Raw genomic sequence first — 144,179 nt, forward strand, 5'->3', positions numbered from 1 at the left:
TTTTTCTGAGCTTCTCTGTGAGCGAACTTGTAAAATGCTTCCCTTATGACTCTTACTACTCTTAGCTCCAGCTGGGCTTTGGCCTTCCCAATTTCATACCTACATGTCCAAGCAATGCTTTTATACCACACCTCTGCAGCCTATCATCATTTCCCCTTTATACATGTTCCCCTTTTGCATTTTAGTTCATCAAAAAGCTCATTGCTTGGCCAAGTAGGCCTTTTACCAGAATTATCTGTCTTCCTGTAAAATGGGATGATTTAATCCTGAGCTTTCAAGGCATTTTCTTTGAAAATCAGCTGCTTTCCTAGGCACCATGGCAGCTCATTTTTGCCTGGCCAACCCCTAAACAAGCCAAAGTTTGCTCTCTTTTAAGGGGCATTGGAAGGACTGACAGATTGCCCCTGCTTTTGTGGTATCTTTCTGTAACATTAAATTTTCTGAGTTCTATGTTGACAGAGAAATTCCTAGCATATCACTCCACTCCATTTGCTGCTTTATGTGTGCATCTTCCCTTTACATACCTTCCTTCTACAACAAAAACATTATTACACTTTCCCACTTCCTTCTTGGTTTTCCCCCCCAAAATGGAGCCCTTTTTTTCTTCCTGTTGCCTTGACTGTTCTCATAATATCATGTAGAACTGCCCTCAAGTTCTACAGAAAAGTAGAATAAACTGTTCTTAATGCAAACATTCCCTCACTGGTACTTTATAAAAGTTATTGAGGGTAAAATATTGAGAAATTTATTATTTTGAAAGATATGGTATTTCTTGTAGTGACCACCAGCTAGCATTTCCTGATATTCAGTAGTGTAGGACACTGGATGTCTGGGAATCCTGGACAAATAGGCAGAATGTGGAGCCAGTGCCACAACAGACTGCACAGCATATACATACCTGGTACCATGGATTCAGTCTGTAATGCAGCGGAGGGTCTGCCCCCCTGCACGTACCCTCAGCCCAGAGCGTCAGGAAGGCACAGAACCCAGACACTCCTTGCTTTCCTCAGTATGCTTTCAGGCATTGACAGACATTGCTCACTATCTCACTCCAGATACGTCCTGGCTGCTTCTTGGACCACAATGCACGTTAAACAGAAGATTATATGGTCTACAGACGTAGGCCAGCTGTCTCTTAAGTAGAGACGTTAAAATAATATAAACAATATAAATGTAGTAAAATGCTTTTTAAGGCTTCCTTAGAAGTAAATGTCTGTGATCCCGTAACTTAATTATCTTATTTGCTTACAACTTTGCTGTTTGCCATTAGAACTTGCATGCGTTTGTAAAAAAAAAACAACCTGTTTGCCCATTTGGGTTTGTTCAACAGCTATAATAAGAACTTCCTGAATTTCTGTACTCCTTCTGTGGAAAAGGTGTCACAGCACTCAACTGAAAATAAAAATATTTCTAGATGGTTGTGGATTTTTTTCCCTTTATAGAAACTTGCTGATTTCCTAATTATCACGTTTTGAAGGCTGCAAGCCTTTTCCCATAATACATTTTGGAAAATATTGCTCCCACCTATGTCATTCTGCTAACTATCCACTTTTAAGAACATTGTTCCAACTTTAGCCTCACCACTCTCATGCATTTACTATTAGGTCTACTTTCTCCTCTGTGTTAGTTTCTGCAGATCTGCTGCAGCACTGGTTTTTTTATTACCCATATTTGGGTGATATGCCTTTCAATTTCATTTGCCTATCCCTCCCAGTTTCAAGAAGAAGGGATAAAAAGGCTGAGAAAGGTACACAACAATGACCAAAATGATTCACAGCTTTCATTCTGGTAGAAGGCAATATAGCTCCAAATACTTGATATTGCTATTTCAAATCAGCTCAGCATATAACTGTTTACACAAGAGCTCAAAATCAGATTGTATTTAACTAATTCACATTCACTTATGAGGACTATCATTATTCTAGGAGAGAATTGTTTTTAAGCTATTCAACAAGGCCAATAATTTCTATGACATAGCTGAATTCAAAATGTATATACACTACTTCCTAATCTGTAATTTAATCTATTACATTTATGAACAAACTTAAAAGTCAGATAGTGACTTGATATAAATTCATTATGCCATCCTCTGAAAATAATGTCCTCACACCTGAAGCAGTGTAAAAGCAGCACCCTTCACCTAAAAAAACCCAACAAAATGGAAACACAATACTGCCCTCCACTTACAAACTCCCATTGCTCTCAGTGGACCCCAGACCTGCACTGTTACAGCACATATTTCTAATATAACAAAATGCTATATTAGTCAAAGATTTTTATAAAAATAGGTCATGTCTGTGCTATGATGCACTTCACAGCTGTGATGCACTTGTGTCTAATGCAATAAAACTATCAAAGCTGAAAGTTTCTTGCAGACAGTTTACATTTTGTGATGACATTCCCTTGAATCTTAAATGTAGCAGCCTTTCTTGTTTGTGGGTTTAGAGCTCTCCTCTGGGAATGGAAACATTAGCAACTGATGAAAATATTCATGAACTCTTTGTCATGCTGTTTTTATGGAAGGAAATTCCATCTATATCATGATCATGAACTGACAAGTAAACTAATCTTTGCTCTTATGTATTAGTCATATTTTCCCTTATGTTCTTTGTAGAGCAAGTGGCACATGCGTATTTAATTTAATTCTGTATAAATATTCAACAGGGCCTTTATCATATCACCTTGATAGCTCATTTGGGCTAATAGCATTTAGCCTTAGAGCCAGAAAAACAATGAATTTTTTACACTTAATACAACAGCATGTGACATTTATCAGCGCTCAGCATTGCAGAAATGGATGTTGATTTAAGAACAACTATATCCTAAATCTGCACATCTTAAGAAACTAGCCAATGACAACTAGGATATCGACTTTATTGTTCACTTTCAGTTACAGTATTCATCGATTTATCTGCAGATTTTACTCATTATTGTGTGCAATCATTATTGAAAGACGCATTCAAGCGATGATGCACTTGAATTCTCCAGTTAGCATGTCAGGTGGTTTTCTGTACATTGTTAAATAGTTAATAATGGAGAGTGTAGAATACAGATACATCCTGCATATTACAGTGATTATTGTTTAATATTCAGAACAGCTTTCTGACACAAGAGAAATAAAAATACCCAAACTTCTCTAACATGTTTATTGCCCTCAGAACAGTGCCTGCAGCTTTTTGAAGGGATTTGTAGTTCCAGCTCACCGAAGACCTCCAGGAAAGTTTCCTATCTGTTCTGCCTTTTATACATTGCAGGGAGAACTTCTCATTTTCATCTTCATCAGTGGGACACATTTCTGCATTGCTCTTAACATTACATTTGCCATTAAAGGTGCAGGGCAAGCATCTTCACTGCATGTAGCTGCACAGTTTTCCTAGGAAGTGATGGGAGGGGAAGCTTCCCACCTAGTTTACCTCTTCTTTAGAGGATGTACCATCCAGTGCTCTGACCCCTTAAAATGCAATAGCTAACATGGGTGAGAGGGGAGGGAGTCACAACCATGCAGCTGCACTAATCGCATGTTAGATGGGGCACAGACAAGCAGCCTAGGAGCTCTGTGCATGAACTTGAAATCCCTGGCTCTACTCCTGCTTACTATTGCCAATATTACATCATTCCACTAGGACAGCCAGACCAGTTTTCAAACTGCCATTGAACTGGAGGACAACTAAGTTCATCTTTCCCACCTGTCCTATTTATACGCAAGATTTTCTGGAAAAGTATATTGCACACTGCTCTATTTCTGACCCAAACATATGCTTGCAAGACAGCCTACGATCATGTACAGCTTTGAAATACAGTGGGACGTAGGAAGGAAAAAATTCCTACGTAATCTCCAGCATCATTTACACTGTAATACACATAAAATTTGCCCTACCAGCCAATGATAGGGAGTTCAGAGTTATCAAAAGTGAGTTCAGCCATCTGAGGAATGCGCCTGGGCAGCCGATTTCCATGATTGCCCATTCTGCTCCCCGATGCCTTTCTTACGTCGGAAGACATTCTAGCTGTTTGTCTCCCTGGAATGTGTTTTGCAAATGTTTTAATAAGTTATGACCCTACTTGTCCATGCAATGCAGTTCCTCAAATACTTCAGCTGTGCTCCTCTCCTCTCAGCTATTTAAGCTGCAAATTCCATAACGCCTGCGATGTTTAGGAAAAAGGGAAGTTTATACCTTGCTAAACAGGGCTGTTGCTATCCCAGTGACAAATCCTCTGACTGGATTAATATCAGATGACTTTTTTTTTTTTTTAAAGCATGTTTATTATCTTTCATGACTCCTGGAAAGCCTTCAGGCTGCCCTGGATGTTTTCCACCTCCCACAGCGCAAGTGTGGCAGGAGACATAACCTGCTTGCAAACCTCTCCACATCTGGCAGCAGCAGCAGCTGAAGAGATGCTCACAGAGAAAGAGCACACTACCTCCCACTTAACTGCTCGTTCCCAGCATTGGCATCGTGTCCTGCTTAGGCACAAATCCTAAGGTGTGGGAAGCCTTGCTGTTCACTGGCTATCAAGGGGCCTCTGCCTCCAGGAGCAGCTGTCAGAGGGACATCATCTGTGTTTGAATGAATCCTGATATTACCTATAGCATCAAAATTCTTTGGTAATCATTTTCCTTAACAAAACCAGATCAGAGAAAGATCAAAAGGCTAAAGTGTCTTAAAACCAAGGGGTGGACACACACCAAAAAACCAACAACAAACCCAACATATCATGCCCATCACATTTCAAGGCGGCCAACCTGAAGACACTGTTAAATACTGTTTTGAAGGAGTCTGTAAAGTGGAAATCAAATCAGTTTTTGGTTTACTGAGCCAACAGAAACAAAAGCCTTTGAAGATGTATTAAAACCATTACATCTACATGAATGCTAAAAGTGTAAGTTAAGTAGTAATACTTTTCATTAACTGTTACTGCCTTGACTGCTTTGATCCCTCTTATGTTTCCCCCCTTGTTAAGGCCTTGAGAGACTGCATGAATTGCTTTTTATATGATTTTAAACATTATATTGTTCTGTCTTCTGAGCAACCTAGAGTCGTGTTCTCCAACAACCAGCCTGACCTTCGGTCTCTGCAGCTTTCAGGCAGTAGCAGCCAGTTAGCAGAGACATACTCCTCACAGGACTTCACTACAAAAGAGATGCCACTGTGGGGTGTGGAAGAAAGATTTGTCAGTAGGACCTAGGTTCTCAAAAGGACTTTGTTGCAAGCTAGCACCTGGCAACCTAAATAAGGCTAAGGATAGCCAGCAACATAGCTGTAAGATAAAATACACTCACAGAAGCCAACTCGCATAGTGGATGTCCACAGGCATTCAGAAGAAAAAGCAGAGGAAAAGCATGAGGAGTCTCAGGGAACTGGGTTTTCTTTAGGCAACACCCCAGCCACCCTGCTAGGCAAACCTGGGACCATTCCCAATGACTCGCATCCACCAGCTATTTCCATTTCTGTGGAAGTTAGGAGAACTAAAAACCAACTGTTCACAGAACAACTGTGAAAGTGCTACCCTCCTCCTGTATAGAGGTTTAAATCCCAGGCCTGGCCAACAGGAGACCTGAAGTTGGCTCTTTCTGGTGCCTAAGGAGACCTGAACAATATTTTTTATAAACTACTAATTTACTGAAAATAACCTAGCATTCCTTTGAGAAGAAAGGCCATCACAGACCAGCAGCTGACAGCACATCAAATACCTCGAGGAAACCTTGGCCATGAAGAAGCCTGGAGATAAATCAAATGGTTGACCAATTTTGGCTGGAGGGAGAAGGGCACACAAAAAATGCATAAATTAATATAAAAATGCAGCCCCAAAGTCCTGTTTGTAACAGTTAAGTCATTAAACTCCAAAACAAAGGGGAAAAGCAAAATTCCTGCCCCTGCTTGAGGAGTTCTGACTCCACCTCTTCCACCTTCTAACTGTTTTGCCATCACATCTAACAGGATGGACATGGAGGGAATTGTCTCCTGGGAGGTTTGTCAATCACCTTTGTGTCTCTCAGTGCGCTGACACCCATAGTCACTTTTTATTGATATTTAAGTTGCTCAACACACTGGTTTTGGTTACTGTTTTTCAATGTAATAGGGACTGATTTTAAAAGCATTTGTAATATTTCTAAAAAATTACTTCAGTATGATGTCCACATATCCAACACAATGAGTCCCTTCATCCATTTTCTCCCCTGGTAACAGAGCACTCAGCCAATGCAAATCTGCCCTAGAGATAATTTTATATCCACCCCCAGGATGATAGTCTGCTTTGGGATTTCTAGTCACAGAGCTGATGACTGGACAAACACCAAGTAGCATGTGCACAGATATACACAATGGACACAGGAACTAGACCACATGTTCCCTCCTGAGATATGTGGAGTCTCTGCCCTTGGAGGCGTATCTGGTTAGAGTGGTCAGTCTGGTTGGTAGATTTTTGTGAAGGTACCTTAGACCCCCCTCCCCACCAGAGGCAGAAAAAAAACCTCCAAACCAAACCAAAATCAAACCTCTTACAGACTTCTAGAGATCAATCTATGCAAGTCAAAAAGAAGAATAAGACACAAGTATCTTCAGGAGGGGAAGATGCTTCCCATAGCCCAGTAGACACAGGGTGACTCAAGAATTTTTGCGTGCAACACACCCTCTGGGCCCTGTCTCACATGCCCTGGGCCAGAGACCAGCAAAACAAGAACACGGGCTGGAAACTAAGCCACATGCATTAGATTTAGAAGTCAGGCACATTTTTTTGTTCTTATTTTTAGAAGGTTAGATTAATCACTGGAACAAATAGCTAGGAAGTAGTGGGAGTCTTGACACCAAGACCAAGCGTCCTTGTGAAAGACAGGCTCATGTCTAAGTTACTTTTATTTAGGGAGGTTATGTTCAATTCAGTCTTAATGAAGAAAAAATATAATGGCCTATAGCACGCCAAAATAAGGTCAAATTAAATGATCTAACCAGCTTACTTGAACACTATAAAATTAAAAAAAAAACCAAAAAACAGAAAACAAACAGATGAAAACACTCAGTAGAACAGCAGCAAGAGAAGTTATCCCCAGCTTTTCTGTCAGATGGAAAAATTGCTTATGCTGGCTGAATATGCAGTTATTCTAAAGCCTTTCCTCAGCACTGTAGAAATAGATGAGTCTAAAGAAAAGCTCATTATTTACTTTTTAATATAAGGACCTCTGTTGAATTACTTAAAAGAAATTCATATTTATCCATAATTGAGACACTTTCTCACCATGAAAATTACTCTAAGAACATATATGCTAGCTAAAGTTCACAGCTAAATGAAGTTTTTTTTTTTAAGGCATTTAATTCATTTAATTAGCTCGTAGTGGAAGACCACTCTAAAGAGCCAACTCCAAAAATAGTTATGTAGATGTTTAAGCTCATTATAATGAATGTACATTTGCTTAGTGTCATAGCACAATGCCAAGAGATTTTTAACATTACTATTTTAGTTTTCCCAAGATAAATTAGCATCAACTTTTTTACACCCCCACCCCCTCCTTCCTCTTTTTAATACCTGTACCTTCCTCAAGTATCAGAGGTGCAGAATGATTTTTAAGGACACATTTGGCATAAACCTGTGAAAAAGTATTTTAAGTGAGATTAGATTTTTTTTTTAAATTGTTGAAAACCCAAACATTAAATTAGATAGAACAGATATTGAGAGCTTTAGCTTACACAGGATTGAAAAAAAATACCTTTAAATTGATATACCTTTAATAAAATCCCAGAAGGCAGCCTTTCTCATGAAGTGTATTTTTATTTTGGCACACGTATTTCTTTGTAGATTGTTGTTGGTTCCTTTTATTATTTTAAAGGCGTTGGAGAAAGGCTCCAACAACATTTTTCTGACAAAGCTGGCCACTGCATGATCCTGCAACATCTCCCATGGTGTGTTTAATATCTAGGACTGCTTGAATTCTTGCAGAACACTCTGTATCAGTTAATAGACTACCTTGTCCATGGCATTGCAGATGTTAGAAGAGTCAAAGGTTCATCTCAGCAAGACACTAATGGAAACCATTCTTATTAAAGATAAGGCTTCTCATGAATAATGAAAAATATCAAAGGCAATTTCATCAGCTGTCTTTTGGCTCGTATTTCCTGTCACAGATGATTTTTTCCTAATTTGGAAAAAAATAATATTGCAAAGCAACAGCAGGTTTTTTATTAGTTTCATAACTTCATGGGAATTTCCCACTATTGTGGCTGTGATATTCAGAGATTTAAAGTACCAAAAAAAAAAAAACCAAAACCCTCTGCTTTCCTCATAGATATCCATCCAGTTGCCACTGCTTTCCCTAGCAGAAAAATCTCTACCCCTTTCTCCTGCTAGTCAAGAAGTAGTTGTGTAAAGTTACAAATTCCTACTACAGGGCAGAAAAAAAAAGGAAAAGAAAAAAAAAAGATAAATCTATGCCTCCTAAAAATTGTCAAAAACCATTCCAAACTCTGCATGGTTAGGACCGGTCCACTAAATTCAGTTTATAGGTGATGTTTTGCTGTTGCCTGCACTTGCAGGTCTTCCTTTAAATAGCACTGCTCTGCCATCAGGAGGCATTTACGTTCATTTCATTTGGCATCACTGGGCCTCAAAGCAAGAGACATGCTTTCCTCCAGCAAGATGGAAGATCTGGCATTTTTAATTCACTTTCCCATGTGTCTTGAAGTCACTTAATCCTCTATTTGCCTGTCTCTGAAGATACCTTCATTTTCTTACAAGATTATCTTATTTGTAAACACTGTTATCAGAAAGCACCACCTTTCTCCCTGCACACATCATGCTACTGCTGCAGTGTCAGCTGCTGGCATCCTAAATAGCCACAGATTTTATTTTTTTTTTATTTTTAACCATTGTCTGTTTTGATACTTCAGTGTTAAAGGAACAGCAGATAGGTAGGTTTCTAACATACTTATTCTGGGTTTTCTGTTAAATCAGAAAATGGCAACATAACTTGACAGTACAGATCCTAGATCTTTGACGGCTTTGGGCATCATCTTCCCCCCAGTGCCTTGGGATGAGGAAAACGAGCACCTGGAATCGCGTATCTAAGCCTGAACTTCTCTGCAAAGCCCTGCATTTCATGCTCAAACTGTGGCTCATTACATTAGACTACCAGATATCCTTCATCTGAAGCCACCGAGATGTTTCTCTGTAGTAGGTGTCTGTACTAGGTAACATTACAGTAAAGCCTAAACAGGGATAATGGTACAAGAAATTAAGGGTAAAAGCATAAGGCAAGTGCCTATTTCCCCGCCCCGCCATGTAACACAAACCAGTCAGGATAACTTTGATCTTCTCTAAGCCACCAGCTTGGGCTCTCCTGCTTGTCTTGGCCTTTATTTTTCGCATGTACAGCAGAGCCTTGAGCATTTCTTATCTCTAGTCAAAGCAGTATGAAAAGGCCTTCTCAAACCTCTGAACTAGTCAGAGGCTTTCAAGTATTCTTTTAATACATCTTTATGTAAGACATGAGGGATTGTCATTCTGCTCCGGAAATACAGCCCCATGCAGGATCAGATGTCTTTCATTAACTACTACATGTATTTGCATCTTACAAATAGTGAAGATTATTGGAACTTTTCTCCATGCTAGAAAACCAGAGATACCAGGGAAACCAGAGATCCATCAGAATATTTGGAGAAGCACATGGGAGCCTTCAGAAAACACCCATAATCTTCAGCACAAAACCAAAGCAGCACAGCTCGCGTGAGCCACGCTATGGCTGTGGTCATGGCTGACACTACCAGAACGTAATCTTTTTGTTGGTGTGGAAACACACGTCAGCAGGCATCGCTCTGCAGAGGTCACTGGGCCCCTGGTGCCCTGCTGACTTTCCTCGGGGTCACAGCCACCGCTGGCCTCGCTCCTCTACACCCAGCAATCTTCCCTCGATTGTCCTTTTAGCTGTGGCAAAATATATCAAAATTTCCTTCCCCCTTCAAAGTTGATGGCTATTTCTGTCACGAGAATATCTAATCTGTGAACTTTCAGGATTATTCTAGAATCTGTATCGCATTGCTAATTTCCACCTCAAACCTGAATAACATCAATTCCACTCTGGTATTTCTTAGAAGTATTGAAGCTTTTTCAAGCAGCTAATACCATGAATTATCAATTTTCACTTTTACCCTGAAGACAGTAAAATTTTTCTTGCCTCTTCATAGTTTTAATATCTTCCTGAAATGGAAGCAGCCATTTCCTCCTTAAAATTGCCCTCAAAGAGGCACTTAAAGTGTGAAGTCTTCAGGTCAGAAGCAAACTATCAGCAGATGAGCTTTAGCTGCCTGGCATGGCACTGCTCCTTCTCTTCTTTCACAGTTCAGGACTTTGGGGTAGCAGAAGATGCAATCTCCTCAAGGCAAACAAATCTATATATTCTTTCACAGTATCAAACAACAGAAATGAGAAATCAGGAGACAAAGAAAAGAACAGAGGCTAAACATACAGTGTAGAAAGTGGGGAAAAAAAAATCACAAATGGGAGAAAGAAAAAAGATGCAGAGCAGCTGCACATTGTGAGGCTTAGTCTATGTGAAACATGGACCTGGAGAAGCAACTCAACTGAGACCCTTTTTTGCATCTATCAAAACGTTATAGAGAGAAGTGAGTGGAATTAGGAGTAAGAGCTATTACTACCTGGAACTAAAGTATAGTGAAATATTGTTACTTATCCTTAAGAAAGTATCCTCTAGTCCAATAGCCTGTGAGTTACTTTATCCATTAGCTGTAGCTCTCCCTGCATGATTTCTTCTAAAGCTCTGTTATTTCTCAAAAGTTTGTGGGGTTTGCTTCTTCCAAAGCAGAATTGTAGCCTGTGTAGTCCCATGCTTCCCATATAATTTTTTTTTCTTTTTTTTTTTTTTTAAACAGAAGATATGTTCACTCACAAATCAAAATTAGAACTTAGTGGAAAGAGGGGGAACACAGGCTACTTAAACTAATGCCTTGCAGGAAATTACTCTTTTTTTGATGTCTGTCTTCAACACATGCAACTTTTAAAAGCAGGTCTAGAGGAAGTTAGTCTAATGAAAAGACTGATCTCAAGTCAGACAGAAACAGGCAGCAGGAATTACCAGCTTTACATGAAGCACATTCAAAACATCACACAGCCATATAGCTATCCACACAGCAAGACTGTATTGCTGTTTTCGTGCTACGTAACCTATACAGAAACATGCCTTAGAGAAAGAGCACGAAACAGCTCAGGCATACTGCCTTAGAGTCACAATCATTTTCTGAAGGATGAAACACAGAAGGAAGAAAGCAAGTAATTCCATTGTACCTGTTACCACATTTATTGTCTACTTTTATTGTTCATCAAATAAACACACACAAAAAGTGTCTTAAAACCACAAAGTAACTGTTTAACTACCCTGCATACATAATTGGATGCAGTTCAATAAAAGAGAACCTTGATTTTTTAACTCTGGTTTTAAAATAAGAAAGCATCTAATTCTGTATCTTTAAAAATAGATTTAAACATTACTTATGTCAAAAAAAATTTATGAGAATAATAGTTTGCTTTTTTCCTTTTCATTGAAGTAACCCACAGATTTTGTGTTATAAAAAGACTCCTGGATTCCTGGGACACACTTGAAATAGTAACTTATCAAGATCCATTTTATGTCTTCAAAAATTTAATAATAGACCTCCCCTGCATTGGAATTTCATCACATTTTTTTCACATCTAGAATGGATTTTAAGTGAAAATAACTACTAAATCAACTACTTCAACTTTCCTGTTATAATCACATGCTTGTTTGAAAAGGAATAACTAAACATGCAGAAATGGAAGTGCTACTATTGCTCTGTCATTTATCTAATAACTGTGTTCATAGACTTAACAAAAATATTCTCTCGGAAAGAACCCAAAGAAGGTTACAAAACAGCGACAGACATCATCCTGTAGAAACTATTCATTTATTTTACGGAGCTAAAAATATGGAGATTGTACTTTCTGGAGGTGTACTAAAAATACAGAAATGCCACAACTGCAAGTGGTTGGAACTCTGAATATTTGTGATTGGGAAGAGTTGGAGCTGGCAGAGCAATAGTCTGAATTTTTGAGGGGGCTTGTGAATCACTACCTCTTGCAGCATCACACTTTGTATAAAAGGGGGTAAGCTTCAAACAGTGTCCTGGGTTTAGTTTCTTTGAGAACATGTGCAGAACTGCTTCACCACTGATCTGGCAGAAACACCCTTAGCACTCAGCTGAAGGGTTAAACTCAAGAACAGTTTCAGAAATTACTTTTTCTTCTGCTGGCCAAATAGGTAAAACCTGTGCTAAAATGGTTTGGACTGCCTGGGTACCAATTCCTAGGATTTATGTTAAGAGGAATCACAGGAAGCTTCTGGCAGAGCTTCTTCAACCCCCCACTGTCCTCCTCTTCCTCATACCCACATCCAGGGGTCAACACAGCCACAGCAGCCTGGCTCGACGCAAGGAAAGGCACAAAGCAAACCAACATCCTAAAGAACGTGCCTGTTGATCCTGCGCCACGAGTACAGTCACAGGCCAACGTCGGAGTCAGAGCTCTGGTCCCAGTGTGGTCTACTGCTCCTCAGCACATACTCAGACATCCACTCCCTCCCTCGATCCTTTAAACTGCCTCCATCACCTTCACTGAGAGCTCACAGCAACAGGGGTAGGGCTTGTGATATGGAAACAAACGAACTCCAGAACCCACAAAGCAGGATTTTGCAAGCAGGTCAGAGCATTAAAGCATCATGTGGGAAAGAACATTTTCTAGAAACAAATATTTAATTCATCACAATGCTACTGCGAGCGATGGGATAATAATTACAGTATGAAGCAGGCAACCTCAACATCCGCCTGATAACCAGCTGTGAAAACACATCAAAAGTCACCCAGGCAGCAGAACTGGCCATAAATGGCAGCTGCGTCGCTCCCCTGGAATGTGCACAAGGTGCCATTGACAAAGAAAGCTAAAACACTATAAAACCAGCACAGAACAGCTGGAGAGCCGAGACACCATTATGCTCGGGCTTTCCATTACAACTGTTACAACCCAGCCTGAACCCAATGCACTTGGGTCTACAGCAAAGCAGTGCTGCCACTAATTTCCAACCTGTAAATTCAGCAAGAGGATCACAAGTATAAACAGCGCATGCAGGGAGGCCGACACCACGTTTACTGAAGGCGAGAAGGTATGGGCATGAAGGAAAATAGCATCCAGCCAGTGGCAAAGTGATTCAGCTTCTGCAGAAATCCCCCATGGAAAAAATAAAAATCCCACCAACCCAGGGAAATAATTAAACAAGTTAAACATAATGAATACGGAGCAACTGAAAACACGAAGAGCAGGTGAAGAGTATTTATGGAAGATGGTGTAAATACTATGACAAGTAGAAAGCAAAAGGATTGCCATTTCTTCCCTACTTTTCCTTTTTTGTACTGGCATAAGTTTCTCCCCACTGGTCATAAAGCAGCGTTCTTGTACTCAGCACACGTAGGTACAAGCCTTCAGCCAAGTTCTTTAGGCTATGAAAATTCCATTTTATTTTTAAAGGTTTCCAATTAATTTGTCAGTACCGGTGAAGATGGTGACCATAAACTCCTAAGAATACTCTTGTCACACTCGTCAACATGTGAAGTTCAGCAGAAGAGGAATGTAGCCATTAGTACAATATAGCAGGCTTGCCATTTTTCTCTTCTCATCTTTTAAATCTGGTTTCCAAGAACATAAACTGGGCAATGACTGAACAGCCTCATCATGAGATTTATTTATTTAGATTATGCTTAAAAGTACAAGACGTATTTTACAGATTTCTTTCCTTAATAAAATACTAATAATACTTATAACTTTGGTTCTCTTTATCTATATTTAAGATGCTTGAACAAAAACTTCTATGAAGTTGGGAAAAAAATCAAATTATCCACTGAACACTTGAATAGGTTTACAATTTCATCTTCTATATGTTATAGAAGCAAGGAGATGCACTCATTTGAAGAATTACCAAATAGACAATACTATCTTTAAGATGGATTTTTGCCTCAAAATTTGATTGCCAGTGAAATTACAACAAAATCACCTAAGCTAGGCTGAGATTCAGTGACACCTGAAGATGTTTCTGCAGAATAAACTGCTATGTAGCCTCTTGTTTAAAAAAAAAAAAAAAAGGTGCAAAACAGATGCATTGATTTCAGTTGTCTGAGAAACACAAAAATAAGTCATTGCCTGACAGGTAAAGGAGCACATTACAAAAATAAGGTGATAGAAAAGTTTAAAAAACAAACACTTTGTCTAATGGATACAGGAAACAAAAGTATTTTAACCTCTTTTCCTTCTCACAGTTTCTTAATGTATCTATTTTAATAGTTGGTTACAAGAATGCTTTGTAGGTAGGAAAGAGACTGGTGCCACCGATGGCTACTAAACAGCTGTTCCATTGCATAGAAAGTGTTGCAGTTTTGATATCTATTTCTTGTAATTAAGGAAAAAAAAACTAACTATGGGAGAAAGCTATTTCATCAGTGGCCTAGTAGTTAGACAGCAAGATGTCTTCTCTTAACAGCAGATGACTCCCTTCATGCCAGACTACACTGTCGCATGTCTGCTCATGAGAAGTTTCCTAAATGTTAGATGTCCTTCTATGGGACATTTCAAGTTCGTAAGAGCAAGACCAAAGTGAGACAAAAAGACAGAAAGATTATCATGACAGTCAAAAGGCACCATATACAAATCATAGCTCATCCTAAATTTCCTACGCAGTGTTAGGTCATAAGTTTAACAAAACTTCTCAAGATGATTCCTAAGGAACTATACCCACAGAAAGACTGAAAGTTCAAAATTACACTTGTAGATTAGGGAAGAAGTAAATTGGCTGATGGAGAAACACTAAGATTGATTTTTCCTTCCTTTTTCCAAATATGCACGTTATGGAAGCCTAATATAAAGCTGAAAAATGCACAAGATCTCTACAGATAGAAATCAAAACCTACAAAACTCAGCTGAAAATAAAAACCAGCTTTTTGAATCAACCACTGTAAAAATTTTTGTTTATTATTGTATTAGGTCTTACTCAAAGATAAATTCTAAAAAGGGGTACGTGATTTGATACACAGCACAGTACAACTGCATGCCTTGTATTAATACAGGAAACTGGCTTAAAGAGTAAGAACTGACCCGTGCAGACTACCAACATACAGTTTCCAGAAGTACCTGAGAGGAGACTCAAAAGTGTCAAATGGAGCGTAGATGCAAGGCTGTAATTTTTCCTTCTGGCACCATGTGCCTTTGCACGCACTGTTTTACTTTGTAATAGCAGTTTCTTGCTTGCCTAATGCAGAGAGCACAAACTGTGAGAGCACAGTATTTGTAGACACAAACTGCTGCTCTCTGAAACAGCAGTCCAAGTATCTCAAAAGTTGGTCACCCTGGTTTTCAGGTACAAAAAATAAGTGGATAGTCTGGAGACTCCCATCTCTTACCTAAGAGGCACATAGCAAGCATTCTGCTTGGAAATTATCATCACAAGAAGGACAAGAATGTAATCATATGTTCAAGGCAAGGTTTTAATGTGTAACTGTGAGAACAGATGTGCAAGAGACAAGAGCAGGAAAAGAACACCTGATTAGCGAAAAGTGCACCCTCATGCACATGAAAGCAAAGTTTGACAAGCAGTCATAAGTGGACATTTCCTAATTTTTCAGTGCTTAAAAACTTGATAACTGCAAAAATTGAGGCATATGCCATGACAGTGTATACACATAACACAATCATACAAAATCACAGAATACTTTGGGTTGGAAGGGACCTTTCAAGGTCATCTAGTCCAACTCCCCTGCAATAAGCAGGGACATCTTCAACTAGATCAGGTTGCTCTGAGCCCTATCTAACCTAACTTTGAATGTTCCCTGGGATGGGGCATCTACCACCTCTCTGGCCAACCTGTTCCAGTGTTTCACCACCCTCATTGTAAAAAAATTCTTCCTTATATCTAGTCTGAATTTACCCTCTTTTAGTTTCAAGCATTACCCCTTGTCATATCCCATACATAGGTTCAAAAGTTCTGGTATTCTGGACTAGCCACAAATCAAGCATAACACTATATATGTACTTACACTTTACTGTTAATTTGGAAATTTTTTGCAAACTCTACAGTGTATTGTTAGAAGGTCAACAGAAGCATATTTAAACTGCACACATCATATCTGTGGCAAATTATTTGTGCTTAGAAAAGTTCACTTACACATAAGAGCTACAAACATAAGGATTATAAATGAGTATTACAAGGTCTAAAATTAAAAGAGGGTATTTTACTGCTTAGCTGTTTTGTTGATTAAATACTTTTAAAGGTACAGTCTCTGAAAAATTATTTTGGTCCAATTCAAGAAAGCTTAGTATATAACCAGGAAAAGGTTATTTCCAACTTACAGCCTTTTTAAAAGCAGACAGTTGATATTAGTCAGTTGGTTTCAACTGAAACTAAGTACCTTTTTTCTGTGTATAGAGTAGTTACACAAAATGAAGCTCCTTCTGAAGTTTAAAAAATTATCTGGTTTCTGTATTATCAGGAACTTCTTTGCTGAGTTCAGTATTCATCATAAACTTTTTCTATTTCAACCACTGTGCTAAAAATACACCCCACCATTCACAAGAAGCATGGTAGTCAATTAATGCTGACTAGCACCCTGGGAGAGGCATAGCTCAGCAGTCTCCCGATTACCAGTGCAATTACATTAGAATTTAAGTGCTAACATTTCAACTGCTTAAATTAATAGAGGCTCAGAGATGCATTGGTACTTAAAACTGCCTCTTCCTTTAGTACCCAGGATCTTTAGGCTACTTTATTTGTTCTTTCTTGGTATTTTTCCTACAATGACTATAGAATGGGTAAGCTTATAAACGTTAAACTCTAACAAAACAGAAATGCTTTGGTTGTACAAATACACAGGTACTAGTCTTATAGCTAATCCTCGCGCACACACACACACAAAAAAATTACTGAGGTATTACTTACTTTGGACCTCTAATACTCCCAGCACAGGTAAACAGGACAAAAACATAGCAGCTTTGGCTGCAAATATCAGTCTTTGTTAAAGGTGTGTATACAAGCATACATCCATGTGTTTAGAATAGGTAGATCACATGTAGAGATCTGGGGCAGAAACAGGATTTATTAATCTATGTGAGTGTGATGACAAAGGTTCTCTATTAACAACCTTCGGCGAATGATACAAATTCTTGATTAGCAGGTAAGATACTAGCAACGCTCCTCCCACCTCAGGAAAATCTGCTCCTTACTCAGTAATTTTGCCTAAAAGTAAAATACACAGTGAAAACTAGCTGTTAAGAAAGTCCCAAGACAAATACATGAAAGGCAAATTTCAGTCCAACAAGCAAAAGTTAGGGAAAGTAAGGCTGCTACCCACCATCAATTTCAAAGAAGTGAGACAAAAATATGGAGTAACTATTCAGCAGTGCAGTAATACACCATAAATTCATGGTACATGAAACATTCTATTACAAGTATGAAATGGAATTAATATACAGAACAAAAATTTGGTGTGTTTGCTGGGAGTAGCCATAGAAATAATTTGGCAGCTGTCATGTTTCTTGCATTTAAAATTAAAAAACCATTTTATAGTGAAAGCATGTTAGAAGCTAGCATCTACCCAAAAGAATGCATTTTCTGAGGGAAAAATATTGAACTTACTCAAATTATACCATCAGTTTCAACCCAGGCTTCAAAACAAAGGACTAAATTGAACATTTGCCAAATAGTTGTAAACTCAAGACCTTTAGTGAAAAAGTCACAACAATTCAGCTTGAGCAGGGGGTTGGACAAGACAACCATGGGAGGTCCCTTCCAACCTCAACCGTTCTGTGAATCCGAGACTGCGTGAGTGCATCAACACTGAACTCAATTCTCAGCCAGTATTTGGAGTCTGGGGACGAGACTTTCCTGTGTTCCTCAGCATTATATGTGGATGTTGTTAATACAAGTGAGCATTAATACAGTGAGTGCTAAAGGAAGTAACTGTTTACCCTTTATCATTTATCATCACCGATCTAGGACTGCAGAATGGTTTGTAAAGTGATCTAAAACCATCGGTGACCTTAAAATGCAGCACTAAGATAGCTCATTGAAGTTTAACAGGCAAATGTAGCTTGAAAAGGCAATAGAGTTCTCGTATGGTGAATGCTCCATTTCTAGAATTATCAGTTTGGCACTAAGTAATTCCCTGCATTACAACTTATTAATGAGAAATTTATAGGAATAAGCACTACAAAGTACTATTCAATTTTTGCTATAAGTGTTTACAGACAATCTGGCTTCTAGATGAAACCCCACAAAACAAGAAAGGATGCAATATTAGGTCGTGGAGAAAACTTGCACTGCAAAAAGGTACAGAATAATTTGCAGAGCAGAGGACAGACTTTCCAGTCCTGCTATGCACCATATGTAATGACAACTGTATTTACAGAAAAGTGTATACTTAAGTGTAAACTGGTCCTACTCATAGACCCACTTAAGATTCAAATGAACCACAGCTGAATTCTAAACAGCACAAGCTCCTAACTTGAGACCTACTGCAGAGCAGTGCAAAATACCATGTGCTTCTCAGAGTATTCACATGGATATAGCCTTCCAAGAACACTGGAAAAAAAAAAATCCCTTTTAAATTATCACATCCTTTTTGTGTTAAGTCTGCAGGATAACATTTGCTTTCAATCAGCTTTCTCTACCATTCATGTTCCTTTTTGCACTTCAAAAATATAGCTGCATTTGTCTAAAGTCAGACTTACAGAATAAACAGATATTAGCAGTAGCCCAAGAGGCTTTCCTAGCAATCAGTAAGTTTCCAACATGCAGCTGCACAAAAGAATTAGAGAAATCTCAGATCATCAAATTTATCCTCCAACTTCCCCCCATCCTCTCTGAATATACTCCTCATCCAAACTATATAGCTATATATAAAGTTTTATTATGGAGCAAGATGAAACACATAGGTGGTACATAACAAGCATAGTTTCAAGAACTAGTAAAGCTGTGACATACAAAAAGTATGTAAACTACATTTTTTTCAATGACTGTTCAGAATCATCACTGAGTATGTTAGGAGTTTGTTTGACATAATTTCCATTTTGAATATACATACAGATTATAAAATGAAACACATGACAAATATTCCTAAAAACCAAAGTCATTGCTGGTTATTTATATTTAAAAAATATGAAGTCATGTAACAATAACAGATACATCCTGGTATTCTTTTAAGTGGCAGATATCAGCAGGGAAGGACTTTTTCTTCCCTCAGTTTGCATTACAGTACTTTATTTTAATCAATTTATTTAGGTGCTTCACAAGTTCACTTTCATATATTGCTCATGTGTTTCTAAGTTATATAAACGTCAGTCACGCCTTTGTTCTATCTTAAGCTAGAAATCAAGCCAGCTTTCATAGCATTATAAATCATCACTGCTACCGTCCACATATAAGCTTAAATATATATATTTTTTAATCTGGGCAACAATAAACTGAGACTAGAAAGATCAGTTTTTTTAAAAAGATGAAAGAATTTCTGACTCTTTTTTTCCTCAGCACTGAGTTCTGTACTCACCTCACTTCTGCGCTTGCGACACCATTCCTGAGCTTGCAACGAACTTCATGGCATGTCATCCACACAGAGGAGCAAGACACACAGGTCTCAGTGCTTAATGAGATTAGAGTATCAGAAAAAAAAAAAAAGCAGCGCTGCTGGTAGGTACGCAGTCCTGTAGGGCCATCATCAAATCTGCAGTTTTATCCACCCTGGAAGAACTTGACACACACATCCTTTCCTCCATGGAGAAAATTCTGGGGGACCTTTCACTTATCTTTGAAGTAGACTATCCAATAACAGAAGAGGGGGGGGTCTTGCGTTGTAGTGCTGGATTGCACATTGCTACACAGATCCATTGCTGCTACTCAAGGAGTAACTGTCCTCCCAGAAATGGAAAGACTCTGTGCCTCTTAGCAAAGCCTGGTGGCTTCTGGGAGACAATTAGTCCCTAAAGGACAAAAAATATTCACAGCAGCAGGAAGATTACCTGAGGCTGGGAAAGTTTTGTCAGCATGGTATAAGATATCAAGGCTTCTAAACACTCGGCATATTAGAAAGAATGAATCATGCTACATGTGCACCTTCTTAAACCACTGACTCAGCTGACTAAAGGAACAAGACTGCACCAAATTGCAGACAGAACTGAATTCCCATTTAGTTGAAGGTCAAAAATTCAGTGATAAAAAAATACTGCATCGTGATTTTTTTTGCTTCAAACCTGTTGTATAGATCTATACGTTATGTACATATTTAATACTGGGCAGTACTCAACTTTGGTAATATTGTTCTTGAAGAACAAGGCACATTTTTTGATAAGTAATTTTAAAAAGTCAGTACATCAACTAGCAAATTTAACCATCAGGTAAGAATGCAACTTGACAAAATGACATTCTGTTTTCCAGAGATCAGCTGTCTTAGATTTATTTCATCAAAGGTGTGATACAATTACAAGCCCATGCATTTCATAAAAATATGAACTTAGAATTGTCATGGAACAAAATTTTAAATAACACATATACAGTAGTTTCTGGGTATTCAAGTGGACTGGTTAGTCTGAAGGAATATTATTTGCAACATATGGGCAGAAGCACTGACACTTCCATGGGATCATTTCTTTATCTCTTCTCCTCCTCCACTCCACACCTTCTGAAGATAGATCACAGTTGAGTAACTCCATGGATTAAATCCTAGACATAAGCTCATAGTTGAATCCAGAATTTCACTTCCTATTGGCTACACATTTATATTACATCTTTTTATACCATTATTAAAAAAATAAATCAGACTACATTTTTAAAATGTAGCCAGTATAACTATTTTGAAAAATGTAATTTATCCATTTAAGATGCTGACAAAATTAATTTCTGTCTACTTAAATTCTTTATCATTACAAGGTAATTTTTGTAATTCCTGAACGTTGTTGAATATTAATGCCACTTGTAGAAAATTTAGGTATTTCTATGTAATGAAACTGCTGGAGGAATCGGAGACAAGCTGCAACAGATTAACATGAAATAAATATTATAGATAGTATTTAAAAGGCACACAAATACTTCAAACACATACAGTTTCAAATCTTTATTGTTTTAAAATTCTACATGTCTTTTACAATTACAATAATTTGTTACTTAAATGACTCTTGTATGGTTAATGTACAATGAGTTTTTTCCTGAAACTCAACCATGAAATACAATTTCATCAATATGATTTTTCTAAATAGATTAATACAAGATTTCTGTTTTGTTGGGAAGAACAAGTGCTTCACTTTGAACAAACGGCACAGGTGACTTCCCTTCAGAATCTGTGATCAATCCATCGAAAGTGCTTTTGAAGATTGCAGATCTAACTGTGGCTGATTTTGAAAATCAGCCTATCAAATTACAAGTGGTTTTTTTTTTTTAACATTAAAGAGCATTTTCATGTAATGAAACAAGTTGCAGTAGTTATTTTTATTCATCTACTGAGGCAAACTCATGTTGAAGAAAAATTATATGATTATCTGCATGCAATGAACACTCCTCTTTAAATAGCTGATGAATTTTACACATATAAAGAACCTGTTAAAGAGTGCAAGTACTTTGATAATGATTTCACAAAAGGACGTATGCTGGTAATAATGGTAACTAACATTTAACATCTAAATACAAGCTAATGTATATTTAACAGGCAATTAACATGGCTTACAAGCCATGTTTCATGTGGTTGCCCTTTGAGAAAATGAACTCATTTGGTCCACACTCCTAAAGTTATCTGGGTAAAAAAATTGGAACAGTTAGGGCCAGAGTTTTTGATGAAATTCTTGTTTCTAAAATGTGACCTGTTAAAAAGTAAAAGCAGTACATCAATGACATATCTTGTCACATGACCTCAGTATAAAAAGATGGCCTGGTATTTGGAGCGATGAACGAGCACTGAAGGACAAGTCAAAAAAGAATGGAGACAGAACGAACTAAAATTTTGTTGTGTTATACTTTCTTGTTCCATGGTACTGCTTTCACTCTGTAGAATTTTGTACCCAAAGGAACTTTAAATCTGTTTTGTGCCTACAAAATAAAAAAATAATCAGATTATATTAGAAATGTGGGATTATTCCTCTGATTTTTATATTTTTAAGCAGAAACTGATTCCCACCCCTCAGCATTTATGAGACCCTTTGGAATCTGCCCAGAACCGTGCCAATATGGACACATCTACCCATGCCACTGCTCACTTACTCTTTTTTCTAGTTCCCCTTCTCTTGTTATTCACTGACTGAAAAACAGAGCAGGAATGGCAGAACCTAGGGCAATTTTCATCTCACTTATTATGCAAAGATAACTCTTCACAATCATTACAAACATTAAAACTGACTTTCTTGTCTGTTAATTTTATCAGATGATTTTCCATTACTATTCCCTTACCTTTTTTGCCTGGCAATATTCCTTTTCCATCACTTTTCCCAGCACCCAAGGTCTCCTAGATGCACCTGAAGCTAAAGAGACAGTATATTTAATAGTTTAGATAATCAGCTACAGGGTATTACATTCAATATGGTTAAAGATTATTTGCTAAAATGATTTCATTGAAAGCAAAAAGTCTTCAAAAAACCCCTTTTTTAATAAATTAACAAAAATTAAATAACTTCAGACATCGAGACAGGTCACTGGCATTTTCAAACAAAAAATTTTATTTTTTAGTTTAAATTTTGTTTTAAAAGTTAACATTAGAGGAGACAAAAGCAAATCAAAACTGAAATTCATTTAATGATTCAAAATTTTTCTCATTAACCAAGCTTGACCTTTTTGGTCTGATTTAAGGTGAGAATTTCTTGAAGTATTTCAAAGGATAGAAACTCTTCTGTAGTCAGCTATTATTATTGCCCTTACTGAAACATTTGATTATTTTTCTGTATTAGTGATGGAAATTAATTCCTCACAAATAATCATTTTAAAGCCCTACAAGTCTGCTAGTTTTGGTTGCAGTCTTCTGAGTACCCAATACTGTTCAGAAAGGAGAAAAATGAAAGACCTTAATAATAAACTGACAGGTCAAGAAAGCAACAGTGGACATAAACAAACTTTCAGCTTCTATCCATTTCTGTAACAGTAAGGAAATGCATATTTGTCTTGAATTCCAAGAAATTCTATCCATTTTACTTGCTTTGCTCTTTTCTATCACTAATCACGGCATGAAGAAAACATCAAAACAGACAGAAGGAACAGCTCACATATGCTCTGCATAATACTAAAATCAATGCTTTTCTAAGCATGACTATTTATGAGATACTGTATCTAGTGACTAGAACATGAGTCACACAAGAGCCAGAGTTTGAAATTTTAATCTTACCCTTCAAGATTAATCTGGCTATTGATAATGGAGCAGATTCCGTTCTACTCCACACTCGTACAAATCAGTACAAAGTATTCATGTCTGGCCTGAATGCTCTACAACTAATATTTATATTACAAAAAAACTTAAGTTTTTTTTTCCTTAGATTTGCAGATGAAAACTTCCATATCCCGAAGATAAGGGACAACACAGAAACCATGCAGTCCTCAACCAATTTCAGTGTTGTCATAGCATTCTAAGCGCTCTTAATGTAGACAGAGACAACCTACAATAGCCTAGATCTCTGACACTTAATACTGTAGGTAGATCTATACGGAATTATTAACTTGATATGTACATGTTGGTACAAAAGGACAGGTTTAGATGCAACATTTTGGCAGCCCTTAAAACAATAATTTGCAGTACCTAGCTCCATGCCAATTTTAATCTATACAAATAATACTAGTGTTCTGGGTTTTATTCTCCCCACTTCCCCGATGCAGAAATAGAATCAAGACATGGTTTCCTGAAGTACTAAGCTAGGAACAAATGTGTTCCTAAAGCAAATGGTAAGTCTTCATGTTAGTTTTATGTGCAGTTTTCTCAAATTTGAGACTAACTCTGGTTAGCAAGTGGTAAGGAATGGAGCAAGCTAAGTCCATTTGAAAACAGACAGGTCAGTGAACTGTGTACTCAGCAATGTACAAACTAACATGGCTTTTACCTTATATATGTAAACCAACAGTAAGAAAATCAATCACATTTCACATATTTATGTATGCACTAGTAATGCCATAGTTCAGAATATATTACATCTGTAAGAAACATAGGAGTTCTTCCCACATGTTTTGCAGAACACACATGGCACAGATCCTTCAGCAGTCTCAGAATTCAGGTAGAGCTTGGTGGTCTTCTGGAGACTACACGATTTTTTTTAAGAGCTATCATCTTTCATCATAACTGAAATCTACAATGAGTCTGCTCATTGAAAGTAAGTTGACAGCTTCTGACATGCAATAACATATAGGAACTCTTTCTGATAAATTAGAATTAATGCAAAATTTTCTTTTAAAGCATGTTCTTAGACATTTCAGCAAAGTTGGGAGTGTGGCTGGGTTTGCAGAACATACTACATGTGATAGTCTAAAGACGTATACGTGATTCTATTTCATGTAGCACACAGTTTAGTGCAAAGCATTGTTATTTTTCCTCATTTAAAAAAAGAGGACTTCAATTTAACTAAGTTTACATAGCTGCCAAAAAACAGCCAACAAATAACCTGATGATTAAGGGAGGAAAAAAGCAAATGTGCCATCAACCTGAACATAAGCAAAACGTACAGAAACTGTTCTCTGAAAACTTATGAGCCCTGCTAAACACCGTTTAAATTTGGTGGAAAAACTTTGCCAGAAAAAAACATTGCTTGCAAATCCCCATATACTGTGGTCTACATTCTGTTATTTCAGACATATATTTGGGTTCATAAATTTCAGTCACTTTGCAGAAGATGAGCTACAGAGAACAAATTTTATCCAAAGATAATCTTCAAAAACATCATAGAATCAGTTATGAAAAAATAAGAACAGAGCATGCAGTTTTGACAGAAATGTTACCTTGAGTTTTGTATTTACTTTCCTTGCCAAAGACATTGAAAACATAAATCCACATACAAAATAGGCCTGAGACCTACACGATTATGCATTATTATTCATGCTACTGAATAGCTAAGCAGCCTGATGGGAATGGTTTCCCCATAGACATGTTAATCTACTCTGTGTGTGTACAAAATTGGCATTTTCTCTCCCCCCCCCCTTTTTTTTTTACAGCTTACTTTGAAGATGCACATATTTTCCCTATTTTTCCAAGATATTAACATCTATATCAATTTTTTATTTAAAATGTTCTGCCTTGAAAGATGTTTAGCATCAAAACAAATAGCAAAATCTACAAAAATAGCTGACAGCTATCTGTATCGCATTCTTCTCATATTTATCACATATATTTATAAAATCACTTACTAAGGAGTGTTATTTGTAAGAGGAGATAATAATTGAAAGTAATCTGACACTTACCACACTCACCTGGTTTGAGATCCAGGGCAGCAAGAGATTCTGAGTGCAAGAAATACAAGGTTGGACTAACAGTAAATAATACATAGTTGTCATGCCTTTCATCCAAGATAATGAGAACCAAATCGCCAACCTGAAAACTGGAAAAAAAAAAAAATGACGGAACTTAACTAAAAAAAGCATAGAAGCTTAAAACTACATTAATTACAGTACAATTTTTTCCCAAGTATTGCACAGACTGAGACTTAGTTGAACAGCAGCATAGATATTTCTACTTGTTATGCCAACTCATATACATTTTATATTTTCTGAAGTCAACAAAACACTCTACCTTTCAAAGAGTGTTTTTGCAATGTTCTTCTACATTGATCAGCTCAAATTATTATTTAAAGCAAAACTGTCCTTTTGAAAAAAATAAACAGAAGTATCTAACAAAATACTAATGTTTCAATTCTGTATTATTTTTATTCACCAATACTTATGGTAACGATCACTGTACCAATGTTAACAAACACTCTTTTGATGTTTTAAACTGAAGTCAATTAGAACACAGAAAAATACAGCAAAACATTTATGTAGCTATTCAATCTTAAAATTTTAAGCACACAGGATGAAGAAGGGATGAAGTGTTCATCTTTGATCAAAGGGTTAAAAACAAAAGAAACACCATGGTGACTTTACATAAGAAGTTTCAAAAATCTGTTTCTTCCTGACACCAGGATAAAACACAAGAAGCCACCAAGTTCTCATGCCAAGTTTCAGTAACAGAATTCGGAGACCTTTTTCTGTCTCCAATTTCTGTTTCGCAGTGCAAATGTGTTGAAAGTAAATTATTTACCCATTAATGAAATGAAGTCTAAAATAGCTACAAATTAAGCATTAGACCATGAGAGGGCTGTAAGAATGAATATTACCACTACTCTGGGTATGGGGGAGCAAGTGGCAAAGAAAGGGGAAAACTCTTCCATAAAAGGAGACTGCAGATACATAGTCATAGATAAATAGGTAAATCTAGAGAGAAATTTAGCTTATCTTCTTTAAAGTTCACTTTCAGATTAAACAAACAATACTCCAAGCTTTTCTGCCTGGATTTATTATAATGACAGACTATGCTGACTTAAATAAAGACATATCTGTTGGACAGATGAATTCTTCTTTCATGACGTTTTCCTCACCAAAGACTACCAAGAGAATTGCCAGAATATTCAGGTGCTCACAGGAAAACCTGATTCTGCACATACTGACCTTGTTACAATAAAAATGCAATTTGGTGTAATTCAGAAAACATTAAAGGAATAATCTGTGTTGGATTTCTTTCCAAAAACATTTTTTTATATTACTCAATTATCAGACTGATAAATTACTGAAGAACAGTTGTCTATAGCTTTCATGTTTTGCAAGAATTACTATTTCTTTTTCCAGCAACAATTCTACATGCAGCTGCTAACAGATTGATAATATCTAACAAAATATTTGAGTTAATTTCATTTCAGTCTGTCAAGGTAAGCCAAAAATTTTGAAGGCTTCAGGAAGGTAAAACTTCTCTTCAAATATAATGGAGCACTACGCATATTCAGGATAAACAAGATTCCTTCTGATTTTTCTCAGCATGATTTCAAGAAGGTCACAGATAAACAAAAAGTAATCTAAAAGAAAGGAAGGATTCTAGAAGTCCCATGAGGTATTATCCTTATGAACCATGTAAGAAAGGTAGAGAATTCAAGAAAGCCACCACTACGCAGAATTCATAAAGGCCTTTTTTTTGTTTAAAATAAAGGGTTTATAAAATTTGATTTATGCCCAACCAACGGTTCAATAACTGACAGCTAAATGTATAGAGTTGACCTACATATCTTTTCACCACAGATCAAGAACAGAAGAATTGTGACATTCTTTAACTACATACTTATTATTGAAGGCATATCCATCTGTTTATATAAAAATTAACATGTACTTACTCTCTAATTGCTATTTTTTCAGAATGTCTTGAGGATACTGATGACATGCTCTGGGACATCTATTAAAAAAAGAGAAAAGCTATAAAGTATTGGCAAGCTATGATGACATTTACATTGCAGGTAACAATATGGTTAAGATAAATCATTTATTATTGATTTCAAACAGTGTCTATTTTGGCAGATCTTATATTCACTCAAGAAAATACACAAGTCTGTCATCCTGTTCTGTAGCAGGTTTGGTTGGTTGGTTGTAGTTTTGGTGGTTTGCGTTTTTTTGTTTGTTTGTTTGTCTGTTTTATAAATAGCTACCTTTGAGTATTAAATTTCTTGCATAACTGACTTCTCCCTCATTATTTAAAACTGAGAAGTGCTTTCCAGATCAGTGCCACTGAAGATTTGTTCCGAACATACACAAGACCTATAATATAGCTGTGCACTCTAACTCAGAAGCCACTGGCATTCTACAAAAGGCTGATGGTAAAATATTGGAGGGCAAACATGTTTATTGTAGTTAAACTCTGGATGTTGAACTCGATATAGTCTCTCAGTTTTACTAAGGACTGTCACTCAATCTAAAGTTTACTGTAATTGATAGAGCAGCACTCCCTGGCATAAAACTGCAAATTTACTAAGACCAAACAAAGTCTCTATTATGTAAGGCTTTGGACATAATTTAAATCTGTTTAATTAATACTAGCACATGAACCAACTTCAAGAGAATAAACTAGATGTAAAAATAAATATAAGTGTACATACACTTTCTACAGTAACTGTGATAAGAAATGAAAATGGTCAACGCTACTTTGTATCTACAAAGGGATTATATAGCCTACATAAATGCAAGTAGACAGAGGAGCTGATCTGATGTCAATGTATCCACTTCATCACCCTTTGGTGACTTTCTTAAAGAAGAGACAATTTGTAATTGCCCTGTAGAAACTCTGACTAGAGGTCCTGCAGTTTTTCTATAGGTTCCTACTTCCTGCACCGTTTATACATGCTATTCAAACCTAGATTACTCATACTTGAAGTTTAGCACATGATTTTTCATCTGTAACTCAAACATTGTTACCTACAGCATATTTCCTATTGTCAGTCTTCCTCCCCACTTCCCCGGAAACAGTATCAGCCTGTCTTAATATGAGCTTGAAGTCTATTCCCAGCTTGTTTTCTTAATTTCTTCAAAGAATGAGCCCAAACTGAATGCAGTACAACACAAAAAGCTCTCAACTTCTGATGACATTTTCAGCAGTTTTCTTTATGGGGCCCAACTTCATATCAATTTTTGTTGTTGTTGTTGGAGACTACATTTCTTTGACTTATTCACATTGTACTTCTCTTTCTTGAAAAAGTTGCAGCTAACATGAAAGTTGTCAAATGTGTATAATTTGCTTAGATTGTTCCCAAAAGTGTTTGAGAGTTCTCTTCACATGTTAGAACCAAAAATTTTCTGTTTTTTAAAAGTGGAATGTTAAATTAAAATGCAAACTAGCTTGATTTCTGTATTTTTCATTAATTTCTAAGTTTTAAGAAAAACACAACAAATTAGAATGTTAAAAATATTTCCATTAAAACTCAGTAAAGAAATTTTTATGAGGAGAGTTCTATTAGCCTTTACACAGAAAAAAGGTTCCCTTTGTCAATAATTCATATAAAGTAACAAAAATCCTGCAATAACACTCCCGGTATTAAAACGAGCTCCTTTTATTTTTTTTATTGCTTGCAGAGGTAACCCACAAGTTTTGCTGCAAAGGCCAGGGATCTGAAAAGATTTTCTTTTATTGTGCAGCACCCCTTCTGGGTTGCTTATCTGAAGTAGCTCTATAGAAATAAATATTGGTATGTAAGTGCTGATGTGTATTTCAGCTTTAGAAGAGTATTGGGAAGGAGGGGGAAAAGAAAGAAGGATGAAGAGAAAAAATAAAAATAATTTATTTCATCTATGATATAACTAATTTATAAGTAAGGAATTGAAAAGATATTATGTTCTTATGCCCATTTAGAAACCAATTTTCAATTGCTTTAAACACCAATGAGCTGCCAATTTCTCCTACATGGCTTGGTATTAATCATAGCAACAAAAATAATTTTGTATTTGTCTTGTATAACACCATGTTTTCTTCAATTTCGTTTTACTCTGAGATGGCAAGAGATCAAGAGTTTAATTCAGGAAATCTACAGAGAGGTTTAGGAGACTGTCCCGTATGGTTTGAGTTGTATTGTAAAAACTACACTGAAATAACTTTTGTGCACTTCATTGACATTCTAAATAAAAAATTCCTTTTCTAAAATATGCTTTTAGGTGTCTTGCAGTCCTTTCTTATGCCCTGCTCTAGCAGGGTTATTATGTACAGGTTTTAATATGGAATGGAAAGTGTTTGGAAAAAAATTGCAATTTCACACCTGAACATGTAGCAGGAATAAATTATATAGTAAATTTCAATCTTATACCAGACAGAAAAATGGCAGGTCCTACTGGAGAAACTTATCAAACACTTTTGCTCTGAAATGTAACTTGCAACTACACAGATATCAGTTCCTACCAAACTCCTGGATATCACCTGTCACTTAAAGTGAGATCTCCATGGCTGGTCCAACGAATAAACTACCAAAGGATTTGTCTGTTTCCCATACACACAGTAATTTTTTTAAGACTTAAGGTTGAGACCTGGCAGCAAGGATAAACTGTGGATAAATAAGAGGAGAAGGATTCACAGCACAGGAATCAAGGGAACTCTGTCACTATATTCTTTTTCCTTTCATAGGCATTGACTATTATTTGAGTGTTTCAGTTTAAGATGATGACTGTTTGTATTTCCAGTTGCTAGGCAGAATTAAAAAGTTTGACGCCTTACAAAAATGACAGGTGCAGTTTCTAATCTCCAAGTTATTGTTAACACTCCTAATTATGCTTATTGTACATGCATATTTACATTCTTGTAAACTGGCCTTCAATATACTGTTGATGAAAAACTGAGCCATGGCATCACTGAAATTAACTCCCCGTACCCCAAGCCTGGATGGTCTGTGTTCTTCGGGAGTATGTCTCTTTCTCTCCACTCCTGTGAATCTTTTCCATGAGAACACTGCTAAGTTGAGATACCCCTGAAAGGTTATCAGGTTACCTATTTGCCACTTGCCTTAATGCTTAAAACTTTTGAATTTAATAAAAACACATTTTTAGATTTTAACAAACTTAATATTTGTAAGCTTTTCTTATTTTTTCATGAGACTTAAAACATGCATTGCACAAATACTTACCAATCTTTGATTTAATCTCTTATTTTCCTCTTCTTTCAACTGCAAAGTCTGAAAGAAAATCTTATCTGATTATACATTTTTTAAAAGTTTTGATATGACCAGATCAGACTACTTATACAATATACATATTTACTACAGCTTTCATTTTAAAACAATATCAAAACACCTTTTGAACAGACATGTAAAAAAATTTGAAGTCTAGCAATTAACACAGTGCTACAAAACCCACTGCTATGCTATGCTTATCTTAATACTCATCCTTCTCAAGTTAGTGTCATGGTTTAGAAAAACATTTCACTGATAGAACAGCAAAAGAAATGTAATATATCACTATTTTATATAGCTTCTACCCGTGACAAATCCTTTGTAAGCAGACGACAGAATAAAGCATGTAAGTGCTCCTAGTCAGAAACATCCAGCCACTTGCATCATACAGTGCCACAATTCATTAACGGAAAACATTTATGTTCTCTAGCTGATCACAGATTTTAGTCTAACTGATTATAGAAAGCTGAAAGCTAAAGACACTTTTTTTTTTTTTAAAGTCAACTTTTCAAGGTAAGAAAAAGGCAACTGGAATGAAGTTAGATATAACTAGATAGTTAAAAATTACTAGAATCTGAAAGATTCCAGTATACTAAGGGTTAATCTAGCCTTTTAGCAAAAATAACTTCTATTTCATCAAAAATGTTCAATTATTCAGTGTACATTGAAAGCTATGCTCAAAATAAAAGTTGTAACGGAAGTGAAAATTTAAGGTATGTATTTGGAAGAAGCAGCGGTGGCGAGGTAGAAACTTACAATTCTAGCCTGTAGGACCATGACAATTGCTTCAGAAAACTGTTAACTTTAAGCACATTCATAACAAGTGTTATTTCACTTTTTACAGAAGCAATACTGTCAAGATTATAATGCACCCCAGGTAGAATGAAATGGATTTAAGTAATAGCAGCCTATGAGGAGAAATGATCCATTTCCAAGAGAAACAGGTAAATCAGTCTTAATTCCTGTCCAGCTGCTTTGGATGCCTTAATTTGAAAAAGTAATCAAAACTTTTTTTTGCTACTGAAATTCCCTAGATCAATGACGTCTCACTCCTAAGAAGAAATATTACACCTGACTCATTCATACTACAGCCTACATAAACAGAATAAACAAACTTTAAGCTAAGCCAAATATAATGTATTAATACTTACTTTGAATTACTTCAACAAGTTATACTGATCTGAAACAAGTACAATGAAAAACCATTCCCTGGAATAGTATTTATAAGCCTTGCAGATACTATATTGCATCAGAGTATATAATTGACCACAGCACAACTGCACACATACATATTTATAAGTACTTAATTGTAATGCTTAACCGCACAAACAATCTACTCACTCTTTCTAACAACATTATCCTCTGTTTTTCTTCAGACATATGGACATTTTCACTAAAAGAGCAAGAAGAAAATGGACAGGTTAAAAATGAAATTTCTTTCCAACAAAAATTATTTTTCCCACCCCTCCATTGTCACTCAGTGAAGAGTGCCATATATTTGCTAGCACAGAGGGAACAGCACAGAAAGATACCTTAAGAATCAGCATTGACATTTCTGGCAGGTTTGGGGGGATTTTTTTCTTTTCTTTTCTTTTTTTTCTTTAAACCCAAGCAGCTGCTTTGTTGCAACAAGCTAGTGAATTTTCAGTCACCAATTAGTTTATAGTTACATGGGGCCATTTCTGCATATTTTGCATTATTTTAAAAACCTCAGGATGAAAGATACAGCTCCAAATGCTTTGGCAGTTAACCCTCGATATTGCAGTTCAGCTCTACAATGTTGTATTTTCCTAATCTTTGTAGTTTAAAGGCTCTGTGCCCTGGGACTCTCTGGTAGAACATGAACTTGCTAACCGTCTCTGTTCATCTGAGAGATAAACTGAGCACTGGGGCATGATAAAATAATGCTAACACCCTAATAAGGAATTTCCTAAGGACACAGAGAGTAATACCTGATACAATTAAAATACAGTTTTGAAGACAGGTTAATAGGGAAGAAACAATGTATTTTGTAGTCCAAACTGATTTGGTTGGAGAAAGAAAACAGACAAGTTTTTGGACATATAGTCCATTCATCCAGTCTGACAAAACACGCTATAAATCCAAGGAAAATGCCAAGTAGAACTAATAGATTATAACTGAGCCATGCTACTCATTCCTTCATTTCAGTTAAAAGGATGCTTAGCCTTCATGTAACAGGAAGAAGTCAACAGAAACCTGTAATAATTTCTGCCTACTTATTACCTGACTTTTAGTACATTGAGCCAAAATTTTTTGTTCCCACACGTATCTTCAAGGTTTTTTTTTGTAAACCTGCCTTGAGAGTTCAGAACTAGAATGATTACTGTAAGAAATAGTTCTCCTTCTAAAGACAGAGTATTTAACTGTTTTATTGATTATCAGTGCAAGTTTAGTTTGGTAAGCAACAACTGTTTTCATCCTTGCTTCCACAAAGTTTAGTGCACTGGGCATATTATTCTCGGTTAGGCAGCATACATTGTGATAGGCACTGATTAAAGTGAATGCAAATATATCTAACAACTCTGCTTTTGCTTCTCTGGCAAAACCTCGTTCCACTTGTGTGTTTCCCACTCAGGTTCATCACTTCTGTGAGAGGTAAGCAGAAGTCTGGGATTGTTCAAAAAGCTAGTGGCACAAAAGTGAGAAAATGCATAGGTTGCAATTGCTTAATAATCTTCCACAAAGATTCTAGGTGAAGGGGTAGCAACCAGGAGCTTACAGTCAGTTATTCTGCTTTCCTTTCAACAACAGTAAAAATCTGCAAGCTGTATCAAGTGGGTGATTCAAAGATGCATCCAATTTGTTCAGGTAAGTGTTCTTAATGAGCAAAAAGAAACCTTTAATCATATTAGGGGTATAATGAAATTCATGTGGGATTCTAAGCTTTTTCCCATGCAAATGAATACAACATTATACTGTACAGTTCTGAAACAAAATCAGACAGATATTTCAAGAAGCCTCAGAAATAAGAGAGAAATAAGAGCATAAGAACTTTTGTTTTATTTTAAATAAGATGACGAGATCCATCTTCCCAAAACATCTCATTGCACTGAGGTAACTAGAAATAAGCACGTTTGCTGTTTATTGAGGGTAACATGACACAGCCTGTGATGTTTATCAACTTCACAAATGAGAAAGTCTACGGGAGGATCAGGAGAAGAGAGGAAATCTGACAATGCAGTCATAATTGAGGTATTAAAAGTCTATTAAAAAACTACTGCAGCTGTAAAAGCATAACAGAAAAAATTCCATGTGACTGCTAATATTTAGAAGTGCCTTCCAGTTCAAATCCAAATTTCCTTAGACATTGTAGGAAAGGATCTTAAAATGAGTATTCCTAGTATAAGAGAACTAAAGAAATGCAATCTTCTACCACAAGGAGGTAGAAAGTGTTATAGCATGAAGAACAGTTCTCATGAATTAGTAAAAAGTACTAAATGTTGACTATTTCAGTTTTCTTAGGCTGCTATAGCAGAAATATACTGTAGATATTTTTTCCAGTTTTCCCCAGTTTCTATATGGAGTTAAAACCACAATTGGAATGCCTTGGACAAAACTTCTTCACCCTTTTTTCTTGAGTTCTCTTTCAGTAATCTATTCCGAATGGATTCTCATGCTGGACTAAGTACAATAACAGCTGAGTATCTTCTAGAAATGAGTCCTATTTTAATGCACATACATCATGTGCTATTCGTTTTGCCTTACTCTAGTCCGAAAGTACATATAATAGAACATGCTCATTTTAGTACAGAATTTTTAAGCCTAAAATTCTACATTTGTCAAGAGAAATTTAAGAAAATTAAGATAATTGAAAAAAATTAGGTTTTTTGCATGCATCATCATAACCCCTTCTCTTGGAGCATGAGACAGTCTTTACTATTCAAAAACCTTTATAAAATTACTTTAGGTACATTTAAATTAAGAATCAAGGCTCTGAACTTGATGCTTATTTTCATGGAAGTCAGTATTGAAAAAACACAAAATACACCTGCATTAGGCTCGATTTTTGACAACAACCAACAAGATAACTTTGTACCAGTCAGAATTATTTAAATTCTGAAGACTTTATAGTCATGCACTAGGACCAGATCACAAGTCTACTAGATTTACATGTAGGCTCTTAATTTACTAGGCAAGGCATTATAAGCCAGTAACAAAGTGCACTGCTATTGTAGGGCACCCAAAATAAGAGAATATAGTGAAATCGATGACTGCAAAAAACCTCCATAAATTCCCTCTGATCTCTATAATCACCTCAGTATTTCAAGCACAGCTTCAGACACCTACCTGCAAACTAACCGCTGCGTAATTATACCTCCATACAAGAAGGGTGATAAGCAGTTAAATATATGCATCAACATAATGTTATTTGAATCTGTTGTAAATCCAGATAATCAACCAGATCCAAACAAAATTGAACCAATCTTAAGTGAAAAGTTTAGTTTGAAGTACATAAGTTGCTTGCCCTAGCTGTTTTCCTCAAGTAAGGGTTTAAATAATTGCAAAGTTTTTTCCCAGTCTCATCACTGCCTTCTAGTAAGTCAGCAGTACCACCACAGCTGACGTTACTGATGATTCAGAAGTTATGCAAACAAAGAGATGCTGAATACCTGTCCTTCTCTCCAATAGTACAAAACATCAATCCATCAAGGCCACTTAATCAGCCTGAGTCTTATTACTTGTTTGGAATCCTGAGGATTCAGCCTCATTTCTACCAAGCATACCTATCACCGCTTCCTCTTTATCAAGGAATATCATTATGCTGTCTTACAGCAGACACGTACGTGAACAATCAAAATTTTTTTTTTGTTTTTTTTTTTTTTTTTAAATGAGAGCCAGCCACTGTTCAAAAGATATGCCAATAACATGCAGCCACCCAGCTCATTCACCATTACAGTTGTTCTCCTGTTTGACTTACACTTCATATACTTAGGTCTATTTTTTCACCTCGTAATTGTGGGGGCAAGTTTCACCTTTAAGATACTTCTAAGTGATCAAAACCACACAATTCTGATGATTGTGACACCACAACTGTATGTATACATTTAAAAGAACTTTTTTAGCAAGAACAAAGGCAGGAGGAGCATGAAGTGGAAATGAGCATGTTTAACAACATCCCACAGCACACATTTAAAGAACAAAAGCATGCTTTGCATATTTCTACTACAAAGCCCCATACTTACTGCACAGCCATCATACTGGTTTCCATTGTGGAGTCCATTCTTCCTTCAGCTGCAATGTCAGAAACCAATCTGTCTGTGTCAGTGGGAATATCAGCTGCGCAGGCTCCACAAGCTTCTGAAGCTGCTGCTGAGTAGGTAGGTGGAGAAAAATTACTACTTCTCAGTTTATTAACTTCTTCTTCAAGCTTTTTCTTCTCTTCAAGTAAGCGAGCTCGATCTTCAGAAAGCGTTTCAATCAAATCTATGACACAAGTGAATAAAAATTCTTTTAATAACAGCAGCACTAAGGATCAAAACCAATCTGTAGTGAGTGGATTTATCCTATTAGAAAAGATGAATTCTTCTTCAGAACTTTGCTTACCCTTATCTTTTTCTTGCTGTTGTGTAAGCATTTTTAATTTGTCACTAAGATCATTAATTATGTTTTCTTTTTTCATTTTCTCTCTTGCCAGAACAGTGTTAAAGGTGGTCTGAAAACAGAAAGAAGTACTGAAATAAGAAATGTACTGTATAAACGTAATGCAAACTACATCACTAGAACAAAAAAGTACAAAAGATATCCCGCTTTTCAGTTTCCTACATTATAGTTAAACAAGGAATTAAACTTGTTTACATATTACTTTGGTGAAGAGATAACACGTTTATACATTTTGTTTTGAGGTTTCTCTGTAACAATTTTTTTTTATCCCTCTGGTTCCCCCAAGCCCAATACACACATGTAGTATAAAGAAATCATCATTAAAAAATAGTAATTTGTAAGTTGCTGGGTTTTTTAAACATAATGCTTTATATTCCAGTTTATATATGACAGTTGCACGTTTTATATTAAAAACAGTTACTTTAAGGATTAAAATGGTTATTAAGACAAAGATGCACTGCTGTTCTGGTTTCAGGTGGAATAAAGTTAATTTTCTTCTTAGTAGCTGGTATAGTGTTGTGTTTTGGATTTAGGATGAGAATAATGGTGGTAACACACCGATATTTTAGTTGTTGCTAAGCAGTGTTTAAAATAAGTCAAGGACTTTTCAGCTTTTCATATTGGGAAGGGACACAGGAAGGACAGCTGACCCAAACCAGCCAAATGGGTATTCCATACCATATTACGTCATGCCCAGTATGTGATATGGGGGGAGCTGGCCTGGAGGCACTGTGGCTCAGGGATTGCCTAGGTATTGGCCAGTGGGTGGTGAGCAATTGTACTGTGCATCACTTGTTTTGTGTATTCTATTATTACTATTATTTTCCCTTCCTTTTCTATCCTATTAAACTGCCTTTATCTCAATCCACAACTTTTACTCCCCCCCCGCAATTCTCTCCCCCATCCCAGTGGGGTGGGGGGGAAGTGAGCAAGCAGCTGCGTGGTGCTTAGTTGGTGGCTGGGGTTAAACCATGACAACTACATCAAGAAATCCTTTCTTACTGTTTAAATGCAACAAAGCTGTAGATAATAGCTGTTACTAACAGAGATTTAATTTAAGAACTGAAGACTCATCTACAAAATCTGAGAGATTCAAGATGTTTTGAAAGGAAAAAAATGTGTGGATACAGATATAATTATTAATCCAGTGCAATATGATTTTGTATCGAGGTGTGCAGTACACAGTGTTTCTAAGTTTATTAAGTAAAATGCAACATTTGCTTTGAACCACCAAAAAATATAACATTTGCTTTTCAAATGGTACCTGCCCAGGCTAATAAAGTTTAAAAGCCATTAAGTAGCATTCCAAGTTAAGTAGTATTTCAAATAATTAATTTTGTGTTGTCCACAAATTTTGTGTTGTTAACTTAAACTCTACTTAACCAGTATCTTTCTGGAGTTCAAGAGATTAATGGATAAAAATTTACAGCACTAGCTTAACTTAAGCAAAACAAGTCACAAAATTACAAAAATTGAAACTGGATTGCCCAGTTCACAGATATTTAAGGAGGCATTTTTTTGATTGGTTGGGGTTTTTTTTCTTTTTTTTTTTTTGGTTGGTTTTTGTTTTGGTTTTTTTTTAATGCTTAACTGTTGGAGTCCATTAACACATCATATGCTGGCTCCAGAAAACAGCGCAAATTTAGAATGTGCATGTGTTACACAGCAAAAAAAAACCCAACTCCATAACTTTGAAACAGCAAAAGAACACATAATTTTCATGGGAGCAAAAGTAATAAAAGAGAATCAGCTTTACCTGCTGTTCTGCAGTGAGCGATGTTCTGATGTTCTGCATTTCTTCATTCTTTCTTTTCTCTTGTTCTTCAAGTTGCTCTAAGAACTTCATTTTTTCTTCATGAAGCTTCTCTTGAAGTTCAGCAACCAAGCTTGACTCAGCAGATGATTCAGTGGGAGGACTTAAAAGAAAATGTTTAGGCTTTAAACTTGCAGCATATAGAGTCCCAGAATACATGAAATAAGCAAACACACAAGAAGTCAGAACTTTTTTGAAACATTTTTTCTGAAATATGAAATAAATACTGTATTCTAATTAAGTTATTACTAATCTTCAATTCTACTTTTTAATCCTGAGCTCTTATCAAATTCTTACTCCTGGGCATTCTGTTTTTTAGTGTACTACACTGGCTTTAATTTTGAAGTTTTTTTGAGGAGGGAAGTTTTTGTTTTCACTTTTCTAACAAAACAGAAGTTGTGGAAAGCAGTAAAAAAAGAGGAACAATGACAGTCAACTCCCTGAACATTCTTAGTATGTCAAAATGCAAAGCCTCCAGAGCTGTCAAGTAATTAAAGCAATTCAGCAATAAATCTGATGCTAAGGAATTCAGATGTGAAACTTAAAACTCTGGGTTGCAGAATCTGGGGGATAGCAGTCGAGATCATAAAGAAAGGAAAGCATCAACAGTCATTGAGGCAGGAAGGATAACAACCTTAAACAGCTCTTGAAACAGGCAATGTTACACAGGCCAAATATTCTCCATCACTGAACCAAAAGCATTAACTACGCTCTTCTGTGTTTTGGCTTGAATTATCAAGAACCACCACTGAAAAACATCGGGATAGAGAAATCCCTTTGTTGGGCAACATTTGTGAAAAACTGTATTATTTTAAATTTCTATTATTTATCTATACCAGAACAATCTTTAATATAAAGAAAATCCCCCCAGACCTAACTCTCCATCTACGTACATATGTCAGTGGTTTTCTCTGGTCAGAGCAGCCTGGAGGTATGGTCTCCTGATGTTAGGTAGGCTGTGCTGAAAGCAAAACATCATGTGCTAATATACTAACATTCACAAGCGCAACTCTTAACACTAAAAATGCTCCAAAAATTCTTCTTGCTTCACAATGCAAAGCTGCTCTGTTAAGACTAGGGACTACAGAACCTCAGAGACACCAGAAAGATTCAGCACGGAGAATATGAAAGAAAACTGAATTGCAGAGGAGGCAGGGAACCTAAATACCGATTGCTGCATACTAGATGCGTGTTTGGGCACCCATGAAGCGACCAGTTCCAGCCATTTCTAGAGTCTTTGCTTAACCACACGATCCAGCACATACTCACCTACCTCTGTTTCTGCCATCAATTCTCCCTATCAAGCTAAGAAACCACAGTATAAGTTTGTCTGAGAAGTGTAAAGAAGAGGTAGGCCTGCACCTTACTTCAACAAGCAAAAAAAATCACTCATATTATTCCAGTTTATCTAAATGCCAACTTAATAGATCAGCCGAAACCCAAAGCTCTTAGCCGCACTAAACCAAAGCAGATATCATCTGCCTCTCAGATAGGCTGCCTGGACTACTGACTGCAAATGACAGCTGAATGAAGGATATTGTTATTCTGCAAAGGATGCTAGCACATTAACAGTTTTTAAACCTCATCACTGCATCAGGTATTGGGTTTACACATTTAATCTACAAAGGTCTCGACAACTATGGCAATAGTGACAATGCCTAACTTTTTTTAGTGTTTTCAAGACACCAAATACACATTTCTTCAGAGATTGGGATTCCTTTGCAAGTAAACACTGTACTACTCTGCTCTAAGATGACAAATGATGCATTTAGCAACACTATCACTGTTCTATCACATGGGCATATACTGAAGATACAAACTGTTGTACAGTAGCTAAGCACTCAAAAAGCCTGTAAGAAGTGGTAAATAAAGCTCTGAAAGCCTACTGAAGTTCTCAGAGTGGCAAAACAACCTTTGAATTTCCAGAAATCAGAAGTAAAATAAGCAGAGAACAAAGCAAGTCATGAGACACTCAGGTAAATCTTTTTTGTGTCACTGAGAAAGCATTTTCCTGATGGATTTAATTTCAATTTATTTCTAAATTAAGCCTAGCTATGAGAGAGAGCACGTGCTCTACAGAGAAGCTTCACTACTGCTGGTAGTCTGATAGAAGTGGCTGGACAATACCACGGCTGGAAGACATCAAAGCTGTAATTCAGTTTTCAAAGCAGTGAGGATTCCTATTCTATTTTTAATATTCTTTAAAACGTTATCAATCTTTTTACTAACCAGCAAACTGCTTAACAACGGAAGTCATTACAGAAATTGCATTTTTCAGTTAATCTTGGCTAGTAAACGCTACATACACAGAAATATTAAATAGGAGAGTTACAACTGCCTTGCAGTTTTATTATCTTTCCAAATCATGACGACTTTAATTTCAGGCACATTATAACCAAAACACATTCATTTTCATATGTTGGTAATGCACGGGTCACAAACATTTCTTTGTCACTTCTAAATTTTTTTTTTTTTTTTAGTTTTCATGTAAGTTCAAAAACTAAACTCCTGATACCAGTGCAACACTTGGGTCAAATTTAACAACTCATCTCCCTGTCCATGCCTTCTGGATGGCTAATGTAACATTGTTCTTGCAGAAAAGGACATTTATCTGACAAGCATATAGGCACATGCCAAATAAAGTTGGTTTCTCCCATTACAAGTTAACTGCTAAACAATGACTGAGTGAGGATAACAAGTCGACTCAAATTATTGACATAGCTTGGGGTTTTAGGAACTCAAAAACCAAACAGCTAGACAGTGACTTTGAAATATTAAGACAGATTCACTTAACATATGCGCCCTCTGGAGTCAAAACACATCATGTCTTTATTCCTAGAGAAAAAAAACTAACAGCAGATTGAAGGCATAAAGAGGACCCTTAGGAAGCAATATATATTTTCATGTCACATTGAAAATTAAATTACTTGACAGAACTCATAACAAACTACTAATACTTCTTTAGACTGAAACAGATAATATTTCTTTGAAATACATTACTATATCCATTTTATCCAGTTTGTATAAGAATCTGTGCTCAAAAGTTGTTCAAATGTAAGTGTAGATGGTGGATTTTTTAAAGTCTAATGACACAGCTACATCGTCTTCCTGTTGAGTCAAGTTTTTAAAACTTCTACAGTGCATTAATACATATAAAAGGAAAAGAACATAAGAATTTATCTTTTTTCCTCCTCATTTCACCATATTTCATTAAAAGAATATTTTGTTCAATTAAGGGCAGTTCTTAATTTCATTATAACCCAATCTTAACTCAAAAAACGTATTATTCTCTTGATGTATTTTTTCGTACACTGACATACAAAACACAGACACTGATACAATATCATTTAATGATGGATATGTTCGTATCAAAATCCTGAGGTAATGGGACCGAAGTGGGTAATTCAAGTGAAGCAGGTATTCAGATTTCCCTTGCACTATGTAAGTGAATTGTGCACACGTGTTGGACACTCTGGATAACTTCCCCTCTCCTTCATTTTTTTTTTTTTAGAATTTTTTTTTTTTAACATTACATTGATATTGAAAGTTGAATACAGATTTAAGTTAGCATTTATGTTCTGCAGTACTCGTCTGGCTTTTATGCCCATTCTGTCCATTTTATTGTTCTTTTCCCATTTCACATACTTGGTATATCATAATACTTCGAAAAAAGCTCCATTTAGGTATTGTACAAGCAAGATCTAGCTACTGCGTTCCTTCACACTACAAGAACATAAATGACAAATTCAGCATTTCAAAATAGAATATTGTTTCTAAGCAGTAGTCACATAGAAAAATTCTACTATTTCTGTTCCATAACACCATCATCTACTCTGTTGACAGGCATACTCCTTGAGAAGCTAGCGGCTCATGGCTTGGACAAGTGCACTCTTCACTGGGTAAAAAACTGGCTGGATGGACGAGCCCAGAGAGTTGTGGTGAATGGAGTTAAATCCAGTTGGCAGCCAGTCACAAGTGATGTTCCCCAGGGCTCAGTATTGGGGCCAGTTCTGTTTAATATCTTTATCAATGATCTGCACGAGGGGATCGAGTGCACCCTCAGTAAGTTTGCGGATGACACCAAGTTGGGAGGGAGGGTTGATCTGCCTGAGGGACAGAAAGCTCCACAGAGGGATCTGGACAGGCTGGATCGATGGGCTGAGGCCAATCATATGAAGTTCAACAAGGCCAAGTGCCGGGTCCTGCACTTGGGTCACAGCAACCCCATGCAGCGCTACAGGCTTGGGGAAGAGTGACTGGAAAGCTGCCCGGCAGAGAAAGACCTGGGGGTGCTGGTCAATAGCTGGCTGAATATGAGCCAGCAGTGTGCCCAGGTGGCCAAGAAGGCCAACAGCATCCTGGCCTGTATCAGAAAGAGTGTGGCCAGCAGGAGCAGGGAGGTGATCGTCCCCCTGTACTGGGCACTGGTGAGGCCGCACCTCGAGTCCTGTGTTTGGTTTTGGGCCCCTCGCTACAGGAAAGACATTGAGGTGCTGGAGCGTGTCCAGAGAAGGGCAACCAAGCTGGTGAGGGGCCTGGAGCACAAGTCTTATGAGGAGCAGCTGAGGGAGCTGGGGCTGTTTAGTCTGGAGAAAAGGAGGCTGAGGGGAGACCTTATCGCTCTCTACAACTACCTGAAAGGAGGTTGTAGTGAGGTGGGTGTCAGTCTCTTCTGCCAAGTAACAAGTGACAGGACAAGAGGAAATGTCCTCAAGTTGTGCCAGCAGAGGCTTAGATTGGATATCAGGAAAAGTTTCTTTACTGAGAGGGTTGTCAGATATTGGAACAGGCTGCCCAGGGAAGTGGTGGAGTCACCATCCCTGTAGGTATTAAAAAAGCACGTAGACAAGGTACTCCAGAACATGGTTTAGTGGGCATGGTTGATGGTTGGACTCAATGATCTTAAAGGTCTTTACCAACCTAAACGATTCTAAAATTCTAAGATATGAGAAATCAGAAAGAGTAATTCTAGGCATTTCTGGCAAGGGAAAATATATTTTTCTTTTTAAAATGCAAAAACACTGCAGAAATTAATAATGAAAAACAATGATGTTAGGATGTTCTTTAAAATAATGTTGCCCATGTGTGTTTCATTATAAAGCTTAAACTGAAGACCCTGAAACACATAACCATGGCAGCTAAAGTCAATGCAAGTCCAGGTAGGCATGGGACAGTTCTCAGTCGGTCATATATATATTTCCACACACCTTCATGCCACCATTAGCACCAACAAGCATGTATAGTTGCCAATAAAAGAAAGTTATCACGCTAAAAGCTAGCCACTGCATGCTCACACAGCGCTAATACCAGACTAAAGGATGGGAAAGGAGAGAGAGGCTGAGATGGTCAAAATTGGATTTTCAAGCAACATGCTATTGTGTAAACACTTCTGCAACGTAACATTACAAGAATGAAATATAAAACCTTCATTGCTGTCTGGAAATAATATCGTGTCAGATCTTTTACAATCTCTGAGATTAACTACAGATACAGGAATATCACTACCTATAAAATGGAAGTAACTTGAAACTTGAATATAGAAACCAACTCAGATAAACACTATTATAAATATACAGAAATTTTACTTAATGCATAGTGCATCATGAATAAATATACCATAGTAATTACTTTAAAATACTTGGAAAACACAGTAACTTAAGTCTTACAGTACCTCCGATTTACTTGCATCTCAAGTTGTTGTATTTTTTCCAAAAGCCCTTTTTCAGCAGCTTCCCTCTGTAATTCAAAATCTTTACAAGCAGTTTGTACTGCATCCTCTTTTTCACAATTGAGCTTCTGAATGAGCAACTGCCTGTCTTGTTCTTGGTTAGATACTAACAGTTCTTTCTCTTCTTTAAGCTTATGGATAATAGCTTCATATTTTTCCTGCTGCTCAAAGAGAGACAGTTTTTCTGTTTTTTCCTTTTCTAGGGCATTCACTTCCAACTCTAACTTACTTTGTAGTTCCGTTATTTGCTCTGAAAGTCTTTTTTCTGCCTCAGAAGTTTTTTGATGAAGAAGTGTTACTTTATTTAGTTCAGTTCTAAGCAAATTTGATTCTTCTTCATATCTGTCTATTAGCTCAGAAATGCACTGATCTTTCTCAATTGTCATCAGAGTCCTTAGTTCTGATAAGCCCACTTGATATTCATCACTGTTAATTTGTATTTTACTGTTTAATTTATCTATCTCTTTTTTTAAGCTTTCAGTTTCTTTATCAATCTGAGATTTTAAGGTCTCTTGTTGCTGGTTTCTGCTTTCTTCCAAAAGCAGCTTCATTTCATCAGTTTCTGCCTCTTTCAGGGCAAGTTCAACTTCTAATTTGCACCTCAAATCAGAAAGATCTGAAACCTTGAGTTGTAACTCTTCTACTTGTTGTTGTTTCTCTTGCACAACTACTGCATGGGATTCCTGCATTTGTTCAAGTCTATGCTGGTTCTCTTTTTTTAATTTATCTAAACAGTCCTTGTGCTCAGCTAGCACCTTCTCAAATTCCTGTAAATGCCTGGCTTGCAGTTTGTTTTCCAGTTCTTTTAAATGGCTTTGCTCTAAACTCTCGAGTTCTGCCCTCAGGAGTTGTAGTTTTTCATTGTTTTCAACATGAAGTTTTTTCAAGTCTTCAAGTACTATCTCACGAGACTGCCTCAGTTCCTTAATTTCACAATTTTGTGTCTCCATTTGGCATTCCAATTCAAGTAATTTCTGGTCTTTTTCATTCTGAAGGCAAACTACAGCTTCTTTCTCATTTTTTACCATTGCAAATTCATCATTCTTATTCTGAAGAACTTCCTCAAGGCCTAATAAGTCACCTTTTAACTTTTTAATCTTCTTTTTATTTTCTTCACCATCCTCCAATAATTTATTAATTTTAGTTTCATATTCACTTTTCAAAGACTGTAATTCTTTTTGATGTTTATCTTTTAGTGTTTTTTCAAGTGAAAGTTTTACCTTCTCAATAGTATTTACTATTTCTAACGAAGTGCATTTTAAAGAATTAGAGAAGTCACACTGTTCTCTTTGTACAAGTGTTCTAAAGTGGCAAAGATCTTCTTTTATACCTCTTAAATGTACCTTAGAGTCTTGGGCAATAACCCTACACTTCTCCATGCAAACATTGAGAGATGCGTTTTCTACTGAAACGTCCTTTACACAAGAATTTGTATCTTGCATACGTCTACTGTCTATTGCATTGATAACTGAAGAATAAAGAGATTCCACCATCATTTCCGGACTTTGTGGATCACTTATTACATTAGGAGATACTGGATTTTCTTCTATTACAAATTCATTTACTGCTGACATAAAGTCAGATTCTGGACTTTCTGCTAATGAATCCAAGTCTAATGATCCTTGCTTAAGAGCTTGCTCCAAGTTCGGATGGGCAATAGTTTCAAAATCAAATGTATGAGCATCAATGCTGTCCGGAGACAATTCTTCTAATGGAGCTGGGGGACACACAGAAGGACACAGGGGACCCTGAAGACTGAGTGATGGAGGAGTTCTTGAAGAGGTAGCAATTGCAGTTCCTGTTGTACTTTCCATCCTTGGTGTGGTAGCAGATTGTGGCGATGCTTGACTATTGGAGGCCTACAAGTTACAAAATAAGAAACAAACACTTAACGAAGTGATAGGCAAAACTATTACTATTTTAAATTGAATAAAAATTACCAGGCAGAACAAGAACTTAAGAAGTCAGCCTTATTATCCGTAACACTCAAAAATACACACAGCTAAATTTTAAGTAAAACTTGCAGAAATTCAGAGAAATTTTCCAGTAAGTTTCAAAAAAGCACCATTTGTAAAAACATAAATATTAAATGTTCATCTATCCAAAAGTCCTACATAGAACGCATATAATTGTATTTGAAAGGGCTGAAATTTAAGTTTGGATGATACAAAAACCTGAAGTAACCAGTCGGAAATAAGCTTTGTTTTCTACCAGCCTATTGATTTCAGTTTTCCTAATAATTTTGTCACTAAAATATCTTTATTTTATGTTGCTAATACTGCTATTAAAAATCAGTGTAGTCCAGTCACTATTAAGACACTAAAACTAAGGTTTACAAAAAGCCTTACTACAACAAAACTGTTGCCTACTTAACGTATCAAAAACATGCATGAGAACTGTTCTGCTTGTGAGAACGTAGTAGTACAGTATAATGAAGGGCACATTGTAATTAAAAGCAACATTCTGACTTTTCAGAATGCAAGATACCACAGCCTGAGTGGACTTCCTGCCCTATCCCCAGCCCCCTGCCATTGCTCCCAATTTTTGTCATTTTGCCTCAAGACCTTGGATACCACCAAGCCTGATTCTGTAGCACCAGATCCTTCAATATTCAGCTGAAAAGCTAATGGTTAGAATAACCATCCATAATCATCCATGAATAACAGCAGCTGGTAAGCCAATACAAAGATTAAGTAAAGCTTCTCCACCTTCACAAAACTGTTCCCAAGTAACTCTGATCAATTCCAGTGCTTCTGATTCTTAAAAAGCTAAAAACTTACCTTCAAATCAATTTTCCAGTTAATTGTGATAACATGTTTAAATCTCACTATCATCAGGTTTTGTTCATTACTATATGAATTATAAAGCAAGATCAAGTTCCAGTGCATACTTTCCTGAAAAGTGTGAATTCGTGCACAGTATTTGAAAACCAAATCTTTGCTATTTCACAGACATCATACTTCTCTATACTGCCATGGAATATATACTTTAAGTGAATTCAGCTGAAGTTTGATTTATCATAGCTATAATAGTTGTAACTACAGGCCATGTTTCATGCACTTATTTCTATTCACCTGAAATTCAGTAAAGCACCATTTTGACATGCTTTAAAGAAAATAATCAACCTCAGCAAGGCCTTAGAAACTGTGCAAACAGCCTGTGTTCTGTGATTTTCAAGCTTTTTGTATGTGACTAAAACTCAATTTAACTTACAGTATGATGTATCTAGAAGATTACACTTCAGTTATAGATTTTCTTATCTTTGCTATTTAATAGATGTAACATAAATACAAACTAAAATAAATATAAAATAAATTTACTGCTTGTAAACTTTGTTTGACAGAATAAGTGAAGTGTGTATGAAAGTCCTCTTCCTTTACTATCTTTAAATCTATTAGAACTAGGAACAAATGGTCAATCTGTAGTATCTTATACTATTAACTGTTAAATACAACAGGAAATACAGAAGCCCTAATGCCAACAATAATATCATCTGCAGATTCTTAGAACAAAAATATAAGCCTTAAGCTTCAGCAAGTGCAGAACACATCCCAGTGGAAGCCAAAAATCAATGTACAGCCTCAGTATTCACCAAAGATGCATTCCTGAACAATTTTGCAGTAAGATGGGTAGCGAAGCAATTTTTCCTAAGAAAATTACAGTGAAATACATCCAGTTAAAATACATAAGGAGACTATCCGTGTCATGTAGGATGAAGAGGTATGAGCAGGATCATCAGGATCACAAACTGGAAGAGACAAGTTTTTTGAAAGGGCTGTTGTTCTGAAAAATCTCAGATGCATTGTCTGCAACGCCATAGCCTAACCATTACCTTGCTTTTCCATCCTTCACCCTTGAAGGACTTGTTCGATCTTATTCATTGGAGGAATGTGACCATCTTGAAAAGAAACTGTTCCTAAAGACTCATTGGAATATTTGCAGTAAAAGATTCCCTAAGATGTTAATTCTCAAAGTGCGGGGGATCTTTCAGAATAGTGCTCTTCTCCAAAAAGCGAACACTGCCTGCAGCTGATAATCCTGATGATGCTGCTTGTGCCTCTTTTCCAAACAATCCACGTTGTCTCCATGCATTTAAATGTGTCTGGTGTTCTTTAGTACGTTAGTTTTTATTTAAGAAACTTTTGCTATCCATTCAGTGGAGCTACTTGACTGGCAACAGTTAGTGGAGCTGGGCAATAAATGGTCAGCAACAGAACTCAACCCCCCCCCCCCCCCCCAACCAGAAGTAATATATACGAGACTGCTGATGTATAAATAGCCAATTTTTGTCTTCTCAATCTTCTACAAATGCCTGGTACCCAAAAAGGGACCCTACTCTTCTCTGTACCATGTAAACATTCTCTTAAGGGAGGTGCAGTGTGACTAACTGAATTCTGAAATGAGATTTAGGAAGAATCTATTTCCAGCTCTATTTAGCAGAGCTGCATTTACACCTCGCTTCCATTAGCCACTGCATCTATATGAAAGTAAATCATACAATGATTTTGAAATCCAGTGATCAAAACCCACTGTAAAAAAAGTTATATTCATTATATACAAAATATTGTCTTTATCAAAAATGAACATAGAACATGAGACAAAAAAACTTAAAGGGAAATGCTCCTTTTGTTTAAAGGTACTATTAGTCCAAGTTTAAGCATTTCCTTTGAGTTTAATTTCTGCTTGCTGTTTATCTAAGAAAACTTAGAAAAAGAAACGCTGAAGGATACTGTATATGCTGATACACGTGTGGATTCAAAGCATATACTTTAAGTGACAAACATTTAAGATTGATAAACCAGAACTTTAACAGTAATAAAAAGCTAGCATCACGGATGCCAATAAGCACACACTAAAAAAGCACTTCAAAGGCTTTGAATACTAGAAGGCCTTACAGAAAGCCACATGCAAAGGAAAGATGGATATCTACTTTTGGCACCCCTGCAGAATGAAGAAAACAAAAAAATAGTCATCACTGTGTAGAACAACACTCTACTGAGCTTGGTCTCCTCATGACCTGGGGCTGTAACAAATTCCAGGATGCCTCTGCAGTGGCTGCTGTGAACTCCATCTCTAGTTAGAGTACCAGATTACTGCCTAGTGAAGAGTTAAAACTCACATTTTGAGTAGCTGAAACTATATGAAAGACTTTGTTTACTGTTGCCTATTTCCCTGAAAAGCTGGTGCCTGCCATCTAGTCTATTTAAAATCTACAGGCAGCAATGTATGCCTATGTCATACACTGTAATTCCTGTGATGAAAAAGGAAAAGGAGTCAAGAGCAAACACAAAAAAAAGAGACAGAGAAGCAAGAGTTAATTTTTAAGTTCTCAGGTGTTGCTGGATTACATGCCTTGTTCCAGTTATGTTACTACGATAAACATAGTGAGGGAATGGGGCAATTCTTGGAAGGATTACAGTGTTTGAATTTCAGACTCAACTAAAACAAGTGGTAGATTCATAATCTGATTTGAAAAGCAGCTTCTCTTACAAGAGAAACTTTTAATACCAAAGGATTGCATATGTTAATCATCTACTAACTGTGGAGAAGACACCTTAGTCATCTTACCTGACTCCTATGGGCATCTTAACCTTCTCCTGGACATCTTTAACCCTGTCACTGATCTGCTTAAACTTTGTCCATATTATAGAAATGAGAAGGCACAGCAATATCTTTGGTGTGATACCATTAAATTACAAAGACTAAGAAGAAAGCTTTAAAAAGGAAAACAGATTTCAAAGTAGTAACAAATTAAACAAAAATCCACAACAATGTTCTTTAACTATTCTGATGTAATACTAAAAAAAAGAAATCTAATATCAGATAGAGAAGCATATGATCGTTAGTGTTCTATGAATTCATACGCTAAACCAATAAGAGTTATGGGGACACTTAAAAAGAAATGCTACTAACAACCCCAGTAAGGTCTTGGATCTCCTCTCTGACTTGCTTTTTGCTCACTTGTCTACAGCCACAGCTTCTCTCTCCTGCCTAAAGCAACTATCAAAAGACCATCTGCTGCAGCTGATGCAGTAGGATGAACTCCCACCTGACCTAGACAGAGTTGAACTGCTGCACTACCAACAAGCCAGGGAAACTATCCCAGTGCAACTTAACTAGGCTTCTGCTGCCTCTGGTATGGAAAAGGAGGTTGGGGTCAAATGTGTCTCCTTGGGAGAGTACAAAAGCAACGTTCTGCTGTATGGGCAATACTCCCCACCTGCACAGTCATCGCCAACTCTGCACCAAGCTGGGAGGATATCCCACAGTTCACCAACAGAATGTGTAGGTGCATGAAGCTGTAGGCATCTTCAGGACTATTACTAAATGTTTATTCATCCTTCTAATTATATAATGTAAATTCCCACCAATACTAAGGGTAAGAAAAGAATATTTTCAAATTATTTCAGTAATTCCACGCAAAAAAAAAAAACATGGGCAAGAAGTAGTGTAATTTAAAAAACACTTCTAGATCATCTGCAGAACAAAGCAACACAGAGAAAGACCTAGTATCTCTCATCAAGTAATAACAAGAGCACTATTACTGAGAAGGAAAAATATCTGACAGATCTATTTGCTTCAATTCCAAAAAAACAGGTGAAATGAATCACTGAAATTACACACAGAGATGGGCATTTTCAAGATGACATCATGAATGGCCCAGCTCTGACCGTGCAATGCAATTTACTCTAAGGAAAGAGACAATTATCCAAACATCTCTAAGCATTTGACATATGAGTCAGCCAAGAATCCAAACTGGTCAAAGCACAGCAAAAGAGAAAAGTGGGAAGAACAGATTCTCCTGATTTGGCAAACACCTTTTTGCGAGCCAGATACTGCTAAAAATTTCTCAGATAAGCAAGTCTGAACCAAAAAGGGCAAACCATCAAGACCTGAACAAGTAAGGCACCTTTTGTGTTTATTTTTCTACTGTTATTATATATTTTTTAAATTAAAACTTACTCCTTTATTTCAGTCTTCCGACATTGCAAGCCTTAGTGAAAAATTAACTCAGAACACCTGTCACTATCCTGGTTTCTTATGAGATAAGTTTCAGGATGCTACAAGTTGGGGGTGGACTTCTGTATTTTAGAGCATGGTCTGTTGGAAAAGCATGTTCAAAAAACTCCCAAATTTCACAAAATTTACACCACTCCTTGCCATTCTGTTGGCTAATACAGTGGTCAGGCCCCAACACTCTTGCTCTTAATGGCCGTTCATATAGAAACCAATCTTCATAAAGACAGAAAAAGAGGTAAGAAACAAGCTAAATGATACACTTTTTCTATATTACAGAACAAAGAGCAGACCAGGTCTCATATTTTACATAAGTGAAAGACTTCCAGTAAATCTCTTGTTCAAGTCTCAGACAAATAGAAGATAAAGGACTTCCTGTCACCTGGTTTAAGCAGGAATTTGGTAATTCAAAATTGAACATGCCCATAACCTTGGCAGTTATAGAAGATGCTTCTAGTCAGCAAAGTGCATGCAAACACTTACATTGTAGATAACATGGAGTCCCACAAAAAGTGACACCTTTTTTCTATAGCAAAACTGCTAAAGAACACAAATTTGGAGCAGTCAACTTCACATAAAATTTTAAGCATTGCTAAATTCACCCAGAGTTTCACTGGGACAGGTTACAGTCAGAAGCTAAAAGGACCCTGTCTGGTATATTATCAAATTTAGAGGCTGAATGCACATAAGCCATCAAAAGTGATTGGCAGAAACAGAGTTTCTAGGGGGAAGAATCTGCTTGACAGGCAGAGCGAAACTAGGAAGAGATCTTTTTGCCATCTGTTCCTTATACTCAAAGACTGCAACATATTTCTTCCCTTCCCCAAAAAGCAGGACTGCAATAAAGGAGTAGGTGACAGACCAATATTCAGGCTAATGGGGACAACCAACCAAGGCGCTAAATTCTCCTTAACTGCTTGTGCCAAAAGGACTTAAGAAGCAATGGAAAAATCTAGAAAAGTAACAACTTCTTTAAATACAAACTAAAGCGACAATGGCAAAATGCACTCATTCTGCACACAGAAGCTTTAGAAAATGGCAGAAAACAGAAATATTAACAGAATAATTATAATTCTACAATTTCTGTGGAATATAAGCACCTGTTAACTCACTTCACTCATTGAAGAGCTCAAAATTCTCAGAGTATTTACTAGTACGTGATTAGAAAGGAAACTATTATGCAGTTATGAGACCAACTAATCTTCTGAATAGAATATTCACTTTTCTCGGTAAAGAAAAACAAAAATACCTTTTGTTCATTCAGCAGGTCTGTAATGGTTTGTGACATTTCATCCAAACTCTGTGCTGCCTTTACCAGGTTATGTAGAGCACGTACATGCTGGTGAAGAGGTTCAAAGTCACAAAGTATGGGAACCCTTAAAAACAGTATAGGATTAAAATATATTAAATTATGTATTATGTGCACATTCCAACAAGACCAAGCTTCCTTTTGTATAAGGCTTGTACTTTCTTCATTTCATCTATTTTACATGGAAAATCCACTAAGACTACCTGGTTTTTGTGTTTTAAATTAAGAACTTGAGAGCTTTTAAGGAGTAGAAAATGATAAACACAATGATGGGGAAGTAATATGTCAGTCCTTCCTCCTGAGGAAAACATTTACCAGTAGTACCTAGAGTTACAGTAACAGTAACAGAAGAGAACTGATAGTGATTAGATCTGTAACTGAAGCACTTCTGTTTGCAAATGACTCTATTCTTCTTTTCAGTTGGATTCTCTCCAATCCAGCTCTTCCTTTGAACTAGCTATTAATTCTCTGAGATTTTATTTTAATGACAGGTAATTTAAATTAAAAGACTGATTAATGTGTCGTGATCACATTGCAAGTGTTGCAAGATAAGCTTTCAATTGCAAGTTTTCTAAACCTCTGGAAAAGCAACATTTATTTGATTTTTCTTGAGAGTCCGTATATCCAGAATTTTTAATTTGTTCAAGAATAGCTCCACTGAAATCATGAAGCGGGAGTTCATTTAGACTAACAATATAAGAAAAGCAGATTACACAATACATTGGTTTTGCATTCTCTATTCAATATATAAGGGAAGTGGTATCTAGTCTATTTTTGTAGAATTAAGATTTCAATAGTTACTCAAACATATAATTTCAGAAGACTGAAGCATTTTAAGTAAATAGAAGCATCATTATACAGCTCAGGGGTTCAGAAAAGGACTGTGTGCTGGATCTCAGCTTGCCTGTTGCTTGATCTTTAGACGTTAAATGAAAATATCAATGACAGTACTGCTCTAAAGTTTCTTCTGAAGCTCAGTGTCTACCAAGGTGTGTGACAGCTTTGCCCACTCAAGTTGCAAGTCTACCACTATCATCAATGTTTCCACCAAATGTAATCCTGAGCACAGAAACCAGGACGAACATGACGTAATCCCACCTCTATGGCCATCAAGTGGAAAGCTATGTCACTACAATTCAGACCAACTGAAAGAGTTTGGTTAGTGATTGGTTTTCTGACAATAGTAAGGCAAAATTCTTCTTGAACTCAGTCCAAACTTCCCAGGAAGGTTGTAAAATTCTCACAAACCCCAAAATCAGGCAACCATCAGCAATATGACACTATAGTTTGCCCTTTTTTTTCCTGCAGAATCACTGAGGAACAAGCCTAAGAGCATAACAAGAGAAATTAGAAGGGTACATCAACTGTATCATGATCTAGGGCAAATCCACTGTCAAGCAGACTAAGCTCACTATACTTACTGTTAATTCCAGCAGCAATACCATAAGGATGGCCAGGAATTCTGAATCAAAAAGAATGCCAGTACAAAAAAATAGGTGAAAAAAACCACAGTGAATTCAGCTCCTGCACTGTGCACCATTAACAAGTTTCATGCTGATACTGTTGGTGAACCTGACAGATGACAGCAGAGCATCCTCCTTTTGGATTCACCTTATCATCCTTTGTGGGATTGTGGCCTTGGGGCTAAAAAAAAATGGAATCTCAGCAAACCTCTAACTGCAGATCAATTCTAGGAGAAGGATGACAGATACATGCAGCATCTGACTGTGGTCATACTGATAGACAGGTCTCCTCCTAGCGAGGACCTTACACAGAACTTGCTACTGCCTATTTCTTGCCCATTATCTTGGCTGGCATTTCTCTGATTACTACAGCTTTAAGACATATGAGTTTGAAAGCTCACTCTAACAGTCAGCTTTTCCAGAAAGACATCCCCACGTTCTAGATAAGAAACTAATCCTGTCAAGTTGCCTCCAAGACAAAACAGTAGCTTTCCTGTCCACATCTGCATGTGCGCCTCATTGTTGGGAGATAAGAAACATGGAAATAGAGCTTCTGCTCAAAATGATGGATTTCCATAGACAGTAGAGCCACTTAGAAAACACACTTTTTTAGTAAAATCAGTCTGTCAGAGAAAAAGCAGTAACTGAATACAGGAGATCTCTAAGATCTCATGCTGGACTAAAGAAATTTATTTCCTCCAGAATACCACTTAAAGAGCAAATGAAAAAAAAATATTAATTTAATTCTGATCTGACACAACATACATAAAGTTATGAGTCTATTTCAGTTTAAAACTGACAAATTTTTTTTGTTCTTTAGCTATGAGGCAGCTCAGAGGAATGTCCAACATTCTTTACATCTCAATGCAGAATACATGTGTTCAAATTAACCAAGCTTAAGTACATGAAGCATATAGATAACATGTATCTGCATTAAGTCAGTGAAGACCATTGCTTAAGAATAGTATCAGTTAAAAAAATATCCTTGTCTATTCCTTACAGAAAATGAACTTTGGGGCGGGGGGGTTGCAGAGCTGAAGGGGGTAGGACCAGGGGGAAGCTATTTCCATAACATACAAAGTTTAAAAAGGTGCTTTACCTGAGTAGCGGCTGTACTTCTGAAGGACAAAAAGACTGCAAAAACTGCAAGTCACTTAATGAGATATCTGGAAGCTCACTGTCAAATCTGCGAGGTTTCCGTGTCTGTGTTAAGAAGAAATTAATTTAGACATTGTTATTAATGTAAACAGTATCAAGATAGCTAAGGAAGGATCAAAAGGAGTTTAATTAATAACACAGAAAAGTTGGTGTTAAACTTCTATCTCTCTCAAAAGATTTCATACTTTTTTTTTTTTTTTAAAGGAACGATGTCTGGCCTCACCCCCTAAAAAAATCATTTACATTTATAGTCACTAACTCTATCTATAGTGCCTCGAGCAGCAGTAGAATAGAGTATTTCAGTTGGAAGGGGCCTACAATGACCATTTAAGTCCAACTTTCTCCTTATTACCAACCTTCATAAACATTAAGGATGTGTTTAAAAAGTTAAGGGATAAGAGATAGCACTGAAGCTTTATTTATTGTGCTGCTAAACATACAGTCAAGTATTAATTCAGTTCAGTATTCAAAACACTGAAATGAGTAGCATTCTTATTTTCCAAGTATTCTTTAAAAAGATAAAGCTGCAAAGGAGAAGCTGAAAAGGTTAAACAATGCAAAGTGAGATGGCCGCACTAGAATTAGGGAGAGTTATCTTACTGGAATTAATCAAGCTGTATGAAATCAAAGTTAACAGACAATGCTTGATTACAACTATACTTTTTCAATCCTTCATGTTATCAGCCAATAAAGAAACAAAAATGCTTTTCCACTCACCCAGTGATTATAGAAAAACATGAAAACCTTTTACTTGCTTTTACTATCCTATTAATTTTATGGCTCTATTAATCAGAAGAGAGGATTAAATGATCAATTTATCCCACCTGGTTTCTTTTTTCTGATCATTAACAGAAATTTTTTATTCAATACCACAGACTCCTTGCTGTAAAGGAGTATTGAGTCAACATTCCCTCTCCCACCACACTGGAAGTTACAAACCAATGTTAATACAGGTCACTTGAAATAGAAAAGAACACTAGGCTCCCAGCTTTTTCATCTGTGTTGGAGCAATGTGACAGGCATACAGCTTGAATGAATTAAGCTTAGGTTTTTAATTTATGAAAGTACTGTTTACAAAAGTGAAATAAAACCCCAAAATATATTGAGTACATACACAAAAGGATGGAGGCCAGGAGTCAAGTCCTCTAAACAAACGATTCCTTAGAAAAGACTTCCCTGGGCAAAGAAAAAATGGTTATTTAAAAGAAAGAAATGCAACATACAAACAATGCGTCAAGAGAAAACAATTAAGCTACTGCAGTTTAACGGCTGAACTACATTTGAAAGAATTAACTATGCCATTTCTTGACAACATAAAAATTGCAAGTCACCACAGAACTTCATGCAAAACCCACCATCCCAGTAGAACTTCTCACTTCATTGAAGCCACTTTTTGCTTACTGTTCACCTCTGCAAAAGTCTCAACGCCTTTCTCAAATTTTCATTGTAACCTTGCTAATCTCCTTTCCAAAATTTTGATAACCTTTTTCTTAATTTGCTTATTTTAGCAGTTCATTCAGAACATAAGTTGCAGACTTTGCAGAAAAAAGAAAAAATAATCAGATTTCTTTCACCAGCAACTTCATTTTTAATTTTTTTTTAGCTTCTGGTCAAGGTCTTTGGACTTTGTTCTTCATTCTTGTTTCTTTCTGAAGTACTACAGGGGAAGTCGTAGCAATACCCAAATATTCAGTAATGGTTTTAAAAGTGTTATTTAAAAGAACAGTAAGCTCAGAGCACATTCAAACAGAAACTGCATTCAAATGTAATAATTAGAAATCTTATCTTTTACAAGCATTAAACTAATTGGAACTTTCACAGTATTTTGGATAACCTACATGAAACAGTTCATTAATTTGATTAATAGAAAAATGAAGAGAAAAATGTTTTGTTTGTAATAGGACCAACTGGCATACTGTATGCATTTCCTATACAAGTAAAAAAAAATAATTATACAGGTATTTAAACTACAACATAACGAAAGTATTTTAACTACAAAGACAAAAGTCATACTTAACTACAATTCTGATTTCACAGAAGAGAAAGTACTTACTGAATAGTTTACCAAAAGATTCCCTTTTTGCCTTTTCAGCTTCATATAGGTGTTTCCCATCTTTTATTAAAGCACCCGCCCACTGTGGAAGGGAAAATATGTAGTTAGTTTTTAATTTATACACTTACACAAAGGTTTGGTCTCAAAGTTTTACTTACCTCCCTGTAGTGTTTTATGAACATTTTTCTCCTCACAACCTCAACAACAGCTAGACAGTACATTTGAGGAACAGTACTGAGAGCCTCTACAACCTTGACCCTTTCTAGGAGCTCTGTTACAAGACGAAGCAATGCTTGTAGTTTCTCTCCATCTTGGTCAGCATGAAGCATTACAAAGCAACACCACCTACAAAAGCAGGTTACACTTTAGAAGATAACAACTTAGTTATCTTTTCTGCATTTAAATTTCACTAAGAGTAGCAACGTCTGGATGAACTGAACAACAACATCATTTTACATGGGACGACAACAGGCTATCTGGAAGTACCAAGCAATTCAGAATTCAGTAGCTGCCTTGCAGTTCCCTGCTTACTTCACAGTAAGATATCTACATCAGTGCTCAAAAAATTAACACCACCATTTGAGTTAAGGTATTGTTTTTGACAAGTAATGCTCTTAGCATACATAACCTTAGGAGAAACGATAATGTAACTTTCTCCAGAAGAATTAAAAAAAAGCTGGTACATCCTGATGAAAGAAGAGACTACTTTTTGTTTACAAAACTTAAAAATACTTATTGAGAAGCATTACTAAGAAATATTAAGGGTAGGAATACTGTCAAACAAATGAGATCAAAACACTGTTTGGGAAGTTCACACCAGCTACTCATGCACTAAAAATAACAGGCCAGTAACATACAAATTCTCACACCTTGTAACCACATCTTCTGTTATCTTATTGATACAATCAATACGTTAATTTCAAGCACAACCACCAACATAACTAAATCACAGGACAACTACTGAAAAGGTGATCAAATGGTGTATTTGTGGGGAAAGATTACAGCAACTTTGCCACCAGAGAAGGCATAGGGTGGAGGTATATCCCACAAGTAACAAAAAATAAAAATTGTTTTATTAACAGACATGGAGTAAAAATGAAACCAACAAAATACGAACAAGTCAACATTAAGCAACTAGGAACATATACTAACAAAGAAATTACAAGACATGCACTGTTGACCTTCTCATAGTAATGAGTAGTAAGAAATAAAAAGAGGGCATTATACAAAGCCAACAAGTGGCCAGTTCAAAACACAAAGGGAAATACATTTTCCACACAGCACACAGTCAAGTTGCAGAACTTGCAAAAAAATAGGAGTTTGTGGATTCAAAAAGAAGTTGGACTAGCTCATGGAAAAAACTTCCATCGTAATTAAAAACAGAAGAGCTGCTTCTAGATCAGATAAACTTAATTATATGTAAATATTCTTAGAGAAGAATATTCTTATGTTCTTTCCTCATTAGTAGATACCCATTATGGTAATTTGCTACTACCTGCTACTGAAGACAAGCTAGAGCAACCTTTGGTTTGACCCAAAATATAGTGGTGTTTTTTGCATGTTTGTTTTGGTTTGGTTTTTTTGGGGGGTGGGCTGTTGTTGGGTTTTTGTTGGGTTTTGGGTGTTTTGGGTTTTAGTTTTTTTTTTTACATCTATGATTTATTCTCTTCAGAGCTATCCTCTATGCATCCACTCTCCACATTTCGCTAGCTTATTCCTTACAAAGGGATTCAAGTCTTTTCCTCTAATAACTCATGAATTAAGTGTATACTAGACAAATAGTTTAACATATAGGAAATTAAAGTGATATTTATAGCAACCTAGGTTCTATGTACTATCCTTAAATTCCTGCTACAGTGAAAAATGGTGCAAAAAAAAAATCATCTTTTCATTGGGCTAATAGCAGATACATGGGCAACAAAGACAAATTCACATTTCGATTTACCTAGCAGTAATTTATTTTACAAACACAACAGGATCTTTGTTGCTAGTGCACTGCTGATTCTGCTGTACATCTTCCTGCACCTTGTACCTGCCTCATCTATACAAACTGCAATCTCTTCAAGAAAAAAAAAACAACAAAAAAATCTACTTGATGGATATCCAGCATGCAAGTATAACAGGGTCACAATGTTGCCTAATTATTAGCTGCTAGCATAAACAAAGTTTTTTCCTCCAAAAATTATTAAACTCTGTATACTCTTCCTGTATATCTGACATGACAAATTATCTAAAGCTTAATTAAGTGTAGCAGTGTGAAAAACTATTTCCCATTGAGCAATATAGACTACTTACTGCCTTCCATGTCATACAGTAATGAGGCTTACATGAAAAATTGCCATTTTTACTGGCTGTGACTAGATATAATTATTTTTCATTAACTACATGTAAACCAAACTACCAGCATGTTTTTCTGCTTTGATGTGATCACAAGCCACTGAAGAGTGTTTCACTTATGCTTACTATAATCCTTTGAAAACATCAAAATAATTGCCAGTCAAATTTTAAATAAGATACTGACAGCTTCTGAGGTTGATGAGAGAAGAGGGGATTGTAGGTTCTTGGATACTGTTTTATTAATATGAAAACCACTTACACTCTAAGAAAAGTTCCTCTTAAAAGAGTATTTTGTATCTCACTTACAAATAACTTCATATACAAACTGAAGTGATGCAAGTTTTATTTTCTCTCCCATTAAGAAAAACACTAAGCAATCCCAAAGATTTTCTTAAGACACCCCATTCTTTAAACAGTCTTGATGCACATGCAAGCAATATAAATTTCAGAAGTTGTAACTTACTTCAGTCTGACTTGTAGATTATTTGCAAGCTCCTGTTTGGCAGTGGTACATTTCTGTTTAATATCTAACAGTTTTCTATGATTAGTTAACATAATCATCAGCTGATTTGCATGACTCAAACACAAATCAGGCAACACGGAAGGATCTTTCAAGTTCTCAGCTCTTTTCTGATTAGCCAAAAATCCCTGGAGGAAAAGAAACAGATTTGTTACACAAGCTTTGCGACAATCAAAAAGCATGGAAGTGATGCATCTTCTCTGTAAGAATGCAAGCATTTTAATAAATTTACTGTAACCATTGAGGAGTATAACAGAATGCTACACAAAGAAATCAAGTGTCAAAGTTGCTTTCTTTTCATTCTATAATCCAGTCCAAATAAATCTTATCTGATCTTTCCCTCCCAAACAGTTACAAACACAACCCTACAAGAACTTTACACAAATAACCAACACCAGTGAAAGATCACAAAACTTAATGCAGCACAAAAGTAGCTACTAGGATGGAGGGGATCAACCATCATTCTAATTTCTGTAAACAACCAGCTTGTTAACTTCTGGCACATGCAAGACTTAACACCAACTTAGAACACATTCAGTACTACTGTGGGCTAAAGAATATATTTTTTGCATAAAGAAATTCATACATGAAACTAATTCTTCTTGAAAGCAAAGATCGCAGCTAGACATCTTATTTCCACGTAGGAGTTGGGCATGGCAAAGAATTATCTGTTGTGGATGGTAACAGGCAACCCCTAAAAGGGTGGTGGGCAAAACAGGGAAGATGGACTGCCTTAGATTGTTGATTACAGGAAGTAAAATATGTACACATACACAGGAAAGACAGGGGGCTGCTGGCATAACAACTACTGTGCCAGGCCACTGTCTCCTCCATCACGTTCAACAGGTGAGATAAAAAACAGCTGGAAACAGTGTGGTTCTTTAGGCAAGAAAATACCACCCAATAACACCAATTTTAGCTTTGATTTTGTCCACATTCATATCATGTCTGACATGAACATCACAGTGGTCACTCTGTAGTTCTACAAACTTGTTTATTGACCCTTTGTTTTCTTAATAAAGAATTCAAAACCAGACATCAGTTTTAAGTGTTTCTGAAGTTGATGAGAACAGTAAACCATAGAGTTATACAAAACTGCTGAAAAATAAAACCAGTCGTTACTGATTTGATATTGAATGTAAACCAATCTTGTTGGAAGATGTTATAAAACACATTCGCAAAGCCTGCAATAAATATTTATATCCTAGTGAGAACAGCACAGAAATCAACATATCAAACAATATATTAAGTGTAATGAAAAGAGAAGGAAGATGATGTACACTGAAGATGGAGGAGAATACTGAAGAGTCAACCATTTATTGAACTCAGCAACTTATGTACGGGATGAGTGATGACACCCTGGGAAACAAAAGCAAGTTGCAAGCTTTTTAATCTGTATGTATTATCTGAGCCAAGTGAATGGAAACCAGAAAAGGTGCGAAGAACTGTTATTGAGATGAAGAACAGGACAGCCCCATCAAAAGAACTTGGGTTGTTTAGTCAAGGAAGAAAAAGACATTTAAGAAACCTACTGTGACAATCGTTAGGGAATTGCCAAGCACCAAAAGGAAAGGCAATATGGGCATGAGAGCATATAGATTTAAACCAAGAATACTTTCAGATCTGAGATTAAGGGATGTTTATAAACATTAGGACAATCAGATTCTATACAACTTTGCAACAGGAATAGAGAAGTCAAGAAAATAATTGCTTTTAAATAGCAGCTCAGTAAGCTTTTTAAACGAATCACATGGCATGGAGCCTGAAGTTACACAAAACTGGATGCAGTGAGCTAGAAAATCCCTTCCAGCTTTACTCTCAGTTCCCAAAGACTATTAATTTGAGTATCTTCTGCCACTTCTGTATCCATGGACCCATCTTTAAAATAAAATTTAAACTAAAGTTACCCTAGTATGCAAATCAGAAATAAAAATTTCAGCATACTAGAAAAAGGCCAGTTAAGAAAAAACTGCAGTAAACTGAGGGGAAAAAAAAAAGAAAAAAGAGGGGGGAACCTCAATAAAGAGAAATCCAAGATCTAAATCATCAATTGTTCTGAAAAGCTCTTGCCTTTATAGCCCTGATCAGATGACAGGATTCATGACATAAGCACCACAGTCAAACTAAGGGTCCTGAAAAACAGGCATGATAATGCCTTTATGGATTTTTCCCAACAATATTTCCAAGTCAAAGAAGAAGCAATAAAGAATATAAAAACATTTTAGACTGAAGTTCAAACAATCAACAGGGAATCCAGTCAGTGATACAATAAGCAGCTGAGAAGACCCTGAATCACTATAAACGTATAAATCTAAGGTTTTCTTTGATGTAATAAGAAGCAGGAGGAAAATAAAAGTACAGAATACGAGTGACAAAATACTTTTCCCAATAACTTCAAGTGAAAGAGAACAAGCCCAGAATGAAGAAGGCCACCTGCCAACCAGTTTTTTTACTATGTTTAACAGAGCTAATAGAAGAGGTTCTATGAACCTAATTGATGGAAATGCATTTGGATATAACAAGATGTTTTGAAAAGCTACGCTACTAATAGGGTGTCGTAGTTTAACCCCAACCAGCAACTAAGCACTACATAGCTGCTCACTCGGGAAAAAAAAGTAAAACTCGTGGGTTGATATAAGAACAAATTAATAGGACAGACAAGAAAAAAATAATAACTATAATAATAATGATAATAATAACAATGAAAGAATTGGAATATATAAAACAAGCGATGCACAATGCAATTGCTTACCACTCACCAACTGATGCCCAGTTCGCTCCCGAGCAGTGATCCGCCCCCACCAACTCCCCCCCAGTTTATATACTGGGCATGACGTCACATGGTATGGAATACCCCTTTGGCCAGTTTGGGTCAGCTGCCCTGGCTGTGTCCCCTCCCAACTCCTTGTGCCCCTCCAGCCTTCCTGCTGGCTGGGCATGAGAAGCTGAAAAATCCTTGACTCAGTCTAAACACTACTTAGTGACAACTGAAAACATCCGTGTGTTACCAACATTCTTCTCATACTGAATCCAAGACATAACACTATATCAGCTACTAGAACGAAAATTAACTCTACCCCAGCCAAAACCAGGGCATAGGGAAATTAAAAAAAAAGTAAAATCAAACACAAGAATATATTGGAAAGGATAAGCTATTGGGCAGAATCACACCAAAAGATTAGAGAGGCTGCCAGTTTTCTAGAGGCATACTCTTATTACATAATGCCACCTACTGACCACAATTCTATATGCTCATGTTACAAATCACAGCTTCCACATAGAAAAATATTTTTTTAATTTAACAAAGCAGCTTTCCATATTAAACGTCAGGGGCTAGAGATCAACTATTCAACTACAGAACTCGGGATGTAAATTTAAACTGTTTAATGGTAGTTAATTGAAAAGGCTGACTGGAAACAAAAGAAATCTTAAATCAGGAACAAGCAAATTAACTAAGCCATGATGCCGCCTAACAGCAGATGACTGTTCCATAGGATAAGTTTGGTTTGAATTTTAGTAATGAAACTGAGGTTGGAGTAGAAAGTCAACTCAAATTCTGGATAGAACATCAGCTTTTTCTGGCCTGGGAAAAATAAGCCTACAGCTTCCAGTACAAAAACTGCCAATGGGATTACCATTGAGACGTTCCTTATTCTTGTTCTATAAAGGACCTCCACTTTATGAACAGAAACAGTTCACTGCTGGAAGGTGTGATGTAAATGAAAATTGTATGAGTTTTTTTTCAGATAACACCAAATATTAACAGTTGTCATATAAACTGTGTACTTTTAAAGGTAGTGCTCACAAGTCCTCATCTATATTTTTAAATATAATTAAACCCTTGTACCTTGCCATTCTTAGATATCTATGCAGACTATCATTTGAATGAGTCACATGATAACAGCTCTAATATCTTACAAGCGTCTAATTTTTTCCAAACACTATCCAAACAACTGCTAAAACTGGTATGAAAATAATTCCTAAGACTCAATCATAAAAATCAAGGAATAAAAGCATCTGGTAGTACACTTAATCACTTGTTTAACCATAAACATTTAATTAACTGAAGCTTAAAAACAAACAACAAACACCTAAACACACTATCACATTCTATCTGACAGTTCTTAAAAACCTCTATATCATGAGTAAAGGAATAGACAATTTATAAAAAGAAAAGATGGTGATGAAGATTTGAAAGTTAAAGTCTCTTGACAAGCCTTCAAAAGGTACAAATTCTAAATTTACAGTAGCATTTAAACAGGGCAACAAGGTATCTTTCCAACTGACTTTTAGGCATCTCACTCAAAAGTGGAATTGGTAAACTTGAGGTAGGCTCTTCATGCAAATGAAGAGGAAAAACACAGGTAAAACCACCACTCACTGCATTGAGCAACCAAGTGTAGGGATGGAAGAGTAGCTTTTCCATCATGCTAAATTCCCTTGGATTTAGCACTGGCCTACAATATAAACACTGCAGGACTGAGATTAAGCACAAACTTACTTCTAAACCTTACTCATTATCTGAAGACAGGCTCCACTTTTAAACAATGCTGCCAGAAGTACTGGTAGCACCCACCTTTATATACCAGCCAGAAGATGCAGTGGGAAGCCTGGGCCCTACGTCACTGTCAGCCCAGTTCTCGGCTCTTCAAAACGGGGATCGAACCACCCCAAGACAGGGAGGCAACATTGTTCACTTACTTCTACTAATAATATATACAAATGTGCAAGCAGAAATAAGAAACTCATGACCTTCTTCATGGTCCCAGCTCTGATGTAATGGTGAAAATCTGAACATCAGATTATGACTGCATAGAGATTTTAACATACTTTCAGTTGCAAACAAGGCATTAAAGGACAATCTTAGGTATAAAGGACACTCTTAGGTATAAAGTTAACTGAAGCCCTTCACAGAAACTGTTTTTAATAAAGAAGCTTTGATATGGCACTGTAATGTTTAAAAAAAACACAAAAAACAAAAAACACAGAAGCTATATATATTACATTTAAAATGGTCTTAATCAAATTTCTTATCACTTCAGATGACAGTCTCATGCAGACACACTAGTCTCTCTCCTCACTACAAGCTTGGTGATCAACCATTAAGCACATTACCTATTCCCTGATCCTGTATCGTTGAGTGACAAGTTACCAAGGACTCAGTACTTCCCTTCAAATTAAATTTAACCACTTATCTCTTACTCCATATCTCCAGCTGAAGTTCTGATTTTCTGTTTTACTATTTATATAAATATATTTATAGAAACAGAAAATTCCTCCACAACTCAAACCTGAAGGTCCCCAGTTTTTCTAACTCCTGAAGTATATAATGCAGCAGGGTCATAACTCCCCTTTTCAGCTCAGAAAATAAAACAACATGCCCCCTCAAAACAAGAAAAGCTAACTGCATGGAGTGGCACATGAGCTAAACAACCTTACCAAGAGAAAGGTTAAAAGGACAGTGGAGCACCTCGCCAACCGTCTGGTTGTATTTGTTTGACTCTGGATCTAGTCAAACATCAGAAGACGACAACATATTAAGAACAAAACAATTAATTAGTTGGTGTGACAGGAAGTGTTCAGGACATGCCACCTGGGCGTGATGCCAATTTCATGTACCATTTTCCCTTTCCATTATTGAGGTTTTTTCCACTTTGTCTTCCATTTAATGAGACTGGATGAACTAGCAAAGATGAATCAATTCACAGCATACTAGTCTCCAGCATATGAGCAACTGCAAACTACAGGCTGTCTTTGATGGTCTACCATTGGCAAAAAGTTGTCTGCTCTTACATGTAGCTGTAAACCAGGTAGAATTCAGACAGATTTGACAAAGATATGTACAGGCAGACACTAAGGTAATATTTAAGCCAGATGTTTTTTTCCCTTATGCTAAGAATACTCATTAAACACACCTATTTTCAAATAAGGTTTAAAATAAATATCTACAAAGTTTATAGACATCTTCATCAGATCCTATTTTTATTAGCAGCTTTCTACATTAATGTGCAAAATGTTACACTAATACAGCACGACCTGTTTGTAAACCATTCACTACATTTAACAAGATACACCTTTACACAACAAGACATACCTTAAAAGGTATTTTCAAAGCTGTTAAATTTTACCATATTCTAATTCTTACTCATCCAGGAAAAAACTTAACTTTTAAAAAGAAAATAAACTAGATGCATTCTATTCCAGGAACAATACCATATACTGACGTATCTCAGAAGCCAGCAATTTTACACTGGTGCTTTTACAAGAATGCTGATTGGTTGAATTGGAATTAAAAATATTTTTCCAAATTATAACCAAGAGAATGTTGACAGAAATACTTTAGCTATAAAAGTATACAGCTTAATATGCAGTTGACAAAGTTGCAGTGAACTACAGCTCTGCATGTTCCTAGTGCATGAAAGTCTAGGATATTTTAAGTAAGGCTTTTATTTTGTACAGTGACTTTTTCTCCAATATAGGTAAATATAGGGCTTATGTTAATGTTCCTTCAAGTTCCAGTGCTGTCCACCACCCACTGTTGCATTTTCAACTAGTTTGATATGTTTAAAAAAGTATTTAAGTTAACGTGGTTGTTGGAGTTACGAGCTGAAAACATGTCTACAAGATATAAAAACCTAATATTTAAGTGTCAAATTATTAGAATATAGCACCTTTTTGAGCATCTCCAGTGTGGTATACTGAAAACTATCTTGCATTAAGACCTGGAATTGTTTCACTGTAATCTTTAACAGCAGGCACATACCAAAAATCTATCATCTTCCAATGTTGCACATACAAATGTGTATTACCTGAGCAAGTTCCTTCTGTTCATTCACCAGTCTGCTGCAGCTTGCTATCATCTGGTCCAATGCATACAGCCTATCCTCAAGGCCTTTAATAGCCTTCATGTTCTGATTATCTAGTTTGGCGATAGTTTGGCGACATTCTGCCAGAAAGGGTTGGATGATCCTTGGATCAAGCTAATAAAAAAAAAAATAAATTATTAGTAGTAAGGTGATGTGAGCTACCTAAATGAGTTCTTATAACCTTAATACTTTTCTTTCCTTTTTTTTTTAAATAAAATCTAATGTGTGCATACATCTGTCATCTGCTTCAGAAAGTTAATGAGTCTGTGGATTTTATATCACAGCATGAGTTTCTTTGAAGTATTCCAACCAGGCCATCATAGAAATCAGGGTCCTTACAAGGGGAAGGGACATCAGTTCAGGATACAAGGCAGGGTGCAGGGGGAAGAGGCAGCTTAAAGCTAATGGACACAGTCTACCCTGAAAGAGAGTCCACACAGCTACAATCAAAACAAGTGATGAATGTGACTCAGTGGAAAGTGCAGTAGGGAGGGTGATGGGAAAAAGCTGCAAAACCCATTAGCCTTTTCACACTAAATGAATGTTTTAATTGATTCCTTAGACAAGCAGATCAGTTGTAAGTAACTGGAAAACAAGTAAATAATACATTTGTAATACTTCTTACTAATCCTTCTCCTAATAAAAACACATTTTTTAAATTGTTTAATCATATTTCTTCACAGGCCATTATCCAGAAGAAAAGCGTTTGAAACAAAGAGGTTAACAATGTCCACAGATATTAAGGGTGGCTCTTCAGAGTAGTGAAATTAATGAAAGTCTATTTCCTTAGTTCTAAAAACAACATAGGTAATTGCAATAGCTTATGCAGGACTGAGTTTAGTCTAAACCTGGAATGCATTAGTTAGGAACATAGTAAGAGTCATGAGGTGTTAGCAGAATATGAACAAGCTTGCCCAAATTTATCCAAAATGGTTACAGTATGCCATCTACTACATGAGAATCTAATGAAAAGGACACTATCCTATGAGATCATACTAGCTGTCACAGCACTGGCTTCTTTCGTTAACATGCAGGGTTTATGCCACTTACAGAGTACACAAATTAACCCTCAAAAATTGCAATTATAAATGCAAAAATGCAATTATATGACTCAACATAAATAAAAGTACTATTTTCCCCTTAATTTATTATTTAACTGTATAAGAGCTTTCACACACAGCCACTTTTTCATTCTGGAAACACCCTTCTGGGGTATAGAGAGAGGAATCTGAAGAGGAAAAGCATTACAAATTAAGGAGCAACTACAAAAAATAGGTCTTTCATTCTCTTCAAACAAACAAACAAAAAAAACCAAACCAACCAAAAGACCACAAAGGGAAGTATGAAAAACTGGCAATTTTCCCAGATTTTTTCAGAATAAATAATGTTATTAATGTGACAAAATAGGTCAAAGTTCTACGAAAACAGCAAAGGCTAATTTTTTGTATGTTATAAATGGTCTTATGAATCTTGGTCTTTCTCAAGTGAGTTGTCCATCTTCAAGAACCAGTAATAAAAATAGTCTGTGGGATTAAACCAGATTGGTTTTATATGATCATCTTCATTGCCATCCTATTCAGGATTACTTGCCTGTGGCATCCTGAATTACTCCACTGCAAAACCCAGAACAGTTTCTTAACAGACAAAATACTAAAGAACAATATGGTGGATATTTTTATTTTTACCTTCACAAACTAGTTGTGTTTTATCTCTTTTTACTAAGAATGTCTATTCCTCTCATTCCACCCTGTAATTTATTTCTTCCATCCATTCTGTTTAACCCCTCTTTGACCTAATTGCATCTGTAGCACTCAGCTCTACTCACTGGTAGATAATATTGCTCTCCTCACCTTTAAAAGCCTCTTCCTTTTCTAGCCTTTTATTTAATTGGCTACGACAGCACTTCAGAAATATCTGGTTAGCTCCTACTTACCCACTGCTTTTACTATAACCTAGGTTTCTACAGTTAGAAGCATCGTTTTTTAGAAACACCTAGAGGCTAGAAGAACCAGATACCTAGCAGCGAGCGCTCTGTGCAACACACCAAACAGTTCTGCCAAGCATACCAGTATCAAAAACATAAAGCTCATACTCTGATACGTTACACTTTCATGAAAATCTTACCTGAATTCAGAGTTTCAAAGAAGAATTGCAATCACAAACCATTTGTATGGTTCATATTTCCAAGAAGGAAAGGGCATGGGGAGAATGCAGGAAAAACAATAAAAAAAAAAATAGTGCCATTTTATTCTAGCTTGCTATGTTAAAAGTGTCATCCCAAGTAAATACTGAAAGAACAATTGTGTTGCAAGATATTTACTTAGTATTTTCTTTTCAATTACAGGACAACTCTGTTTTCAAACATTCTAAAATCAATGGTAGGCAAAAGATTCAATTCTTTGTCTGTGCTGCTATCAAAACAGATTAAATTAATGTTTTCCTAATGAAAACTAGGAACTATCACATTACTTCAAAGCTTTGGGGTTTTTGTGAACCAAAATAGTTCAAAATTGATCATAGTTGTTCTGGTGGCAGCCAGAATAGTCCGACTAAAGCGTTTTCCCTACCTGCCAATTCTGCTTATGCCAAGGAAAAAAAAAGAAACTTCATTTTTGCAAGAGCAATCACATTTTTTCCCAACAAAAATCAGCTTAAGATACAAAACAATTACAATAGTTGAAACAAAGGATTTCTGACTAGTCTTAGATAAGACAAGGACAGAAAGCTCACAATTACAAGACAGCCTCTCTAAAACACGTGATGTATGTCAGATAAGACTACAAGCTGATCAAAAAAGGTACAATAAGTATTTAACTAAAGTGGTTATTTCTTTCATTTTTGTATCTTTAGTATCACTACAATTTATTTGGAAGCAACTGTTTAATGTCTGTCTCTTAAAATACTGATTTTTAGACACATTACATTTGTGCCCTGTTAATATTATGTAGAAAGTGAATTTATTCTCTTGCAACCGAACTACTGGGTCTTATTATTGTTGTTTTAAACTAGTAGAAAGCACCTTGTAGCATTACTGAACAAATAGGACAGAAGATTGTCTCAGACTTCAGCAATCAGCAAGTCTTTCACACACAAAATTGAATATTGGTTTTGCTAAAGAAAAAAACACTTGTAAAGTCCAATCTTTCTCTTAGCCTTTTTCGTACTACTAAAGTTTAGACAGCTCAAAATCTTAAGCAGCCCTTAATGTTAAGCCCAATCCTCCAACTACTTTTAAGACAAAATCAAAAAATCCATGTACAGAACTGACTGCCTCAATGTTCCCTACAACAGATTGGGTTTAGACATAACGGAGTCTTCCAATCCTACCTTATGGAGGAAATGAAGTGTCAAAGACAATAGAAATTGTTTTCTTTGTTCAAGGTATATTGAGTTGTAACAGTATAAAACTACACATATGCAAAAAAGGCTAGACAACGTAAGAAATACAAGTTACAGTGAAAGCAAAGAAGGAAGGAAATATCTAAGGAAATCTCTAGGCAAAAGGATTTTAAAACACTATAATGCTCACTGGTTAAAATAATCATTTGGAAAGTAAAGAAAGTGAGCAATGTTTTATTCTACCAGCAGCAGAAATACAAACTGGCATGTTGGGCTCTTCTGAGCACATCTGTATCAGCTATATAAGGAATGCATAAATATATTATGTAAATTTATCACAATTAATCACATGAATTGTCCTATATTTTAATAAAGGCTTCAATATTTTTAAGACAAAGAACATTAACTTTGGTCCAGGAAAATCTTTACTTTCATTATAAGCATAATTTCTATGAAAAAGGCAAAGAAAGAATAGCAGTAAAGTCACTTTGGTTACACACTACGAGAAGCTACTGGCTTTCCAACAGGAATTGCTCTTTGAGAAACAAGCAAGATAACAAGCATTAATTGTGAAATTATATAATTTCCTTAAGGTCAAATTCCTAACACTCAAGAACTCTTAAAATACTTCCTACACCCTCACCCTCCCCTAGTCTCTGCTTTGGTCTCCATTCAGAAAGTTATCTGAGAAACGAGTTACAAAGTCACTTCAAAAGCACCAGCGTCTGGAAAATAAACAGCAATATTCAATGCAATATACTTTGATTTTTAAAAACTTGTTAACTTACCCTGCTCATAGAATCAAAACATTTTCTGACCAGCGACTCAACATCATTAGGTCTATCTTGAACATTTATCCAGTCTAATAAAGACACATTGAAGGAAGGCTGATCATCATCTTTCAATTCTACTGCTGTTTCAATGTCCTGGACAGTAGCATTTTGACCAGTTTCCTTATCATCTTTTACATTTTCAGGACCTGTGCCTTCCAAAGCTGAATGTTCAACTGACTTGCAAAATGAGGCTAACATTGATTTATTGTTCATTTTAGATATATCAGAATAAAGCACCAATTCAGCAGATTTCCCATCCTCAGTTTCTTCGCTTTCTGCCCCTCCATGCTCAGCTGAAGAATCCAGTCTTCCTAAACACTCTCTGTAACTATGTCTCGTTAGGCACTCCAGCAGTGGTATCTTGGCCATGATAGAAACAGCAGAACCCAAGCTTTTTTAAAAAGGGTGAAAAGAAAAAAACATCAGTAGCTAGAAACCAATACCAATATGACATAAAAACTTAAGATACAAACCACCCATAATATAAAGTATTATTTATTTTAGAATTGAAGCAGATTACAAAATTAATTTGGTAACTACCCTTTCAAAATACTGCGTTCAGTATCAACATCATGGAAGGATAGCTAAAAAAGTTACAATTTTTGCTTTCTTCCCCTGCTGAATATGAACTCTTCTAAACTTCCAAGTAAGCTTGTGTTTATAATGCAGTGAAAAAAAGGACAGTTTGATAAACTGACACATGCCTTTTTTTTTTTTTTAAACACACAAGTGGGACTTTCATATTCCAATCTGGGATACCAATGCTTATTAGCAAAGATTGAGTGTTCTCTGGCTGACTACTTTTGCAGAGTTTGAACAGTTTCTATATGTTTGGTAAAAGCTATGAAGTTCAAGTTTTGTTGGGGGTTTTGGGGGTTTTTTTGGTTTTTTTTTAATAAAGGTAAAACATATTTATGCTTTATTTCTTTAAGTAGCCAACATCCACTTACATTCTATTAGGCAAAGTACTCAGAGAAATACCATAATACTATAACATCCAGAAGGATGTAAAATATTTCCCTTGGAGTAACATCCAGAGTTTGCAGGAAACAAGTATACACACACATACGCACACACCCCCCCAAAGGTATACATATGCACCCAAAATTTGTGTTATGACTTCATACTTCACACAGATCACCGTTCTTAACATCTGCTCAAGTGTATTAAAAAACAATTAATTCAAAAGTGCAGATATGTATTTAAAAACGTTGATTGATGTCTGAATTTATTATCTAGCTATTTCTAGTGCACATTTGGAAGGACTCCAGCTCTTAAACAGCTGTTCATTAACAAGCGTATCTTCCACATAATTCAATAAGGTTTCTGTGTGCTGATGAATACAAGGAAAAAAAGTCAGTTAAACAACTAGCGCAGAACAGAAAGAATGTTCTCTGTGACACAATCAAACAAATACATGCTTGATTAATTAGAACTGGCACCAAACATAGAACACTCAAAAAAAAGTTTAAAATATACAACTTTGGAGGTTGAGGCTGAATTTAATGGCAAACCTACTGTGTAAGTTTCAACTTGATATCATCTATGGACTGCAAATAGCTTGAATATACATTTTCAAACTTGAAAAGTAGCTTTTGGTAAGAGTATGTACAATCTTCCAAGTTGGCCATTATGGCAGCCCAGCCTTGATGCTGAAGATGTTCATCGTGTACAAGACCTTCACAAAAGGAGCAAAGTTTCTTGGCAACCTCATACATTTCCTACAAAAAAAAAAATTCCAACAAAATGCAAATCACTTCAGGTTATTATTGTAGTAACTGTGTAAAACATTAAAGTGAGACATTTAGAAAACATGAGACATTTAGAAAAAAGTGTTAATTTTACAAAGCTAGAAGGTTGTACACCTTAAAACTTCATTAGAAATAACAAAACTTCCTTTATTCTAAATAAAAAATTTAATTAGATGACAAAAAAGTATAGACTATTTACTGAGAAATATCTTCAAAACAGGCAGGTGAAAGTTGCAGTTGCAAAAAAACCCTTATAATATTAATTAAATGCTGCTAATATAAAATATTCAGTGCACACATACATGAATAATAATGCTTGTACTAATCTGATAGGAGCTGGCAAACAAGGTCCATTAAGTAGGAGACTATTGATGAACCACGCAGAAGCTCAGAACAAGACAATGAACTGCAGGATCAGTCAACAGAAGCACAGGTGCATCAGGTGCAAGAAGAGATGCATGAGGAAAACAGCAAGGCAGATAATTAATTGAAGTCTTCCACTGATTAATAAACCAGATGCAGCACAATGAGAAGCAGTGCAGAGTGTCCACAAAACTCTAAAACACAGCCTGAAACTTTGTATATGCAAACAAACGTGGAAGCTTTTCTGTTAAAGAACTGGATGACACAAAGGCATTTTGCTGCCATAAGGTGAGAATTTAATTACCACCCAAACTGACAGAGTGAAGAGACCTACACACGGCAAGTACCATATCTTACTAAAAGTGCACTAACAGCAATGCCTATTATATTCAATTCCAAAGTTTTAAAATAGTTACTCTTCCTACTAGTTAAGTTTACCAATTTAAGAAAACAGGCTGTTCCCCTCAAAAGGCCTGCTACTTAAACACCAGTACAAGGAAGTAAAACAAAAGTCATACAATAAATCCTTCAGCTCAATACTTTATCAATAACATACTACACAGAAAAATATTCTCCTGAGCATACTTGTATGTTGGGTCCTAATATCTACCTATCCTCCAAGAAAGAAAAACTTACTACTTTTTGCAGGTTGAGCATACTGTTAAACTAGGACTGAACACATAACTTTCCTCTGCTATAGTACTTGTGAGAAAACCATGCATGGAAAAACAAGTTATGCAAATACAGTGAGAAAGCAGTGTTAAAAACCCAACACATCAGTATATTTCAGAATGCATTTGCTGCTGAACACATGGTTAGCAGCACATATGCATACACAAAAAAATTTAGAGCCCAACAACACTTATCTTCTAGAAATAAACCAGAAAAATGCAGAGCATTTCATCCAAACATTTCAGAATTAATACTGACAAAACCTGAAAGTTATGAACACCCTCCTTTTTTTTTTTTTTTAAAAAGTCCAAGCCTTGTCTCAAGCAGCATGACAAAATTCCACTGTCCTTCAAATCACTGGTAGCCAAGCTATCAGCAGATGAACAATGAATATACAAAAATTATGCAACTCCAAGGAAATCAAAAGCTATTACAAATTTCTATCACTTTGTAGTAAAGATAGTATTTGTTGTCTTGTTTTCCAAACTTTGGTCACTTTCTGGGCACATGAGAGTAAGGATTTCTGGTTTGAAAAGAACAGTTATTTTATGTGCTGCATGAGCTCTCACTTCCTAAGTCAAAATCACCCAATAACACAACTGGGACAGTATCCAGATAGCACCGAAATCTGCAAGTCATTTTCTTCAGACTACTTCCAGTTTGTGCATACAATTTAAATTCACATAAGCTGACTAATGCAATATTGACAACTTGATCAATTTTTTATTATATTCTTAAATTCACTTTGCATACAAGTTACTCAAAGGCAAATTCCACAGCATATAAAAAAGCAGAACTACTGCTTCTTCGATTATCATATTAAGAACCCAAAGAACAGGCTGTTTTACCCGAAGGTATACTAAAAAAATACATCAATAATACTAAGCTGAAAAGGTAAATGAATGTCCCCACTGTGTTCTAATGTATTTCCTGGGAATGTACACAAGCATTTTACTTTCAACTCACAAACACTATTCTCCTCCCAAAGTCAACCTCCCTCCAACCTACTGGCAATAATTCCAGAAATGAGAGCATATGCAGAACCACACATCAGTTTGAAGACTAAAAGAATATAAGCCGTCTACAAAATCAAAACTGATCATAAAGTCTTTTTACGCAGTTCCTTCAAGTGAGTATCACAGTTTACCAGGGAAAATAAAGACTGGACTTCTCCCACCTCCAAAAAAAAAAAAAATGCTTCTTAAAAGCTCTGGGTAGAGGCTTTTGTTAGTTCTATTTTCCTTTGGACAAACTCACGTAGCATACCACAGCTCTAACGTGCAATAAAGAAATGTATATACTAGGCTTAATCTGACCAGACTTTCTGCCCTGAGAAATACTCTTAATTAGTAGCCAATGTTTGCTTTTTTAGCTAGATCTATTTATTGTGTTTACACCGGAAGGAAAAAGTTACAAGTTGGAGTCGTCCTATGAAGCTTTATTATACGTTATTCTTGATGCTCCACTGAGAATCTAAGCATTGTCAATTTAAGATTTTAGTCTTAACAAGGTTGCTTCCTCAGCAAAACACTTTCAAAATGGGGCTGGAGCACCTCTCCTATGAAGACAGGCTAAGAGAGTTGGGGTTGTTGAGCTTGGAGAAGACAAGGCTCCGGGGAGACCTTATAGCAGCCTTCCAGTACCTAAAGAAGCCTACAAGAAAGCTGGAGATGGACTTTTTACAAGGGCATGTAGTGATGGGACAAGGGGTAATGGCTTTAAACTGAAAGAGGGGAGATTTAGCTTAGACATAAGGAGGAAGTTCTTCACTGTGAGGGTGGCGAGGCACTGGAACAGGTTGCCCAGAGAGGCTGTGGATGCCCTGTCCTTGGAAGTGTTCCAGGACAGGTTGGATGGGGCTTTGAGCAACCTGGTCTAGTGGAAGGTGTTCCTGCCCATGGCAGGGGGGGTGGAACAAGATGACCTTTAAGGTCCCTTCCAACTCAAACCATTCTATGATTCTATGAAACACAAAACAGAAGTCACAAGTTACCAAATTTTAGTAGGGGGAAAAAAAAAATTACAGTTGAGATCACTTGTTACACTACTGATGACCAGCACTGACACTCTACATCTAGGAGTCTAACCTGTGGCAATTTGCCTTAATTTAACCAAATGAGAAGCTTGTCCCAGCAGTCTGACTCCTAAAAAAGTGAGAGTAAACAAGAGTATTTCCCAGAGTGGCAAATTAATATTTCTTTATTTTTTAGAAACCATGTAACAGAAGGGCATTCTAATAAGTGTCAGGATCTGTCATACGAGACATGCCCAAAGGAACTGCTATATAAAAACACCCCAATGCTGTCTAAGTATTCAACCAGGTATTCATTATCAGATGACCTGCAGCTCCTTGTTGTATACACAGAAGATGCAGACATTGAAACAAAATATCCCCTTATGAAAGCAATCATAAATACAATACTGAGAGACAAAAGATTTTTCCTGAACTATTTAGAGCTCAAACTGAATTAACATTGAGCTCAAAATTCATTAGCCTGAAAACACAGCTAAGTTTCTTTCAAATAACACGTTTTCAAAGTTTCCTGTAAGCTAATACACTACAAGTCAAATTGTACAACTAAACAGAGACATGACTGTTTCAGGGCACATATGCAAGATGTTACAACAGCATTCCATATTATCATCCTCCCAAAGTTATTTTTACATGTGTATCCCAAGTGCCAAAGAAATTCTCTCTGGGTGGTGGGGGGCAAACAGTAGAATTCTTGTCTGCATGGATGAACCTGAATGCAATTAAGAGTCCGCAGGAACCCAGTACTGCTTTTGATGCTGGTTCCTTAGGCGGTATCATGAAATAAACTCATTACATTCAAATAGTAAAGAATATTACTCTGAATTCAAGGGGGTCCAAGTAGACGGTTCTAACAAAGTTCAAACCACATACAGTAACTATTTGTCTACCTAATCAGAACTGTTTCAGTCTTAGATGATACTAAGCCGATACCAGTGCAGGGAACAAGAACATTATGTTAAACCATTTTTTATTTTTTATTGTTGCATAGAAGGGTCAAGAATAACACACTGTTTCAGTGAATCCTACAACCCTGCTTTCAAAATGTGAGGGTGTACAGCAAGAAAATGAAGTGGTGAAACTTCTTGCTTCCTTTGGAGTATCTACGTAGCTTAAATGTAGTTAAATTAAAAACTACACAAATGTATCTTTCTTATCATTCTATCACCACTGAAATACATCTTCAAGTGATTTGGCTTGTTCTTCCTACCATCTCCACAGACAACGTTTCTGGGAAGACCTCCTCAGGCTACTTTAGAAGGTTCAAGACCGATCTATTTCACGTAACCAGTATGTCTGTATGCAGAAAACAATTAAGCACCTCTCTGCTAAATGAATAAAGTCTAAAACCTGAATTATGTCAGGCATATAAATAAAGGCCTGCAATCCAACATATGTTCTAACACTTCTCTGTAAAGTTGCCAGCTCCAGCACAGAAAATGAAGCCTGCCTAACAACAGGCTTGCTTTTGTCATTGATTTTTCACAGATCCACTCAAGGGTAATTGGCAGACACCCAACGGTCCACAGCACACAAAAATTAACTTGCAGTTGCCTTGCAGAGAGCTATGTCCATCTTACTCAGCCATACCAGCATACCTAGAACACTGACAGCTTCACTGTACCACTGGAATGTGGACCTCAAGAAGCACCACTACCAGTACAATATTAGACAAATCCAGGCTAATCTCAACTTGCTGTTATGCTGAAGAGTAAAAAAAAGGCACCTTCACTTCCTAATTTGTCAAGAAATTCACAGGCCCACCAGAAAGATTTTTATCTTTGGCTGGGTGCTTTAACTGAATGTTTACTTGAATTATTTCCCTTGATCATCGTAACTTAAATTTAGGTGATTCTTCTGATTGTAATTACTTCTGTTTAGTATGTTTCAATCAAAATCAGCAGAAGTAATGAAGTACATTTCATCTAAAATGGAAATTAACTGGTAAAGTGTTTCCCATCAATTTCCAGACTTTGTCTGTGCATCCTACTGTCGTAATTCTGCTCATCTGAATGAAAAAAATCCAGGGAAGGTCTGCCTTAAGTGGGCTTTGGACTTACCTCTAAAGAAAAAAAGTTCTCAGGAAATGCAGGGTTCTTTCCATTCTCTACAACCCTGTGGTAAAAGGAAACAAGTCATCAAAGTCCTCTATTGCCATGTGTCTGAAATCTTGTAAAAAGGACTCCTTATAGGTTTCAGTCACCCTAAAAAATCAACCTCAGGCCAACAAAAAAGATCCTTGAAATGACACACGCCCATACACTGTAACAGCAGATAAACACTTCCACAAAAGGTAACCGTTATCTTGCTTACCAAAATTAGTAACCAAGACTGTTATCTCTAACTCATACACCTCCAACTAAAACTCAGTAAAGATACTAGATTAACCACTTCAAGATTTCAGCTTTTAAAGCCTGTAATTAGAAGAGTTAACTTCACTGAGGGAGACTGATATTTCATGGCAATTTCTCTCTTTTCATTAAGACAACTGATTATTCCATTCTCCTTTAATATTGGTCATTTTTGGTGAATGCGTCCTTTGGACACTTGTCCACACAGTTCATGACTTATTACATACTCGGAAATGTTATTTCATCAGCATAATACAGAATAATTTATTCTGTAAGTCATAGCTTAATGACTTTCTTCAGTACTGTTTTCACTAGCTCTTCACTCTGACATTAAAAGCAGGCTTGGAGAAGTTAAGTAACAGAATTTACCACCAAAAAAAAAAATACTGAGAAGCTGACATAAACCACCACAGCCAGGGAATCAAACCATGGTACAAGGTAAGTGATAACTTCTACTAGCTTGATTCCAAGCCACCCAAGTCTTTTTCTCCTGGTGAATTTTCTAAAAGCTTGATCTAGCAGTTCTGGTTACAAAGGCCAACCCAAACAAATGCTGTATCTTTTAGTATATCATAGGGTAGATCTTTTAGTACACCTTAGGGTAAACTAAAACTTGCTCCATTTTACCCCCACCCAGCTCAATTACTTTAAAAGATTACAAGATTAATCACTAAATCCAAGTTACAAAGAAGTCTGGACTTCTGTGGAGGAGCTAGAAGCGTGTCTGGCTATCAGACTAATAAATCAGCCAAAAAGAATGAATAGCATTAATTTAGCTACACAATTGTTACAAATATTACAATAACTTAAAGAACATTAAAATTTTAAAGTAACTCTTTCCAGGGGGTGTCAAAACAGCTTTCTAGAAGCGAAAGAGCATTTCTCTAAACAGTAGATACGCAGCTTTCAGGAAGTATGACTCTACTTCTTGGCTTAAGGATTACGAAGCGTTTGGAACTAAACCAAGAATGATCTAGGCACTATGACTACAGCCATGGTTTTAGGCAACCAAATGAAATGACCGTGCATTTTCTCATCCTCGTTCCCACTTCTCAAAGAAAAACTGACTGGAATTGACAGTTTGATGATAACAGCAGCAATATCACATGAAATGTGAAACCCACTAACAGAAAGTCCAAGTTTCCAATATCCTTCTTCTCGGACAAATAACATGGGAACTTCAGCTAGATCACTTAAAAAAAAAATAAAAATAATCCTTTCCTAAAGGCTAAGCTACCAGAAATTATTTTAAGCAGTGGTGTTAAAAGACCACAAGATTAGACAAGACTCATACAACGTAGTTTATTGCACAACACACTGTGCCAGGAACAGCTTGTCTTCTCCTAAGCTGCTGTGTACGTAACTTTTTGCAAACACTCTGTGGACCTTATCATCCACATACTGTAGCTCAAGGACAAAACTGCTGAACTGGAAGAGAGGTGGGAAACCAGGCTAGTTGTAAAAAGGCAAGCTGTAACCCTTTAGGCACAGACATCAAAGGTAAGGTTTTAGTTAAAGGGAAACTAGTATACTGAGACAAAATGAAAACAGGCTTAGAAAGTTGCTTTAACTGAGATTTAAAAGCCAGACAGTAAACGCAACAAACACTGACCAAAAAGGATCTGATAAAGTTTATAAAACAAAGACATTGTGCCATATATGACAAAATCTATGGCAAGAATTTCAGTTTAATTGGCAAAGGAACACATTAAGGTAACAGACATAGCTTCTTTAAAGCTACCTAATCTTTATACTGTGGATTCTACATAATGAGATCTCAGGTAATCAACAGGAACTTAAGAAAATATGTATAGATGTTAAAATCATGAAAGCAAAAAGAAAGAAAGATGGAGATATCTTGATATGGTAATCACAGTACCATGGAAAACCAAACAGGAAGTAATAAGTTTCCTACAGGAATGATTTTTGGTTAGGAGGTATTAAAATCTAAAAAATGCTACATCTAAGTTAATGAAATCAGTTTCAACTGGATAAAAAAAATACAACGCTGTTTTTACATATACCTCTACATATATGGACAAATGGCTATAAAAATGCCAGGGCCTCCACTGTGAACTAAAAGATTACTTTTGTTTATACCTGAATAGTAACTAAGGATATCTGAAAATTATGGCAAAAAAATGCAGAAAGCAAAAGCAGAATTGAAAATAATGGTCAGCTTTAGACAAGCAAAAAACAATGGAGAGGAAATAAAAGCACGGATTAATAAAAGTACCTGCTAAAGGAGAATCTAGAACTACTTGTTATTGTGAAAAACGTTAAAGGCTGTATACAAACTATGCATGAGACAAAGTGCATCAGAAATATCTGTCCACCTTTCTCCACAAGGTTCAAAATAATGTAAGGTAGAAAAACCACCTTTCATACAGTTGTACAGCATAGTTGCCAAGTAGTATACAGTTCAAGTCACAGATGCCAAAAAATTTGAATGAATTCAACACTTTTCAGGCAGGCTTAAAATGAGGGACAAACAAGATAGAAATAAAAGTCTTCACACCCTGAAATATTCATAATCTTCCACACACTGAATTTGCCTATTACTAAAGTAGACAGGGCATGAGGTATAAGAGATAACCAAGAGCTCTTGCACAGTAACTTAGCAGCCATCTTCTAAACAACTTTTACTATTTCATATGCTGTTTACAACTTCATATCAAGTCTGATTTTAAAATCATACTGTATATCTTCTCGCCAGAAGAGATACCAAATTAAATAGTAACTGGTAGCTATCAAATATTTTCCCCTACTTTTATATAGTTATACATCACTGTTTCTTATTTTTGACAAGAATAGGTAAGGCTTTCTATCATAAGCAATGATTTAGATTGTAACTTTTATTTTCCTAATACAAAACATTTTTATCCTGTATTAGTACATGTATTAGTAGTAAATATTAATTAAATTTAATTAAATTACCCTAAATAATTACAACAGGCAAAAACTCTCCATCAAGTACTGTCACTCTGTTTTTCTGGTAAAGCAGGTTACTGTCTCTAAAAATCAATAAAAAGACAAAGCTTGGATCATTAAGGCAGATTTTTCATGCCCATTTTGCAGGAAGTCTCCCATACAGTACTCTCAGTGTGGCTTTGGATGCATCAATCTCACAACTACAGAGGTTTAGAGCCTTTCTAGCTCTCCCCAGATCTTAATCAATTTTAAGAAGGATTAATATCCCGTGTTCCCTCTTCCTCCCAGCCAAGAGACTTACGGTGAACCTTGAAGAAGATTAATGTTCTAACCACATTCCCTCAGTCCTCCCTCAGTTTCTTCTGAATCACTGCTCAATATGCTTCAAGCAGGCATCATGAAAAACTGCTTTAGTACAATACTCCTTTATACAGTTTTCACACCTTGGTACATCTAAAGTCATGATAGCCTATTTACTAATCTCCCACCATACATGATGGTGGTGTCATTCACCTGACCTCCCAAAGAAGTACCCAATGCGTTTTCACAGCCTAACACAGAGCCTATGGTTTTGAAAGATTTAAAATCTTGGATAAAATTAACTGTGGATGTAAAGGTGTATCAGATTTAGGAATATTACCACCCATTTAATCCTTAAATAAATTAAGTTTTTCACAAAAGATTCTACTATCATTGTAGCCCTTTCACAAGGAGGAAAGAACTGGAAGAAGTGGGGAACAGAATAATCTTTTTCAAAGTAAATCCGCAGGCTAAAAATAAAAGCTCCATTCTACCTGGATCCATGTTTATAGACCTTTAAATACTAAATTCCTCCCCCCATCCCATAATAATATTAATATAAGTGCCATCAGGTATGGAAAGATTTATTTTCTTCTTGCAGATCAGCTCAGGATCACTCTCTCTAGATAATTTTTTCAGTCACTAGCTAAATATTATAACTCCAGTTGGCCAATAAAAGCTGTACTCCATGCAGAGACTTTTAAGAGTATTTCAGAAATATGGGCTTCCCTTACAGAAGACTTGCCACCAGAACAAGACAGTAAAGATCTAAATAATTAATTTAAAAGCAGAAACACTGCAACAATCTTGCTTGCTCTGCATAGTAATACATCCTTCAGAATCAAGGGGGAAAAGAATATAGCACTAATAATTCTTTTCAAGTCTAAGTAGGAGTAATTTTTATAAAATTCCTGGAATATAAAAAGCTTACTCCAGAGGAATTAAATCTGTTCTATCAGTGTATACTAAGTTCACCAGACTAAAACAAAAATTGAGAATCTTCAAGAGCACAAAATCAGAGATGGGATGAAGAAAGAAGATAAAATATCAACAAGAAACGAGACTAGGTACCACCACCTTTCACTTCCATTACCCTAAGTAAAGCACAAACACAAAGACCATAGTAATTACTACAGCCCCCTTTCATATCAAATCAATTTTAAACCTTTAACAGGTATCAGTCTTGCTGACTTTTATAATATCCTCTTAACACCTCACAGAAAACAGTTTTAAAGCACTTTCAGTTTCAGCTGCTAAAACCAGAATCCTCACACTCTTCGAGGCGCATAGATGAAATCCTCCCACTCCTAGCTGAATTCGCATCGATATCCATTCTTCTCTGTATATGATTCACAGATCCCTAATAACTCAAGGTCCTATTTACTAAGTCAGCAGTAACTGTCAACAGATGGTGGAGAAAGGAAGAGAGCCTACTGGACTCAATCCTTGCCTTAAATCAGAAAGTATGTCAAGGTCAGATTATTCAGGCTAACTTTCCTCCTCCTGACAGGTCAGGAGACCAAGGGGGAAAACAGAAAACCCTGTACTATATATGCAAGACTGAGCACTTTTCTATGAATTCAGCTGTACAGTATTAAAACCAGCCACTAGAAGTGCTAAATATTCTTTTGGACTGCATTAAAGTCTTCACTGAGACTAAGAAACTTTGCTACCAAGATAACGTGCTGAAAACATATTACTATTCGTTTTGTGCTAAGTGCTACACATAACCGTTCCCCCACTACCAGCTGCCAGAAGTTAATAATAATAATCTTTGGAGACATGAAAAATATTTAATGTATTGAAGTATAAAATTTGAAAAGGAAAATGAGGGCAGTATTTCCTAACATTAAGAAAAGCAATCAGTCCAGCTACTGAAGGCATTGTGTCACTCTCTTCAAGCTGTTCCTACTGCATGCACACTTGATATCTTACTGACCATGTTGCAGGGAGCTAGTTCCCCCTATCAAAATAATACAGGTGTAATCAAATTGGTATTCTGACAAAGTTTGCTTTCTATGCAAGTAAAAGCCAGCACTCAAGAATGAAAGACCTGAATTTTAGGAAAAGAAAGCTTAGTTTTATTAATTTCTCACCAGTTGTTTAGATATACAGGATGAAAACAGAAGCTTAGCAAGGTGCTTTTAGAAATTATACTGCTAATTTTCTACTTGGGTTAACAACATTTCCACAGTAACTTTTCTGTTTTCAGGTTGAGGCAGACTGAAAACATTGAAAATAAGGCAGAGCATTAAGGCATGGGTCCAAAGCAACCAGATTGCTTTTATTTTGTAAATGCTGTAAACATATGCATCCATAAAGCTGTATTACAATACGCTTTTGAAAGAAGCTTTGAACATGCTGAAGAAGCATGCACATTTCAATACTTACCTTGAAACTTTCAGACAAAGGCTCTGAAAAATACATCATCACTAATATGCAATTTTTACTATCTTGAACAAACTATTTCATAATTTATATCAAGCAAATAACAAAAAGGTTATTTTCCTTTGGTGTGCAAGTACAGCAAGAATTTACGTACCACAGCAAGTTGTGTCCGTGATGCTACCGTATGAAACACTGCAGGCATCATGAGAGATTCTTCTACTTTCAATTCCATCTCATTCTCTGCTGAAAACGTGGTTTTGGGGATAGCTGGTGGACGTTCACACAAGATCATTTCTTTGTTGAATAAAAAAATTGGATTGGTATCCTACACTCAAAAAGAAAATGAAACCAAACACTGAGTAAAGGCAACATACTGTTCAATTACCAATTATTTCATCATGCAGGTAGCATGTCAAGAACATGTTAAAATCTACATGTATAAGCTAATATATAACCATCTGTTTCTCAAAGCAAAGAAATCCAGCAAACAGTACATTACAAAAAAATACTTAAAAATCCCTTACTAAAAAGTCTTTTTCTTCCCCTATAAATGACAGTTTAGGCAAAGAATGCAGTATGCACTTACTGTTCCAGCACTGTAACTACACACTCTTCTGTCTGGTGCCATACACTCTCCTCCATTGACAACCAGTACTTGGTGCTGAATGGCAATCTTATACTTTGTTTGAATTGCATGTTTCAGATCAGCCACACTGGAAAAAAATGGGAAGAGAAGGTGACTCTTATCAGCATACTTGTCTCTATTACAGGAATATGTAAAATTAGAGACACAAGTGACTTGTCTGTGTCAAAGCAGAACTTTTTTTAAAGAATTATTACTTCTTATTCTGCACAGTGACATATTTGTAAGTTCTGTAAGTGTTGTAATGTGTTGCATTCTGGATATCCAGCTTTTAGCTGATAGCTTATTAGAAAACAGCCTCTGCATTACTGGGAAGTAATCAGCAATCTTTTTCCAAGAAGATCTGATAGCACGTTGAAATTCTGGTTTAAGTCATACGAGGCATTTAGGACAATAACTACAGAAGTCATATTATGTTCTTTGAATATATACTTTATGAACAAACAGCTGACTGAAAACCTAGAAGACAAGAATATTAGCACTTCATTATGCATAACGTAAGCACAATTTCACCTAATCAACTCTGATTTACTGTACATGAAGTGCACTACAGCAATTAACAATAACAGGAAATTAAACAATCCATATATATATGTAACAAATTCATATAAACATTACAGACACTTTTAATGCAGAAAGTAGATCAATAAACCATCCTTGTTTTCATTCACCATCCTTGTACATTTAATTCTGGGTGATGACATCTTCACATTACTGCTTATTTTAGACAGTTCTAGACTTTGTCTTGAAGACACAGGCAAAGAGGAAACTAAACAAGAATTTACTAATATAATACAGTAACTGATCCAAACTATAACACACTGGAGTAGTACCTGTGCAAAGGTATTAAAAAGCTTCAGAGTATTCAGTGAATAATCAACAAGCATCAATGGTTTTGATATAACTGGCAGGAAACATAACAATGTTACTGGCTATATGGTACTTGAAAAATAAAGATCAGTTATCTAAAATAACCCTGATTCAATACAATGTCATGAATTCACTACAAATATCTCATGAGCACAAGCTTGTACTTCCTAGCTGCGTTAGAGAAAGCATTCACCTACCATATCCATGGTCTCTGGGAAGATAGCTTGGCCTATCCATGTACAAGGAGACAGGCAAAGAACCCAAGAAAGTTAGTCTTGCTAAAAAGAGCAAGTCTAGATATACAGAATAAGAAGTTAAACTGTTCAACTGAAGAGTCTTGGATTTTGTGCAGTTCAGCTGTTGGAAAGCTTCTTACTCAAAGAACTATCCAACTGAGCAAAATATCAGCCCATGCCAGACTATTAGGTGCCTGGTCTGGCAGCTCAGATGCTATACCTCACTCACCATAATTTGGGAACAGAATCTCTCAATGTACCAGACAGCATACAGGGGTACTGACACATCTGCAAATGACCTGGTAGATCCAGAATGGCTGAGATGACTACTTCATGCTCAATGATACCCTGAATGTCAGTAGGCTTTGCAGAAGAGCATACAAAAACAATCAGTGTAGACAGTCTTAGGGTCCTTCAACCACAAACAAGTTTCAAAATCCAAATTCACTTGTTGAGTCATGAAAATTACAAACAGGAATTCACGAGAAAGGAAACAATGGATTTGAGCACAAAATCCATGGTAGAAGTCTTTCAAACACAACTACTTGCAGCTCATTCATCACTGATAGAATATAAAGACAGAAGGTAGGTAAAAGCTTGGCTCTTACTAGCTCCAAGATGTATGGGCTATCATGATATTATATACGATTTACTTATTAGATCAGAGTCCCACATGAGAAGAAAGAAAAAGGATACAATACATCCAGTATATCTAGACCGGTCTAAAAGTATCTTTACATTTGCAAGACGCTTTTAATGTACAGTGAAAAAATACAAGTAGCAAATTTGTTGGGACTTAACTATGATTCTGTAACACTGCTCATGTTTCAGGCAGTTGGGCATTCAGAAGTTCATGTTTTACATATAAAATGCTGTAAAACATTTTGGAGCCTTACAACATAGAACACTAACCAGTCCCATCCTGGACACGAGACAAAAAACTATATGCCAGTTCTTTAGCATCCAATCTAAAAATATTACAGAGCGCATATTTTCTTCAAGATAAGTATATACTGACAGGAGAAAGAGCAATCTGCAGAATTTCTTCTATGATGCCAGTCAGTAAAAAATAAACCTTTTACACAAGAATCCTAAATAAAAACACCATCCAATAAAAGGTCACAGAAGATCAGAAGTCATTCTGAGAGTTTTTCCAAAAAAACACCAAACATAACACCAGACTCAGCTAAGAGCAGGTCATCCCCTGTCACAGCCCCAGAAAGTAGATAACCTCGCCACTCTTTCATGGGACCTCAAACACACACAATCACCTGCAAGCCATTGAAAACGCTAATCAAAAAAAAAAACAACCCAAATTCACTGAAATACATGAAAACCTATAAGATAACTACATGGACATACTAAAAAACAACTGAGTATCATGTCTCCAGAACTCAGTATACAAAAAGTATATATACTCTTTTTTTTTTTTTAAACTTAAAAAAAAAGCCAAACCAAAAAACCAAAACACAATTAATTTACTTTCTTACTTTTGTACAGCAAGTTCCGTATCAAAGGTAAGGGTAGTTCCAGTGTTGACCAGAAATACATATAGCTTCATGATGATTTCTTTATGTCTCTGAAGTTTATAACTTCCACTGCTAAAATCATTTAGAAACTGAAAAAGAATTCAAGTGTTAGTTTCACATATGAGTTACAAAGACAACATGTATATGCTTTTGAAAAAATACTTTTAGATATATAGTGGGTGAATACATCAATCTCACATTCCACAGCTCTTTATTCATTTCCAAACACAGATGCTCCTCTGACCAGAAACATGGGCAAGGTAAGCCTCCACATGTGCAGATGGTTAAGAGAACACACAAAAATATACACTGAGGAGAATTAAAAAACCAAAACAACCAAACCAAAAAAAAAATCTGACCCACAACTTTCAGTTGCAGAGGCTACCATCTCAGATCATTACCTGGCTTTTCTCAATTGTGAAATGCATTTTTAAAGCCCCAGATACAGTTATTTCCAAATATCTTTTCTAGATTTTTCAAACAGCACCAGATCTATGCTGTAAGTATTCATTCTTCAACTTACAGCTACAAAGTCTATCTGCTCACTACTATCCCTATCCATAGTTTTTTGCACTCAAGACATACAGAAGCATTAGCAAAAAATAAAAATAAGAAATAGCTAAGATTTTGTAGATTTTCTTTTTGTATCTCTCCATAATTAAGTAATAGTTTTAAAAAAATGTTTTCCTCTGTTTTCAGCACTAGATAAATCCGTAGCTACTTTCTTCATCACTAATAGCAAATATGGAGTAATCAAAAATGAAAGTGCAGTCCAACACGTTGGATGCATTTTCAGTCCTATGCCCTACAAGCATCTGCATGAGTGACTATAGGCACGTTTTTCCAGTGTACATAACAGATGAAAAACATTGAACTACTTTGTAAAACATTGAGATTGAATCTGAGATTTTACCACTGAAATATTCCGTGCTTCTGAGACTTTTTCTCTTCTCCTCCACAGGAGCTCAGAAGTTTATGAATAACTTCCTCCACACTAACAAAGCTACTACAGAAGTACAACTAGCACTGCTGTCACTAATGACCTGACTTTTTTTGATGGGAAAGGACTTATGCAAAGTTAAGCTGTAAAAGTTTCAGCCACTAAGCAATTTTCTTATATCATTATAAAAATGACTTTTTGGATTAAATTACTTCACAGGAAATATAAGAAGTCCCTCTTTCTCTGGAATATGAACAGGACACACACACATGGTCTATACAGCTAATTGTATTATTCCAAAATTAGTCTGAATTTGCATTTATCTCTTTGCCCACACAGAGCAAAATTGACAAACCATTGAGAAAAATAACAAAAACACATTAAAATGGGGAGGGGGGAGAGGTTTTACCAGAATAATAATTCCAAAAAGTCAAAAGAGCTTTATTTCAGGAGAGTGGCTTTCCACACACACTTTTCAAGCACTACTTATCATACATAAACTAGTCAAAACATGCATTTTCACAACAAGGCTTCAGAAACAGAACCATATCAAATAAAAAGACCCAGTTAAATAATTTGATCTGAATTGAGTTTTGTTGTCCTTGCACTTGAACTCTACTGTACTCAATGGCACCAGTTCCAATTTATATTGGAAAAAGAAGAATATATTCTATAAACAAAGTTATTAGATAGACAAAAACTGCTGAACACCAAGAACAAGCTAGCAAAAATTTATTACTAAATACTTTCGCCTAGGTTTCAGAATTAATCAGTCTTATGTGAACAGAGAGACTTCTTTTTACAAAGGGTGTATTTGTGACTGTGGTCCAGGTAGAATTAGAAACAGATGTCAAATACAATGCTTAAAGCAAGCACCATGGAGCACCCACCCAAAAAAAAAAAAAAAAAAAGCAAGCTCTTTCCACCTAAGCAGAGTAAAAGGCTTGTATAGTATCTAGTTTTCATATAAACATTACTTTCCAAGCTGAAGTAATATTTAAGAGAGAATCCGTCTGGAAACTTTATGTACATAAAGTGAAATTTTAATCAAATATTTACCTCTCCATACCTTAACAATAAAGCTACTTAAAACACAGAAAGAAAACACATTATCAAGATCAAAAATATTTATGACAGCATCTGCCATGCATGCATCAGCAGTATCGAACTTTTTAACTTCAAGCAAAGAAAGAATTACCTTCAGGCACTATACAAAGCTACCACCTTCTTCAAATTCAAGAGGACAATAAACGCACACATTCGCTTTACTTGATTTTTGGCAACAGAGTAGCATGGCTGTTCAAAGCCAGAGAAGATCTGCAAAGAAAAGATACAGAATACAATTACAGGTATTATTAAAATGTCAGGATTTTATGGTCATCATTGCATCTAGCCCAGAAATCCGTGTATGTCAATGCCAGAAAGAATAATTATGTGGTAGGGTTTTTTTTAATTAACAATGCTATCCAGTTACAAGTCTGCTCAAAACTGCTACATACCAGAATATTTTTGCCCACAAGTTTGGTTTAAAATAACCGTTAGTGATATTCTTTAGTATTTACAAGGAGCTAAACTTAGTTCACTAAAAAGAACTGCTCGTGTTTTCATTAACTGAAAGTATTTTTCAGAATTGGTGCAGAATGCTGATACGATGACGCTAAGAGCAATAAAGTCATAACAAAATGCAATTTATCTAAGAAAATCCAGTGTAAAAAGGCACACATGCTACTGATGTAGAATGAACAGTCTTATCCTGCAGCTGTATCCAACAGGTTCCTTCAGGAATCAGCATCATCTTCCTTACATGAAACAAGGTAACCTTGTTTGTTAAGCCATTCACCTACTTTGAAAATGTTTGTTAGATTTTTTTTTATTTTTTTTTTTAATAAACTGAAGAGGTCACCATTCCCAGCTGCTTGTCACTGGCCTCCTTGTCAGGGGCTTCCTCTCCCACATCTGCTGTTTAAACTTGTATTGGGTTTGGATGGCAAGACTTTGGTAGCAGGGTGGGTTACAGGGGTGGCTTCTGTGAGAAGTTTCCAACAGAGCCAATACCAGCCGGTTCCAAGAAGGACCCGCACTGGCCGAGGCCGAGCCCATCAGCGACAGTGGTGGTGCCTCTGGGATACAGATTTAAGAAGGGAAAAAAAAAGAGTTGCTGGGGCACAGAAACTGCAGCCAAAGAGAGGAGTGAGAATATGTGAAAGAAACAACCCTGCAGACCCCAAGGTCAGTGCAGAAGGAGGGGCAGGAGATGCTCCAGGCGCTGGAGCGAAGATTCCCCTGCAGCCCGTGGGGAAGACCCTGGTGAGGCAGGCTGTCCCCCTGCAGCCCAGGGAGGTCCACGGGGGAGCAGATCTCCACCTGCAGCCCGGGGAGGACCCCACGCCGGAGCAGGTGGATGCCCAAAGGAGGCTGTGACCCCGTCGGAAGCCCAAACTGGAGCAGGCTCCTGGCAGGACCTGCAGATCTGTGGAGAGAGGAGCCCACGCTGGAGCAGGTTTTCTGGCAGGACTTGTGACCCCAAGGGGGACCCACACTGGAGCAGTCTGTGCCTGAAGGACTGCAGTCCGTGGGAAGGGACCCACACTGGAGCAGTTCATGAAGAACTGCAGCCCGTGGGAAGGACCCACGTTGGAGAAGTTCATGAAGGACTGTCTCCCGTGGGAGGGACCCCACGCTGGAGCAGGGGAAGAGTGTGAGGAGTCCTCCCCTGGGGAGGAAGGAGCAGCAGAGACAACGTGTGATGAACTGACTGCAACACCCATTCCCTGTCCCCCTGTGCCACTGAGAGGGGAGGAGGTAGAGAATCTGGGAGTGAAGTTGTGCCTGGGAAGAAGGGAGGGGTGGAGAGAAGGTGTTTTGAGATTTGGTCTTATTTCTCATTACCCTACTCTGGTTGATTGGCAATAAATTAAGTTAATTTTCCCCAAGTCGAGTCTGTTTTGCCTGTGACAGTAATTGGTTGAGTAATCTCTCCTTGTCCTTATCTCGACCAAGGAGCCTTTTGTTATATTTTCCCTCCCCTGTCCAGCTGAGAAGGGGGAGTGACAGAGCAGCTTTGGTGGGCACCTGGCATCCAGCCAGGGTCAACTGGCCACAACAATCAAAATTAACCAGATCAACAAAGGTGGTCTTTTTAGGCTACCCTAGTTCATTTTAGTGCCAAAGGAAAAGGAGTCCTTGGCAAGGAAGGCAGTGATGAGCAGTTGGGCTCAGGGCAGTCAGACAAGTGCATAATCAAACCCCAAACTGTAAACAAACATTATTTCTATCATGTTAATGCCCTAGCAAGCTTTCTGAGAAGATGATCAGGCACTATAAACGGTGATAATCCATTACTAAAAATAGGTTTGCCGAAGCCTGAAAACCATTAGGACATGTAAATCATTTTATACAACTCATGCTACTAGCGGTAAATCAAAACCACTTCATCCCAAATTTGAAAACCTTATGACAAACAAAAAAATTACACAACTATTACACATATTTTATGTGCATGGAACACTTTGGCTGTTACTTGAGCTATTATCTTCCTCCCTCCTGTCCACTCTGTCTTTACTCCTATGCAAAATGCACGTCACCCTGTCAGAAGCAAAGGTGCAATAAAAGGGAAAAAAGCAATGTGTTTAAGTACCACCATTGGAAAAACAGTAACTGAAGTATCCTCTTCCAGATTAGCTATCAGCAATCAGTAGTTGCACTCGAGCAAAATACATTTATGAATACTTGCTTTACATCAAAGTAATGCACATTAACACAAGTAGCAAGAAACTACTGAAACACTTCTGCCACAAAATAGGACTGCAACACTATAACCTCTATTCTTCTAATTCCTTTGCAACCATTAAGAAGTCAAAAAACAAGTGTTGTTTCTTCCACCCAACATTTCAACAAACAATCCTGGGGGAACACAAATCCACCTAGACAGGCAGGACAAATTTGTATTAGGTTACTCTTTAAATAAAAAGAAGAAAAGAAAAACAAAAGTTGAATTCATCCACTCTCAAAGTTCCCACAAATTTCAGTGAGTACTTCCAGCAACTTCCAGGAACATGTGAAAGGTTTCAGAGAATACGTGCCTTTAACACCAAGCTCTCCTGCAGATTCACTGATGCCCAATAAAGGCAGGCTGCAGGCCTCCCTTTAGCAGGAATTATGTCAAGTGCCTCTCTCCAGCTGCCTGTTTTCACAGCACTGGAAGAAACTGAATTTTGAGAGCTCTCCCTAATCTTGCATCTCCAGACAACATCTGGCTGAGTTTGGCCACAAAGTCCAGTATTAAAGGGGGAGATGCATGAAAACCAGTCACAGTTGCCTAAGTCTCTTCTTTCAAAGGTCTGGTTACAGCAGACTATTACAAGCAAGGTCAGCTACATATCACAAATTAGCCTTTAAGTTTGTTCCCAATACTCAAGAATATTGTGAGTTAGCAGTAAGACAAGTTTTTAACATAAGCTTGGAGTGAAGTCAGGCACCATCAAGCTTCAACAAAATATATCCATAAACACATACATTTTATTATTCTTCTGTTTGTATTACCTCAAGAGGCCATTAAGAGAATTTCAGGCTTTTTTAGCATTGCATTAGATCTGTGCTATCATATAAACTAGATCCTTCAAATTATGGGATGGAAGCCTGTATGATCAACACCATGAATTATCAGTAACACCATTGAAAAATAGCTGAAAAGGAAACTCCTGTAGCAGCTGCCAGAGCAGACAGAAGATGGTAGACATGAATATAAGAACGAGATTACAAAAATTATAGTAAAAATAGCACAAAGTAGAGAAAGCTTCCAGAATTAATTCAGAAGATGTATATTTTGTTACATTAGCTAACAAAACACCAAAAGCAGCCATGAATATGTTATGCTGGTTATAACATTTATTTCACTGCTCTACATTGTGTTTACATTGCAATGCAATTACTACATCTGCTTCACTTCATGAAAATATTGCAAGCTTTTCCTGTCCAATATAAACTCTTCAACAACTGAATACTTTTGAAGTCTATGCTGATCAATACTTTCAATGCATGTTGTTTAAAAGTTCTGAAATGTATCTTATTTAGTTCAGAGCATGCTCATTGTTACAACTGTAAAGGGAAATGAATGCCTGTTTACAGACCTTTCCTTTTTGTAATTACAGTACAGGAGTCATGGGTTTCACAGCACTCCACAAATAATCCTATGGCTACATTAACCATCCTTTTCTACCATTAAGTGCAGAATCCCTGCTCCATTATCCAGTTCTGACTTCCATTGTTTCATGGCACAATTCCTTCCAACTTTACACTGAAATATGGCATTCAGGGTAGGACAAAGACAGAAATCAACATTTATGCTGTTTGGGTTTAAAGGGGTATTATCAACTTCACTTCAAAGTCATTAAGTTTCCTCTACAATATCCCAATATCTAACTTCATGCACATGTTTCTGACATCTCATTTCCCATGCCTCCTTTATAAACTGGATTACAAACTAAACTCAAGCAAATTAAGATATTAATACATTTTTCTTTAACTCCCTGGAATTTAAACTGACCTATGCCAAGTCATGGCTTTCCTTATAACCCAGTGGTTTAAAATCCCATCGTCTACAACAGCAACACATCAGGTACCTTGCTTTTTGTGCCTAGAGAAGTACTGCTTCACATCTGTACACTAAGTACCATACTTACCAATGCTTCATCTCCCAGGTCATACAGGACCAAGAGGCCCAAACTCTCTCCCCACTATGTATATCTCCAGGTTGGAAGGGGCTCAACTCTGAAAGCAGACAGATAGAACTAGCTTAACTACCTAAGCAAGGCAAGATTCTCACTGTTCACTCAAAAGCCTGCAATTCCACATTGCTAATTATTAGACATTAATGTGACTCCGTATGAACATCATCTGTATGCTGCTAATAAAGGAAGTTTCTCTTCTCTTACTACAGACCAGCGGAGGCTATACTACAGGTAACAGTGCCTCCAATATGAATCATAAATGTTACCCCTGATCACAAGGGTCAGGCATCTCACAGCACATCACTGCAGAATTCCTGCCTGTCAAAAGGGCAATTCATCCAAAGCAAAGGCTGACAAGTCTGTCACGTGCTTAAAAGACTCAAGTGCTATTCCTCATTCACTGAGTATCTTATCTGGAGAACACCTCCCCTCAAGGAAAATATACCTTTATTACCTCTGGAGATGGAGCACCAACTTTGGGGTGCATTAACACCTTATAAAGCTGTGCTTCATTTCCATACAGCAAATCTTAAGGTTTGCCATTGAGATGCTGCAATTCCTGTGATTTCACCTTTCTCTCCTCTCCGTTTAGAGCAGTATTTCCTGTTTCACTTTGACTTAAGCAACTCTACAATAGACAACGGTACAAGACTAACGCAGAATGTTCCTTCCAATTAATTTTGTTTTCTTCTACAAACCTGTCTTCTACCTCTACTTCCCTTGTTTTTTCAGGTGCCTGCCTCAAAAAATGCTCTCTTGCTCCAACTTGCACACCTCACCTCATAAGCAAAGGATTTTATAGCACATAAATCCTAGCATCAAAGGAAAATGAACATAGAGACCGAAGCTGAATTTAAGGAAACAAAAGATCTCTAAAAGTAGACTTCAAGGAGCTTTCTTCAATACTGCAACCAATGCATCTAACCAGAAATATCTTAATTTTGCAGAAGACTACTACCCCACCAGAAGAACAGACAGAATGACCTCATTATGAGGGCACACATTCTTTACTAATGCTTTTAGCAACAGAAATGGCACAGTTTCTAAAACACAATGCAAATGCATACCCTTATCTGGACAACAAAGTGTTGAAAGGAAACATACTTTAAAAGGCACTTTAAAAACCTGAAATAAAACTTTAAAAAAAAAATCCTAAGCTATGTGATGAATGAATAGTAGGGCTTCTCCTGACCCAGCTGCAGAGAATAATTTCATCCCCCACTCCTCCAAAATAAATTTAACCAGAAGACCACATCTAATCACTGACACACATGTTACTTCAGGTGGAGATCTATCCCATTACCACCTCATATCAAAGCCTATAAACCTCATGTTCAAGCCACACTGTGGTCTTAAAGAAAGGCTGTCAATCCCCGACATCTGTAAGGTGCCATCTGGAGCTCTATTTATACTTTGTTGAGATGTGTATCAGGCACAGAGGCGGTTACTTAATTACAGCATCTCCAACAGTCACTGTGTTGTTAACAGCTCTCGAACTCAGCTGCTGGTCAGTAAAGCAAGTCTTTTCCACTCAGCACAGCACAAGAACCAAGCTGCAATTCTGCAGAGCAACCAGGAAACATGCTTAAGTCCCTACTTCCCAATTCACGTAAGAGGATTTTCAAAACTCAGTAATCCAGTATACAGTAATTCATAGTATAAGAGGCTTCCCCCTCCGCTCCAAGATGAATCATTTTACACAATACCAACTCATACGTAAGAGTTACATATGACCACCATATTCAGAGTTGCTCCTGCAACTCAATTGCATGGAAGCTCCTCATTAAGCAAAGCAGGTGCAGAAATACTTTCACAGATGCTCAACAACATGAACGGTGGAACAGCAGAAGATCAAAAGCAACTGCATCTGGGCAGGTAAGAAAACATTGTGCATTAAAGAGTAGCTTTGAAATCGGTGTGGCCCAAAACAATGCAGCTTCTTACAAGTTCAGACACAACCTATATCATGAACTCTAGGAAGGCAACAGTTTCAAGCATGTTTATGAGGCAGCAAGCACATTATTAGGCATTGTGTCATGACTCCATATGTACATAGTTATCAAACTTCAGATCTGAAGGTTAGCATCTATTTACACTGCTGTTTTCACTGATTTGAGGAGCTATCAAAACACTACCCCTATAATATATCAGGCAAAAGTTTTTCTTTCTCCTCCAACAGTAACAAAAAAAAAAAACCCAAAAAACCCCAAACAAACAAACAAAAAAAACCCACAAAAACACACCAACAAAAACCCACAATGCTTTACCATTTTTCAAAACCCCACATCTCTTAGCCGACAGAAAGTGAAACTTCTGTGTCTCAGTTAACAGGTACAATTCAGAAAACAAACCAAGGGTTTCTGACATTCTTATTGCTAGGAAAGAGCCCACAGCCTGCAAAAGTACCCTTTTTCTTTCTTTTTTTTTTTTTTTGTTTTTAATTGATGGAAACAGTCTTTCCACAGCTGTCTGCAACTTGGTTTTTGACAAAGTTAAAAAAAGCTGACAAAACCTTCAGTTATGTGTAATTTTGCCATTTCAAAAGCATTTGCAGACTACAAGTCTCCCTCCAATTACAGAGATTAATACATTCATTCTGCAAAGAATGGTGCTCCTGGGTATGTGGAGCTTCAGGTGGTTTTATTCAAGTAACTGACTGACTCCATACTGGTGGGAAGCTTCTCCCTGTAGACATATACTCTTTAAAAATAATTAGCATGTAAAAATCTTAGTGTTTCCAAACAATTCTGCAAGAAACAACCAAGAAAAATTCCTTTATTTCTTACATCAAACTCGGACAAGTCGGCACCAATACTTCTTTCACTAACACTCTCTCTCTGGTTAACCAAGACCACAATCACATAAACACCGGTTATAGTAAGAGCACCAGACTTATGAATCCCTTTCCTCAGCCAGTTCTTCTTCTGGTCCTCTCCCTGCACCAACTTTCAGTGGTGCAACTTTCCACACTTCTATGGACTAAACTGGATTACTTTGCTGTAATAAGTTACAAACAGCATACTTCCCCAAGTTACTGCTAGGTCAAATTAGTTCCATGATCCAGTTCACTACACAGCTCCATAAACTGTGACACTAAAAAAAAGGTGGGAAAGAGGCCGATGACAACAGGGGCTACTGAACATCAGCACCATCATCCAAGAAGACATGTGAGAATTTCCAGAAGGCATCATTCACATCCCTAACTGCCCATGCCATCATCAATTACCAATAGATAACTTCTTATAAATGGTACCCTATTAAAAAAATGCCAGTATCCTCTCAAAGAGCAGGCTAAAGTAACTCAAGAATAGCCAGTTACTACGGACAGAATTGAGGACAGAGTTTCTCAAAATATAGACCATGAGGCCACTTTTCCTGCCCTCCTCTCTCCACATACACCATCATAATGGCACCAGGTTTTTTTCCCTCTTTTATGTGGATAGTACAAGGTAACTTGGCCAGACCTACTTTAAAGGATGAAAGCACAGAAAGTAAGACTGATTAAATGGCATTTATTTCACAGGAATGGAAACACTATGGATAGAAAAGCAAGTAAAATATTGACAATAATGAAATGTAAGACAAGTAAAGATCCTTGTGATTTAGTCTGGTTGCCTACATAAAAGTCACAGGTTGTTCCTTAATTAATTTCTATTCATAAGCAACCATATTTTAGAGTAACATTCAAGTTTTCCAGTAATAAGGAAATCCACCACCATCTTGGTAAACTGTTCAAATGATTAGCAACTACCAAACTTGTTTCATATTTTTCTTATTCATATGGATGTTTATAAATTTAGCATTTGAACTTTCATGATCTAAAGACGGAATTTCTCTAATTTCTCATTTTTAAGTTCCTTTATAATTCACATCACCTATGAACCTCCTCCTATTTATCAATATTTTCTTTCCTTTCAGTGGTATCTGAAACAGACAAGTAAAGGACCATCAGCAACATGCAGAGTCAACATAACCCCTACCCTCCATATGAATACATGTTCAAAAATCATGTCTAGATTTTTGGCAAATCAGCTTACTACTCTATTTGCATGTTACATAGTTACAAATCCCCTTCAGATCTCTATTAGTATCAATCAGAAAGACAACAACAGCAATGTATTGAGAAATGAGAAAAGCTGCAGGATGGGTTTGAAGAATGTTAAATTTCATCTTACCTTAAAAAGTGTTTAGTAATGTTCAACTGCCCTTCTTTACCTTTCTGGGATAAATCTTTGGTAGTTTAAAAGAGCTAACAAAGTGCACTAATAAATCCCTTTATGGAATATTACCAACTAAGAACTACACAACCTTACAAAAAAAAAAAACACAACTGCTGAGATATCATAACTGTACTTCTGCCTTATTGAACCCTAGTTGTGCTGTCTGCAGCCATAACATGCATGTGAAATTGTTGTTACATTACATTTGCTTTTTGAAATTTATAGTTATGTTATGTGAAAGTCTCAGAGATAAGTAAAGTTTACACATTACACCCCCTCTTTTCGTTCAGACAGAACTGAGAATTTTGAGTCATATTTTCATTTTTTGTTTAAAGAACCATTCACTGGGTTTGAATCAAGTCTCCTTCAATCAGCAGACAATACAAGTATTTGTAAAGAGTATTTTTAATTACAATAGACAAGTCATCTTGAGTTTACTAGCAAAATACTTGCAATATAGCATAAGCATAATAAATTAGAAGAGTTGGTGCAGTTACACAATATATTCTTACATAAGAATCTCCACTTCATCTGAATTTAATAAAAATACACACTCTGGAGGATGGAAGGAAAACTGTATAAATAAAAGCACCATTTTGTCAGTACGAACTGTCTATCCTAGGCACAACTACCCTAAATAAGGGTCAAATATCCACACTTCTGACACACCAGCACAGCTACTTGGCATCAACAAACCCGAAATAAAATTTGAGATAAACCACTGACATTTAAAGCCCCTGCAATATCAGGAAAACACCACCATTCAAATAATAAAGAGCAAAAATTGCTGCAGCCATATGTACAATATACATAATACACAAAAGAGCATATTTTACAGAAGGTAGCATGAACATGTTCAAGCATGCAAAAAAGCGGCAGATAAGTCAGTTACAAAAGAGAACCTGAACACTAAATCAAAACAAAATTTGGGAATTTAGGAGCAGCTACCTCAAAAGTTCAGAAACTGGATCTCAGTGAAGTGCCATTCTTCACAGAATTTATATTTTAGCTTTGCTAAGAGTGGTCTGATTTTTTAATCCATGATAGAAGTAAAACCTTCCCTTTAATTAGTTCTTCAATGCTGCTTCCTACCTCTAAAATACAGTTTTCAATCTGTTCAAACTGAAAACAGTATACTGGCCTTTCAAACACATCTTCAAGAAAAATAATGAAGATTGATGTATTGTGTTTCTATCATACAGACACTAGTGTCACCTAATCCCTCCAAATAAAAAGAAGAGGCAATTGAAATACTTAACATGCTATTACACCACCACAACTTTCTTACTCTCCTGAAAAAGCAAAAATACTGTTTCAAAAATAGGTCTTATGAGGTAAGAAAACATGAGCTATTTCATAACAAGAAAATAAAAGTATGTTCTGAAGTCAGAGACCAATCAGAACATTCCTTAAGCAGACCTGCTCGCAAATACTCACACATCATTCTTCTTATTGAACCTATGGCATTACACAGCAGGACATTTGGAACCCAACTAGTCAACAAAGCAGTTTTACATTCTACTTTCAATCAACAGGTAATCAATACAAGTCAGATTGAAATTCATATAACACTTGAACAACTCATTTCACATAGAAAGCAGGCTACCACATTCTACAACAGATAATCTTCTAGATGCACAAACTACTGGAGATTTATATATAGCACACTGTAATCATTTCACCTTGATGCGATAAAGACAGCAGGCCCAACTGTGAAATCTGTTCCCAAAAGAAACTGTCAACATCTTAGAGGCATGTAAAAAGCTACGCTGAGCTGTTGCTTGAGCTGGTAGTTCTAGCTGGTAGTTTGAGCTCAGAAACCTACTGGAATCATGGACTGCAAACATGAACAACAAAAGGAAAAACACACACCTGGAGGTGGACAGAAGACAAGCAAGAATTGCCCTGACATCCCAGGTGGTTCTCCTGACGAGCCAAAAGTAGCCAGCCCCATCTGAATCTCTGAATGAAAGTTTTGTATCAATAAAATTACTTTGATATTTCTATTGACAAATGCCAACAACTGAGACTTAGATATTATTTATGTATTATTAACAATTTAGGTATGCTCAAATCCCATTAGAAAACACATAATCAAAGTATATCCACTTCCAACCCTGCTTACAAATGGGGACAGAAAGACCTGATACATGGCTATGATGTGTTCCAACTTCTCTTTCAGCTGAACTCAAAACTAAATTAGATGTCGATCTGCAATATGAATTAACTCATAAATAGAAAAGTGACTTTCACAATAACCACAGAATGCTAATTAGCTCACAAAAAAATCATTGTTAGCAATTTCTCTATCCCCATTAATCATGCTGTAGGCTATTACAACAAAGAATTCATGTAAGGATCTTTCAACTGGTACACTGAAATCATTACTCCAACAAATCAGCTACAAAATAGACACTTTGTAATTCTAGCAATTAGATTAGTAATTTACATATTACTGATACTTTTTTGCCCCCTTGGAATCAGTGCATTCCATCAGACCCTGCAGTACAATACAATATTATTATATAAGTTGGCATCTTGTAACTAAGTGTTTGCTACTCAATGATACTGATTATCAACTTTGCATCAGAATGCTAACCATTAGCAGGGTTCTTTAAAGTAGTAGGGTGTTAAAAATGTCTTTATTTCCTGTTCAGAAACTCCTTATATAACGTCATTGAGCTGCAGACCAAAATCAGGAGCACAACTTTCTGGAGCAATATGCACATGTAGAAGCCGACACATGACTTCTTGGACACTGTCCAAAGAGACTCTGAAGTAGCTCGTGTGACGGCCGGTTACGCACGCTACAGTTTTTCATTTTAACTTGCTTCACTTTACCACAATATGCGAATGAACTCAATCTGTGCAATAGAAGCCTCAAGACCCTCACACCACTCTGAGCCAGCCTTCCACAGAAACTAACTGCTGGCTTAAAACCAAATAAAGATTTATGAACACATTGGTAACAAGCTACCCTACAGGATAACATACAGAAAAATTCTTTCCAACGATCCCACTGTAACTGCTACTCTCTTATCAAAAGGAACAAATCGACATGTGCTATTCCTATCCCCGCACATACGCTCACCCCTTACTTAACCAGAATAACAGAAATTCTAAGAAATGTACTCATAGTTTATAAATTATTTTCTTCGCCTTAATTTTTCGCAAGACCGTGTAACCTTAGCTGTGTTCGGACAACATGCAGGGACAATGTTTTAAACAGACGCCACAAAAGACCTCAAAATAACCCTTGCCCTCTTCTCCAGTCAGAGTGCAAGTCTGCTGCATACACTTCTAATTATAAATATGGTAACATGACATGGGGAGAGAGCCAGCCCCTCGAATATGGTCTCAGAGACTACTAACCCAAATCTGTGCTGAGCACAAGGCTAGATCAACACAATACAGCATAAGATAGGTTTGCTTTTTTTCCTAAATCTACAAAAAAACCCAGCTACTTGTACAAAGTATACAACAATAATATACTTCCAAAGTAATATTAGGTCTATCTTACACTAATCTGTCATCCCAAAAGATCCCATTTGTATTTCCAGTTCTATAACTGGCACAGCTTAAGTCCCTCACCTCACATTCTTCAGTAAGATGTTTTCTTTACTTCTCCCAACATAATAAAACCATTTTGAGTTCCAGACAGCATTTAGAATAAGTACAAATATATCCTCTGCACACTTTCATTTAAACTAAACTTAACGATGTTTAAACACCTAATTTCTTTCTTGTTAATATTGCTTCTTGGCACTGAAGTTTACGTTAGAACACTAGATAATAGCAAAGTCCTTTCTTCACGTGCTTCATCTTCTAAAAACTTGCCAAGGTACTAGATATTAAACTTTCTTAGAGTTCATAACTTAAATGTACCATAATAGCACACAAGTTTATTATTATTAAGTATCTACAGTGCCTAGTATTCCTCACAGTATTTCCCAGCTGTATGAACTTCAACTGTAAGCAGCATGTTTTTCCATGCTCATTACTTCTCCAGCACCACTGAAGTATCCTTTACCATGCAGTCGACCAAACACCTTCAGAAGCATAAGTTTTTCCATACAGCCAATGGCATAAGCTACTTCTAAGGCACGTTTATATGAGCAGCACAAGACAATAACCAACCTCCTCATTCGCTCCCATAAAGAAATAAAGGTGAAAGCTTTAAATACGAACCATGGGGAATGAACGGCTCACAGCCAGAACATACCACTTAATTACTTCAGACAAAAAAAACAAATAACACAAAAAAGATGCTGCTGGAGAGACTGTGAGAGAACTAAAGTAACACTTATGGGTTGGTTCCGAGTATCTCGGGTTCAGACACGGTTTGGTTTTTTTTTCCATCTCTAGATGAAGTTAAGAAAGAAACACGAGTGTTACCATGATCAGTTCGTTTCATTTTCCCAGCATTCATATTGCATTTCTACCTCAGGATCAGTGTCAGCCAGACCTTTCGGGGTACTGAGAAAGAAATGCCAGCAGGGCTCCACAAAACAGCCTGAAAAGTCTACTAGAAAGCAATAACGAGGAACCGACAGGAAAGCTCGGCACACGAGGTCCGCTTCCTCGGGAGCGGAAAGAAGTAAACAACCGAGGGAAAGGCAGCACCACGTTTGTAAACACAACGCTTCTGCACGGCGCTCCGCCGACCGCTGCCGACCGCGAGCACGGAGGCGCAGCCGGGCTGAGTCATTCCTCGTAGTAACTTCACCGCCGATCCCTCGCCCCGGCAGCGGAGCCCCGGGCAGGGAGGGAGCCCCCCGGCCCGCCCGGCGCTGCCCCGCCACCGCCGCTCCCCCGCTGCCAGCCGGGAGCCGCCGCCGCCGCCGCCCCCCCCTTCCCTCCCCCGCCGGCCGCGCGGGGGTCACCCCGCCACCCCGGGACCGGAGCCAGCCGCGGGATCCCGGTCCTCCCCACCCCCGCCTCCCAGCTCCTCGTCGCCCGCCCCACGGCTGCAGCCCCGCGTCCAGAGCCGGGACCACCGCCCCTTCTTCCCGAGGCCGCCCACCCGCCCTCCCGGTAACGGGGCCCCCCGCCCTCCCCCCGGCTGGGAGCGGCCGAGACGAGGAGCGGGGCGGCGGGGGTGGGGGGGAGCCGGCGCCTTCCCCGGCGGCACTCACCCGAGGGTCCCTGGGCAGCGCCGCGCATCCTGCGGCGGCGGTGGCGGTGGCGGCAGCGGCGCGTCTCCCCCGCCCCGCGCGGCCGGGCCCGGCGGCTTCGCGGGGGCACGCACCTCCTCGGCGGTCACCGCGCCCCAGCAGGGAGAGGTGGCGGACTGGCGGGCGGGGAAGGCGGCGCGGGGCCAGCAGGGCGGGCCGGGCCGGGGAGCGCGGGGCCGGGGAGTCCTGGCGCAGCCGCCGCCGCCGCCGATGTTTGTTATTGTCGTCAGCCGCTTCCGGCGCGAGCGCATGCCGGGAGAGGGCGGCCCGGAGGAGGAACCGCGCGGCGGAAGCGGCGGCGGCAGCGGCAGCGCGCGGGCCCGGGGGAGGCGGAAGTCGCGCCCTCGCGCTCACCCCGGGAGACCCCGGAGACCGTTGAAGCGCGGGGCGGGCGGCGCTCGTGACCGCTCGGCCGTTAACCGGCCCGGCCCCTGGCGATGCCCGTTCCGAGGCCTCCCCGGCGGGGGGGGAGACGGACACACGGGCCGCCTAGGCCTCACCCCGGCATGGGTAACGAGGCGGGCAGCGGCCCTCCTCCGCGTTTAACGAACGTTAAATTCATCCCTCCCCCGTCAAGAGGAGGCGGCTGCGGGTGTACTCACCGGCCAAGCCGGGCTGCTCTCGCTGCCTGCCTGCCGGCAAGGGCCGCGGGGAAGGATGAGCCCCTCTGGGGGCTCCCAGAGCTTTCGACACAAAGCAGACCGTCAGCTGTAGGGTAGGAACCGGCCTCGTCTTCTTGTCCCGAGAAAACGAAAGTGAATCTTGCACACGTCACTTTCAGGTTTCTCTTTTATTATAGGTTTCTTCAGAGGCTTAGCCTGCTGAACTTTTCTTTGAGATGTGGACATAGCCACATAAATCAGAGAAGGGCGGATTGTTTCACTCAGAACTGCAGGTGGGGGTCACGACGCTGGAGTTGCGGACGTCCTCCAGCAAAGATCCTTTGAGCACCACGTACGGCTGGGTCATACCTTCTCTGCTGCCTCACCGTGACCTCTCCTTCTTCCATAACATATACTATAGGCAGCAGGTCATGGAATAGAAGAATTTCAAAGCACAATATTGTGGCCAGAGTGTGAAGCAAGCACGTCAGAAGAGGAATGCAAAAGAGAGCGAGCACAAGCATCTCATTTTCAGCCTGCAGGACAGATGCATTCAGTAAAATCGCTAGGTTCATTATGTAAAGCATTTTCTGTTTCTTGCCTAAAGTTACTTCTTAGTTCTGTTTAAACCTCATATGTACAGCCCTTCACCTAATTCTATTTTTTACTTCTAGTTCATCAGCTTGTAAGTCTACCACTTCTCACAAGCTGGACCAGGCTTACGGATTTCACAGTAAACTCTTTAGTAGCTACTTCTGCCACGTTGAAGAGCTTGCTGCCTGTCTGTCATGTTAAAGACAATGTTGAATGGTCACAGCCTGTCCAGACAGGTATTTGTTCTTGGACAATGCCACTGCCGTGGGATTTTGAAAGTAAACATGGCCTCACTACCCCCAGTTGCCACCTTGTGGCACCTGATAAACAAGCGCTCTCCAATTTTGCAGCTTGTTGGGAGACCTGTCTGAATTATGTTATGAAAGACATCTTTGGCACTTCAGACTGCAACAGTGAATGGAGCTGAGAAGACACTGGTACCCAGATGAACAGACATAATGTAATGGGAAATACAAGTTTCTAACAAAGCAATTCAAGTCAGCTTTGTGTAATATAACACTCATTTTAGTTTTAGTTCTATAGGTGTCAACTTCTGCTTTTTACATCTCCTAAAATGGTTGTCGTCTTCATAAATTCTTTGAATGTGATGAAGGACTAATCTTTAGGGTGAAGGGAATGACATCCAGCTAGAAACTTCACGAAACAAGTGTCATACATGCTCTAAACAGGGAGGTAAGCCAGAGGTGACAAACAACTTTGAGGTTTAGTAAGCCTGAAGCACCGGTAAGCCTCATTAAACTTGTCTTGAGGAGATACTACTGAGAGTGGCCTCTTGCAGTTTGAGGATCTGAGAGATCAGTGAGAGAAGCAACAGCAACTATTCTAACACTGAAACTGCAGCACCAACAGGGTTTGTAGTTTTCTAAGCAAAGCACCTTTGCCACTCAATCTCTCAGCACTTGCATAAAATGAGGCTCCAGGCACTTAAGCACCGTTTGGTTTTTTACAGCATGTGTGGGACAACTTGATTTGAGAGGGAGCTCAGGCAGGACTGAAGCAGGAACTGGGGAGTAAGCAAAGTGCTGCTAGCAGAGCAGGTTGGTCTGGCTTGTTCTTGTAACATTTCATTATGTTGCTTCCTTTCAAAATGATCCAGAGCCACTTCATGCCAAGCAACTAATTACAGGGTTTTTTCATGAGCCTGTCTGAATAAAAACTTAACATTGTATCTAGCACTTCTATCCTGAAGAAAAGCAGTATTTTATGAAAATTATTTTGCTCCAGGATATATGAAAAGAAAGCATTAAATCAGGGCTGCTGATAATTCTTCACATTTTCAAAGTGCTGTACAAAGTGTAGGTTATTATTCTTTCAACATACGGTTTAGGATTCACCTGTATATTTTTTTGCACATTCTGTAAACTAGACAAGAAGGTTGAAGGAGTTTTTCACTGTGTGCTTTTAATTTTGGGTGCTAAATTTGGTATACAAAAGAATGTGTCTCTTAAACTACATGTTTATGCAGCTGTAGTCAGGGAGCAAAAAGAATTGGCTGCTCAGCAAGCTGAGAGCCAAGGCTGGCAGCAAGGCAGCAAGGGGCACCATCATGGACAAGGGGCACAATCCCACAGTACCAGAGTGGGGTCTGGTGACAAAAACCTGGTTCAGCCACGAGTTCAGTGACTGGTGGACAAGTCCGTGGTGAGAAGGCAGGTCTGGGGTAGAGCCAGTACAGTGCAGCAGGATCAGTGGGGTCACAGCTACAACCTAGCTCAAGAAAGGGCCAAGGCCAAGGGCTGAAGCTTGAATGCAGCTCCTGAGCAAAGGGGAAGCAGCCCCCACACAGCGCTCCAACAGCAGCCTGACTCGGCCCCACAGCCACAGTCTGTTGGAGCTGGCCTCAAGCTGGGGCAGCCAGGCCCCTCAGAGGGGCAGAAGGGGTCACTGAGCCTGTTAGTGCTTCCAGAGCTGTGACAGCTGCCATGACTGGAAGTAGATTTATAAGCAAAGTTAAAACACAGTGTAGATACAGAACCCAATATGGAATAAACAGGTAAACCTATTTCTGTTAAAGATTACCATCTACTACTTATAGTCAATCTCAAAATTGATTTATCTGTTATGAGTATTCATTCTCCAAATTACTGTCAAATTACATCCAACCTAACGCCTGAATATGGTAGTCCATTCTGCCTTAGCTGTTGCATTCATGACCCCTTTTAGCTTATGCAATGACTCTGCTTCTTTTAATTTGAATATACACTTCTCAATAGATGTATATTAAACTGGATACTGTAAATGTGATTTATAATTAAATATTCCAATTGTAAACCAAAATTATACATATAAAAAAATTGGAATCATGGTTGATCCGCTACTACAAACTATGGGGGTGGGGGATTTCTCTAAGTCAAGAATGCTTTTTAAGACAGAATGATTTAGAGAAAAAAAACCAAAACAAGTTATTGAGCTCATTCAATTCCAAAAGAAAATTAGGAGATGGGAGTTAGTCTGAGCACTCCACTTTCTTCCGAAAACAAATGGGTCAAGACTGTGAAAACTCCTGTTTGATTTACAATGTTTTAGGAAAAACATCGAGTGTGAGTCTAAACTTTCAAGGATTACAGTGGTTAATGAGCATCATACTATTACCTCAACCAGGCAGTTACACTGTCAGCCATTTAATTTGTTATATGTTTCTCTCTGGAGATGTCTGTTCACATGTGGTTCCTTAACACCTCTTAGTTTCTCCATGGCACCAAATAAACTAAGCCTCTTAAGTTCTGCTCTTAAGAGTTTATTCCCATAGTTCATCTGTAATACTCTTATAAATCAAGCACCCCTCTTAAACTGATAACACTGGATCAGAAAAATTATTTCAGTATCAAACAGAGAAGGAGCATATCAATCTTTCTGTACAATTGTAATCTGCCATGCCAGTAATGCACCAATACTGTCAGTATTTATTTAGTTCCAAATGTACTTGAAAAAACACATCTTCCTATTTTCTTTAGCTCTACTTGTCATAAGTTCTCCCTGTGTACTTCTGCTTCCCTTACAGTTGCTATCTTCATCAACTTCCCTTCTTTTTTTTTTCTTTTTTTTTTTTGATATTGGAAACAGTTGCATTCAGGTCCCTGCTAAGCCTGGCTACCTTTTAAACCCAAGTTCCTACCTTCTCCATTGAGGCTTTGTGGCATCTTGTAAAGTAATCTTGAACAAGTTTTCATTTTCAGTTTAAGTTTTCCTACAACTAAACAACTTCATCACTTTAAAAAATAGTAATTTTTTAAAGCACAAGGTATATATTACTGTTCTGAACTGGAATATACAAAGTAAACACCAGTCTCCCAACAAAAGTTCTCCTGCATGTTAGGGAGAGATATTTCAGGAACTTCGATTATTCTTTCATGTACCCTGACAGTCCATAGCAAACACCAAGTACTATCTCATCTCTTGCTTCTTTTCCAGAGCACTGACTGGTCCATAAGCTCTCAGTAATTTGTTTTTGAATGGTCAATGACTCAGGAGCAGCTGATGCCATTTTTGAAAGCATGCCACTCCCTCTGACCCCTTTATGGATCATTCCTAACCAGTGATTTTAACATTGTGTGGCTTCCCAATATGTTTCAGTAATTCTGACTACACAGGTTTTGAATTCACAAGTGATTTTTCTTGTTTATTGCCAGAGGTCCTTGCAGGAAGGGGATAGTTAGCTTCAATTTAACATCTAGGTCATGAGATTAGTTCTTGGTCCTGGGCAGAAACATTCAAAGGACATTTAAACCTCAGATAAAATAGTCACAATGGACATACCCTCAGAAATGGTTAAGGACAGAAGCTCTCAAGAGAAAATAGGCAGCCTGAATAAGCCTATAACAATCCCCAGCTGCACATTTTGATTTAAGAAACACCATTTGTGTAATGTAGCAACTAGACCTTCCCATGCCACCACCTCTCCACAACACATGGATGATACTGAATGCAACAAGGCCAAACAAGTAATACACTGAAGACTACATGGAACAACAGTAATATTACATATATAGAAAGGTATTGCTGTATTAGCATTACTGAATATTTAATGTTACTGAGAATACAGTTCCCATTTTTTACTGTGTAGCAGCTTTGTTTTTTTTATAGTGCACTTAAGTCATGTTCATAGAATCATAAAATCATAGAATGGTTTGGGTTGGAAGGGACCTTAAAGATCATCTTGTTCCAACCCCCCTGCCATGGGCAGAGACATCTTCCGCTAGACCAGGTTGCTCAAAGCCCCATCCAACCTGGCCTGGAACACTTCCAAGGACGGGGCATCCACAACTTCTCTGGGCAACCTGTTCCAGTGCCTCACCACCCTCACAGTGAAGAACTTCTTCCCTGCATCTAATCTAAATCTGCCCTCTTGCAGTTTAAAGCCATTACCCCTTGTCCTATCACTACATGCCCTTGTAAAAAGTCCATCTCCAGCTTTCTTGTAGGCCCCTTTAGGTACTGGAAGGCTTGTCTTCTCCAGGCTGAACAACCCCAACTCTCTCAGCCTGTCTTCATAGGAGAGGTGCTCCAGCCCCCTGATCAACTTTGTGGCCCTCCTCTGGACTCGCTCCAACAGGTCCATGTCCTCCTTATGTTGTGGGCTGCAGAGCTGAACGCATTACTCTAGGTGGGGTCTCACCAGAGCGGAACAGAGGGGCAGACTCACCTCCCTTGACCTGCTGGTCACACTTGTTTTGATGCAGCGCAGGATACAGTTGGCTTTCGGGGCTGCAAGCGCACATTGCTAGGTCATGTTGAAGTTCTCATCAACCAACACCCCCAAGTCCTTCTCCTCAGGGCTGCTCTCAATCCATTCTCTGCCCAGCCGGTATTTGTGCTTGGGATTGCCCCAACCCATGTGCAGGACCTTGCACTTGGCCTTGTTGAACTTCATGAGGTTCGTACAGGCCCACCTCCCAAGCCTGTCAAGGTCTCTCTGGATCACATCCCTTCCCTCCAGTGTATCGACTGCACCACACAGCTTGGTGTTGTCAGCAAACTTGCTGATGGTGCACTCAGTTCCACTGCCCATGTTGCCGACAAAGATGTTAAACAGCACCAGTCCCAACACCAACCCCTGAGGAACGCCACTCATCTCTGGTCTCCACCTAGACATGGAGCTGTTGACTACAACTCTTTGAGTGTAATCATCCAGCCAATTTCTTATCCACTGAGTGGTCCATCCATCAAATCCATGTCTCTCCAGTTTAGAGACAAGGATGTTTTGCACAAGTTCAGGTAGATGACGTCAGTTGCTCTTTCCTTACCCACCGGTGCTGTAACCCCATCGTAGAAGGCTACCAAACTTGTCAGGTACGATTTGCTCTTAGTGAAACCATGTTGGCTGTCACCAATCACCTCTTTATTTCCCATGTGCCTTAGAATAGTTTCCCGGAGGATCTGCTCCATGATCTTGTCGGGCACAGAGGCGAGACTGTCTGGCCTGTAGTTCCCCAGGTCTTCCTGGTTTTTTTCCTTTTTAAAAATGGGGGTTATGTTTCCCCTTTTCCAGTCAGTGGGAACTTCCCTGGACTGCCACAACTTCTCAAACATGATGGATAGTGGCTTATCCACTTCATCCACCAGTTCCCTCGGGACCCGCAGATGCATCTCATTCAGGTCCCATGGACTTGTGCACCCTCAGGTTCCTTAGATGGTCTCAAACCTGATCTCCTACGACGGGCAGTTTTTCATTCTCCCAGTCCCTGCCTTTGCCTTCTGCAACTTGGGCAGGCTGAAGTACATGCCAGTGAAAACTGAGGCAAAAAAGTCATTGAGTACTTCAGCCTTCTCCATATCCCGGGTAACCAGGTCTCCTGTTTCCTTCCAGAGAGGGCCCACATTTTCCCCAGTCTTCCTTTTATCACCGACGAACCTATAGAAGCTTTTCTTGTTGTCCTTGATGTCCCTGGCCAGATTTCATTCTATCAGGGCTTTAGCTTTCCTAACCTGATCCCTGGCTGCTTGGACAATCTCTCTGTATTCCTCCCAGGCTACTTGTCCTTGCTTTCCACCCTCTGTAGGCTTCCTCTTTGTGTTTGTGTTTGCCCGGGAGCTCCTTGTTCATCCATGAAGGCCTCCTTGTTCATACATACAGTCATGGTTTTAAATGTTAAGTCTAATGCCTGCTAACAATAAAATTAATTACATAAGCAGATATTTCAGTTGAAGAAGTTATACCAGGGATTAATTTGGCCTGCATTGCTAGAAACATGATTTATTTTTCTTTTTACAGTTATGGCACAGGATATACTGTCCCCATTTGCAAAATAACATTCTAAATATCCAATGGTCTTTCTGTTCACAGATAACATACCTTTCATGATTTGCATCAGTCACTTTCCTGGTTTGGTAACCTTAAAGACAGAATTAATAAACCAAGGGGTGCCAGGCCTGTGAGGTTTCAGCTCCTCCCTTAGCCCCGGCAGTGAACTCTGCTTCTCACTATAACCCCCGGAACGGTACAGGAAGCCAGATGCAAATGGCAGTATTGTTCCAGGAACAGGGATCTGGGGCATCTCCAGCTGAAATCCCAGGCCACAAGCCAGCCAACATCACAGCAGCTAGCCTGGAAATGTACCTCATCAAGTACTCCAGTGAGACACACTCAGATGCTTCTAGACTATGTCCACTCCTATATTTAGATTTTGATGTGCAGTGTATTTTTTAAAAGGCCAGAAAAGTCTGATTATATTTAATTTAGATGTTTGTGGGTTTTTTACATTTTGTTAATAAGGAGTAATTGCCTTTTAAAATAAGCATACAAATTCCCCTCTCCTCCCCAAGCTTTCTATCAACCCAGACTGGAAATTCAAGGTGCAGAAACTCTTAATTTAATATATTTCATCAATTAGACTTAAATGATCTGCTAAGAGCCTTAAACAAAATATATAAAACCCACTTCGTGCTTACATGAAAATGAATTTTTAAATGAAAATATTAACTATTAACATATTGAATTCACTTTTTGTCCTTTGTTCTAGTAACTTATAGCATTCAGGCTTTTTTGTTTCATTGTTATTCCTGAATGGAATAGAAACAAAACCATCATTTTTTTCCAGCTCCCAGAGTCTCAATTCAAAGAATTAGTCATTGATCTTAATTAACGGAATAAAGTGAAACAATGAACTAAGTAAACTGAAATGATGATTCTTTGCATCTCCAGAAGAGACTACACCTGTCAAACATTCCTAAGTACCTAGTTACATTAATTTAAAAGATACTGTAGGAGCAGACTAATTTAAACTAGGGTTTAAATCATTAAAAAAAACCCAAAAACCTGACTATTCTGAGTGCACTTGCACTCATTACTCATTCTTAGGAGCTTTTTTATATTCATTGATGAGATCAGGCGTGGGTGCTGGTAGAATCCTCTTTCAGGGCTTTGCAGCTTTGGAATTTGCATTTGAGCTTTGCAATACAGCAACTCAGATGACTGCTGGTTTGACTGCATCATTTATGTTCCCTATGCATTTTAAAAGCATGTATAGATTATTCAAATCAGTGTAGACAGGGAATTGTTTAGAGGGAGGGAGATTGTGTTAGGCTATTCTGAAGTTAAGAATTAGATGTCTTTCTAAAACGCATTTCTAAAATGATTGCATTCAGTGTATTTATACTGCAATATGTGAAGGACACCAAAATGGAAACTAACATATAAAATTCTCTACTAATTACAAATTACTCTTTTCTACTGAAATAAGCAAGTTGGAGATAATAGAGATCAATACCTGCATAATTATTTGGACACAGTAAAGAAAGAAAAATATGTCAAAATTGTACTGCTCTCCCCAATTGGGAAGAGGATTCTTTCCTTGAAGACTGGTTTAGGGGTTTGCTTTTCTTTATTTTTTACACTGTACATACAAAGTCAGATTTGTGCATAAAGTTTTGCGTTGTTCCTGATTTAACAGTGAAGAAATTAACTTCAGTAAGCAGTACGTATGTTGTTTCCTCAAATGTGTAATCCCAGTCAATTAAAATTTACTAGTTTGGATCCATTTTCACAGAACCTTTCTGAGAATATCTGTGTTCTTAATCCTTCTAGCTGTATGAACTGAATTGAACTGCTGGCATCATAAAGAAAAAGGGTGGTATAGGCGTCACATCAAACTACAGATTAAGCAGTTTTATCTGCTTGCCCTTTTTGAATAGTATCTTAACATTAGTACTTTTTCAGTCTTCTGAAGTTCCCCTGATTTTCATATTTTATATTAATATTAACGTCAGTAGACCACAGTGTACAACCCCAAGTTGCCTGGACTTAATTAAGTTCTGTGAGTGTCTAGTAACTTTATTAATTAGCAGTAGACATTTTTCATGTCATTAACATTTTCAGCACCTTGTTATAGGCTCAGTGTTTCGTTCTGGGACTTTGGGAACAAAAGAGCAACTGACCTCTGCCTTGACTGGCTATGGACTTTAGCTTTCCAGTGTTTCATGTTTCATAGCTTCCAGTTCACACTGTTCCTATCCATTTCTCTTTTCCTCTGGTGTGTTACATAATACTGATTAGTTTCATTGTTGTTGCTGTTGTTTAATTTTGAACTATGTCTTTTATATAACCGGTGAATCTGGATAGGCTCTTAGCAGTAGCTTTCTCTAGGTTGTGGAGTTGGAGCTTTTTGTCTGCTTATTAAATCCTTTGAAAGAATACTCAATATTCATCCACATTTTTCTTTGTATGTTGTGTCTTTTCAGATAATTTTGCTCATTACCTTTACCTCTGGAAAATTAGGCAAAAGGAGTTGCCAAGTTTACATATGTCCTCTAATCTGAACAAAATAAACCTGTTCTGAATGTGAGACAAAAAGTATTGGTGGTCACTAAACAGTCACAAATCCCAGTTGAAGAATAAGTTAATCTAGATTTATCTGCAGGAGGAGTTGTTTTTACCAGCTTAGTTATAAGAGGTTATTTTTGAAAGACAGAGCTGGAGAAACTGTCATAAAGAATTTTGTGTAATATTTCTCTAAACACTAACTCAACTTTGGAATTTGCTTAGGATGCAGAAGAGAAACCCCTGGTCTGTCCCAAATGCTTCTAAAAATCTGAGTCTGCTTAAGCTTGGGTTTGCATTATGCTCTCCAGAGCCATATAGAAATTCAAGCATTTTCTGCTGTGGTGGGTTGACCCTGGCTGGATGCTAGGTGCCCACCAAAGCTGCTCTGTCACTCCCCCTCCTCAGCTGCACAGGGGAGAGAAAATATAACAAAAGGCTCGTCGGTTGAGATAAGGACAAGGAGAGATCACTCAACTAATTACCGTCACAGGCAAAACAGACTCGACTTGGGGAAAATTAACTTAATTTATTGCCAATCAACCAGAGTAGGGTAATGAGAAATAAGACCAAATCTCAAAACACCTTCTCTCCACCCCTCCCTTCTTCCCAGGCACAACTTCACTCCCAGATTCTCTACCTCCTCCCCCCTCAGTGGCACAGGGGGACAGGGAATGGGTGTTGCGGTCAGTTCATCACACGTTGTCTCTGTTGCTCCTTCCTCCCCAGGGGAGGACTCCTCACACTCTTCCCCTGCTCCAGCGTGGGGTCCCTCCCACGGGAGACAGTCCTTCATGAACTTCTCCAACGTGGGTCCTTCCCACGGGCTGCAGTTCTTCATGAACTGCTCCAGTGTGGGTCCCTTCCCACGGACTGCAGTCCTTCAGGCACAGACTGCTCCAGCATGGGTCCCCCTTGGGGTCACAAGTCCTGCCAGAAAACCTGCTCCAGCGTGGGCTCCTCTCTCCACAGATCTGCAGGTCCTGCCAGGAGCCTGCTCCAGTTTGGGCTTCCGACGGGGTCACAGCCTCCTTTGGGCATCCACCTGCTCCGGCGTGGGGTCCTCCCCGGGCTGCAGGTGGAGATCTGCTCCCCCGTGGACCTCCCTGGGCTGCAGGGGGACAGCCTGCCTCACCATGGTCTTCCCCATGGGCTGCAGGGGAATCTCTGCTCCGGCGCCTGGAGCATCTCCTGCCCCTCCTTCTTCACTGACCTTGGTGTCCGCAGGGTTGTTTCTCTTACATGTTCTCACTCCTCTCTCCGGCAGCTGTTTCTCCGTCCCAACTTTTTTTCGTTCTTAAAAATGTTATCACAGAGGCGTTACCACCTTTGCTAATGGGCTCGGTCTTGGCCAGTGGCGGGTCCTTCTTGGAGCCGGCTGGCATTGGCTCTGTCGGACAATGGGGGAAGCTTCCAGCAGCTTCTCACAGAAGCCACCCCTTTAGCCCCCCCACTACCAAAACCTTGCCACACAAACCCAATATACTTGCAATTATATTTAATTCAGGAATATTCCGGACTACCATCTCAAAAAGCCTTTATTTGTTTTCCACACAGCCCTAAGATCATTGTGCCGCTTAGTATTTTGTGAGGTACAGTCTAGCATGAATCAGGGTGTTTTGTGATTTTACTGCAGACAGCTAATCTTAGAATCAACACACAGTGCTAACACTCTATATGGGATTTCAGATAGTAGCAGTGGAGTGGAACTTGCTTTACGCAACTGTCTCTTTTATCGGTAACAGCACAGGTGAAATATCATATGGCTCAGCCAAGGCTGCAAAACCAGTGAAGGGGAAATTCACATCAGCTAACCCAGCCTGAGCTCTGTGTTGCTGCAGCTATGGCACCGGCAGTGCTGCAACCAATTTAGGGCTAGCAGAGTCAAACCTTTGATGAGAAGTTTTATGGTGACTTTCTCTCTAATGATAGGATTACATTTCTGAAAGTCTATGATAAAAATAATCTCAAATTGCAGATAAAGATTGGCTAGAGTGTTGCACAGATGTACTCTGAAAAAAACATCTTCACATTGATATGGGAAGTAGCAATAAAATGGAGGCATTTAAAGAAAATTAAAGAGCTAAATAGCACATGAAAACTCTTAGAGCTGTAACGAATAGCTCAGCAGTGTGCTTAATGTTGTTAGGAAGAAAAAAAGAAAGAAATATTAAGAAGAAAAAAAGTGAGGAGCAAGTGAGAGCAAGCCAGATCCAAAAGTGGAATTAGGCAGAGAAATGTTACATTCTTCAGTGCTTAGTGACCAGAGCAAGCCTGGAAAAACCTGGGAAATTACTTTAGTGATTTCAGTTCGGCCATGTCTGTGAATCCCTGAATCCTCAGGTAAGCCACACAAGGGTTTCACAGCAGTTTTCACAGGAACTTTTTAACCATCCTGCTGTGGTGATATGTCCCTGAAGACAATTTTTCATATTTCACTGAATCTGTAGACATTTTGTGTTGTTTTTTTTAATATTTAGTGGAAATAATTTGATTCCACTTCTTAAATAGTTGCACAGGATAGTGAAAAGCAAGGTCCGAGCAGTAAGGGTTAGTTAGGCCAAGAATTCTGTGGTGTTACCAAAGAGAAGTAGTGTGTTTCCTCTCAAGCCTAAATGGGCAATTGATTTAGGTCCTAGTACTGTCTTTTTTAAACCACATCTGTGCATCTAGGCTTGTTCTTTTCGTGCTCATGGCCAATAAAGCCAATATGCAACAGGGACATTTGCTTGTGTAGGGGACAGTAATGACCTTATCTTTGCATGAAGGTCATCTTAGAAAGCAGCACTGCTCTGTCCTTTTTCCACAAATGCTCCAAAGGATGCATATCCAGCAACAGTATGGAATATAATGGCCTCTCATTTGCTCTTCTTGTTGGGATTTAATTCACTTTCTCCCGCTCCCCCTCTCTGTCCTGGTTTCGGCTAGCATAAAGTTAATTTTCTTCTTAGTAGCTGGTATAGTGCTGTGGTTTTGATTTAGGACGAGAAGAATATTGATAACACACTGGCATTTTAGTTGTTGCTAAGCAGTGTTTACACTAAGTCAAGGATTTTTCAGCTTCTCCTACTGCCCTGCCAGCAGAGGCTGGGGAGGGTGGTGGGGGTGGTGGCACAAGAAGTTGGGAGGGGACACAGCCAGGGCAGCTGACCCAAACTGGCCAAAGGGCTATTCCATACCACGTGATGTCATGCCCAGTATATAAACTGGGGGGAGTTGGCTGGGATGGGCTGGTTCACTGCTTGGGCATCAGTCAGTGGGTGGTGAGCAATTGCATTGTGCATCACTTGGTTTGTATATTATTATTATTATTATATTATTATTTTCCCTTCCTTTTCTGTCCTATTTAACTGTCTTTATCTCAACCCATGAATTTTACTTTTTTTTTTTTCTGATTCTCTCCCCCATCCCAGTGGGTGGGGGAGTGAGCAAGTGGCTGCATGGTGCTTAGCTACCTGCCAGATTAAACCATGACACTGTCCTACCTGTCCTGGGCATGTCAGCCAGCCAGAGTGGCAGCTCATTTGATACATAATCCTTGTTCTTGAACCAGGTGCAAAGAAGAGTACAGAAAGCTCCCCCCTGCCATCGTCAGAAACAGATGCTATCAATCCAAACAGTATTCCAATAGCTTTTACTAGCTTTTAAGCAAAATGGCAGAGTATTTCTGCTGCTGTTAGCTTTGGTTAATAGGCAAAGCATTTTTTCGTCTCCAAAAGAGCTGCCTCTGTGTTACACCACATAGTTGAATAACAGTCTAGGATGATTGCCTGGCTGTTTCATGCATGCTGCGGTTTATTGCAGTACTTAAATGGCAACACTAGAGGTCATTGCTAGCCTTTACATTTTTAATCTGTCTGAGCAAGTGTTGGCGCTCTCAGAGTTTAATGATAGGATACTTTTTTTTTCTTCTTTAATCATACATGGTGTGGAGTATGTCTGGGATCCAAATCCTCTCTTGATATATGGTTTCATAAGTTTGCACACTTCATTTTGGATTTTTTTTAAGAAATTTTTTTAATAGTTTTTTTCTTGTTGCTTTGGGTTTGGTTTTGTTTGGGTTTTTTTTGAAACTTTAGTAGGACAGCAATCCTAGAACAGACAAGAGAATATATATAAATTAAAAACAACACAATGGTCTAGCAACTTGCTTGTCAGTCCTATGTGATTTATTTCTTACGCTCTAACTGGTTCTTAATTATTTTCCTAATCTCTCATTTAGCAAGGATGAATTTACCTTTTGATATTTTCATTAAAGGCCAATATTAGGAATTTCTACTGTATTCTGGTGCAGAATATAGTATGTAGAATCCTTGGCGAGGTTAGGAGGGTTTTCAGAAAGAAAGTTTAACTTTGTTCTATTTCTTTTACAGTCCAGTGATTGCAAAGTTGTCTGAAAGTCTTTTACTATATGCAAAAAGGCATATCCTTGAATATTTCTAAGGCTCTAACAAAGAACAAGTAGAAATTTAGAGGTCCAATGTAACATGACATCAAATGTTTAAGTACTGATACTTAGATATTTTACTAGATACATATACTTAATTTCACAAAGGATTGAAGTTGTTGAAACTGCTTAATGGGTGCCAAGGTTATGCTCTAATTGAAAATTACTGTGTTCAAAAATCAAAGATATCCATAACAAAAAAAAAAATTTGGAACAAAATTTTTATTTTCTTAAAACAGCATTTTAGGTGGGACAGTCATTTCTGGTATGGTATTTTCTACTGAGTTCCAAAATTGTTATTAGATTTTCTTTCAGCACACTTTGATGCAAGGAGAAAATTACAGTTTAAATTTACAGAATAAATTGTTTTCTTTACAGAAAATGAGTTAAAATACTTTCAGAACCCCAAGCTACTGAAATTTAGTTAGTTGGTAGGTGAAGAAATAGACAGGATAATAAATAATGCACATATTTCATTGGGTTCCAAATGTCTTTGCATTTGCCATATGGACCTCTCTGAGGACATACTGGGACTTAAAAATCACCTTCTATTCATCTTACTCTAACACTAACCAGAATTCTGTAATCAAGACATCACCACTCATTATGATAAGCTGCCAACTGTCATCCAAGACAGTGTGGTCTTTCTTTTGCTCACTAAAAGCTGGTAAACTTGTTTATTTATATATGTAGTAAATACAGGAAGAAAACTTAAAAGTTTAGACAAGTCCTGTTAAACAGGTTGAAACCTTTATTCCGCTTACCCACTTAAAGTCAGTATCTACCTTAATCAAGAATAGCAAGTTTATTTTACTCTTGCACTAACTGCCAAATAAATATTTTAAAATTAAATTCTGGTAAGGGCTTTATTATTTTTTTACTCTTAAATTGTATGGAAGCCAGGATTCCTTCAGCTGAACTTGCAAGAATATTGCTGCCATGTTGCAAGGATGAGCAGATGAATATGGATCTGTTCTTTTTCAGCCTTTAAATCAGTGCAACATTTACCTGTTCTTTAATTATTACTATTCAAAGAATAATTGTAATATTCTGATCAATTTGTTTGCAGTCTAAGGTGGCATGAATCTGATTTGTAAAGATTGAAAGTTTCTTTTGAAACCTTCATACCTTTCATAGATCATAAGAGGGTGGAATTAAGGTTGTTTCTATATTTGAATTACCTATTCACTTACAGAAACAGTATTGGGTTTTGTTGTTGGGTTTTTTAAGGCAACTTTTAACATAATTTTTTTTTTTAAATCACCCTTTAATTGAAATGTTTTGTGTTTATAAATTGTCCCTTTGTAATTTTGACTTATTTAGCTTCACTGTACTGCCTTTTACCCTTGGAATAACATTTACAAAGTAAACAGATAATGTACATTTGGCAGAAACCTTACATTCAAGAAGAGATAGTAATGCCCTGTTAAGTTTGTAATTTTAAGAGTCTGGTGCCATGTCTCCTTAAGGCTAATTTCAGCAGGGCTAAATACATTAACAATATCTCAGGTCATTGATGTTTATTTTTAAACCTATTTCTTTTTGGATATGTGAGCATAGTCCCCACTTTTCTCAGAATATCTTGTGCAGTATTTGAATGTTGTGAAATGAAAACTGAATTTGATCATGTGGCTGTGGCAAGTACATATAAGTAGAAACAACAGTTTCATATGATCTTTCACTTTGAAAACTAATAAATATTTCCTTGAAAAGGTGATCAGATATTCTTAGTGCAATATTACTGATCAAAATTATAACCATGGGTGTTTATGAAGAGTAAAACTTATAGTAGCTATGAATATGGCTCTGTTCTTCACTGTGCAGCCTGAAACTGTGCTCTCACTGAGATAGCTTGCAAGTGCTAGAGAGCATGACTCAAACCTGTCAAGTTTGCTTTCTTGTTACTTTATGTAGGAAAAAGGGACAATTAATGGGAAAGTATGAAATATATTTAATGCATGTTCTGTTTTTGGTAATTTTAAGTTTTAGTTGTTTTTGTTTATTTGGGATTTTTTTAACAATATGTCCTAATGTTTTTCTTCACTAGATATATTTACTTATTTCTTCTGTTCGGTTGCACTGAGATATTTTGGCTGTGCTTTCTTCTAGTCCACAATTCCTTTAAAGCCCTGACACAATGGGACCTGCAGTCCCTGTTGCTTCCACTATCTTCTGTAATAGTATTGTTATTTAAAGCCCTGTATTTCCTCTCCATTTCATATTTCCTTGCTGGGCATACATTTTCAGCTGCATAGGCTTTTTCAAGGCTGAGTAACTATACAGACAGAAGAAAACCTTGACTATCCAAACTTTATGAATTACTTTCTGATTAAAAGTTTTTAAATTAGTTTGGGAAAAAATAGTATTTCATTCTTATGTGTAACCACCAAACACTTGCAGAAAGTTTTTTGGACACTAGATGACAGTGGAAGATAGTAATTGCAAACAGGACTTTGCAGTAGAACATAACTGGAAACACATATTCAGTAAGGTTTCATGTTATAATCATTGAAACACCACTAATGTTTTTTCTGGAATTAGGTATTTTGCATGTAAAAGGGAATATTATTGATCTTGTCAGTTTGGCTTAATTTTCTTGTAGTTTTAGTGTTTAGAATGTTAATGCCCCAATTTTCTTTCTTTTCTCAGAAAGTTATGGTGTGTTTAATTCAAAGATAGATGGGATTTCTGGTTTTCTGACACAGCTGAAAGCCCAATTTGCACAACGGAATGATAATGGGATCACTGCACTAGAAGGGCAGGACTCATACTCCACTTTCATTTCATATTAGACTTGAGAGAAGAGGTTGATAACAGAAAAAAAAAGTATCTGTATGGATATTGAAGAAACATTATTTTTATTTCTAATTGTCGTATCTTGATAAGGCCAGAGACTTTTGCTTATACTTAGTGGGTATTTCTGAAAATCACAGCTTCTGAGTAAAGTGAGCTTGTGCTTTAGCTCATGATCATTTTTAAAGTAGATGTCCATCTCTGACAAATGATCCAGTATCTGGAATCTTATATGTTGAAGGTCTACATCAATTCCTGGTAAGGTACTATTCAGTCATTTCCAATTTCTCTTTTCCTGCACCCAGCTCACAGCCAGATCTAACAGTTGGATAAATGTGAAGTATACTCTAGTAAAAGATCTGCTTTTGAATTCTTTATCTATAGATCTTCAGGTCTAAAAAAATGTTCCATTGTGTATGTAAAGAAAGAAAACAAAATTTTGCATCACTGACAGTCTCATCATTACGGACTTTGAAAACTAAATTAAAACAGGTACTTTAAGAATTCACATGCAGCAAAGCTCTGAAGTCTGAAAAAGCATTTGTCTGAATTATTCTTGCCTTAAGCCATTGCTATTCCTGCTCTCAACAATAAATCCGGTGTATTAATAGATGATTAAAAATACAATTTTATAGGAGCATCTTTGGAAGGAGCAAAATAAAGATGGTCAGAAGTTAAAAATACAGCAGAGCCAACAAACTGGCAACATATTTGTGTTTCAAAGGAAACAAAAAAGAGTAATAGGGCAGATACAAAAGAAATATGCTATTCACAATAAAAATGAAAAAGTTATATAAATTATAGGAATGGGTCCCAGAACACTGTATTTTAGATGGATGAGATAGCCTATCAGAACTTTAATTTAGAAATCATGATGCCTTCTGGTGACTGGAGACAATATGTTTTGGAAAGCACAGTCTTAGTTAACAATCTTTGTTACAAACATGTAGTTGACACTGAAGAAGAGAACCTACTCTAGAGGTTTGATCAGAAAGGCTTTTCCAGGTCACATATCAGAACACTTCCTCTGAGAGGCAGATGATAGATTTAGCCTGTAAAGGGGAAACTAGAAATACTGTTTCCTGTCTTATTAAAAAGTGATAGATTTATACCCAAGATATACTCCAACAATACTGAGATTTTTATGAAACATGGTCTAGAGCCAATGACAAACAGCAGAATTACCTTAGATTTCTTCAGTGAGTCTAAATCAAGAACATATGAATGAAAGTATGCCCTTTTTTTAACATACCACATGATTTAATTGGTTTCAGGAGAGTGGAGTGGTATATTGAGTACAAAAGAGCAGTAGGAGTTGTCTTAATAGTAGAAAGAGTTCTTCACATCTGACAAGAAGTTCCTACTGTAGCACAACAAATAATCCCGAAGTGATGGGTGAATTGCTTCATTACTGTCACACTCAGGTATGGTTAACAGTAAACTCTGATAAAAATGCTGATTTATAAATGCAGATAGAAGAAAAACTGAAGAGAGGGCTGATTATTTTCAAAGAAACTTTAAGGCAGAATGAAATCTGTTAACAACCAAACCAGTGTTCCCCCACATATCTCTCTCTGAAAAGGAAGTGAAACTAGATGAGCACAGAGGTATCCTTCTAAGCCACATGCTATTTTGCAAGTCTGTGAGGAGTCCTTACAGAAACCCTTGCAGGGAGTGTCAAAAGTCTGTCTGTATTCAGCAGTAAGCTTGCACCAAGTTGTGGAGGGCAGTAGAGTTTATGCAGAGGATTTGCACCTCTCTGAGAGAAGGTTCAACCCTATGACACTGTCAGCTGGACCTCAGCACCTACAAGCAGCAGGTAGTTAGTTTGAGAAAAAATCAGTCCCAAAACATGGGCAGTAATAAGAACTGCACCTCCTCCACACTGCTTCAGAAATAGAACTGATATTGCATGTCCATAGTAAATGAATATTTTCTTTAAGCTGCTTGTCAATCCTCATTCCCCAGTTGCTTTCCTAGGACCCTAGAAGAAAACAATTCTTTTCAATTTAAGACTCAATTTTAGATTAAATGTCTCAGCATGGAGAATGAACATGTTACTGGTGCATGTAACGGTGAAGCATCTAAGCCTGCTGTCATGGCAGCAAGGGTAGCTGAGGCTGAAATGCTGTTACTCTGGGGCTACATACAGCCAGAATCATTGGCTGGATAGCAAATTATTTGTGCCAGGGATTTTTCCTTGGGATTAATTGCCTTTTGCTCAAAGTTTTATATCATAGACTTAAAACCCTAAAACTGTTCGGTAGAGACATGCTTTGAGCCAGGAAAAAATCTCAAGGAAATGAAAATACAGTTCAGCTGGTTTGTGTCATCATTTGGTATAGATTCAAGTGAAGACATTCCTGACATAATGCTTTTGTAGGTATAGAAGCAAGTTAGATATGGAACATGAAATGTTTTATAGATAATGTATAAAATAATGCTAAGCTCAAAACTTTTTTGTGCACACTTTTTAAAGCATTAATAATCTCCTGATGACAGAACAGGAAACCTGCTATTCCATGGACGTACATCCTTTCATTTCTACAGTTTTGTGGTTAAATAGCAGAGCTTTCTGACCTCCAATGTATGATACAATAGCACTGTCTCCAGTGGAATTGTTTCTAAACATGCATTTTCAGAAAGATTTTCAGAGTCTGATTTATAAAACTGCTACAGCCATTACTATCGAAAAAATGGCTGGGGAAAGCATCATTTGTTCATTCATTTGGGGTGTTGAAAATCACTGTGGGTGTTTCTCTCCAGACTCTTCTCCCTCCACCATTTTCATGAAAAGCGCATTGAAAGTTTCTAATCCATATGGAATCTGAAAAAAGCAAATTTTGTGCCAAGTCAAAATATTTTTTCTTGTTTTCATCTATTCATATTATCTTTATTAGCTGCATATTTTTTTCTCTTAGACACTTGTGATGTACCACAACTCTTACAGCTGAGAACTGAAACTCAGAATTATTTTGAAGAAATTCTCCTAAACTGTTGGTTTTCTCTTGCTAATTTACACAATATAACCTATGGCTCAAACTTTGCTAGCTCAGCAATGATAGCATTGTAAATTTTTAGATTAAGCAGAAACACCTTTCTGTTTTGTTTCTTTTGTTTTACCAGTCTTTGCCCTTGCTGCTGTCAAAGACAGATGTGCTTGAATGTCAGAATTAATCCAGGATCTGGACCAAGCAGTACTACTGCAAGCTTGTAAAACAAAACTATAATTTCACTTATATTTCAAGCTCCAACCAACCACACTAGTTGTCAGTTCTAAGGTGACAAATCTGCCAAGAACTTTCTTGGACTAATCATATATAAAGAGAGCACAAGACGCCTGGACATACATTTTTAGTGTCGTGTTGTTCAGAAACATTAATATATGCCTTTGTACAAACTCCTTAAATGTGGTACAGTATTGTGAAATATAAGATTAGCAGCTATTGACAATTCTGTGGTGCAGGGGTCAATTTTTAGTTTGAAATTCAAGTTACAGTGTGTAGTTATGCAGAGTTGGATACAAGCTTTGTGATCGCATTTGTAAGTAGTGAGAGACTTATGTGCATGCCCATAGAAGTCTTATTTGTCTAATGTATTCATCAGCAGTTATTCCTAACCACACATTAATAGAAATGGTCTTCCAAATAAGCCTTTGTTGAACAAAATACTCCAGGAAATGCCTGCCATTTATCTCATATTCTTAAAAATAAATTTTCATTTTACAGTAGATAAGATATAATGGGAATAATATAGGTGTAACACAACATATAGAGATACAAATGCTGGATTTAATCAGTATAATCTAAAATCTGAATGTACAATCTAAATCAAATAACCTGTATTGCCTATTAATCTCATCCAGTTGCTAAATAAAATGTTAACAGTCTTTCAGAGGTCTAAAACATTCCATTGATTTTAACAGATGTCAGATAAATATAGTACATTTCATAACCCATGAAGATATATGTATATATACACACACACCTTACATTTTAGATATCAAGATGGACTTTTTTTCACCTAAGAACTAATACAGGCCTCAGCAAATAAAAGCTTACCATAAAATTATCATTTTATATTGGAAGAGGAAAGACTTTGCATTATAAGCATGTTGGTACTGTGGTATTTTGTTGAAGTTAATTCTGATTTTCCTTTTCCCACAGAGGATGTCATGGCAGTTAAATGGATGTATTTAGCATATCTGGGGAAAGAAAACAATAATGGATTCAATAGTATGAGAATACTGAACTAGCATCATGACTGAACGGAATACTTTTGAAAATTAAGAAAGTCTAAAATCACTTAATTCAGTTTTCTCTTATGATCTATTTCACGTTAAATTTCTGACAATGAGCTTGAAACCTACTGGTCCGTGTGGTACTTGTTTCTTGGATTTAATATTGTCTCTTAAATGTTTTCAGAGTTAATCATTGAGTGTCCAAATTATATAGTCTAGGGAAAATACGAAATACTTCTCAACAGCTGAATCCTGTTTTCAGTTCACCGTTTGTGCTTGACCTCAGAAATCATAAACTGTTACTAGTCCTAGCAATGGAGATGAGAGGCAGCATCTATTGCCTTCCTAGTATGTGAATCTGACTGCTTTTCAGCACATAAAGGGTTAAGTAAGCGTAGTGGGTTTCTAACTTTCTTGATGTGCATAAATTGATAAAATAAGTTTGCATGCTGTGTATTAAAGTCAAAGATGCTTAGTAATGCACTAATGCAAGAATAAATGTTTCAGATATCACAGTTATGTCATCAGTGTATATCCTCATATCCTGGTACGGGGCAGTGCCAGCACGGACTCTCTAATTGTTCTTTTAAGTGTCAATAAAAAAGGACTTGAATGCATCAAACTGCATAGTTCACAGAAACCTTATTCTTTGTCAACAGGGCAAAATGCTTTGCCAAATTCTCTGTAAAGCACCTTCCTGAGGATCAATTCTAAGATACCATTCCTGCACTCCTCTCTTTTCTGTATCAGTAACTATTTTTAAAACTTTCAGAAAACAGAAGGATCATGAGACATGGAAATATACAAGCCCCCCATTTTGATTAGTTCTTTATCTCTTATCAGCAAAGGTCCCCTGGTTCTTATGTTGTGGAATAGTCACCAAATAAGCATCAAGCTCTTGGAGCTAATGGGTCAGTAAATCTTCGGAAAACACTAGGGTGAAATCCTTAGTACAATTAGTGGGGATTAACCACTTGTTTCAATAAGGTCAAGATTACATCTTATGAACACCTATATCCATAAATGATAGTAAAATGCAGTACAGTAGTGCCTGTGTCATAGTTTTAAAAATGTAGGAGGTGCACAAAACCGTTCAATTCTGAGACAGACTAATTGTAAGCATAGTACATGGATTGCCAATAGGACAAGCCTAAAGGGATGATATAGATGTTCAGGGAAGTATCACTAAATGGAACAAGTTTCAGCCCTGCAATTGATATATTTATCTACTAAATCACTAATGCCAAATATGCGTCAGCAGACAATAAGTGACAAAGAGTAGTCAGATTGTGGTAGCTCTAATGTTGTGTTAGCTGAAGGCAGTGTTTAATCCATTTTCAGCAGTCCTAAGGAGGCGTTTATTGCTTTCATTGACCTTATCAGAGTGACTAAATGTAGCCATTTATTACTTTCCTGGGAAAGAACAGAGATCCTTTCTGCTTAACTTGAGCTTAGAATCACAGAATAATTTAGGTTAGAAGGGACACCTGGCATCCAACCCACTCCCACGTCCCCAGCCTAACTTGCAGGGCCAACTTCAATGTTAGATAAGGTTGCTCAGGGCCCTGTCCAGTCAACTTTTAGATATCTGCAAGGATGGAGATTTCACAACATCTTTGGGAAACATGTTCCAGTGCTTAACCACTCTCATTTTGATTTTTTTTTTCCTTATAGCTGTCAGAATTTCCCCTGACAGCTTGTGGCTGTTGCCTGTCATCCTATACACTTCATAGAGAAGCTGGAGTGAGAGTCATCTATAGCCTGCACTTAGGCAGCTGAAGACTACAGTTACTCTCCCTCACCTTTAGTCTTCTCTTCTCCAGGCTGAAATAAGCCACCTTCTTTAGCCTCTCCTCATATGTTATGCTACAACACCCTAATTGTCTTAGAACCTTTCTGCTGGACTTCCTCTGATTTCTCAATCTTTATTTTGTACTGGGGAGGAAGGGGATACAAAAGAGGACGTTGTAGGTCAGACTTACCCTCACCAATGCTGACTGGAAAGGAATAGTCACTTCCCTTGACTTCTCAATGTACTGTTGCTAATGCAGCCATATCATCACTGCAGGGTCACACTGCAACCTCACCTAACTCGTCTACCAGCATCCTAGGCTGTTTTCTGTAGGGCTGAACCCCAGTCAACAAAAGCCCAACCTCTACTGTTGCATAGGATTATTTTGTCCCAGGCACTGGACTTCCCCTTTATCTTTGCTAAACTTCTTGAGATTTCTTCTAGGAAACGTGTACCTCATGCCTGTGAAAGCCCCTCTGACAGGTGGCCTTTTCTGCCAGCATATTGACTACTCCCTCCAATTTGGTGCCATCCACAAGCTTGATGAGGGTGCACTATATGTTATCCCATCATTCAGGTCATAAATGGAGGTGTTAAACACTATCTGCTGCAGAATCAATTATTTGGAATGATGCTTGGCACTAGCCACCATCAGGCTGCAAACTGTGGAACTCTGCTTTGAGCCTGCAAGTACTGTTAGTTTTCCACCGGCCTTCATGTACACCTACCCAAACCCTCTCCCTCCAGTTTGCCTGTAAGGATGCTGTGGCAGATGGTGTTGAAGGCCTGGCTAAAGTCAGGGTAAACAAAATTGACTGGTTTTCCCCTCGTTCACAGAGCCAGTCACTTCCTCATGGAAGGTAAGAAGGTTGGCCAGCTGCCTTGGTAAAGCCCTGCCGGCTGCACCTGGTCATCTGCTTGCCGAGCATATGCTGGGAAATGGCTTCCAGGCAGGTTTGCTCAAAAATGGTCCCAGAGGAAGGGGTGAGGCTGACCAGCCTACACCCTCCACCTTGCCCTTTATGAAGGCTGGCACAATATCAATCTTTTCGCTTCCTCATGATCTTCTCTCTGGTTCACTTTCAAAACAGGCTATCATCTTATGGCCACTTTGCTGCTTCTATAGTATTTGTATCTGAAATTGAATACTCTTTCAGTAGTATGTGACCTGCATAACACTTCTTGGCAACTAATGGCCAAATTAAGAAAAACACTTAATATTCAGCTCTCCAATGTTCTCGGAGGAAAGCTTTAATTCTTATGTTTGTGTCTGTAATGACAAGAGTTTATAGATCTACTACTCTGAATGATCTAAAAAAAACCTCCTAAGTACAAAAATGTCTAAACACATGTGACACGAATTGCATCAAGGAATAACACTTTTATTGGGAACTGCACATTCTTAATTACATAGCAGTAATAAAGCCCAATATTTGAATAAGAAATAAGATGATAAAAAAATATTTCATTTGTTTAAGTAAATCAGCTCTAACTGAGATTCAGAAATACTACCTTATCGTTGTACTGACATTTTATCAAATACTTTCCTGGGTGATGGAAGAGCAGAGAATTTTGCAAGAGCAAATCAGACTTTTCCCCAAATTATATATAAAAATACTCAAATTTTAATCTCAGTGTCTTGACAGGTCATGAAAATCAATGAAAGTAGGGAGTTTGGTTATGGAACACTTGCATTTTGTTAGCTAGATTTCATAAATACAGCTTATTTTTCATGAGGATAGAAATTGCACTATTGAAATGAAAACTTACAGTTTTAGAGTTACAGCTGAACACATTTCTAACCACTTACTTCATAGTTCAGCAAATGTGTTAATGCAAACTTCAGGAGGTGTGGATTGTCTTGTAAAACCTCTATTTGTACCAAGCCAGCTGCTCAGCAATGAGTCTCTGCTATCAGCTGGCTTGGTATAGCAACCACCAACGGTTGTTAACCTGAATAACCTTCCATTCAAACAGCAGCACCCTGGAACAGTGCTGGCGAGAAAAAGCTGCTGTCCTGCAAGACATGAGACCACACTAATGGAAACCCCCCAAAAATGTAATATGCATGTATGAAGAAAAGGCACATTCACTGATTAGATCCAAAGTCTTGACTTGGCAAGCTATGAGGAAAGATGTGTAAAAGTTGAAAAAATTGCTTGAGTTACTGAAACACATAAAATTATGGGGAGGGGACAACATCAGTGTTGGTGCTAGAGCAAGTAGCACATGAAATCCCTCCTGTGAAAGTGGTATCAGGCAAATAGACCCACTAAAGCCCATAGCTAACTCTTCCCAAATTGCTGCTTGCATGGAAACACCTAAAGCTAGCCAGCAAGTTCAAAAGCGGCCACATCATGAGAAATGAAAAAGTTGAACTGTAACAGTGACAACAGGCTATCTTCATTTTTTCATCCCTGAGTACAAAATCCATTTAGAATAATGTTTTTCCTCCCCTCCAGATATTCACCCTGCCACTAGTAAAGGTGAATGAAACTCAGCTCAGTGGAAAATAACTTCTTAGTATTGAAAAACATTGTCAAATTGGTTTAGAGATGCCAAAATAGGGAACAGCTGAGAAATAGTTGTCTAAAAAGATTTTGTCTTCCCATTCATATGGTTTTGGGAAATAGATTGGATACAGACAAAGAAAAATTATTAAAAGGGGAAAATTATTTTTTTTTAAACTCTTTCTCTGTTGTTTCTAAATAATAGTTAAAATAATTTGGGTAGCTTCTTGTTCCAGCCTCCTAAATAGATTTATTTAAAGATATTAATACTAAAAAACCCTGAAAACTATAATTATACTCCTTCAAATTCCAGCATTAGAGAAATGCTCAGAAAAAGCATTTTCAAACCTGTTCTTTTTTTTTTTAAAAAAAACACTTTAAATGGGAGAGAATTTTTGAGAAATAAGGAGAATATACTGTAGTAACATAGAGCTTGCAGAAAGGAGCACAGACAGAAGGAGAGATGAATGTGGAAGAAGCAGAGGAGAGTTACTCTGTACAGCTGTGGCTAGAGCATAAACCAAGTATGTAGTACTTTTGCAAAGTTTCACTGAAGACAGATTTATGATTACATCCATTTTGTATGAGCAAACCAGACCTCTTTCCCTCAAAACTAATTGCTCAGTCAAAACCAATTAAAAATCCTACTCCTGTATACATTTGATTTAATAGTTAAAAAACTATTTACCTAAATTTAAATTTTACAGTAGAAAGCCAGTTGAATTACTTTTTTGAGTTACAAAAGACAACTGAAAAGAGAACCTTATCTTATCGATTTCCAAGTGGAACTGATTTTCACAGTGGAAGTGTTTAAGGGTTTCTTTGAGTAACAGCTTTTACATTTTTTAATAAGAAATATGTCTTCATAACAATAAGATATACTATCTGATATTAGGGAGGCATTCACATGTTTTCTTGGTGTCTGGTAAATATGTCCGGTAAGTGTTTTATGCAGGCTTTAGAGGATCTTACAGCTGCAAGTTAGTGTGAGCAGAAAGAAACCATCTTGGCTTCTACATCCATCTTTTACTTAGTGCCAGGAGCTTGCTGGTATTTTGAAATATGCAGCCATCAAGACATTACAGTAACCATATCAAACAGCACAAAAAATGGAACTTGGAGAAAAGCTGAGGAAACTAAAACAAAGGAAAGCTACTTTTTTAATAAAGAGAAAACCATGGTATTAAGAATTACCCATGAGATTAATCAAATTTCTGGAAAGTCAAGATGGGACAATACCTAATCTTGCACAAAAACATGTTTAGGAGAGAAGCCAGCATGAACCGATATTAATACCATTTCAACATGTACATATATATATATATTTAGGAAACTTTTGTATTTTCAGTTGTTCAGTAACAGGTACATGAATTGTGGGAAGAAATAGAGTGAGGGAACAGGGACCTGAAAATGTTTTGGTAATTTTGATGAATGTTTTATGTGCATTTGATTCCTAAATGCTTGGAGTGGAAATGCAGGATTGTGAGAGGATCATGTTAGCTGGCTGCTTCTGCTCGGGTGATAAGTGATGAAGCAATATGCAGTATGAACTTTTACTCTAACATCTTTAGATTTCAGAGTTGATGTTTCATTAAAATTAATTGACATTTCACAGCTGTCAGAAAGATTATTTCAGAAAGGTAAAGCAGACTTACAAGCATTTGTACCCAGCTCATCATAGCAAGGGAAAATCATCTGTTTATACTTACATTTCTTTGAACAGCCACATCAGCTACGGCTCCAGTGTCTGCTTCACTTGCACCACTACAATTGTTTGTGGAGCTGTGTGATAGACAAGGAACAGGGACAAGTTAAAAATAGCCTTTTTTCACTCTGGTTTTATTTTCAGCCATAAATTTCCTCTTCTAGTTAATCAAATATATAAATAAGACAGTAGGACAGGAGCAAGAATCAGGGCTGGAAGCAGCTTACTCTTTCATTGAAAGAAACATGCTGATAACTGTTCTTGGAGGTTAGAGCTCAATTTGGCATCAGGAACATGCAAGGCATGGGAATTCCTGGATTCAAACACAGCTCCAATTCTTGTACTTGGGAATCTAGTTACAATGTTTTCAATCTGCTAATTGTCTCCACTAGCATTTTTCACCACTTGACATCCAGCTATGCAACTTGATCAAATTTTTTACCCTCTCAGAACGTGACCAGGGAGAAATGAGAAGACAGTGACTGGGTTTGTAGGTGACTGAAAAAAGGAAAGCCCGTTCCACAGAAAATTCCAAAATGAATTACCTTTACTTTCATTCCACATCAAATCCTCCCTTAGCTCAACCAGAGGGAAAGGCCATGCTACACTGAGGAACTGTGTTAGATACTTGGCAAGGTGAGATAAGTTGATGTCTTGGGAGACCGAAAGTGTGAATGAACAACAATTTTCATGAAATACAACAACAGTTGACCTGGACAAATTGATTAATATTGAAAAAATATAAAATTCAGAGCACATTTTGAGGCAACACAATGCAACGCTCATGTCATTTCTTCAGAGAAATTCCACTGAATTACTTCTTTTCCCATGATTTTTTTTTTCAAATGAAACTTTATCACCATTATTAAGGAAGCTAAGAGCCTGTTAAGAGAAGAAATTAGCAGAGATTTTATGGTAGAGAAGTGAAATTCTCTCCTTTTTAGAAGATCAGTATAGAGCAATACATTAGGGTTATTTTAAAGCCTTACAAAATGCATAAATAAAATGTTCACACATAGTCTCTGCCATCTGCTTTAGGTATTTAAAGCATCACTAAGGTGTTTGTGTTTTTAAACTACTTTACTTATAAATTCTAGAAGAAAAAACATCATCTTGCATTCAATCCAAAAATCATTCAACATTTTAAGCATTTTCCCTTTTAGCATCTGGCAAAGAGCAAAGCAAAGACCCAGATATCTCTGGGGACAAAACTTATTCTCTACTTTGGCATCCAACAGTCATGTCAAAGCCAAATGTTCTCCCAGACAGGCTAACGGCTGTTATTACTTGCCTGAGGTGCCAAAACTGGTGTTTGGAGAACGATGTTAGAAAATGAAAAATTAATCAGCATACATTAGTTTTCTTTGTAGCTGTCTATGTTAGTAGAAACTGTGTGATATCATATGCCAGACACCCACACTAAATATTTGTTTTGCATAAGTTCTCTTAAGTAACATTTCTGGTGAGCATCAAGTTAAGGCTCAGTTCCTCTTACAGAAGAGTACAACAGAAAAGGAAAGGACTAAAGGTATTACTGACACTTTCCTCCCCTCCATGCATTAGCCCACAGAATATCCAATTTTCAATATCCCCTTTGCACTACAGACCTGAGTGCAAGTCCTATAGCAGTACCAAAGACCAAAGTCAGAGAAAAGTGTGTATCTCACAGGAAGCACCTCACAATACTTAAGGTAGCTGCCTCAAAATCACACTGTGGCTAGGAAGCATATATCATTTATTGATTGTTGCCTCATTCTGTCCTCAGGCGCTGTGGGTATCAGGTGTGAAGTATGTCTTGTTTTGTAGGACAAAATATTTTGTTCTCCTTTGCACTATAGAAAAAAATAAAGCACATGTGATACTGTTCATTATATTAGAGAAGGTGAAGTCAAAGAAACGCATCTTGTCATTGAAAAGTGGGTGGTTAGATCTGTGATGGTAACTAGCTCCAAGTAATTTTCTTTCAGAACCTGTTTCTTAAAAATTAATCCAATTATGATCTAACCATGCCATGGTTAGTAATTGTTGCTTTCTTATCTGGTTAGTTAATGAGAAGTCAGAAGTCATGCATTCAAAATTCCTTAGCTTGTCTTAGAAATTTTCTTCAACATTTTAATACTAACTCCTTTTTCATTTAAAACCCTGCTAAAGGTACCTGTTCTGGAGTCTGGCAATGTCTCCTGACAGTATTAAAGAAATATGTAAGAAGACATTGTCGTGGGTTGACCCTGGCCAGCAGCCAAGAATCCACACAGCTGCTTGCTCACTCCCCCTCTCCCCTGGCAGGACAGGGGAGAGAATAGGAAGAGAAAAACCTAGGAAACTCCTGGATTGAGATAAAGACAGCTTAATAACTGAAGGAAGAGAAAAAACCAAGTGATTTAAAGGTAGTCACCCCCTCAAGCAGACAAAGGCCCAGCTAGTATCTGAGTAATGGCCCCAAATCCCCACCCCCTTTTTTTCTCTACCCCAGTTTTTATTGCTGAGCATCATGATACATGGTATGAACTAGCCCTTTGGCCAGGTGGGGTCAGCTGTCCTGGCTGTGCCCCTCCCTCCTTTTACTTGCTCCCAGCCTGCCCACTGCAGGGGCAGCGTGGGAAAAAGAGAAAGCCTTGATGCTGTGCAAGTACTGCTTAGCAACAGCTGAAATATTAGTGTCGTTTCAACACTGTTCTAGCCACAAATCCACAACACAGCACCATATGCACTGCTGTGAAGAAGGTTAACTTCATCCCAGCTAGACCCAGTGCGGGCACTTTTCAGTGTGAGTGTAATGACGAAAGCCCTTGACAACTCTTTGACAGTGTTGATGAAGAGAAGAAAAAGATGATGATGAAGAAGAATTAGCTCTTACTGACAGCCTGGGGCCTCACACCAAAAAGCCCTACACTTTTAAGCCTAAAGACTGTACACCCTATTCCACTCCACCTACACAGTGAAATTTGCTATCATTAGCTCTGCAGCATACAGGTCTGCTGCAAGGTCAGGAAAAACTTCTGCTCGTATGGCATCAGATCCATCTGCTAGAGAACCTCTTTCTTCTTTTTAAGGATTATTTGCCACCTGTAGCAACAAGTAATCTCTATCATGGATCAAGTCTGGGCTGAGCACGCAAACCCACACAAGGAGCAAACAGATGGCTTCTGGCCCTCAGTGCTTGCAGTTTATGCAGAAGTCAAGAGGCAGGTCAAGGAAAGAGCAAGACACTATTCATAGTCCCTGGGCAGAATACATTTTGCTGCCTGTTTTCTCAGAGCACCTAATCTCACCCAACAGAAATGCTTTCTTACAAAGAAGATGTTACTGAAAATATACCAAACAATTCTTTTTAGAGTGAACAAAGACAGTAGTGAATATGAAATGTGATCAACAGCATGAACTAATTTTTTTCAGACAACAGTTCAAAATAAAGGCATTTTTATGCTAGTGTTATATTTTCATCTGGAGAATTATTTTTCAACTGTAACACAATTCATTTTAATGAAAGTGTGCAGTACAGAATACAGGATTTCATTTTACTTGAAAAAATTTTTTACGTGTTTTAATTACTGAAAATCTCCATTAACTGTCCTTTAAAACACAAGAAAAATAGTATTTAATGGGAAAAAAATTAAATTTTAAGGAAAAATAATTTAAATACTCTTCAAGATTAAAAAAAAAATAATCGGACTTGCTCTTGATTAGAAAACAGATGCAATAGGAAACATTCTCAGAGTTCTTCAGGAAGATCTGAGACCCTCCAAAGGACTGCAGCAATTCTTATATATCCTGATTTTATGTGTATAAACATATGTAAGCCCAAGAGTATTGGTTTTTATTCCACACGGTGGAGCTGAACAGGATATACATTACCAGATCCACATAAGCAACTGACAGTGTTATCACGCCAAAAAGGCTTTCTCTGTATCCAGCCAGCACCTCTCTTGTGTCAGGTTGTGTCTGTGGTCTCTTGTATTCCCACTGCTCCACTATGAAGAGCCCGGCTCTGTCTTCTTGTTGTGGTATCTTAGGTATTATGCATGAAAGTAAAAAACTGTTTTCTGTCTGCTGCTGGTGTAAAAATACACCCATTTAATATGGTTGATGCAATCACACTTCCAATTGGTTGTGCTATTTTTGAAGAAGACTAGGAATACACGGTAAATAGGAATTCTGACATTTCTAGAGGACCAAAACAGACTCACATACTGTTAGATATATAGTGCTATTTGGTTAATGACTTAGGACCTTAACCTAAGCTCACTTAAGTCACTTTTATTTTCATTAAGAAGTGCTGTTATATCTTTTCTGCTTCACCTTCAATGAGAAGTGGTACTAGAAAATGTAATAGGTCTCACAAGAACACTCTACTGAACAAACGATCATTAAAATGAGATGTTTTATTGAGGTAACCTATGCCTAAACATTATCATAAACATCAAATGTTTTATAATATATAAAAAATCCAACTCATTAAGAACTAAACTACACTTCTCCGCTGAAGGAACTACAGCAAGGCAAGAAGCTGCCATGATTTCAAGCTTTGTTTTACTTGTGTTCACTCCACAATTCTCCAAATGTCAATAGTCTGCAGAGTTTTCCAAATACTCAGGTTGTAATTTTGTTCTGCAGACTGCACAAAAGCAAGAAAGGCAATGTTGACATTAATTTAAGCTTGTTGAGCTATGATCAAATAATACAGCTTAGCCAGTCTATCTGTATTCTTGACATGAGTCAACCCTATATCAGTGTATAGATGTGTTTAACCAAACACACCCTCTGCATGCACCAAGCTGTAATCCCCCTGAGACTGGCAAGGGACTATCCACTGCAAGCTTTGATTAAAATGTTCCTGATAATTTAGCTTAGCTGGAATAGCCCTGTAAAATAAAATAAAAGCCATTAACTTCAATGGTGGGTGTCTGTGTTTTGGAACAAGGAAATTAGATGATCTTCACACCATACTTTTTAACTGAATGTGGGTAGAGAGATAAATTATATGTACGAAACCAAATTTGGATTGTTGTAGGCTTTGCTTCCCAGTAATTTTTTTTCTGTCACCGAAAATTGTGGGGATAAAAATGACTGCAATCAATCAGCTCTGATTTTTGTTTTCTGAGCAAGAAGGAGATTAGCAATTTTATTAACATTTGTAGACAGGTGGGTTGAACCTTTGGTTCTCCCTTGTAAATATATTTTGCGTTTCTAACAAATTATTTATATTGCATTTTCCTGCATATGTTCATGACAAATTTAATAACCACTTGTTAAATAATTAGTCCAGTGCCCAAATGTTGACATATTGCTGCTGGATCTGGAGGCTGAAAACTGGCTTCTAGTATCATCAGTAAAAAGTAATGAAGAAGATTAATTTTAAATCTAGAAAGATAAGACATAACTCCAGGTGAATCAATAAAAAGGGAAAAAACCCCTTTACCATGGAAGTGTGCATACAAAAGACTGAATAGAAGGAAAATACAAACATATAAATGTGAATGATAAAGTGGAATTATTTTAAAATATTTTAACATGTGCAAGAGAAAGAAAGCCTTTTTAATTTAAACTCTGTCCTTGAGCTGAGTGAAAACTGAGAAAACTAAACTCCCCATCCCTCCAATACGTAGCACATGGGAAATATAGGCAAGAAATTCAAACTGACAGCAATGAAATGCAAATAAAGTTGACAGTTACAAAGAGGAATATAGGCAAATTATGCCCAGGAAGGTTAAGGATAAGGCATTTTTTAATATATTAGAAACACTAAGGTCCAAATGTAGCACAGGTTCAATAGAGTTGCCAGCATCATAACTACATTTCAAGCAGGAGCTTTACATAGGGCTGTTGTAGTAGCTCTTAAATGTACTTGAGAAAACAGTTGAAGGCACAACTGTACATTTGGGTACCCTTGAGAACTTTTCCTGTAATGGCCCTGACTATAAGAGCTTTCCCCATAGCATGGTTTTAGGGATTTTAATATTGATGGGAATAGAATGGTTGATATGTTAGAGAAATTGGGATCAATTTTATCCCTAGAGACCTTTTTGAAAGATTTTTGTAAACACAGACTTGGAACAGAACTTGCAACAAAATTGAAAAAAATCCCAACGCTATTAAAATTCCACTTAACAAGAAGGATTTTGCATAGCACCTTATCATCCCATTCATTTGTAAAGCAGGCTCTTCATCTTCTGCAGCTTAACCCAGTGCTGTCCTGTCCTGTGAAGGTTCTTTTTAAAGACTGAAAGTGTTCTGAAGTTTCAATTTCTTTTTTACCTTAAAATGCAATTCCTGTAATTACTGCCTCTCCCTCTTTCCTTATGCCTAGGCACAATTTTAGGTCATAGCATGTGCTTTTATGAGAGAATCCTTCCTACAGTTCATGCCGCTTTCCACCTAAAATTGGATAAACATGACATTTTTGCTCTTAATTACTATTACTTATAAAAACATACTATTACTATTACTTATAAAAACATAACACATGTTGATGGTACCACATCTTTTAAGAGATCTGCTATGAGCTTTGGACAACTTTTACGTGGGCATGTTTTACAAGGCTCAGTGAAAACAGAATTCATGATAGCGTTGATGCATCATTCAACGCCCAGCCCACACTTGGAAAGCTCAGACAACAGTCACACACTGTGCCTGTTGCCTGTGCCAAAAAACTCCACACTTTTAAAATGGACTTTAAATATTCCATTGGCAACTGGAAGGATGAACAAAAGTCATTATTTCATTTTTGATGAGGAGGTACACATTTCATAAGTGCGTACGTTTATAACTTAGTCTCATTCATAGTGTCACCCTCCCAAATCCTGCCATTAAGACAGATTTGAGGCCTTGTAAGTTTCTCCGAAAGGAAAAAGAACACAAAAAATAATGAAGTTACTTTTTTAAAAAAAATATTAAAAATTTAACACTTTGTTCAGCAGGGACTGAGGAAGCTCTGTTTCATTTCAAGTCTCTCTAGCCAGGACTCTTCCCAAAAGGCTTTGTCTTTCATTACTTGCTATTGGGTGAGGGCAGGGGGAATGTTTCCCTAGCTACAAACCCTTTCTACATTTTCTTTTGCAATACTTCACTGCTTGTTGCAAACAAGTGTTGTCCAAAAACCAAGTTGCGTTTACCTTCAGCCTCTTTAATAAACCCCTCTTTGGCTCACGTAGTTGTTTTCTCAAGCAGACCTTACCTGAGGCAGTGGCTCTTCCAGGCTCAGCTATCTTGTTCCACAAGAAGCTGAACTGTATTTTCGCACAGCGAGCTGGTGGCAGAGGCAGCGTGTGTGTATTGGGTCTGGCTGAGATGGAGTTAATACTCCCCACAGCAGCCCTCATAGCACTGTGCCCTGCATCAGTAGCTAGAAAGGTGTTGATAGCACACCAGTGTTTTGGCTACTGCTGAGCAGTGCTGGCACAGCATCAAGGCTGTCTCCCCAACATTTTTGCCCTCCCCTCAATGGCAGGCTGGGGCAGGGCAAGATCTTGGGAGGGGACACAATCAGGACAGCTGACCTAAACTAACCAAACAGATATTCCATACCATATAACGTCAGCTCAGATATAAAAGCTAAGTAAAGGGAGACAGAGCGGGGGCATTTTGTCTTCCGGAGCAACCACTACACGTACTGAAGCCCTGCTTCCCGAGAAGCGGCTAGACATCGCCTGCTGATGGGAAGTAGAGAATAACATCATTTGCTTTTTTTTCTTTGCTTTCGCACGCACGACCTTTGCTATCACTGTATTAAACTGTCCTTATCTTGACCCACAAGCCTTTTGTTATATTTTCTCCCCCCCAGCTGAGGATGGGGAGTGATAGAGCGGCTTTGGTGGGCACTTGGCATCCAACCAGGGTCAACCCACCACAGTGTGTCAATGACCAGCCTCCCCATGGCTCTGTCCCCATTTTCCCTGTATAAAACACATCAGTTGGCTGGAGCAGATGATCAGTCAAATCTCTGTTTAGAAGACAGTACTTCCCGTGAAACAGTCAGCTGAAATATTTGAAACTGTACCTATGTGGTTACCTTTTCACTAATGCATGAAATGCCTTTGACAAAGAAGTTATTGATTTTATTTGGTTTTCTCTCGACAGGGTAGAATGAGCACCTAGGAAACTTTTCATAGGTGTAAACCTGAATTTACTGGCAAAAAAAGTGTTAGATTTCACATGCTTTTGTACAACCAACCTTTTTAACAGTATCATTAAGAGCAATTAATGAAGAGAAAGTATTCATTTGAATTTCTGAAATGTGTTGGCAATACTATATGCTAGAAGTTTAAATAAAGCGTTTCTGAAAAAAACTATGGTTTTGTGTTCGAATTGTTTTCTACAGTTCAGTGGAGGAAAATCCATCTTGTATTGAATAATGGATTTTGCAATTTAATTTTTATGAACATTCTTCTGAATATTCATAAATTTTCAGGCACAGATTACTAATTATGGCTAAAGAATTACTTTATGAAAGATTTTTATTTTTTTCCCATGCAAAAGTATGGGCAACTTACTAGGTGCAAGAAATTTACCCTTATCTAGAGAGTAAGAAGGGAAAAAAAAAAAAGAAGAGAGAAAGCTAGCCAGCCCATCTGCTTTAATCCATCTGGTAAAGTACTATTAAATCTGTGAACAAGTGTAGTGATAGCACCGTGAGCATGAGGAGAGAGTTAGCATCAAGAAACAAGGAATGGCGAGTCAGCTTTTCAGACTTACACAAGAGAGAAAAAAGGAAACTGAATGGAACTGCATTTGAATTTTCACAAATTGAAATGAAATGAAAACATAATTTCAAAATGAAATTACATTTCAGTGTAACTAATATTGCTATAGAATTACCTTTATGTAGCCATCGAAATGCAAAAGAAAATTATTGTGACAATTACCTTTGTGGGACTATTCCCTTGTTTAATGATCCTTGTCCATTAGCATTTTCCAAGCCAATGCCCAAGCCTTTTATGCAAGCTCATTATTTGGTTTAGGCATAGATCCAATGCACTTAAGCACATGCAGTGTTTCAGGACTGAATCTTGACTCTTTCTTGCAAAGGTTATATAAACTAAATCACTCTAGAGGAAGAAAATTAAGTTAGTTGCACTTCAAGTTTTTTGTCAAAGGCAGGATAGATACACAACTGAAACAATGAAATCTTAGTCTGTATTTGGGGTATAGTACCACACACACAGAGTTTTTGAAGACACCCAAGGAAAGTGAGATGAGCCTAAAAAGCCAAGGTGAGAGCCACCAGCCAGTGCATGAAGCTGAAAACAGCAAATTTACATTTCACAGCAGAAATAGTAATTCTCACAGAGTAAGCAAATGTCCCGCATGCTGGACCTCATTGTCACATATATCAGTGAAGCAGAAAGCTTAACAAAATTCAAAATAGGATAGGAGATGCTGAAAAAATATCTAGAGTTCCAATACGAGGGACCAAAGAGAAAGATACCAAAGATATCTGAGGAGTACAGGCTTCTGTGCACAATAGTCAGCGTCTTACTGTCTACCACAAAGAATGGCCTCACTGGGTCTGAGTTAATATTACTGAACTAGTGTTACAATATCCTGCTGTTCCTATGAAAATGTTGAAAATGCTCCAAGAGTCCCCTTAACAGAGATCAGTTTTAATCCTGAACCTTACAAAGCCTACAAGGATGTTTATTACACATCTGCTTCACTCAGATGCCAACTTTAGGTAAGATGGCTGGTAATTTACAGAAAGTGTTCAGGCACAACACTATGTTGTGTTAATAGAGAAGTAATAAGAAATTTATTTTTAATAATAAAAGTCAATTAATAAGAAAGTCAACACCACCACTTAAATATGTGTTTATAGACCTAAGACATTACAGCATTCCTTTTCATTTAAAAATAAGAGTCATTCTATGAGGATGTAATAAATATCTCTTAACTAACACTTCTTTAGCATCTACTAAAGCCAAAGAAAAAGTCAGAAGTTCTGACTTACCTTGAGGTAAATCTGAGGGTTTGGGTGGTTGCTTAAACCAATCTGTTAATGCTGTGCATAGCACTGCCTAACACTTCTTTAAAGGTTTATTACCATGTGATGCACAGTATTGGAAATAACAGAGAATGCATATATGCACCTTTTTAAGCCTGATGTAAACCTGCGTATCTCAAGTCATCTCTTAAGTTTCTATTAACAGTGACCCAAACACAAAAAATTCTCTTGACCCTAAGGAACTCAATCTAAGGAAAAGAGAGTATAACAAATATTGCAGAAATAATATTACTTGGGTTGAATAAATGTGGTGGGGTTTTTTTCCCCTAAAAAGCAGAAATAAGATTTGTTGTTGTGTTGTTCCCCCTTTGTTAGCTGTGGTATCACTGAAAACCATGTGGCACAGCATCCCACCTCCACTTTTCTGTGTTAGTCACCGATAAATCAGCCTCAAAACAGTTGAATGCACAAAGCACTCCCACAAACACCAGAGACCTAATTATCTTCAAAAAACCTTTAAAAGTATTTTATGTAACACCTCTTTTAGTGATCATCAATTCCAGAAAAGAAATGTTTTTCATTTTGCTTCTGGAAGTTTTGTTTTGCTCATGCCAGCTTAGTCACTTGGGAAAAAAAAAAAATCAAACAGTTCAGTGGAACCAGTTGGGATTTAAAGCTTCCTAACAACATTTCATCAGTGAGTCGGCTGTTTCTATAAAAAGCACTGGTTGTTTTTTTTCTTTCTTTAAAAAATCAGTCCCCACATGAAGACCCAACCCATGCCCCAGGTATATCTAGCTGTCCTACCTTTCATCAAGTTATGCAGGACATCCTGGGTAGCACTTCTTACTCCAAGATCACGCCATAGCTGCAAGTCAAGGGGTTTGTTTTACAGACTCCTGTTTTTCATCTGCATCACTAACACTCTTTAGAGTCCTTCTCTTTTTCTGCTCTAACTCATTTCCTGTTGTTCCACTTGACCAACTCTTGGTCACCTTCACATTCCATTAAAATGTGTCATTTTGCTTCTCTTTAAATGTCTCAGCAAAGTCCTTGCTTTCCAAGCTGCCCCAAACTGCTGCTTCAAGCTCATTCAAAATTTTACCCCCATCTCCCAGTTATCTTATTGTATTTCACTGTCCTAAAACCTGCTTTCCAACTTCACTTCATAGCTCAGTTTCCACCACATACATTCTCACCTTTATAACTTTTTCTGTGCTACCTTATGTTTCTCATTTGTCTATTCAAATCAGCTGTAAGCTGAAATCTACATTTCAGGAGATTGCTTTTGAAGATCAATTAGACCATTATGTCCTCCTATAGATGACACTGACTTAACCAGTGGGGTTAACACTGCAATATTATTTACTTATTTTAGCAAATCTAATGAAAATACTCCATAAAATCAAAGGTTTTGGAACAAGCTGTCCATGAATATAATTAAACTTCATTTTGGTCAGTTTACGGTCATTTCATCACATGTTATTTTCTGCTGCTTCATCCTCCTTAGGGGGAGGGCTCCTCACACTCTTCCCCTGCTCCAGCATGGGGTCCCTCCCATGGGAGACAGTCCTCCACGAACTTCTCCAACATGGGTCTTTCCCACGGGCTGCAGTTCTTCACAAACTGCTCCAGCATGGGTCCTTTCCACGGGGCACAGTGCTTCAGGCACAGACTGCTCCAGCGTGGGTCCCCCGTGGGGTCACAAGTCCTGCCAGAAAACCTGCTCCAGCGTGGGCTTCTCTCTCCATGGGTCCGCAGGTCCTGCCAGGAGCCTGCTCCAGCATGGGTTTCCCACAGGGTCACAGCCTCCTTGGGCATCCACCTGCTCTGGTGTGGGGTCCTCCCCGGGCTGCAGGTGGAGATCTGCTCCACCGTGGACCTCCCTGGGCTGCAGGGGGACAGCCTGCCTCACCAGGGTCTTCACCACGGGCTGCAGGGGAATCTCTGCTCTGGTGCCTGGAGCATCTCCTCCCCTCCTTCTTCACTGACCTTGGGGTCTGCAGGGTTGTTTCTCTCACATGTTCTCACTCTTCTCTCCGGCTGCTGTTTCCGTCTGTCCCAACTTTTTTCTTTCTTAAAAATGTTATCACAGAGGCGTTGCCACTGTCGCTGATTGGCTCGGCCTTGGCTGGTGGTGGGTCTGTCTTACAGCTGGCTGGCATTGGCTCTGTCGAACACAGAGGAAGCTTCCAGCAACTTCTCACAGAAGCCACCCCTGTAACCCCTCCCACTACCAAAACCTTGCCACAGAAAGCCAATACACAGATATACTCAGTTGATAAAAAATGCATGATATGTGATCTTGTGGTAAAGGGAAAAGAATTCTATTTGGATATTAAAAGCACTAGTATACCAAATGCAATATGTAAATCCTAGGAGTCATACTTTGCACTTATAACACAGTGTCTCATTTTGCATTAGTATCTGTGCTACACATCCACTAAGTATGTATTCATAGAAACATACAGCAGTGCAGGGATTTTTCCTAAAAAATATGCAGTGGCGTTAGGTTGAAATACTACTTTCCTAGTACAAAGAACAATTAAGAAGAGGTTTTAGACTTCTTTTTTTCATTCTAAATATGAAAAAATGCTTGTCCCATGTCATATAAAACCCGTGCTATTAGTCTTAAGCAAAGCCCACTTTTTCATACAACTGCAATTGATGTACTAAAGATTTGTATTACCTCACAGTCCAGCATTTGCGATATGCTAGGGCCCATTGAAAGAGACCAGCATTCATTCCATGTAATCAAAGTTAATATTATCATCTTTTCCTGGGAAGACGTCTGATGAACAGCCTAAAACTGTGCTGAAAACTGAGACTAGTTTTAGCCAGACAAGTGGCTTTGCAAATTAACATAGACTATACCACACATTGTTTGTAGTTAGAACAGTCTCATGAGTAAATATTTATTGTCAGTGAACTGTGTACTAATAAATTTGTTCTTGGCACAAATACTAGAGACACAGATTTTTTTTCACATTGTTAAATAAAGGGTTTTTAATGAGTTTTGCATTCCTCACATCTCAAAAAAGTACACATATGAAATAAACCAAGAAGAGAGTTCAGTGGAATCTTTAATGTAAAGATTTTGAAACAATTAAAAAAGAACATTTTATTATAACCACTTAAATTAAATTTATAAACATTTCCACCTTTTAAATTCTAATGTCCTGGAATCATTTAAAATGTATCAGCAGATATGTATTGTTCCCAAATTCAAACATCCAAGACTGTTCCTTTGTTAATTATGAAACAGACACTTTTCAATCCATTTTGCAATAAAGCCCTAAAGTTTTAGAATTTCCAGTGAAATAAACAGGCTGGTTTCCAGCCATTTCAGGAAGCATCATATAATTTCGTAAATTATTTTGTATTACAAAAGCATACAGAGAAGCCACATCCTAAATGCCACTTCCAGGTGAGATATATATAGAGATAGATAGATAGATATGTTTGGATAAGTCAAAATCAAGTACTGTAATCCTTGGTTTAAGTTTCCTTCCAGAGTTGGGCAGCCTTTAGGATCTAGGCTGATTCCTTCTAGACTGGCTGAATTTTCTCTGGAAAGAAAGACTGTTGCCAGCCAGGGCACAATCAGCACAATCTTCAAGGGCAGACAGAAATCTTCCCATTTACACAGCCTTCAGCAGATTTTGCAAGATCTGAGCAGAGAAGGCAAATTAATATACATTTTCATACTGATCTGCAGTGTAATTTGCAACTAAAGAGCTAATAAAGTGAATATTTTGCCATCTGGTTTACATTCATTCTCATCTGTAAAGAAAGAGGAAGGTAGATAAACAAGCAAACAACACTGACAGCTTACTACAGTAATGCGGTATTTTCATTTTCTCAATGTTCATTTGA

General features: G+C 37.6%; 1 protein-coding gene across 5 annotated transcripts; it reads right to left on the minus strand.

Annotated features, from left to right (window-relative positions):
- Positions 1–20,485: 20,485 nt before the first annotated feature.
- Positions 20,486–103,141, minus strand: RB1CC1 (RB1 inducible coiled-coil 1). 5 transcript variants are annotated; one of them, XM_075023284.1, is made up of 25 exons: positions 102,869–103,141; positions 93,466–93,553; positions 88,983–89,101; positions 86,806–86,933; positions 84,153–84,279; positions 83,721–83,891; positions 72,297–72,499; positions 70,734–71,169; positions 66,550–66,720; positions 59,684–59,868; positions 57,042–57,228; positions 56,884–56,965; positions 55,945–56,006; positions 54,772–54,875; positions 52,150–52,276; positions 43,827–45,742; positions 38,099–38,258; positions 36,286–36,394; positions 35,925–36,165; positions 32,062–32,113; positions 30,676–30,723; positions 27,415–27,473; positions 25,460–25,596; positions 22,481–22,551; positions 20,486–22,123 (listed from the first exon to the last, which is right to left on the minus strand). In XM_075023284.1, exons 4-25 carry the CDS (start codon positions 86,874–86,876, stop codon positions 22,046–22,048), a joined length of 4,797 nt encoding a protein of 1,598 aa, XP_074879385.1. In that variant the 5' UTR covers positions 86,877–86,933; positions 88,983–89,101; positions 93,466–93,553; positions 102,869–103,141; the 3' UTR covers positions 20,486–22,045. The 5 variants fall into 5 exon arrangements, with proteins under 5 accessions (XP_074879385.1, XP_074879387.1, XP_074879384.1 ...); XM_075023286.1 differs by lacking the exon at positions 93,466–93,553 and having other exon boundaries at positions 25,469–25,596; XM_075023283.1 differs by lacking the exon at positions 93,466–93,553.
- Between the last annotated feature and the right edge of the window lie 41,038 nt (positions 103,142–144,179).

This window comes from Buteo buteo, chromosome 3 (assembly GCF_964188355.1).
Source record: "Buteo buteo chromosome 3, bButBut1.hap1.1, whole genome shotgun sequence".
Taxonomy (NCBI): domain Eukaryota; kingdom Metazoa; phylum Chordata; class Aves; order Accipitriformes; family Accipitridae; genus Buteo; species Buteo buteo.

Bases quoted from the DNA above. Each gene is read 5' to 3' on its own strand.
- RB1CC1 (XM_075023283.1), bottom strand. From the start codon at position 86,876: ATGAAGCTATATGTATTTCTGGTCAACACTGGAACTACCCTTACCTTT. The intron at 72,500-83,720 runs GTACGTAAATTC...TTTTTTTTGTAG, and splicing joins CACGGACACAACTTGCTGTG to GAAATGTATGAGGTTGCCAA. The intron at 27,474-30,675 runs GTAAGTATTTGT...TTTTTTTAATAG, and splicing joins AGAGATTAAATCAAAGATTG to ATGTCCCAGAGCATGTCATC.